The sequence below is a fragment of the Camelina sativa genome, chromosome 6 (assembly GCF_030686135.1).
Source record: "Camelina sativa cultivar CO46 ecotype springtype chromosome 6, ASM3068613v1".
Classification (NCBI taxonomy): domain Eukaryota; kingdom Viridiplantae; phylum Streptophyta; class Magnoliopsida; order Brassicales; family Brassicaceae; genus Camelina; species Camelina sativa.
In genome coordinates, this window is record NC_141885.1 from 15,504,314 (window position 1) to 15,606,472 (window position 102,159).

The window sequence follows — 102,159 nt, forward strand, 5'->3', positions numbered from 1 at the left end:
TTACATGTACAAGAAACAACCGAGCAATTTGAGTCCTGATTTCGTTAGACCACCCCCGACACCTTCTCAAACCTTCATGAATCTCGTTATAGTTTGGTCCAACACTAACATCCACTTTCAAAGCCACCCATAAAAGTGTATGATCGTCTTCACACTCTATTTCATCTAATTTCTCGCTTTTCAGTCCACTAATTTCTTCATATTCATATATAGAGAACCTTAATGGCTTTCCTTCGACCAAAAACAATAACTCAGATGCCATATCTATTGCCAATTGATTAGCTAATAGATAGTGAATGGTCTTGCCACAAAATAATTAGTTGATTTCCGCTAGAACAAGTAGCACTCCCAGTTGCGATTTGTCTCTTATTTCTTTGTAGACCTCATCACCAGCAAAATGTTTCAACTCGGCGATATTGGACAAACTACAAGCGTGGTGCAGACTTCTTTTCAACAATGGAAGTCTTTTCAACAATGGACATTTCCCATCCGGATACAACCTACTTGGATACCACATGACATCATTACTTGAACCCATATCTACGATAGAAACATTACCAAATTTTTTGTGTTAATTCAACATCACAAACATAAAATCATTAGTTTATCAACGCTTGAACATCAACCTAACAAATAGATTAACATCAACCTAACAAACAGATTAACATGTCATCCATTTAATTTCATTTTCACAGAACGCCAAATCTCAAATCTTAAAACAAGATTAACAACCAGATTACACAGAGAAGATCCATAAATTTACCTCCACCTCAAGTTCCGTCGACCTCACCCGTCGTCCGCCGAAAGTACCAAACTTCACACTGGAACCCAACTTATCTCCACCGCCGTCCTGCGACCTCCGAATCTTTTACGCGATCTCAATTTTGAGTTTTATATTTCTCTCAGAATCGTGGGTAAACCCATCAATTAATTATTGTAAATGTAAATAGCATAAAGCGTAATAAAACAATCAACCCATGGTTTATAAGTAATGTTGAAATTTTTAAATACTCTTTTAGTAAGACTCGTTCTCAAACGTATTGTTATAGTATGCATTATTTTAGGTAATTTCTCAATAGATATTTAGGCATACTAAGAAAAATATGAACAAAAATAAGAAAGATGAAAAAAAAAACATAAGAAAAATATGAGCAAAAGAAATTACTTATGTGTAACCGCCAACCACTACTCCTAAGCGAAATATATTGGGGAGAAAATAATATGCCTATTGTAGTTAACCTATATTTCTATAATATAATTAAATACACATATATGTTCGTTCTAAAAATGTATAACATATTGTAATTTAAACAGAAAATTCTGTGACAAAAAGTAATTTGGGCTTCAAAAATAATTATTAATTAACGTTAACCTGATGTTAGACGGAAAAAAAAACTATTAGAAAATATATATCAGAAATTTATTCTAATTACATTGGAAGAAATAAAGAAAAATATATTAGAAAATACAATTAAATCTCTGATACAAAATCTATTGAAAATATATCACAAACATATATTTAATTTGGTTTGTACTTTGTAGTAGATATGTTTATTCGATTTATCAATAATTGTACTCAAAATATTTAATTAATTTCCGATGGTGATCCTATCTTTTGTTGTAACTGCCCGATCTTTTTGGATCGTCGCCGACACGTGACAAACCCTTGACGATTAATAACATAGACAATCCGATCGAGAGGAAGGCCAAACGTAACAAACAAACAAACAAAAAGAAAAAAAGAAAAAAAAACATGCATAGGGAAATAGATGATCATGAGAAGAGAGTCAAAGAAGAGATGATGAAGGAGCGGGAGAAAGGAACTCTTTGTGGTGGCTGGTTTCCCATCAAAGACATTAAGGACCCTCGCTTTGATGTCATCGCCAAGTTCGCCGTCTCCGAGTTCAACAAACAGAACAACTCGGGACTCAAGTTTCAGACCGTTGATTCCGGCAACATGCAGGTCGTCGCCGGTATTAATTTCCGGTTAGTTCTGGATGTCAGTGACGGAGTTAGCAAGACCTACGAGGCGCAGGTCTGTGAACAGGCCTGGCTCCATTCCAAGATTATTAAATACTTTAAATCCATTGATTAATTATATCTTTGTAAAAATAAAAAAAGGACGGAAAGAAGATTCTAACTATGATTTTGATTGTTGGAAGGTATCTCTTTATCCTTCTCTAACTATCTTTGTGTTTAACCAAAGTAAAATGTTAATTTAAATGGTAATGGGAGAGAATCTAACCAAGAAAAAATTGAAGGGGAAAATGTAAGAAATATGGATGAAAATGTAATGGCAAATAAAACAAGAAGGACCAAGGAAAAGCAACTTTCAGGTGTCTAAAGGAATGTGATTAGTATCTTTTTAAAGACTCATGTGGGACTGGATGATCGATGCAATATCATGTGAGAGGAGCCGCCGTTCTTATTTCCCTCTCTTCAGTCTTCAAAGTTCAAACCAAAAACGAGTGAGACAAAAAAAAAAAAAACAACTTTTGAAAGAAAAGAGGAAAAGAGAAAATAGGTTTTTTTTTAATAATTACTGCTAGACTTGGTTCAAAGTTAATAATAATCACTTCATTTATCTCTAGAGACTGACTCTGGGCCTAGGGGTGGGTTACGTTTCTCTCTCTCCTTCTCTCACGCTGTCTCTCTAGAATGGCTTCGAGTGCTTCAAAATTCATCAAATGTGTGACTGTTGGAGATGGTGCCGTTGGGAAAACTTGTATGCTCATCTGCTACACTAGCAACAAATTCCCTACTGTAAGCCCCTCATATCCTTTGTAATCGATCAGCAAAAATTCATCTCGCTTTCGTAGCTAATATCGTTCGATTTCCATCAAATTGTTCTTCTGGGCATCTCCAATTTTGTTACTTTTTTTTTTTTTTTGCAAAATCCTTCTCGGTATTATCAAATTTCAGCTCGTTCTTACGAGAACTTCATCAGGGTTTTTCAAAGTTAGCTCCTTTTTTAGGGATTTTGTATGAAAGATCCTTTATATATATAGATTTTGAAACTCTTACATTGTAAAGTTAGCATTTGTTTGCCTTTTTTTTTAACCAGTGTGTGTTTCCTCATAGTGCTCTTACTCTACTGCTATATATGTATCTATTGAAGTTAAAGATGAGCTGAGTTGTTGAAATGTATCAGGACTATATACCAACAGTTTTTGACAATTTTAGTGCCAATGTTGTGGTTGAAGGCATCACTGTCAACTTAGGCCTTTGGGACACTGCCGGTAAGTATCATTTTTTTGTATCCCTCTCTTCAATAACTAAGTCACCAATATTTATGTAGTAGTTCTAATCATCGTCGCCATTTCTAACAACTAGCAAGATAGCTTTCGATTTGAGGTCCTTGGATAGAGATATTTGTAGTGCGCTAAAGATTGGTGACTTTTTAGAGTTTTGGATTTATGGGTTATCCTTTCATGTTTGCAGGGCAAGAAGACTATAACAGACTAAGGCCTTTGAGTTACAGAGGAGCAGATGTTTTTGTGTTGGCTTTCTCATTGATCAGCCGAGCTAGCTACGAGAATGTTTTCAAAAAGGTTTGTGATTCCTTCTTTCTCTTATTGGGTAAACAAATAATGAAATGTGATTTTCTGATGTTTGTCAAGTATTTATTTTGGTCAGTGGATCCCTGAACTCCAGCACTTTGCACCAGGAGTCCCCATTGTACTTGTTGGTACTAAAATGGGTAAGATAGCTATAAGAGTGGAACCAACATATTCCCTTCTGTAGTGCTTGAAAATGACTTTTAGTATGTGTAGTGTATCTTACAATGTTCCGATATATAGATCTTCGTGAAGATAAACATTATTTGTCTGATCATCCTGGACTGTCCCCGGTAACTACATCACAGGTGTGGTTTTTCAACCTGTAGAAATCGTAACCAATGTTGACCCTCTCTTCTGCTTGGGTTTTTTTTAATGATATAAGCATCCATGTGTGACAGGGAGAGGAACTCCGCAAGCATATTGGAGCGACGTATTACATTGAATGCAGCTCAAAAACTCAACAGGTGCAGCTGCATGTGTGTTAGGAATCATTCATGTTAGTTTACTCTTTTACTTGAACAAATATGACAAATATACTTTTCTTTGGTCTATGGTTTTTGTAGAATGTGAAAGCCGTATTTGATGCTGCTATCAAAGTGGTAATCAAACCAGTGGTGAAACCAAAGGAAAAGAAGAAGAAGCAAAAGCAGCACAATGGATGTCTCTCGTAAGTTGGAATAATCTTCACTTTAGAATGTATATGATGTAGAAACTGTAGAATTTGGTTATGCAAAAACTCACCTTTAGCTTCGTACAGTTTTTCTTATGTTTTATGTAAAGTCTCTCATAGTCATTAACGATTGTAGATTGGCTTTCTTTCTTTGGCAGCCACGTTCTTTGCGGGAAACACTGATGAATGATGATGACTCAACTCCTGATGGATCGTTCACTTCTTTTTTCTTTCTTTCTAAAAGTCCATTATTGTTGTTCTGACAAGTCAGAATATACATAGAGTTGGCAGAGATGAAGCATCAATTCGATAGAAGCTTCTTCGGTTTTTTGTTTGTATATGTGCCGTGATGTTTTGTTTGTTTCGAGTTTGGTTATAGAATTGTTTTAGCCATTATGTAGCCGAAGACCCCATTAAGAATATAGAGAAGAGCTTGGTTAAAACCAAATCATTCTAGTTCGCAGCTTCTTACTTGCTTCTTTCGAAGAAGGTTGAATCCTTTAAATTGATTAGGTCTTATTATGAATGCGAGACCAATAGACAAAAGCGTGACAAAGAAGCATGTAAATTTCAAACAGAACTAGCACAAGTAATAAATCTACAAACTGAAAAGAGAAGAAAAAGAAGTAACTAATCTTGTTGTGTCTATAATACAATCCCACCACCTAACGCAGAACATTGCCAAAGACTTGTATGATCACAAGTTAAAACACACTCAAAGCCACCAACATTTGTTATATCTCATCTCTCTACTCTTTTATACCGGTGTATAGAGATACACACATGCATGTTAAAAAGAGAATGACCAAGAAGTGTGTTTCACCTTTTCAAACAATTTGTGGGCAGGAGGTAATGCGGGTCTCTCGCTGAGAACCTTGTTGATGACTCTTTCTGAAAGAGAATGGCCAAGCAAGTGAATTTGAGACTGTTTTTGGAAGATCTACATGATGATGAAACCAAGAGGTCAGGTTTGTGTTCTTAAAAAGGTTGAGACCACTGCGAAGTCGCAAATTGACTCACCCATTCCTCATCTTAAACAGAGCAGGCCAGCCAATGAAGCCTTGTGGCATCACAACAATCAGTCCATCTCGTAGTAACTACAGTAAAAAAAGAAAAGTAACTGGAACGTTAGCAAGAGCGAAATAATAAGTGCGGTCACGAAACAGTAAGATTTGTGGATTTCGAGGGCTTACAAGCTCATGTGGCCTACTGAGATTCTGCGCTTGTTATTGCCAAGAGGACTGCCTATATCCATCCCATCCTCCTTCCGGTTCTTTCCTCTTCAGAACACCACCTGACATTTGATACATTCTTGCTTGATCCTCCTTCAATGGTAAGGAAGCAGATGAGGATAATTGCCTTGCCACAAGTGATGATTCATCTCTTCCCTCCGTTTCAAGACCCCCAGGACCAGAATTTAAGTCAAGTCCTGACCTAAACCATTTCGCGCTATTGTCCAAAACTCCGCCATTGCTACCACCATTTGGGAGGCCAACGATATAAGGTCTTGGGTAATTAGACGGAACTGGAACTCCAGGACCCAATATCTGAGAGTTGACACCAGGGAAGCAAGCTCTCCCACTTGAAGAAGAATCCATCTGTGCTGTAGAGGCACCAGAGAAATTTGTTGAGGAAATGGGGAAGCTGTTTCCAAAAGGAAAGACAGGATACTGGAACGTTGTGGACGGAAAGGGCATGGCTGGAGATGACGACAAAACCGGACCCCTGTACCCTTCAGGGTTAAATGAGGAAACACTAGTTGTAGGACCCAACATTCTCTGTGGTCCACGATTGGCAATCATTGGAAAAGGCTGATCACCTCTCTCAGGCATAATCGGAGGAATGCTCACTGCTGAATAAGCATTAGCAGCAGGAAACCAAGATGAGAAATTAGCCATATTTTCACCATTCACTCGTATTCCAGAGAGAGATGGATGTGATGGCAAGCCACTTCGTGAATGTTGATTTAGAACCATAGATGACTCAACAGCCGAATCATCACCTGCAGGTCCATCATTTAAATCGAAATCTCTACGACCACCAGTCGATGATAATTTAACCTGCTGAAAAGATGACTCTGGCCGATGACTACTGCTCATTGTGTAGTTGTTCATATCAGTTGAATCATCAACTTTGTTTAGATCAAGATCAAGGCCCCCAGAAGAATGATCAAGCGCTGAACCCATGACACCAGAACGTACTCGGTCAAAACTATTGGTGATACCAGATGTACAATTAGTGGCATTTCCAGATCTTTGAGAAGCCAAATCTTCAAGGACTCTCTCATCAGGTACATTCAAGTCAAAATCCAAAAACGTCCTTGTCTGTTTGCCAGCAGATGTAGAAGCATCAGATGTAGAGGTGTTGTTAATGCTCAGTAACACATCCTGAGCTTTTCTTGGCTCAGCTGGGCGGAAGGCACTAGTGGCAGCAGATCCTCTCCAACCAACAGCCCCTTTATTTCTCAACAGATCGTCAGGTGGAACAAACGGACCTTTTGCAGCAGCAGCAACAGTAATGGATGCAGGAAATCCACTAGATATAGGAGCCACCGGCAACGGTAAGGTATTAACTGGTTGTAGAGGAGTTGGCGTCAAAAATACAGATCCAGAGAAGTTATTTGAATCCCCCTGTTTTGCATCGTCTCCATCAAAACCTTCATTTAGATCAAACTCAACTCTGGCATCCATCTCTGATCCAGCTGAAGCTGCGGCGGAAACGGAAGTAGCATCTCTGGCAGCAGACGTACACTCCTCTGCTTCATCTCCATCAGCATCACTGGTTTTAGGCCCGTTCGGTCTCTTAAGATCCTCTGCATCTTTCGGTGATACTCCTGGAGTAGCTCTTAACCCTGAGCACCGTTCCTTTACTTCAATATTTTCTTGCTTCCCCTCCACAGGCTCAACTTTACCTTTAGTTACAGATGAGTCCAAACCAGCTGCGGCATCCTTTATAGCAGCCCCAGAAGCATCACAATCCTGCTTAATTTTCTTTATATCTTTTTGGTCTATCTGATTAACTGCCATATTATTGACCGTTTCAGTTCCAGGTCTATCAGTGCTTACTGCATCCATACCCCTTGAAATCCCAGGAGAGACTGGTACATCTTCCACTTTTTTAACTAGCTCAGAACTCAACACTATTGGGGGTTTCTCTACTTTCTTATCATCATCAACACCGACAAAGGGAGCGTGTTCAACAGCCACAGAATCTACCTTTTGACTAATATCTCTACATTCAGCTATCATTGTGCTTGCTACTCTTTTCGTTGAGTCTGATGAGTTATCTGCCTCTGATTTAACATCAGCCTTCCTATCCTTTACTTCCACAGAATCACTATCATCCAAAATCTTTTCCTTGATGGCGTTTGTGGGTAAAGCAGGAGAAGCAACGACATCATCTGAATTGTCATTGCTCTCTAGGCGCTGATCCACCAACCTTTGTAGATCTTCGGTCTCTGAATTTGAGCTCTTATCAAGATCTCCAGTCTTAGATTCATTTTTTATCTCTGACTCCACCAACGGTGTGCCACTACTGCTAACATGTTGCTCACCTTGATGTTGCTCGTGCGGCAAACCATCCGAAGTAATTAGCTTTGCATCGTTCCCTACAGTAGAATTTTCATTCATCAAGGAATTTGATGGCTGAGATACCGGGGGTGATGCGACAGGCGATTTAGACATCTCATCAGCAGCTACACTAGCAAGAAGATTCATTCCAACATCATCTGAACCAGCCAAAGAGGCATTTGTCTCGGAGTATCTGACACAACTTTCAATCAAAGCATTCATTGAACTGAGTGTTCCGCCATGCCTTTCTCCAGATTTGAACTCATTTCCTAAGGAAGATGTGCCTTTAACATTTCCAGCTCCTTTATCAGAATCTTTAGGAGCCCTGCCGCGGTCATCACCAGCAACAAGTGGTGAACCAGCTGCCTCTTGCGAGATATCTTTTAATTCATTGCTTTGCCAAGACTCCGCATTCAAGACAGAGCTCACATTAGGTCGATAAGAATGATTTTTTTCTCTCACATTATTTTCACAGAGTTCCTGCTTCACCGCATGCAAAGGAGAAGAAGCTCGGCTATTCACCGGAGCAGGGTCCTCCAAAGAGCCTCCACTCACACTTTGAGCAGGGCTGCGACCCCGATTTGGCAGCTTAACAATCAATTTATTACTGCAACCCTCAGTCAGAGGAACCTCAAGAATCTTATCAGATGTCAAACTTGATTGAGAAATTTTCTCAGAAGGGACATTCCTTTGTGATGAGAAGGTTCGATTTAAACCAACTTCCCTAGGGGAAGCTGACGAAGATGATACTTGAAACACATTGTTTGATTTCCGATGCCTTGAAGAGCCACTGGAGCACTTCTTCACAGTTGAACCAGCAGTTGAGCTCCTTGCATCCTCCTTTCCAGATAAATTGCCTGTTTTAGCATGCTCGCTCGAGCAAGACTGGCTATTGTGGGACTGACTGGAGCTGCTACTTTTCTCATCCTTTACTGCAGCTAGGACTTCAGATACACCACCAGCACCAGCATTTCGATGCTGTCCATCTTTAGAAACAGTACCACCTGATCCCGGAGATGGGGCTGATCTCGTAGAGCCTGGCGACGTGGCTACACACTTCAGGTTGCTTTCCACCTGTTGTTTGACCGAGACTAACTTAGAAGCATGTAGATGTGATGATGATGTCTTGTTTCCCTCCGCGGAACCACCTGAATGTCTTCCCCCATGAGTCAGTCTTCCACTTCCAGGCCAAGATACACCTTGGTTGGATCCAGACTTCGCATCCATTTCTGCCTCAACTCGTTTCTTCCATGTGTCGACCAAGCTCCTTGCTTTTTTTCCCAATCTCTGAATTTTTATGTGACCGTAGATGATTAACAGACTTTCCAATGTTACAAGTCTGAAGTGCATTGAGATTCACAGGTAGCTTGTCAAGAGCGCGAAGTAAGACTAGGAGGAAATCGTCTACTAACCTATCACCGTCTTTAGGACTCCCCCCATCCCCAACTTTCCCTTTATGAACTTCCTGCAGCCACTCATCAAACACGGGTAATCCCCTGAGCTGGACAAAACGACTAAGGCAATCAAACTTGTCTGTTGCCGCTACAAACCCCTGCAAGAATCGCACGGCCAACTAAGTCTATTTTCTTCTCATTCCTCTCAGGCAGCATAAGCTGCACCAATTTTTTCAACTCCTTCAGAATCCACCAGACCACCTTTCTCCGTAAATTTTGAAATCTCAGACTTTAAAACCGCTTTCTGTTCTGAGAGGACCGGAACCACTGTCATCTACCCCGGGAAGAACGTTCACGTTTAACAGACTCGGAACCATGATCCATACGCTCTCTTTTCCTTCCCTTACCCCTGAGAGAGAAAAAGAGTTGTTATTCTGGATGCCATCTTTCGCTTGTGATGTTGTTGGACTATTCATGGACTTGGGAGAACGACCACCCTGCTGTAATGTTGTATGCATTTCTGAACGAGTCTTACACAATAACTTGTCTACTTCTAGTTGTCGATCCTGCAAAGTGAAAAAAAAAAATGCCTTAGTTACCAGAGAAGATCAAAAATCCAAACAGAAGAAGGCAGTTTGGTGGATGAATTATAATCTCACATCAATATAGTCTTGATCAGTCAGCCACCATAAGCGCTCGTTTGTAACGTCGTAAACTCGCCGACAGACAAACGAGCAGATACCAGAAGGGAGTTCAACACCTCTTGGAAGGAAGGAAACTTTACAAGGATGTAGTAAGGAAGCAGCAGGTATATTATCCTCGTGAAAGGAATAAAAAGAGTTCGTTGGGCTCAGCCTCAAGAAGGATGCCTTTGCCAAGTTTTAATTCCGTTGGTCGATAAAGCCAATTAACACCCAACTTCAACTTATCTTCTTTCTCAGCAATGATCAAGCGAATTATCCCAATGAACGGTGGACAATCCTGTGGTGGCTTAAAAAGAGCACAGTCACCAACACTAATTTTGCGCCCGTCCTGCTAGTGACAGCAAAACACAAATCAAAAACTATAAGTCGAAGAGCCAACCAAAAAAAAAAAAACACCAAAGGTGTAAAAATTAAATAAGGAGCCCTAAATCACTAGACTGATGTGATCAATTCTTTGTTCAATCAGGCTAGAAACTGATAAAGAGAAGAAAAAAACACTCATTTCCCCGAATCCATCACTAGAATCCTAAACTACAATCAAAATTTCAACACTCAGGGCAAAAACCCATCCACCAAAACACGAAAATGAGCGGCTGGTAAAGAATCGAAATCGAATTGGAATTTACCTTAGAAAACGAGGTAGATGAAGATAAGGACAAACAAGAAGAACCACCACCTTCCACAGACGCAATTACACGCGAGGAAGATATCAACATGTGCCGACGACGACTTTTGTGCCCTCCGCTCACAAACCCTCCCATGCATAGCCTTCTATCATCTTCTCCTTCGAACAACATCAATACACAACTCTCCTTCCTCAGCCGAACAAAATCCTCAAAATTTCCCTTATCCCCCAGACTAAAATATTCGATTACCTTTAGATCCACAGCAAAAAAACCCCACCGGCGACACAGAGAAATTAAAAAACAAAACCCTAATTTCGCGACGAAATGGATCAAATCTCTAGGGTTTTTTTTTTCTTCAATTCCCGATCCGAACACAACAACACAGATCCAAAAACAAACAGCAGCAACCAAGCGAGTAATCGAATCAGCTCCTTGTTACGATCCAGCTATACGGATTTTTTTTCCTTTTCGCGAAATCGCGTAAGCGAACAAAAACACCAGCAAAATAAATCGAAGAGGAGAGAGAGAGAGACGGGGCGAAAAGAGGAAAGGTGACTTGGGAGAGTTCGGGCGGATCGGGGTCGGGTTAGAGAGAGGGGGGGAGGAGTTGTGGAAAGGGGGCAAAGATAACGTGACAGCGCGGTGACTTAAATGATAAAACAATATGTGCGTGACGTCATCTCCAATCTTTTTCAGGTGACATAGGGACTGGAGAGATTAAGAGGTGGGTGAGTGACGGACGGTTTGACCACGTTTCCTTAGTCCTTTGACTTTATTTCTCTGTTTTTAAAAAATAAAAATTGATCCTAGGCAAATCGGTTTGCAGAACCGGAATAAACCAAGAAAAAAGTATCATAGACATTTTTCTGTTCGATTAAATTTCTTCTCAATCCGGTTTTTAAGGCATTGTATATTATGGATGGATAATGTATACTGTTGTGTTATAATAGTACGGTGATCACTAATTTATCGGTACAACTTGGTTAGTTAATGTCTCAACCACTCATAATCATTTCTCAACTGCACATAAATTAGACAACATAGATAGATTTTGATTTGTGTGTTTGTAATCTTAGTGCTAAAAAGATGTAGTTTGTTCGAAGTATAATAATGTATTAACAGGTATCGGCAAAATATTAGTAAATATTATTTTTACTCATTTTTTGTATCGTTATTATAAATCAGTAATTAACTAATTATTACATATTCCCTTAATATTAAAATCGGCAATTGAATCCACAAAAACGAATAACATATTTGTAATTCATGATCTAATAAGTACACTAATCCAGAAACCATCCCAATCACCCTAAGAGGTTAAGACTAATTTGTTAATATGATTGATATGTTACTTAAGACCAACAGATGGAATATATAATTTATATGTTTTCCCTTAATTGAAGTCTCGTTTAAACATCACTTTCATTAGACAAACAAAACACAGAGTTGCAATTACAAAGAAATATTACCGAGGACACCAACCTTTATTTTGCTCTATATCATTACTTTATAAGTGTCACAATCAAAGATTATGCATGTCGCTCTATATATAGATAGGAAACTACTCATATGTACATTTCGGGTTATTCCAACCGTTAGGTGGATTTTGAAAACGAACCATACTTTCTAACATTGCACATTACTCATTATGAGTTGTTAGGATATGGAATATGTATCTATAAGCATGTGTTGTGTTTTTTAACCACAACCGGGTTGATTAATTTGATCATGATTTAGATATTTTAGTACCATTGTATGCATTTTTAGTAGCAAAGTGTTGTGACATGTCAACGATTGATCTATGATTTTTGACCCAATCGAGGGATAAACCGATTAACAAAAAAAAACATCATTAAAATGGTAAGAATATAAATTTGACGATTTTGAGTTACAAAAATTCATTACTTACATATGCATTTTATATTGATTATCAATTAATTAAGTTGAATATATAAGCAAACTGCTTAGTTGAGAGACTAATGACAATGTAAAATTATTTGACCAAAATTGACCATTCGTTGTCTACCAAAAAAGATATGTACAAACTCTTGCTTAAGAAATTGCTAGGCAGTAGTAGGGCAGTTGAGATGGATTTATCGCCTAGCAAAAAAATTAGAGATTAAATAAGGTTAATCGGGACTAATTTTAAGAATATTTTATTAAATTTATGAAAAAAAATATAACATTAAATCTATATATGTATAGTTCTATCTACAATAAAAGAAAAACATCATACAAAATATAAAATTATAATATTGTTTTTAAAAATTATGATAAACAAATAAAAATGTATTTTCAAAACAAAATTTTAAGATTTTCATTAAAAGATTATAGTTTAGTTATTGTACAATATCACAAACTTTCAATCCAACTAAATAACAAAAAAAAATGATTTATATTTGATATACACAAAATTAAACGGAGAGTAATCGATTAGGCAGGATAAACCTATCCATTTTACGGAATATAATTGGTACACTAGAATGTTTAAACAGAGGTACAAACATATGCACGTTTGCTTTTTGTATTAACCTCGAGTTTTGCAGTAAAACAAACATACTTTTTTTATTCGATTTAATGAGAAAAACTCTCTCTCATCTCGAGAGAGTGTGGCTTAACCTTTTGTACACGAGAAACTGCGCATCTGATGTGAGATAACGTATCACAACTCTGTTTTATCTCTGTGTCTCTGATCCATAATAAAAGTCTTTTTCACTGATTCGTTTCTTTGCTCTCTTTTTCAGTTATAGATTCCCGAATATTTTTCTGTGGGTATTTGTTTGTTTGTTTGTGTTAAGACTGAAGTCAGAGATTCCACACAACTTCACTTTTTTTTTGTTTTGTTGAACCATTGTGTTGGTTTGTTTATTTCGAGACTTATTCTTTAAATTCAGTTTTTATTTTCCTGATTTCATATTGAACAGTGTTGTTAGCTTTATAAAGTCATAAAAGCTTAGTTCTTTTTGGACAAATTTGGAAATAAAAGAAACATTCCACATGTTTCAGCTCTTCATCATATTGATAATCTCTCTTCGTGACTTCGCAATTGTTGCACTTGCTTGAAGGAGTAAATTCATATCCTTGTATTATATGTAAATCTCAAACAGTACTAGCTTATACTCTTTCTTTTTTTTTTTTTTTGCCAATTAGGTCCATTGACATCTCTTAATGCACATGATATATCACTATCTTGAATGGTTCATTGATTGAAGTTATCTACCTCTAAAGTGTGGTTATAATTTATTGATTCACCATTACAAGTTACATAATATTGACCACCACTACTACAAGTTAGGTACATGTAATTTTAGAAAATCGATTGTCATCATCCTGCGCATTTGCGATGATAACTTCAAACTATATAGATGTATAATAATACTCCGTTAATTTATTGGTGCTACGGATAAAAAATCTTTCTTATTCTGTTAATCATAATTTTTGTTTAAAGTTAATTTAATTTGTAAATTTGCTTGATGAGTTTTCATATACAATTAATTAATTCTGATTTGGTTAAAAAACTTACTTAAATGGAGTTAAAAATGCTATAAATTAATTATGAATTGTTTAAAAACTTTACTTAAATGGAGTTCTCAACTCTAGCTCCTAAAATCAGTTTTTAATCAACTATTTTTACATGGTTAATTTCATGTTTTGATGTTCTTGAGATGCTTCACGTCATCAAAGATTAGGAAAAAGATGTTTGATTGATCATCCAAAAAAGAAAACACAACTTGGACTTTGTGGTTTTGATTTATATAATGTTTATTTTGTGTAAAATTGTTAAGTTTTGTAACCAGAAGAAACCTAACTGATTGATCTAGAAGCTTTTGATATGTACTTAATGTGTGAATCATATGAACTTTACTCACGTGTAGTCCACCGTACGCCACCGTTTTTGAAAATGAACAGAAGCAACTCACACGTGCGTAGCTAACACAATTCCAAAAACACCCTTACGTTAACGCGTGTACAAAAGTCAAAACGAAGGGTACTTTAGTCACGAGGAAAGTTCTGAGCGGAGAAGAGGAGTTTCCGTTATCCCCTTATATTTTATCTCTCTTTCTTTCTCTTCTTACAGACACAACCAACAAAGAAATAAAAAAAATCGCACGTTTCTTCTCTCTCTCTCTCTCTCTCGCGAAACAAATCTGAATTTAGGGTTTTTGAGAAATCTTCATTTTGTGATTTTACGTAAATTCTTGTTGTTTGATTTTGAGGTTTCGGAATCCAAATCATCTGTGAAAATCACCATGATTTCTGATTCGATCACCAACGCTTCTGCTACTGCAGCTCCTAGCGCTAGGGATTTCGGAAAAAAGAAACGGGTATGTTTCTTTTAAATGTAAAATTCTTTGAATCTTTCCTCAAATATCATTTCTATCTTCAAATTTGAATCTTTGTACTTCGGGGTTTGCATTTTTTTGGGTTTGCAGACGAACAGGTCGGCGAAATTGAAACAGAGCAAGCTAGGTCTTCGTCGTGAGCAATGGCTTTCTCAAGGTAACTAATTATCATTAATTCAAAAAAAAAAAAGATCTAATCTTTTACATGGTTGGCTTTAGCTTCTTGTAATTTGATTTGGGTTTTTTTTTTTTTAATTAGTTGCGATGATTAATAACAAAGGGGATAAGGAGGAAACAGATTCCAATCGAAGAATTAGGATTGAGAAGCCTGTTCAGAGAGATCGTCCGGTTGAGAATTTTGATGTGCAGGGTAGAGATAGAGAAGAAGAGAATCATAACAGTGGAACACAGCATCGTCATGAGAGCTTTATTGAGTCGCTTTCTAATAGCCCTAACAGTATCCTCAGTGGCATGAATTCGATTCCTAATTTTAGCAGCAGTAGCAGCAGTGGAAGTGGTGGCTCTTGCTCTGGTAATATAACAGAAGAAGAGGATGATGCTGATGATTGTTTGGATGATTGGGAGGCTATTGCTGACGCTTTAGCAGCTGATGATGAGAAGAAGCATGAGAAAGAGAATCATCTTGAGTCTTGTGAAGAGGGTGAGAGTATCATCAAGCAATCAGCTTTGCCAAGGGATGGATCTGATGTGGCTGTAAGGGATGCAAAAGAGAACCCGGATTGTTCGAGAACAATGTCAAGGAAGCAAAAGAGTAACCAGGCGTGGAGGCCAGATGATAAGCTCCGTCCTCAGGGTCTGCCTAATTTGGAAAAGCAGCGTAGTTTTCCAGTTATGAATTTGCATTTTAGTTCTGTGACAGTGCCATCTTCTTGCCCCATTTGTTACGAAGATCTGGACTTGACGGATTCTAACTTCTTACCATGTCCTTGTGGGTTCCGGCTTTGTCTTTTCTGCCACAAGACGATTTGCGATGGAGATGGGCGTTGTCCTGGTTGCAGAAAGCCATATGAAAGGAATACTATCAAGGTTGAGGCTAGTGTTCAAGGTGGTGGTCTGACTATTCGGCTTGCTCGTTCGTCTAGCATGTTTTGCAGGTCATGAAGGAAAAGGATGGGGCGTTTCTCCGGCCTGTGTCTGTTTGTTTTCTCTTCTTCTTCTTATTTTCCTCGCATGTTACTACGTTTTTCACCTGTCTTTAAAACTCTTTAGATATGGGTATAGGATTTGTCTTTTGGCAACTGAGAACTATGTTCTATGTTCTTCTATGTCAATGACTCTTCTTCGTCTAAAACATGTGGTGGTGGTTATGTAGAGTTGTGTGTGAGTACATAAGGTGGTACACGGATTTCAAATACATGAAGTTGCAATAAGTCTCTTTCTCATTGCCTCCGAGAACCCTTGCTTATCTGTAATATTCTAAAGGTATCATTTTATACCTTCTGTTATTTTAAAGTGGACCATAAATGTTATATCTTCCTACTTGATTCTTTGTTGAGCGACTGAAGACAGCTGCCTGAAAGTCAAGTTTGGTTATATAAAATTGACATCCGGCTCTATTAAAAAGAGAAAGAGATGAAGATTATTTCTATGCTCTGATTCTGTTTTTAATTACTTTACTTCCTCCTCAGCTATATGGTATGCATCCTTGAGTTGATTATATCGATGCTGGATTCTGGTGGTACGCAAATCTTACAGGAATTTATTTGGTTATGTTGTAGCTAGAACTTGGAGCGTTTGCACAGCCAATTGTTTAGAGGTTAGCAACGATTTAATTAATTTGAGTAACCTCAGGCTCCATTCTGATGACATTCTGGTCCTCTTTCATTGTATATCTCCCTACTGTCAACGCTAAAAAAGATTGTTTTTGTTGCTGGTTCATGCTATTTGAGATGGCTTTAGGCTTTAGAGTAATGTATTTATTTTTAAGATCATTGTAAAGTGGAAACCAAATTTGGCATTAGAATAGAGAACTATGACAGTACTTCACAATGATCATAAAACATGTTTCTCATCCTAAGATCATCGTTAAGAGGAAACCAGATTGATAAACAATATAACAGAGTGCTATTACGTTTCTTATTGCACAAATGAAGAAGCCAGACTAGCCAGTGCTCCAATAGCTTAAATAATCGACCACCCAAGGTTCAGGTAGCTCTTGTTTCATCCATCATATGCCTTTGCAGCGGTGATTGGAATTTGTGACTCTCGGGAAGTGTAGTCCACCACTTTCTAAATGTCGAACCCTCCAGAAATATATCCTCATCATCTACTTCTCCTTCTGTGATCCATCCGTCAAGCAACCCTTCTAATGTCTTAACTCTTACCTTAACTTCCTCATATGGCTTTCCCTTGAGTTCTTCGACCTCAGCCCAAAAGCATGATCCGCACTCTGATCCTGATATCTTTAGCATCTCTTGTATTTCTTCGGGTTGTAACCCTAAGTTAAGATCATTTACCTTGCTCCAAAGCACATCTTTTGCTAACTTGCCTGTTGCCTTCGATTTATAATGTTCGTACCCTCTCTGAGCGTATATGTAACGGCTTGGTCTTCCTCTTACCATGTACGGCCCTGTGTCTTCATTCTTCAAATGTCTATGGTAGTTTGAAATATCAAGAGGTTCAGTTAATCTGCGGTATCGAGTAGCTAAATTGATCCAGTCTTCCCTCCCCTCGAATCCATCTGGAAGATGATCTTTCTTCACCAAACCAAGCCCTTCGTCAAAAATACCGGCTAACTCCGCTCTCCTGACGTTTGCTTTGAAGTCATTCTCTTCATTTGAAACTTTGAAAGAATCGTAATACCCGTTTTTATGAGCTTGACACTTCGGCTTGTATTCAACCGTTATCCAATTTAGTCTATCAACAATTTTATCTTTTTTGGAATCTATCTTCTTCTGATTTTCTTCCCGTTGCTTCTCAGCCTCTAATGCAGCATGAATGCACTGTCTGGCTCTTGTGCTCTGCAAAAAAGGAAACATGAATGGTAGTATAAACAATTGCAAAAGCATGCAAGGATGGAGTTATGAAGCTGCACAAACTGAAAATAGAGTAAGATTTTACCACTCCAAGGTCATTGAGTGCAGAGCCTATAGAGTTTTCTCCATCCAGAAGCAGGTTATGTAGATTTAAATGATTAAGCAACTTAATCCCGATCGATTGTACCAGTCCCTCATAGCCATGGTGATCTGTAATGCTTCGAAATGGAATCAGAGACCATTCTTGTTCGTTGCTGCACTGAGAAGTGTAAAACAGCATTTGAAGAATGGCATCTGAGTTGTTCACAACAACCAATCTTTTCTCTGTAGAGAAGACAAAAGTGCCTACTGGTCTATAAGGACTTAGCTCAAGAAAACTAGAAAGAGTTTCTAGAAACGCTTGACCGTTTCCAATCAACTGATTGACAGCTAGGTAAGCAACAGTTGATGTGTCTCGCATCACCGTTTTGTAAAACTCTGTTATTTCCTCGTCGTCCTCTTGGGTTGAAGAAACTCTTGTAGGATCCAATTGGCCAAGAACACAAGGCAGTGTTTGCTCTATGGATGCCTTCCGAGCAAGCATAATCCGAGGGACAATATCGAATCTTGTGACAAAGTTCACGAAGAACCGGCTCCAGTTCTCTCTCCCAAGTGCGTGCTTGAAGATATAGTCACCAACCAAAGGAGCTCCAAATGTCACACAACGAGGCTCACGGAAAACACTCGGATTGCGTATCAAGTATTTCTCCAAATACCAAACTGTTGCTAATATTGCAGTTGCTCCTCCTGAAGAATGTCCTGTGAACACAATCACTTGTCCTCTATCAACCGCTCTTTGCACCTGAAGAAAGCAAGTTTCAGACACAGTCTTTTCGATTAAAACACATTTCAAGAATGTTTCTTTTTTTACTTACAGAAGCATGAAATGAGGTTCTTGGACCAATGATGAGTTCAAGATTCTTGAGGAAAGCTTCGTTAACAGTAGCGTCAACGTTGTTTCCGATGCTTCTCATACAAGGAAACTCAACACGCTTCATCTTGATTTCTCCAAATGGAGATTTATTACCCGTAGCGAACAAATCTTTCGCCGTGAAAGATGGTCGGAAGGCGAAAAACACGATTCCCCCTGCTTCTTCTTTGATAAAGGGCTCGGTTTGGTAAGCTCCCTTCGACACCATCCATGATTTGGTGATGATATCACCATTGATTCCCACAAGAGCTTCAAAGGCCATTTTAATCTAATCTCTTTTTTCTTTGTGGACTTTCTTCTCTCTTTCTCTTTTGAGTCGTCTTGCTTCTTTAGTCCTCTGTTAATTTATTACGGAGATGTAGACGTGAGTAATTACCCAAAATACCCATCGGAATATTTCAAAACAAATGTTTACTGTACTATTGGAGACCCATGACGAAAAGGAAGGAATCTTAGCCGTCCACGTGTCGGGTTTTTATGGATTTGTACATCCGACATGACTGGAGATTTTCGCAGAAACTTTCATAAAGAGACATAAACATTCACATTTTGTCGGAAAGTTTTACTCTGTTTGGTTTCTTGCTTGGAAACTTTTGCAGCTTGACTTCAGAGTCTTCGTCTCTTTTAATATAGGATCCATCTTTTGGTTTCAGACGTCACTCTCGGTTGAGATTTCGCAGTAACTCAAAGATATTCACTTTTGTCGGAAAACGATTTGTTGTTTTATTGCTTTTTTGGTTGAAGAATCTGTTCGCTTGGAGTTTAGTTTTTGTAGCTGGAGCCTGGAGGACTTGTTTGTTCCAGTTCTAATCGGAAGTAAACCGGTGCCGGATATCAAACCGGTTCGATTTCTCACAGCTGAAGATTAAACCGAATTAAACTACACCTTCTTGCCTTATCTGTTTCAGCAAAGATGCGTCCCATTCGACTTTTTTTTACTTGTTTCATCTGAGTTACATGAACCGGACTGTAATCAAATTTTATTCGGTTAGGTTTGGTTCTCTATATAGCAAAACAAATCTAACGTATGTACTTTTATTTGTTATATTAAAAAAATATATAACTGATTATAAGTTATATTTAAAATTCCCGTAGGGAAAATTTTAGTATTATAATCAATATTTTTAGCGAACATTTGGACTAAAATTTTAGTTTGGTTTGCTTAAACCGAATTTGCAGAACCTTATATGCTTTTCGGATAGAATGAAAGTCTAGGAGACTTGGGATTTTCTTGGTCTTCTCTTTATTTAAACCCAACTTGTGGAAAATTGAAATTTCTAAGAAAAGCCATCCAAAGTGGTCCAACGTTTAAAATAACTTTAACTTATCTTGCTGGACTTCAGGACTTGATTCACGTTGACAGCTTTATTTTAATTAGACAAAAGATTAGCTAAATCTTCGTGTACTAATCCATTCCTAATATCATTTTTTTAAGTTCTTTTGACATTTATAAATAATAGGAGTGTTCATATGTAAAACAACGCAATTTCCACGCAAGTGAAGACGAAAAAAGGAAGAGTCGTTCCTATTAAACTTCCAAAAATAACAACACCATTTTACATATCTCATAGTCATATGTAAAGAAAAAAAAAAGTATCTCTTCCTCTCTAATGAATCCCCCCCAGTCTACAATTTACATATCTATTTTGTGAAAACCCCATCTGTGTTACTCTTCTCAGTCGTCCTCATTCTCTCAGCTAAAGAAGCTGTGATGTGTCAAAAATTGTAAGCCGAAAGAATCAGGGACAAGCTTAAGTGTGTGTATGAATCCTTGAGCTTATAAAGATGATATCATGTGGACTATGATAAACTCAGATCTTTGCGCGTTTAAGCTGCGAGTATATATCATTAACTTCTAGCTCTCTCTTGTGCATCATATTCTTAAAAGCTCTTTCCTCAGCTTTCATTAAAGAATCTCTTAATCTCTTCACATCAGCCAATTTCACAGGCTTCAATAAGAAATCTTCAGCCCCTTCTTCAAGACATCTGAAAAATAAATTTTAAAAATAAATTATTAGTGATCCAATTCCATAAAGTTGTTTCTTCATAGCTTTTAGATGTAGAAGATGGCCAGCTCATATTTGATAATTATTAGACTTAATTTTGGTAAAAGAGGGTTGGTTCTTTACTAATAATAATAAACAAAAGCATGTGAGGTGTCTATCACGAGGATGAGATTTATAATGACCCTACCTAAGATTATGCAAAACGATTAAACAAACATATCATTATGGGGGACCTAACATGTCACCGCCTATAGAATCAAATCTCAATAGGAGATCTTGCTTAACTTATGAAGGGATTGTTCTTCTCTAAAAAAATTATGGCCACAAGAAACAATTTTATATTGTTTATTCTTCCTAAGATCCATTAGAAAATTTACAGATAAAAATAAAAAGGACCCACTAAAAATAAACACCAAAATCTCAGCTTGATCCAATCAAATTTACAACCACCACCATAGTTACCCCATGATGGTTAAAGTAATCATATAATACTAACTTTTTCTATCATAACAAATCTGATGATTATACAACAATTTAATTTAGTCAAATACCATATCGCCTAACGGTATCCTTTTTCACAAATCCTAGATAAAGTGCGATTACTTAAAAGTTTCCTAAACAATACCCTCTAAATCTAATCACCCGAATCTCCTGAAGTTATAAATGCACAAAATCTATCAAGTTTACTATATTTGGTAAATTTTGCTCTTACATGATCATAATAATTAAGATAATATATGAAAATATACCTGTCGATCCGAGGCAAGATGTTCTCTGACGACATAATCACCACTGGTATTTCTCTGAAAATTGATGATTCCTGTACAAATTCAAAATTCATAAACAAGATTAGATCAAACTTCATTTTATTTGCCATATTATCAGATTTTTTTTTTATTTATAAGAAAACTTACTTTGATCTTCTTGAGTAGTTCATATCCAGTCATTCCGGGCATAGAGTAATCCGTCATTATCAAATTAATCTTCAGATCCTAAGAAAGTAAACAAAATCTTCAATACCAAATTTTGAATTTCATTCTCAAAACCAAAAAAAAAAAAAAAACACTAAGATGATCAGATCTATTACCTCAAATCCAACTGAACCATTCTCTCCATCTAAGCCAAGATACTGTAAAGCTCTTGTCGCACTATCGACCACAGTAACTGATGAGACAAAAACAAAACGTTAGTTTCTTGAAATCTAAAAAAAAAAACAGATTCCACAAAACAACCCAATTAACAACACCTTATTATACCTTTACAAGAAGAGACTCTTAGCAACCGCTCGATGAATTTACGATCAACCATGCTATCATCAACGGCAAGAACATGAAGAAGCTCCTGTGAAGATGTTAATGAAGAAGTGTCGTTGGAGATATCCAACATCTCTGGAAGTAAAACCTCAGCCATATCAACGAGAGAGAATAAACTTTGAGGATTTGAGGAAAAGGGTGTAGAGCGTTTTTGATATTGCATAGAGAGACGATGAAGGATTTGAGAGAAGGAGATAAAAATGGGATATATAAGGAAGAAAGAGAGGGAAAAAAAGAGAGGATATGATATGTAAAGGATTCTAAGAGATCTTTGCATATCTGTGGGATTTTGTCTGTCTGATAGCGCGTGGCAAATTATTAGTTTATTTCTGTTTTCCAAGAAAGTCATATTATTCAAATTTGGCAAAATAAAATAAAATCAAAGTCATAAAGTTTTTTAATTTATTAAATTGTTTTGTTGAGAATAGTCAAGTAATGGTGAGTGGTGAAATCATATGATATGATAATATTTGGGAAGGGAAATAAAATCATTTTTGGATGGGAAAAATCGTATCATGACGATCTCTCTCGATTATTGTTTCAGATCATGTGGCAACTTTTGATTTTTTTTTTCTTTTTTTTGGGGTGAATATTTTCGATACTTTCTTATTTTCTTGATTTTTTCAAGAAATGTACCCACAGAGAAGATTTGTATTTCAATCTAAAAATCTTTTGGAGATGTTAAATTAATGAACATTGTTGGAAAAGTTAGCTGACATGTGAAGGCCAGAGTCGAGTTTCATTTTCTAGCTAGCTTTTTAATTTCTAGTATAATATTGTAGATATGCTTTTGGGCGATTTTTTTAATGTTGATACAATCTGCTGTAATTGTGCAATCAGATCAAAAACCAAAATCCGTACGTATTTGTATTTTTAGAAAGAAAAATAAATCATTATTTCTCTACTTAGCTTGCTGTTTTTTTGTCCATTATAAGATTTTTTTTTTTTGACAAAGGTCCAGATATTATTCTCGTAAATACATGATCCTTGAAAGCATGAAACTGATGAGCTTAATAGTAAGTTTTCATGACAATATCATTTTAAATTCACTGTTACTTATCCCCCCCCCCCCCCCCCCCCCCAAAAAAAAAAAAAATCTAGTATTTGTTTTCATATTACTTGAATTTTTAATTCGCTTTTTCCATGCGTTCCAACGTTCTTCTTCTCAAATTATTAGCAATGCATTGAGCATTTCTCCTCCTAATCAAGGCAGAGATAGTCGTACCGATCCAGTTTTTATATATTTGTTCGTGGCATGGGGATTTCAAGACTTGTATAATTTATCTTTCAAGTATTTTAATACGAGTTGTTGGCTGCGCGTCCAAAGCTTAGTGTCTCTGATAGTAAGGATTGCGAAAACTACTATTGTTTGGTCGAAGAAAGTTGCCAATCCATACAGGTGACTTTGTTTAGCACCAAAGGTCAAACCATTTCGAGATGAGGAGTTACCTAATGTTCTCTGTTGTTAGCCCTCAAATTAAACAGCTTATAAGTTAGGGCTGAAGAAATATAAACTTTTTATTGGTTTAGAACTAATTAAATTTGTGTTGGCTCTCTTTGGAATGGATCTGGTGCGTGCATGTTGTTGTCCTAGATTAATAAAATACGAACAATACAGTTCCTAAACACAAGTGTGGAAGACTTCACCAAAAAAACAAAAAAACCCAAGTGTAGAAGAGAATGTTATAGAAGGAGAATCAAGAAGCTAATATAGCATTATTCCAAAATCATCTAAGGTAATTAATGTTAGAGAATGAGAATCAAGAAGCTCATATCCCATTATTCCAAAATTACCTATGATAACTATATTTCGAGTCTGAATTTGATATCGGCCTTTATATATTTTGATACCGTAATTTTAAATTATTAATTATTTCATTGCTTCTATCCCCTATATATTAATAGAGAAGCATTCTCAAGAAAATGCTGATGTGTCGTCGTTAGAGAGTTCGAGACAAAAATGAATTTATTGCTCTCATTTTTATGGATATTTACACATAATTTCTATTGAATGATTAAAGAATATTCCTTTACAATTAATTAAAAAATCAAACATTTCAATTTTTAAATTTATTTTAATCATTTTATAACATATTTAATTATCCCCTATATATTAATAGAGAAACATTCTCAAAAAAATGCTGATGTGTCGTCGTTAGAGAGCTCGAGACAACAATGAATTTATTGGCCTCATTTTTATGGAAATTTACACATAATTTCTATTGAATGATTAAGGAATATTCCTTTACAATTAATTAAAAAATCAAACATTTCAATTTTTAAATTTATTTTAATCATTTTATAACAGATTTAATTATTAAAATTTAAAATCAGTATATGTAAAACGTTTTCAAAATCAGAATTTATTCATATATTAAAAAAATTGATTACTATTTATATATTTAAAGTTTCTAAAATAAAATTATCACAATAATCATTATTGTAGGGAATTGACTTATTTCATATCATTGGTATAATATTTCACGGGTGAAACATACTTACACAGAATAATGATTTAAAAAAAAAAAAATCTTGCATAGGTTGAAAAAAAAGCGAGTTATAGATATATTTAGTTGATATATATTAGTTCGATCTAAACATATTCTCACGGATTATATATATATATATTTTTTACAGTAACAAAATTTTAGATCACAAAAAATAAGTTTACTCATAACCCTAATTTTATCAGGAAAATTTATTGCACAATATGTACGGGTTGTTACCTAGTGTACAGTATTCGAAATCTCAATTATTGGAGTCTTACTTTTAATATACTATATTTTATAGTATATCTGGTATTTTATATTTTATGTATTCAAATGTTTTTCTTAAACATTTTTTTGTTATGATCGCAAAAAAAGAAAAACACTTTTATTTTATCAAATTTAAACTTTTATAAAGTATCTCAGTCCAATTTTTATATTTTTTTGTACCGTAGTTAAAAATGTAATTTTAGGTCGAACCGCGAATTTGAGAATGAAAAAAAAAAAAAAAAGGATAACACAAAACCTCTCTCTCTGTGTCTCGTCTTCCAAAATCCACAACAACATTGACTTTTCTCTTTCACAAGGGTCTCTCTGGTCACTCATGGCCATCCTCACTCTTTCTCTTCCTCTTATCGTCTCTTTCCTTCGTCCTCACGCTTCTCGTCGCTTCTTCCTCCTCCCTCGCTCTCTCTCCCATACCCCTTTTCTCTCCCGCCGCCGATTTCACCGCACCTCCGCCGTTTCCTCCGCCTCTATTCACCACCAGTCTTATCGTAAGCCCGACGATGATCCCACCACCCGCGCCGCGTCTGTTCCTACATTCCAACAGGCGATTCAGCGCCTTCAGGTTCCATTCTCCCCATCATCTCCTTCCAAATTTCGGCGAATTGACTGAATTTATCTAACTGAGAACTTTTTAGGAATATTGGGCGTCCGTTGGATGCGCCGTTATGCAACCTAGTAACACTGAGGTAGGAGCTGGTACCATGAATCCTTGTACCTTTTTGAGGGTTCTTGGTCCTGAACCTTGGAATGTTGCATATGTTGAGCCAAGCATACGTCCTGATGATTCTCGCTATGGAGAGAATCCCAATAGGCTTCAAAGACATACTCAGTTTCAGGTCATTTTGAAACCTGACCCTGGAAACTCTCAACAGCTCTTTATCAACAGTCTCTCTGCTTTAGGTACTCAAAAACTTACTCCTTCCCCTTTATTCTGAACAATGCTTCCTCTTTATGTTTCCACTTATATGTTTGAGACTCTAGTGCAATAGATTGATTGAATCTTTCTCCTTGCGATGGTTTCGGTTGGTATATTCTGCTGAAAGATTTGATTATGTGAAGTTGATCTTTATGGTACATAAAGCTGCTTCTGAGGAAAACTCTTTCATCCCTTACTGTTTGCCGTATGCGTTCTTTATAGGTATTGATGTGACTGCACACGATATTCGGTTTGTAGAAGACAACTGGGAGAGTCCGGTAATGTGTGAAACCGCGTATTTATGGGGGTTTCCATCTCTTTTAGTTTCTCACTATATTCTCAGCTTGGCGGTGTCTGTTTTCAGGTGCTTGGTGCGTGGGGTTTGGGTTGGGAGATTTGGATGGATGGTATGGAAATCACACAATTTACTTACTTCCAGCAGGTAATTTTCATTTTATCTAAACATTTCTAAAAATGAACTATAGATTACAGTTTGCTTTTTTCGTTTTCTTAGGGTCAATTTTATCTTTGATTCTGTAGTAGATATTCTGCTTCAGTTGCTAGAAAACAATATAATTGTGAAGTTTGCTTCTTTCTAGGCTGGAAGTCTTCCGTTGTCTCCAGTATCTGTTGAAATAACTTATGGACTTGAGCGCATCATCATGTTGCTTCAGGTTAGTATTATACTCCCTTATTGTATGTAAACATGTTCGTTATAGGTCCTTTGCTTGGCTTAAGTTAACCTTTTAGTTTCAACTGACAGGAAGTTGATCATTTTAAAAAGATCTTATATGCTGATGGTATCACCTATGGGGAGCTTTTCTTGGAAAACGAGTAAAAGACTATTTCTTTTATGGTTTTTTCATCATACATTATCAAAATTATTCTGTGTTAGTCATGTTTTAGATACGGGTGAATTTTTCAGGAAGGAAATGAGCTCATATTATTTAGAGCATGCTAGCGTGGATCGCCTTCAAAAGCATTTCGATTATTTTGACGAAGAAGCACGTTCCTTGCTTGCCTTAGGACTTCCAATCCCTGCGTATGTTTATCACATACTTATGATCATCCATTTTTTTCTCCATATTTAACAACTGCCTCTTAAATTTAACAAATTGCTGCTTGGGGGCATGCTAGGTATGACCAGCTTCTGAAGACGTCACACGCTTTTAACATTTTAGACGCCAGAGGTTTCATTGGCGTAACTGAACGTGCTCGTTATTTCGGTCGAATGCGTAGGTATGATCTGTTCCAGTTTTTTTTCCTTCTTAAAGTGTATTATTGAGCAACCCAAGAAGCTTGATTAACCGGAGAGGAAATACTTTTAGACAAGTTTTTACTTGTAAATATATTTATGATGTGCACTTTTTGCTTCTGTGCATTCTCTTTGAAAGAATAGCTTGGCTCGCCAATGTGCCCAGTTGTGGTTAAAGACACGCGAGTCTCTTGGACATCCTCTTGGTGTTGCCTCCGAATCAGTTCCACCCGTTTGTCACAGAGAGGCTTTAGAAAAAGTGGCTGAAAAGGTTGGGTTGTTTTCTAATTAGAGAATTTACAGTTGGAGCTTTGTTGCTGATTATTTCCTTTTGATGAGCTGTGAAGATGGCTTTTTTTATAGATGAAAACATTTCTGAAAGTGTCAAATAAGATAGTTTCCTGATTTGCTGCCTATGTGGTGTTCAATTGTCACAGGTTCCTGAAGAACCAAGATCGTTTATTATTGAGATAGGGACTGAAGAGATGCCACCTCAAGATGTTATCAACGCTAGTGAACAAGTAAAATTATATTTCATTTGGAGAAACTTGATATTTCTCTCTCTCTCACTCACTCATGAACACTTGAAGGCCGTTCGCTCATGCTACAATCATCCCTATATTGTTTTTTTCATTTGTTTCTTGTTTTTCCTTTCTGCTATGTTCTTTTGATATATTGCACATCAAGTAATAGTCCTTGTTAATATTGCAGCTCAGGGTCTTAGTGCTAGAATTACTAGAGAATCAAAGATTGCGGCATGGTGCTGTGAAAGCATTTGGCACACCTCGCAGGCTCGTGGTAATTACATATTTACATAATTTTTCTTAACTGATGTCAACTCTATAAAAGCATGAATCTCCTTTTTGTTCTTTAGCATTTTTGTACGTTTTTAAAATTTTCGCTTATGAGGTTTATTTAAAGCTGGCTTTTTATGTGAGGATGTAAAAATTATTTTGACGTATTTGAAGGTTTTGGGTTTTTGAAGTACCGTTGAAGCTTTTTGGAATTCTTCTTCTTTTAAGCAGTTTTAAGTGAAGGCCCCTTTTTCAGGTTTTAGTTGATGCTATGTCCTCGAGGCAGCTGGAAGAGGAGGTTGAAGTTCGAGGACCCCCTGCTTCCAAAGCTTTTGATGATCAAGGAAATCCTACGAAGGTTATTTTGTCTTCCTTTAGTCCTTTTGGTCAAGGATATTAAAATTAACAACGTATACAAAGTATTTTGGTAGGCATTGGTGGAACTTATCGAAATAGTATCTGGTTCATTTATGTATGTCCCCTTATGTTTTGTGCGTGCATTGACTGCCTAAAGGTAAGTAGATATAAATTTTCTCGTTGTTCTTCCCTGCCAGGCTGCAGATGGTTTTAGCCGTAGACATGGCGTTCCATTGGAAAAATTGTACAGAAAAGTTTCTGGTAGGTGCATCCACTTTAGCAAATTCTGTTTGCAGGATCCTATTTCTTAACTTATGACATTCCTTGTTCTTTGTCTCCTAGGCTGCAATTCTGCTTTTTTCTTCATTTTTAACCTCTTTTTTTTTGTTTTTTTGTAAATCTTTCAGGGAAGACAGAATATGTCCATGCACTAGTTACAGAGCCAGCTCGACTTGCTTTGGAGGTTCTTTTCCTTTACTCTTTTTGTTATGCTAAGGCAATGTTATTTTCATCTTTTATGACAGAAATTCATGAAAGACATAGTATATCCATTTAATTAGCATGTTTTAAATGCTCACATTTTTCCTCTTGCTTTTCGTATGGTATACCTCGTATTTTTAGCGTCCTAAGTCCTCTATTTGTTAAGCATACGTTTTCGTTCTGGGATCTTGTCTATTATAGGTTCTATCAGAAGATTTACCTGCTATGCTGGCTAAAATATCGTTCCCAAAGTCAATGCGCTGGAACTCTTCAGTATGTAACTTATATCTGTATACTCATACTAATACTCATATTGCCTAGGTTCAGTTGTAAAACAAGGTGTTTTAATCACTGCTATTTATCTGGTGCTGTGATAAGCAGGTAATGTTTAGCAGGCCAATTCGCTGGGTTATGGCCTTACATGGGGGTCTGGTTGTGCCATTCTCCTTTGCTGGCATCTCAAGGTACGTTTACTTGGCTACTCTTACTTTTCCATGCTTTCTATGGCTTCAGTTGGCACGAATTTCCCTCTTGTATTTGACAGATATGCTATAGAAAGATGTTGAAAATATTTGTAAATAATATAACTATCTGTTTCATCTTTGGAATGTAGTGGAAATGTATCTTGTGGACTTCGCAATACTGCTTCAGCATCACTATTGGTAAGAATGTCCTGGCATTGTCGTCTGTAGACATATTTGGATGTCATGCTTCAGATGTTTGCTTATCGTCTTCTAAATATTGGCAGGTACAGAATGCAGAATCCTATGAAGATACTATGAGGAATTCTGGAATCAATATTGAAATTGAGGCATGTCCTTCATATTTTCTTCTCTATCCATTATATATTTATAAAAATCTTTTTAACTTTCAGTAGGGTGTCAGATTTCTTTCATTTTATATTTTTAGTTATGGATTTATGTAGTCATTTCATTAGTTACCATAATATATAGGAAAGGAAGAAAATCATTCTTGAGAAGTCAAATGCACTAGCAAAGAGTGTGAATGGACGCCTTGTTGTCCCACAGAACTTACTTAACGAGGTAATTTTGTGATGTTTTTTCATTGATATGCTCTACAAAGGGCTATCTTTAGCTCAAGATACCAAGAAGCCAGTTAATTTGGGGTTTTTGCTAGGTTGCAAATCTCGTCGAAGCTCCTGTGCCCTTAATCGGAAAGTTCAAGGAATCATTCTTAGAACTTCCAGAGGAGCTATTAACTATTGTAAGCTCCTCAGAAACGAAGAATGGTTTTTATACCGTGTAACCTGCTCATAATATCTATTTACTTTCTTATGATTTATCAGCAAGTATGCTTATCTAATTCAAGCCTTGTTATACCCTATAGGTTATGCAGAAGCACCAGAAGTATTTTTCCATTATTGATGATAGTGGACATCTATTGCCTTACTTTATTGCTGTATGACACGCTAGCCTTCCACTGTCTTCTGTTGCATATATTTTCATTTTTTTTCATTTTTAATGGCATAAAACTAATTTCTAATAGCTGATGAAACAGAGTGCGAATTTTTTAGGTTGCCAATGGTGCAATAAATGAGGACGTGGTGAAGAAAGGAAATGAAGCAGTTCTCAGGTTGAGATGTGTTATAAGTGGCTAAAATTTATACTCAATTGATAGATAAGAGTAGATCCCTTACTGTTCTATCTGTTTGCATTGCCCTACTTATATGCTGTCAAGTCTTGATAGTGCTCCATGTTAATAGCTCTCAAAGGTCATGTTTTACATTTGCAGGGCACGTTATGAAGATGCCAAATTCTTTTATGAGGTGGACACAAGGAAAAGGTTTTCTGATTTCCGAGGTCAGCTGCAGGGAATTCTCTTCCATGTAAGTTTTCTTTTGGTACATATTTTATACTAACTAAAAGTTGGATACAACAAATTGTCGTACTTTTTTTTTTTCGCCAGTAGTCTCATTGTGGTTTCAGTTACAAGTAAAAAATGCAAATCATTTAATATTGACTTCAGTAGCACATACAGCACAAGCTTCTAATCCATCTTTATGTGAACTAATAGGAAAAGCTGGGGACGATGCTGGATAAGATGAACCGTCTACAAAAGATGGTAACTAAGCTTTGTTTGGCCCTCGAAATTGATGAAGATGTGCTTCCTGTCGTGGAGGAGGCTGCCTCTCTTGCTATGTCAGACCTTGCAACTGCTGTAGTTACAGAATTTACTGCGCTGTCAGGAATAATGGCTCGCCATTATGCTCTCAGAGATGGCTATTCAGAGCAGGTAGTGGATTCTTCAAGTGTATCTGTGTATGTTTATGGGCTTAAGTTGCCCTTGTGGCAGCTTCTTTTTTGCTTCATAGATTAAGCTACTAGTTTACTATGGTATATATTCATTAGCATGTGCTTTATTATGATATGAAATCATGTTCCTGGGATGCAGATAGCAGAAGCTTTGCTGGAGATTACACTTCCTAAATTTTCTGGAGATGTCATCCCAAAAACAGATGCAGGAATGGTTTTGGCAATAGCTGATAGGTAAATCGAAAGCCTAGAATTTTGGTGTCTCTTATTTTCTTGATATGCCAAACGTTTTGTCTTGTGAACACAAAACCATGTTTCTAAATTTGCGCAGAACTAAATTGCATAATACTTCTGATATGATGATTTTGTTTGAATTTTTGTGATCCTATATACTTACACCTATGCTTATTTCTATGACTTTGTAGATTAGATAGCCTTGTTGGTCTATTTGCTGCTGGTTGCCAGCCAAATTCATCAAATGACCCATTTGGCCTTAGAAGAATATCATATGGCTTAGTAAGTATATATATATATGCTGATCTAATAAACGAGCAATTATGATTTGCCATTTTATGGTTGCATGAAGTTATGGAGGCAAAGTTATACTTACTTTGTATGTATAACACAGGTTCAGATTTTGGTCGAGAAGGATAAAAATGTCAACTTCAAAAGTGCTCTAGAACTTGCGGCCAGTGTACAACCAACGAAGGTTGAGGCAAACACTTTAGAAGATGTGAGAATCAAGTCTACTCCCATAGCTTCAGTGGCGTCATATACTATTTTCTCATTTTTACAGGTTGTAAACTGTCATCTGAATTGTTTCATGATATAATTAATTGGTCTATTGTTTCTAGGTGTATCAATTTGTTACTCAAAGACTGGAACAGCTACTGGTTCGTGCACTTTTGTGATGCTTATCTTTGTTGCTTTCTAATTTTTTAGACACAGTTCCCGGCTCTTTAAACTGAAAGACCTGAAGGTCCGGTTCTTGAAACAACGTTCTTTCCTATTTACAGGTTGACAACGGAGTAAGCCCTGAAGTAGTTAGGTCTGTCCTAGCAGAGCGTGGAAACTATCCTTGTCTGGCAGCGCGTACTGCACACAAGGTAAGTGACTTGTGATATAATCCAATAGCGATTAGATATGGAATCAGGTAATATTATTAGTTGAGGAGCCTGTGGGCATCATTCTCCTACAAGTCAGATCTTTTGGTGATTGGATTAAGCCTAGTATAGAAGGATACATCTCAATTTAATTGGTTAAATCTCCTTGGCTGTCTAGTATTAGAGATTAGAAACTGGACTAAAAACTTGATTATCTTGTGGTTTTGAATGTTATTGTGTCATAATAATTTTGCTCCGAAAGAAAAAGATAACATCACTGGTGCATTGGCTGATACCTTGCAGATGGAAAAGCTAAGCAGAGGTGAGATCTTTCCGAAGATAGTGGAAGCATATTCTCGCCCCACACGCATTGTCCGTGGAAAAGACGTTGGTGTTGGAGTTGAGGTACTTGAGGTTTCTGTCTGAATCAAAGAGCATGTGTGCAAAGTTGCAGCTTCTAACATCTTAAATGATGCAATCAGGTGGATGAGAAAGCATTTGAGACTACCCAAGAGAGAGCGTTGTGGAGCACTTACACCTCTATCAAAGATCAAATTCACACTGGTAACTCCACTTTCTTCTTTACAGCTGGTTTCTTTTAAACAAACAAACAAACAAACAAATTTCTCACATGCTTCCAAATTTCAGGTATAGAAATCGAGGAGTTCACTGAGATATCGATGCAATTGGTGGAACCACTAGAGGATTTCTTCAACAATGTGTTTGTGATGGTGGTAAGTTGAAGCTTTTGTCCACACACTGTACTCGAGCTTTGTTGTAGACCGAGAGTGAAGTTTTTGAATTTGATGATTTGCAGGAAGATGAAAGAGTGAGGAAGAACAGACTCGCTCTGCTCAATAACATTGCTAATCTTCCCAATGGAGTCATTGACCTTTCATTTTTGCCCGGATTTTGAGTTCTCTTAATTGTTTCATAATCCCCACAGGAATCATTGATCTCATGTTTTTTTTTTCTTTGTTTCATTCATAACTTTACATAGATAGTTGTGTTCAAATTAAAACTTATGCAATTAAACCTTTCACAAACTCGATAAGAAGATTCAATTTATCACTTGTACACACATCTTCTTTTTAGTGATTTGTGTTCATTTTATAAGATTTAAAATGAAAACAATGGATTAAGATAATTAGTGGGAAAACAAACATCCATCGAGAGAGAAGCGAACTTAGCAAAGTGAGAAACGGCGCTGAGTTATGGAAGAGGAAAAAGCGGCGGCATACTACGACGAGCTCACGCGTAAAGGAGAAGGAGCTGCTCGTTTCAAGCAAGGCCTCGGCTTCTCCTCCGGTGCCAACGCCGCTCCGGAGAGAGGATCGGCGATCGCATCGTCCTCTTCGTTTCTCAACCAGTTCGTCAAGGCTTCTTCCAACCCTACTAAATCCACTGACAACAAGGATTCCGAGATCCGATCCATCAGAGAAAAATTGAAGAAGGATCAGCAACATCTTAGGGTTCCGGAGAGGAGCTCCAGAGAATCGAGTGAACGGCGTCGTAATCGGAGTAGAGAGAGGGATGAGAGAGATAAAAGCCATACAAGAAGGAGAAGCAGGAGCAGGAGTTCAGAGAGACGTAGTAGGTATGCAGATAGAGAGAGACGGAGAAGCAGGAGTAGGAGTTCAGAGAGGCGTAATAGGTATGGAGATAGAGATAGTCGTCGGAGGAGGAGGAGCCGGAGCAGGAGTTCGTCGCCGAGGAGAGAAAGTAGGAGGAGGGAAGATGTTAAGGAGAAGAAGATTGATTACTCGCGGCTAATCAAAGGCTATGATGATATGGTATACTCTTTCTCTCATCGTCCTTAGCCTTCATGGTTACCATACTTAGATGAACTTTTTGTTAATTTACCGGAATCAGCTTCGTAATGTTAGAATCCTTCTAGAGTTTGGGCGTTAGGGTAACAAGAACATAGCAATTAGCTTAACATCCCTGGAGCTTCTGTTGGTATTGCAACCAGGAATTGCCTTCATGTACCCACATTTACTTGGTAAAGCAGGAATAGATGTTTTAAGATGATAAAGCCTTGAGCTCTAAATTTGGCTCAACCATTCTTTGTTTCTGTAATCTGTATCTTTGTTATCGTTGTTTTTTGTGTGTGATTTTTCATTTCCATTGGTATCATAAGGGTTGCGTTCTTTTGTTGCTTTCTTGAACAGTCAGCTGCTGAAAAAGTGAAGGCCAAGATGAAGCTCCAGCTTGATGAAACTGGTATGTTAGTCGGGTCCCATTTGAGAGGTTACATTGAGATTCTGTTTGGAATGTTACTGTAAAACGGTGGGATGTGTTTTAGTCTTGATGATGTGGATAAGGATTTCTTATTAGTCTAATGCAAGACTATTGTTGCTAGCCTAGAAGTTTTGTAGTGAATCATAGTTAGTTAAGGGGATAAAGGTGTAAAGCTGAGCTAGGAGAATATGTTACAGTATTGGTTGCGGATTAGGTCAGATGACTGAGGATTATCTCATAAATCAAAGTCTAATGATGCTCTAAATTTGCAGCTGAGAAAGATACCAGTAAGGGTGCAGGATGGGAGAGATTTGAATTCGACAAAGATGCTCCAGTTGACGATGAGGAAGTAGAAGAATGTCAGTTTCCCATGAATTTCTACATTTACTCCTTATGTTTTCATGGAGCTAAAAGCAGAAAGTCATCCTTACTTACTATGTATGTACTCTTGATGCTAAAAACTTTATATGATTGCAGGTACTGATGACGACGCTGCCTTAGTCAAGCGAATGGGACAGAGTTTTAGGTTTTCCGCCATCGAGGTATACTGAGTCATTAGCTTACAATTTCGATCTTTAAACAAGTCACAGTTTTCTTTAAATCAGAGCCTCAAACAAATTATATGTTGAATAAAAACTTATAGGCGAAAAGGGAAGAGCAACTAAAAGCCGCCCACGACGAGGCCATGTTTGGAGCATCCACATTCCAAACTCATACCGATAACGCCGAATGTGATGTGACAGAGAATACTAATGTTAAGGACGATGAAGGAGAAAGCAACAGTGGCACGATAAGTCTTCTAAGTGAAAAGGTAAAAATCTCTTCTCTTCATTTGCTCTCAAAGCAATCTCGATTCTTGGAGCTCCATTTCAGGGTCCGTAGGTTAGCTTGTTGTTAATCCCATACTTTGTGGTTTAGGTGCTTGCAAAACAGCAAGGATCTTGGCGAGACAGAGCTCGCAAGTCATGAAGTTCCTATAAATAATGGAACTATGGAAGTCATGAAGATCAATGTAGTTTATAGTTGTTGGTCCTTACAATGTATCGATCGTTTTTTTTCTAGTAGAAATTTTGTTCTTGTTTGATAGTGATTTTACTCATAACTCCAATGTTTTGGGTACGTGACATTTTTTTTTTATATAGAGATTACCCCTTCGATGTCGTACGATTTATTTTTAACTTCTAGCATTATTTTGAGATTATCATTAGACTATTGGGGGAAATCAGAATTGCTAGGTTGAATGCGAAAAGGATGATTAATCATCGATACGGTTAGAAGCGGTCGTCTAAGCTTATTAGATATATTTTTCCATAAATCCAAGTATCAGCAATTTCAATCAATAATGTAAGGCTAAGGAAGAAAAGAGATGGTCGTTTCCATAAAGACTGAATAGGTAGAGCAGCAAAATCCAAGATAAAGAAAAAAAGTCAGATACATAAAAGTAACTCTAAACGATGATAAAGATGAAAGTTTCTTCTTCTACATTGAGAAGAATAGACTTGTCAATTCTTCTCTTCATTCTCAGCTTTTGAAGCTCTCTTTGCTCTAGCACCTGCATGTCTCTTCATTGAACGTGCTAGACGAATCGTGTTGTAAGCTTCAAACAATTTCATGTCTGAAGTGAGCTCTACAAGCTCGATTGTTGGCTTCTCACGGACAATAGGCATGTAATGCTTCATTGTTTTTCACCTAAAAAAAATTAGGGAAGATAAATCGTAAACATGTCAATACTATATATCTAACATTCATGATTCAACCAACAAAACAATGAAAATAAATAATGACTAGTATTATTATCAACAGATCCAAAACACGCTTCTATTTTATAATATAGACAAGGTGATTTACAGGTTTTCTACATAATTAAAACCTTCGATAATTAACCAAAAAAAATCTCAGAAAGCTCGGAATTAACAAAACAATGAACTTAGAAAATTCCAAAGAGCTAGCCAGAACACAAAAGTGAATTAAGAGAAGAAGAAAAAAAAGAGAAAAAAAAGGAGCAATTACAAGCCCTTCATCGATACGTCTTAACAACAACTAAGAAAAGAACGATTAGAAGCCTTCATCATCGATATATTGTTAAGCTAAAGCTAATAATAGAACTCACTCGAGATAGGCCACAAGAAGTATAGAGAAGAGATCTTCACAGGTAACAGATTTCTTTGCGTCAGGGAAACAGAAAAGTAGGTTTGGAAGTTGGAACCTTTCCTTTATATATGTCCTTGCATAGTAAGGCATTAATAATTTACATGGGCCGAGTCCAAAACAAACCCATTAGAGATGAGAATTATACTTTACAAATATATATATAGTGTAATCTTATTTCCTTTTACATATTAGAAATTTAATATATTTATTGTTTAATTTTAAGATATCAAAACCAAATTTTGTAAATATGTTAAAAACAAACAAAATTGTAAATTATGTTAAATAAAAAATATCATGCAATACAAATTTGGATAGTAAATCATAAAAACCGTTTCGATCACAAACATTCTTTTAGACTTTTATCAAATACTAGGTTTTTATCGTTATTTTTTACATTTAAAAGATTGTATGCACATAATTGCTAAAAATAACTCACATAGTATCTTACAACAACTTGTCCATTTAGAGATATGACGAATATAAAACAAAATTAAAATAATTGGGTGAAAAAAGAAGATAACTTGCCCATTTGCTAGTATATATCGCTTCAAAAACACAGCTAAACAAAGGTAGAAAAGAAAAAAAGAAACGGTGTCTCGAAACTCTAAATCGACAGATGACAAATTATCATTGGCTACAAGCTGGTCACCTCGCTGCCAATCAGAAACCAGTATTCCAAATTTCATTGTATTTGTTTTTTTTTTTTTTTTTTTAATTTTTTGTTTTTTGGGGTTACAATTGTCGTCCCGAAAAAATCGTAAAACCTAAAAAGTCAAAATAAAAAGGGGAAAGTGGTCTCATCACAATCTACATCGTCTCCAGAGAGAAGCCGTCTTCTTCCTGATTCCTTCGTTTCATCTTCTCTGCGATTCCACAAAATGTCGAGCCGTTGGTTGAGACCTGAGGTACTCCTTCCTTACTACTTCTCATCGTCGATCTTTGATTTTTTTTTTCCCCTGAATCGTAACGGATCGAATCCATCCATCCGTTGATTCTCCTTTGACTACCGTTTAAATTTCTAGTGTTTAGATCTGGATTCGTTCCTTCCTTAGATTTAGCTCGTGTGTGAATCACTAATATTTTGTTTTTGATTGGGGGGGGGGGGGGGGTAGGTGTATCCTTTGTTCGCTGCCACCGGAGTTGCCGTTGGGATCTGTGCGTTTTCGCTGATCAGAAACATCACCGGAAACCCTGAAGTCAGGTTTGTTCTAATCTCCCTGTCTCCTCTGTTTTTGTTTTAATCCCTGCTACCTACTTGAGACTCCCCTTTCAACTGTATGTTCTTTTAGCCGTGATGTGATGTGATGTGATGATATTGGTGTAATACTAAAACGAAGTCGTTTTCTCCAGATTAATGCATTTGTGAAATGGAAACTTATCCCTAGTTCTTGGCAGATCATTCACTGACTTATTATGATTTTGGTCTGGATACAACTAATGCAATTCTGATTTATATTACATTTATGTGATCATCTCTTTGTGATGGGCACAAAGCAACCTTCTTGCTATTAGTAAACGAGGTCGTTTTATCAAAGATAATATATAATCGAAATGCGTACTTGGCCCTCAGTTCTATGAATAGGAAAATTCATTACTTTGGCAGATCATTCATAGACTTTTATTATTCGTTAAAGAATTCGTTAAGACTTACAATGATTGGATCCAATTCGGATTTTGATTTATGTTACTGTCATCGATCATCTTCTTTGTAATGGAACAAAAACAACCTTCAAGCTATTTTCAAGTTACTTGTACGTTAGGGTTTGTTTTTCTGGATCGAGTGTTCTAATAAAGGGTTTTGTTTTGTTGAATCGTCGTCTGCAGATGCACAAAGGAGAACAGGGCTGCTGGAATTTTGGATAACTTTGCAGAGGGAGAGAAGTATAAGGAAAATTTCCTTCGGAAGTTTGTTCGCAACAAGCATCCTGAGATCATGCCTGGAATCAACAAGTTCTTCACTGATCCTAAATACTGAAAAACAAGCATCATCATCTTCCAAGACCTTTGCTTGCACCCCCTCAGCTTCGTCGTATTGTTTTATGGAATTGAATCTTCTGTGATATAAACCTCATTTGTCAGTTTCACATTGTTGATGTATCCTCCAGCTGAAGACCTGTTAATGCTGGTGGGCTTATTATATTGTCACTTTTTAAGCAGATAATAACTATTGCTCTTTTGGCAGCTTTAACTTTATAACCACAATCTCTCATCTGAGAGAGTAATAAGCACTTGCTTTCTTCAATATGTCATGACTTTTCACAATGCAGTGGACAAAGTCGTATTCTGAACCAACAATTAGAAAGTACGAAAACAATGTTCCATAAGAAGGATCAAATTCTAAATGTGTCAATGAAACAAAGTGAAAAACGGAAAGTGAGTCATCTTGATGAAATTTGTAATCTGGAATTAGGTTGCAAACTTACAAACAGCCAGAATCTGCCGTGACATAACTGATGCATTGATAATTTATGGTGTACAGAGGTTTCTAGTGTACATGATGGGAGACATTCTCTCTCAAAGAGCTTTTGAGTATTGGGTACAATACTGCTAAATAGGAAAATGCTCCAGATCCATCGAAGGAAAACCGGTTTGCGCCATTCTTATCCCTCTTAGTAAGCTCTTTGCCTTTTCTTTTTCCTGAAAACATTAATGCAATCTCGTCAGACTAAAAGTGTAGTAAAGTATATCAGGAGACAACTCAGATCCTTGTATACTAAGTGGTTAACACATGGAGAAAACTAGAGCAGAAAACTTACAGGGCCACTATAATCAAGAAGACGGGTGCAATAGACTTCTGCTTCTTCAAATTTCTTGTGATTTTTGAAATGTGTAGCAAGAAATACCAAAGCCTCAAACATGTTTGGTCCTTCTAACCCTTCAGCATCCATTCTCTCTAAATCCTTCTCAAAGTAAAACGCAGCTTCTTCATTTCGTCCAAGCTTCTGGTGAAGCTTTGCCAGCTGATTAAGAGCTATTCCTTCCGTGTCGGTACAGTTCACAGCTCTTTTGTAACACTTGATGGCCTCTTCAAGCATGTAAAGCTGTTCGGTTTGATAACATTTAGCCATAGCTATCCACAACCGAGAATCGTTTGGAAGAAAGAATATAGATTTGCGAAAATAATGAAGTGCATAGAAAGGCATCCCCATCATCTCATATGCTTGTCCTAACCCATACCAAGCTCGATAATCAGAAGGGTTTATATCAACAGCTCGTCGATATGCATCAATGGCAGCAGGAGTGTTCTTCATCTCAACATATTCATGGCCCATAAGAGTCCACGCAGATAAATACTTCTTGTTCAGTTTCAAAGCTCTCCGGAAGTACATAACTGCTTTCTCATGCTGCCCTTTTAAACTGTAGTAGTTGCCAATAATGCAGCATGACTCAGGTCTGTATTTATCAGTCAAAAACACCTTGTGTGCAAGGTAACTCAGCGCAGCACATGCTTCTTTTGCATACAGAACATTAGAATACAAATCCATATCTTCCACCCGATAGGGATCGTTTCTCAGAAGTTCTTCAAACATGATTTCAACCTGGTCAAATTCCCTAAGACTATACTGAGCTTTTGCAGTTTGAGCTTGGATGTAATTGCTAAAGCTGAAAATACCTTGCAGATAATCGTACTTCGCCAAAGACTCAGTGTGCATTCTGAGTTCTTGATAAGCATAGCCAAGAAAAAAATCTTTCATCCAGTGGTTGTTTAGATTAAGCCTATCCAAGGTTTCGATCGAAGTACACAGAGACTGCAGCTCTGACCAGGCACTCCAGTTCCATGGATAGCTGTTCACAGATTCCACGAGGCTTGCAATAGCAAGAGTTTCATTTCCTTTTTCTTTAAGAACCACACCATACAAGTATAATCCAAAAGAGTCAATTGCTCCTGTACTCCTCAGAGCTGATAAGTCCCTCTCCAAAGATACCAGTTCACGGTTTATGGCATCACTCTTACCCAAAGGGCCTTCAAGTTCTATCATTTCTTCCTCTTTCCGTTTTTCTCCAGCCTTCATTGAAACGATAACAAAGTGAATGACTTATCATAGAGTACTATCAGTTTTGGTGTAAATAGGCTGGGATAAAACAACCCTCTCAATAAGTAATTGCCATAAACGTTTACACATTATAGTCTTTAAACAGGACGAAAACTAAGCTTCACTCATTTACGTATTTTTATTATAATCAGTTGCATACCCTCAAGAAGCCAATAAAACAGAACAGCGATTATTAACAGAGTTGTGAATCAGAGGCTCAATCCTGTAAGTATGTACTAATGCCATATATTGCATATATTTGGAAGGCTAAAAAAACCCTCAAGAAGCCATTGAAGCCACCTTCTAACAAGTCATCATTCTATTTTAGATATAGAAGCTCTAGCTAAATCAGAAGAAAGAGACTGAGGACACAGAACATACCAGATAAAGGGCATAGAAACGCAAGAACACCGATTTCTTGCTCTTCTGATCACGAAGCACATGGGAAGCCCGTCTGTACTCTCGGCAATCAAAGTAGGACTTTGCTAAAAGGTAAAGGTCACCATCAATAGTTTCATCTTCTTCCGGGAGAGGAGTAGCTGCTTGAGAGAAGCCAACGGAAGGTTGAGGTGTTGAAATAGATTCATTGGTGCTGAACCTTCTACGGATACTCGAGCTTCCTCGCTGGAACCTCGTATTTGAAGGTGTAAAATTAGAAGGGTCTTGCTCTATCCCCACAAGCTGCTCTCCTGCCCTGCAATGGTGAAACCCAAGGAGATGTCCGATATCTAATAGTTCATAACATAACAATGTAAAAACCTAAAAACTGAAACTTTAACTCATAATTCACAAATGAGAATGAACCGAAATCAGAATTTCACATTATAAAATACACATTTTTCAATCAGGGTCGAGCTCAAACATATCAGAACACAAAACCCACAAACTCGTAGGTCAAAATTAATCCGAATTGGAATGTATCTAATACCAAATTCGCAACAACAGTGAAATTCGAATCGATTCTGCTTAACAAAAAATTGGCAACCGTTCACTTAAAAATTCCCCAGGGTTAATAAAAAACAGAGCAAAACCACAAAGATACTGAAGAGTTTAATTTTTAATCAAAGATACTGGAGTAGCGAAGTCGAGATTGCATAAGATTAGGGTTTTTTAAGGAAACGAACCACTTTGCGGCGGAGTATAAACAGCGGTCGCTAAGTTGTCGGATAGCCGCGCGGATCTCGTTGCGGCAATTCTCTTTAGAGACCATAGCAGAAGCAGAGAGACAGTGTTTAACTTTAAGTAGTCCTCCTCAAAACAATCGAAGGATCTCTTCTTCGTCGTGGAGGAGAGATTTCAGAAACAATCGCTCCCTCCAATCTTAATTATTTTGAAATTTACAGTGAGAGAGAACTTGTCTAGTCGGCCCATTTATCAACTTAGGGCTTTCAATAGGCCCATTAAACAAACACACAAAAAAAACACAATGTTTTACTGTAATATCATGGGTGCAAATTATTCAATCAATTTTCACCATTTGCATTGAAAAGGTTATAGATGTTAGAAAAAACTATTCAACTTAAGGCTTTCAATAATAGGCCCATTAAACTTAAAAAGTTGAAAAAATATCATACAACAAAAATGTTCAACTTGTTTAACCATTATTTTGAAGATGAATGAGTTGAATATTATTCAACCCAATTTTGTTCAACCTATTTTTTCAATTTTAAGCAACCATTTGCGGCCCATATCTATTTTATATCCACAAATGTTTTCACATTGCATTTTAGTTAGGTATCATATCACTGGATTATTGAAAGAGTGTAGAATATTAAAATAAAATAAGTATTGTATCCAAAACTATATAAATAAATAAATAACAGGGTGTATTGAAACTATGATTTTAAAAAATTTGATGAGATTTAGGAAATTTGGAATTTTGATATATTTTAGGGAAGTTGATATGAATTTTTGTAAAATTCTTTCAAATCCCATCTAAAACCATGCGATTTGGATTTCTGTATTTTTAACTAAACAAATTCTCTGAAATCCTTCAGAATCCCTAAAAGTCATTAAAATCCAAATCCACAAACTGTTTTGAATAACATTGGATTTTAAAGTAGATTTATAAATCATCAGTTCAATAACAATGAATTTTAATAAACTTTTTAAAATCCATTATTGAATAACATAAGATTTGTAAATTTTACACCAATCAATTAGGGGGTGGTATTAGATTCTAATTTATAAAGATTTTTGAAGAGTTCAACAAAATCATTAAAAGTGAATAAGTGAATAAGTGAAAGATTGTTAAAGATTGCTGGAGAGTTTTGTTGATTAGTTTTCTAGAATCTTGTAAAGTCTTCCAAACAATCTTTGTATTTCTATGATACTTTCCATGACTTTATTTTGTAAAAAAATGTTTAAAATCATGAACCAATAACATAATAATTAAACCCATTAACAATCCTAGATTCTTTTGTTTTAACTGAATAACACAAAACTTTTAATGATTTTATAAAAGTCTGAATCAAATAACCCAAAATTGTTAAGACTTATAATATTTTTTTTACAAATCACAAACTAATAACACTAAACTTTAACAGAGTTTTAACAAAACATTGATCTAATAACAACAAATTCCACATAAAAATTTTAAATCTTTAAAACTCTATTCAAATTTCAAATCAATAATCCTCACTTAAAATGTTAAGTTGAATACACCACCGATAATCGTTTAGTTAGCTAATGGAGGAGGGAAAAAAACATTTTCTTTTTGGTCAATCTAAGTTTTGAATTAATGGTAATATAATTAGTCAAACAAAGACCCTGATTTTGCTTATGCAAGTAAGCTACTAATCACCAATTCAAAATTTTAGATAAGAGGTGCATTTAACCGAGTGAATTTGACTACAAATCAAAAGGTTTAAACTTTCCAAAAACCAGATCAAACCAAAACCGAAATTTAGACCAAATTATACAAAACCAAAATCCCTTACATTACATGTATGTACTTACTTTTCGAATTCAAAGTGAAAATACATCCAAAATAGAGGTACTTTATATTTTGTTACCATAATATTGGATTCAAAATGTGTTATTTCAATGCATCTAATCTAATTATGGAATTTTTAAATAACAAAAGTTGGAACAGAATCCGAAATATATGGTAAGAAATTTTCATAACCGACCAAACAAATTAACAAAAAGAAAAAAAACCGAAAAATTTCAGAACTGAACCGAGCACAAAACCGTAAAGGTTTCAGCTTTACCAAAAATTTTGGGAGGAGTGAGAGTAAAAATGTAAGAAGGAAGGAGAGCAGCCAAAGAATTCAAATTGGCGCTCAAGCTTTTTTTTAACGTATCTTCCCAAATTCTTCCCCCCCCCCCCCCCAATTCTTTTTGGGTTTTTAAAATCCCTCCAAAATTTTCCATCAAATTTCTCAAATCCCAAATTCTCAACCCCATCCATTGGTTCCGTCAATCATGTCAGATCTACCGCCGGAAAGATCCATTGTGCCGATTACTTCTTCTTCACCTGCTTACATGCCGGAATCATCTTCTTCTTTACAGTTACACCATTCTTATAGTCGGAAACAGAAGTCTTTGGGTCTTCTTTGTACCAAGTTTGTTCCTTTCTTTTACAATACCCATCAAGTTTTTTTTTTTTTTTTTTTTTTTTTGAGTTTGAGTTTGGTCTGATTTTAATTTTGTTTCTCTCAGTTTCTTAGCTTTGTATAATCGAGATGGGATTGAAATGATTGGGCTTGACGACGCCGCCTCCAAATTAGGTATTGCCCCACTTTGTGTGAGTGTTTTTGAATTTTTTATTTTCATTTCTGAATTACATCTTTTAATTTGTTGTTGATTTGGGGTTTGTTACAGGAGTCGAGAGACGACGAATCTATGATATTGTTAATGTTCTCGAGAGTGTTGGGGTGAGATTTGATTTCTCCACTTTTTTAATTTTCTTAAATCTCTGTTTTGTTTTGTTATGTTTTGTTTTTTTTTTTTTTTTTTGCTTAGAAACGAGTTTGGTCTAATTTAGGTTTTAACAAGAAGAGCAAAGAATCAGTATACGTGGAAAGGGTTTGCCGCAATTCCAGCAGCTTTGAAGGAGCTTCAAGTGAGTCTTTTTCGTTTGTTTGTATTCGGATTCAATCTCATTCAATCCCAATTTTGTGTAAGTTGTAGCAATTTGATATGAAGTACTCGTGTTCATGATGCAGGAGGAGGGGGTTAAGGACACTTTCCACCGTTTCTATGTCAATGAGAATGTTAAAGTAAGTGACGTTGGATTTAATTTCTTTTGATGTCTTTCAGGCTTTCTAATGCTTAAAGTTCCGTACTCTCAGGGATCTGATGATGAGGATGATGATGAAGAGTCTTCTCAGCCCCATTCTAGTAGCCAGACCGATAGTTCAAAACCTGGCTCTTTATCCCAATCTTCAGATTCCCCAAAAATAGGTACTGTTTTTTTATGTTCTGTACTTATTGTGTGTTTGGGTTTAGTTTCAATTAGATTCACATATGTGCTAATTTATAGGTTAATATCAGCTTTCTTGTCATATATATATGTGGAACTGTTCTTTTATGCCAAAGAACAGATATGATTTATGGGATATAATGTGGATTCCTTGACATTTTTGTTGGTTGGTTATGTGTGATAGATAACCGACGAGAGAAATCTTTAGGACTGCTTACGCAGAACTTTATCAAGCTCTTTATTTGCTCTGAAGTAAGTGAGAAAGTTCAATGATTTCAATCTATCAACTAAAAGTGTTTTGCACCAATGTTACTAAATGTTTTGTTTTAAATGTGTTCAACTGTTTAGGCTAGGATCATCTCCCTTGACGAGGCTGCGACATTACTGCTTGGTGATGCCCACAATACATCAATAATGCGAAGTAATTATCTTCATCTTGTGACTTTTGGACTACTTTTTTTTGTTATGTTGCATACTCGCTTGAAACAAATTGATCTGTGTTTTTGTTGACACATTTAATTACGTTTCTGCAGCAAAAGTGAGGCGACTTTATGATATTGCGAATGTCTTGTCATCTATGATTCTCATCGAGAAGGTAAACCAAAAACTTTCATAGCTTCGACGTCTATGAACCACCATCTATGTTATTGTAGCTGTTAATTAGTCTAATTACTTATCTTCTTTGGTGACAGACTCACACCTTAGATTCTCGGAAACCAGCTTTCAAGTGGTTAGGATACAATGGTGAACCTACTTTCACACTGAGCAGCGATCTGCTGCAGATGGAGTCGAGAAAAAGAGCTTTTGGAACTGATCTGACAAATGTCAATGTCAAAAGAAGCAAATCATCATCTTCGTCCCAAGAAAATGCTACAGAGAGAAGGCTAAAGATGAAAAAACACACAACACCAGAAAGTTCTTATCACAAAAGCTTTGGTTTTCATGAATCAAGACATGGATCAAGAGGTTACCAGTTTGGTCCGTTTGCTCCAGGCACTGGTACATATCCAACAGCTGCTTTGGAGGACAACTCTAGGAGAGCTTTTGATGTTGAGAATCTGGTTTCGGATCACCATCCCTCTTACCAAAACCAAGGTGCATGTTTATTCACACATCCATTTGATAGTTTGCTATAAAACGAACACAATGAAATTAACTCTGTTCTTAACCAATTTCAGTTTTGAAAGACCTATTTTCCCATTACATGGATGCTTGGAACACATGGTACAGCGAAGTCATCCAGAAGAATCCGTTGCCTAATACATCACAACGCCGTTAGATCTTCTTCTTCTTCTTCTTCTCTTACCTTTGAACATCATCATTCGAATAGAGCTTCAAGAGTCGTTTCTTTTGATCACTGTGGTTTAGTTTCTCCACACAATTGTAACTGCAAGAATCCGATATTAATTCACAGATTGCATACCCTCTTTGCCTTCTGAAGTTACTGCTCATCTCTTGCTTGATTATGATGCCAGTTTTTCAAAGATGTATGGTATATCGTTTTAAAAGAAACAAAAATAAATATCACATCTCATCTTATTTTCCATTTTTGTAGAATTTATTAAAGTAGCAATTCCGTTTCTCAAGGGTCTCTTGCTTTTATTGGTACAAATACACTCATTAGTACATGTTCTAAGGAAATATTAGGAAGTAGTGTTCGTCTCAGAGCTTGGAAGGAGGTTTGTACCATCCCCATGGTTCATCAGAGATATACCGAGTCACCTGCTTCACACTCAAGTAGTTCTCAAGTCCCCTGCAATGAAGCAAATATGTTTCAATTTCAACAGCAAGTCAAAATATAATCAAATTTTGTAACTAACAAGGTTTAAGTTACTATGGATACAATTCCATCTAATTGCAGAGGGAGCTATTGTTTTGAATGTTCTGGTAATCTTTTGACATAGATAGCAAAAGAAAGAGACTTACCATTCTCCCAATTCACGGCCAAATCCACTGCGTTTGGTTCCACCCCACGGAGCTTGGCAGAAGCATGGCTGAGAGCAGTTGACCCATACTATTCCCGCCTGGAAAGCCTGAAAACGCAATGATTACGATTTAACTTAAGAGATGAAGTTTAATCATGAGATCCGTGCAGTTACTGATTCTTATTTTTGATAGTAAATACACACCTTACTAACACGATCACACCGCTCCAGATCATTTGATAATACTGCACCGGCTAATCCATATCTGCAAAATACAAATAAAGTCAGGCATAAGATTTAATACATCATCAGTGAAGTTCTACGTCAAGATAAGTAGAAAAATCTAAACTCACTGAGAGTCATTTGCCAGCTGGATTGCCTCATCCTCGGTGGAGAATGTTTTGACACATAGAGCAGGACCAAAGACTTCCTCTCTCCAAATTTCCATTGAAGTAGTCACATTTGAAATAATTGCAGGTTCAACAAAGTATCCTTTCTTCAAATGCTTCAGAACATAAACAAAAAAAACATTGTAAATGCTACGGGCTCTAGATAGTATTTGGACATACACTGAAGGTTAGTCTACATCTGTAATGTACCTCGGGACGAACTCCTCCACAAAGGACAGTTGCACCTTCATTCCTAGCGTTTGAGACAAACTTCAGAACTCTCTCGTACTGCATAGGATTAAGATGTAAGGCTCGCCTAGAGTCTAAATTTTTTTCGTGATTAACCCAAATTGACAGATAAAAGGGTTTTTGGGGGATTAAGGTGTTGATTCTTGAGAATTTCAATTTTGTTCAGCAATATTACCTGTCCTTTGCTGACAACAGGACCAAGCCTACAGCCTTCTTCGAAAGGATCTGAAATCTTAATGTTCTTTGTCCACTTTACCAGCTTGTCCAAAAATTCATCAGCAATCCTTTCCTGACATTTCCCCAGATTTTGTTTCATGAAAATAACAGTTCACAAAATGTATAGTAAAGCTTCTCTGTCCTACTTATATCAGGGGTTTCCAAGGTCCTATGATGACTGATACTAATCCGCAATTTATCATTTCTATGACCAGTCTTACAATTAAACATAGACTGAAACTGTTTACCTTTGCATTGGTGGTTTCATGTAAAGGAACTTTGTTTTATGACTAGAGTAGACTACATAATTATAATTTAATTTCCAAAGCAAAACTTCAATTATATAACATATAACTTCTCTAGAGAGCAGTTTTGGCTGTGATAAAGGATAACATATATCATGTTCAGTTCGGTGGAGAATTTAAGATCCGAGACTATTGCAGATTATTGCTCACTTACATGCACGAGAAGTCGAGATGTGGCACTGCAAATCTGCCCATTCGTCCAGAAACAACCAAACATAGTCCATTCGACAGCTGTTTAGAACAGAAGTGTAGTCACTAATAGTTCAGAACACATATAGAATGGTTTTCTTAAGGTTCCAAAAGTACCCACCTTTATCAATATCAACATCATCAAAGACAACGATAGGGCTTTTCCCCCCAAGCTCCAAGGAAACAGGCTGTGGAATGAAAAATACAAGAATCATGCACATACCCCTAAAATTCATAGGTCAAGATAAACAAATCCCAGATAGATACTAGTTCCAAAGGAAAACAACACAGACACTTGGACTTACCTTAACCAATTTGGCAGCGGAAGTCATAATGCTGCTTCCGGTTGTTGTGCTTCCAGTGAATACAATCTGGTAAAGGCTAAATTATCAATACTTCAACTAACCTAGAAAAAGCAAGAATAACTGCTCTATCTACAATTGTTTGACTTTCAGGATACTGGTAAAGATAAAACTGACTATAATCAGACCTTGTCAACATGTGGATGCGATGCCAGTGGAGCACCTGCTTCAGTTCCTAAACCAGTCAGAACATTAAGAACACCAGGTGGCAGACCCACCTCGCGGCAAATATCAGCGAGCTCCAAACATGTCCTGAAATAAAACCGGATCAGATTGGCGAGTTCATGAACTAAGAGTTGAACTGGCTAGATATGATGTCAACAAATATCAAATACGTACAGGGAGGCCAACTCTGAAGGTTTTAGTATTGCCGTGCACCCAGCAGCAAGTGAAGGAGCTACCTTCCAGACAGCCATCAGTAACGGATAATTCCTTCAACACAAATATAAATTATTAGCTGCCTAATACGTGGTAGTGTTTCTAACATACGGTCTGTCTAAAAGGGAAGAAAGAATACTTGACAATTCAATGTGATCTAAATATGTAAAGCTAACTCCGCTAACTCGACAAAGAAAAATTATATACAATAATTTGAGGGGTTCGGTTACATTCAAATATGTCACCATAAATGTAGTTTTAGGAACATGGTCAACGAAACATACCATGGAGTAATCAGCCCAACCACACCAATAGGTTCCCTGAGAACATAACCCTTAAAAGTATCCATCGGAAGAGAAAGAGGAGCCTTCTGTTTTGCATCCAAGCCTTCAGCTAGGTCAGCATAATAGTCAAAACATCCAGCAACATCATCCTGCAAAGGGTTACAAGCAACCACCGTATGACATTTGAATCACAAAAAAAATTCCCAAATGTACACAAAAAGCAAAGTGTGAGTGAATACCATGTCCCATGCCGCTTCATCTAAAGGTTTACCGCAATCAATAGCCTCAAGATTAGCTAGTTCAGACTTCCTCTCAATTACCTGGATATGGATAATTTACATATGACAACAAAAACAGCTAACAGAGAATTGAAACACAGATTTCATTAACGAACTCATTGTTAACCTTAGCAGCAATAGCACGCAAGTATTTGGCACGAACAGCCCCAGTAGCTTTAGCCCAATCCTTTCCGTTGTTCCTAGTAAATGCTTTCGTAGCAGCTTCCACAGCGAGCTCCACATCTTCAGAAGTTGCAGCTGGAATATAACCTAAAAACAACCACCAATCTCAGTTTAAAAAACTTAACCTACATATAAAATTCCATAGATCTACCGCAATAAACAAGTTCCGATCTAGTTCATAAACAAGAAAAAACACGAAGCGAGCTATCACATAAGAAATCACGATCATCTCACTCTATGAATTAGCGAACTAAAGTAAAATCTGGAAATGCATAGTTCCGATATCGATGGATTGAATCGGAAACTCGGATTGATCCAGTTCAAAAAAAAAGTGAGCAAAACAAACAAAAAAAAAAAATGTTCCGAAAATAAGATATGATTAGAAAAAGTACCGATGATGTCTTCGGTAGCGGGATTGACAACAGGGAGAGAATTACGGCGAACGGGCTCAGTCCATTGACCGCCGATGAAGAGTTGGCGTCTCGGCACCGTGATCGCCATTATTGTTACTCTGCTGCTACTACTAGATAGAGAGTTCGTGATAGAAAGAAAAAATGTAATGATGGATTGATTGTTTTCAGTTTTTTTTTTTTTTTTTTTTTTTTTGGTAAGGGAGGATTTTTTTCAGTTTTTGTTCTTTTTTTTTTTGCTCTGTGGCCAGACAGGTGGCTTTGAAGGATCAGAATAAAAAATACAGTTTATGGATGGTTCAGTTTTTGTTCTATATAGATGATGATTTTATCTGACACGTTTTCTCTTATAATTTAATAAATTTGATGAAAAAAATTGAATTGTTAAGATTGTAAATTAATTTTAAAGTTTTCAAAGTTTTAACTACTTCCTTCAGTATTTTTTTTGTTAAATTGCAGTTAACATTTTTGTATTTATCTAAATGTTTATTAGTGTAATAATAAAAGATTATCTCAATTCAAGGTTGCTTATATCCATTTAAGTATTAAGTATGTTTTAATAAATATTTTATTTAAAGTGATGAAATAAGTATATACAATTGTGAGATAAATTTATAGAGCAATTATATAAGCTATGATTAATCCAATAATTCTAGAGGTTGTGTGGTACAAGTAGTTTGCGTCCCTAAATAATACGACTGAGAGGTGACAGTGACACTCTTATTAATTATGGGAGCCTTTTTGGCTCGTATTGTCCACAATCCGGCACCACACCTCCATCGACCACCATCATAGTGCTTTGACCGTCCAAAATCCAATATTGGTCCCTAGCAAGTGGCAAGTATCATGTAGCAAACACCATAGTGTTTTTGGCCTTCCTATTCCAAGCATAAAAATGATTGTAATGAAAATACATATTTATCAATTTTCTTTCAAACTTAATATGCTTATATCTATTTTTCACCGCTTAAAAAAAAATTCCGATATTTCATTATTGATATCAAGTAAAAAAATTATTTTACTAATGCAAATCGTTCTAATGACCAAAAAAAACACATAACCTTGTTAACTGTTATTTTTATTCTGGTAGTTTAAATTCGATTTATGGATTGTAAACAATGTGTATGATACTTTCTGATTTAACGTTTACAAAGATTTTGGGTTTGCTCATTATGAGCAAAATTTATCTGTTCTAGTTTAATTTCTACCTTTCCAAGGTAATCTATTTTGACAATTAAAAAAATTGATATTGAAAACCAACACAAAACCACTTTTAAGTGAAATATATATCTAAAGTATTCATAAATTTTAAGTTTATTAAAAGTCTTGCCAATATAATCAAACTATTCAGATTTTTGTTTCTCTTCCTTACCTTTGTTAATCGAATTAAAATAAAAGGTATATTCTACCCAAAAAAAAAACGTATATAAAATTCTCCAATCTTCACAAATCAAACAATTGATCACCTCATTTCCACGGAACCATAAAATATATAACACACCAATCCGAATCAATTTTTCATAAGTCTTTAAATATCTCCGATCATTAAGAAGAAAATAAGAATCAAGACATATTATTTTATTGTTACAAAAAATAAAGAAGAAGACAAATATGTAAATTCCAAAAAAGAAAAAGATACGGAATCAATTCTTAGTGGTGGTTTTGGTATACTTGTCTTTAACCCAATTAAAACCCAAAGACGTTCCTATCTTCACCTTCTTCAACCCCGAACTCGCAACCGCTTTAGTCTTCTCTAATCCAGCCCCCACTTTCTCTTTGTATTTCCCCGACGCGCCTCCGACGTCCGTTGTTTTTCCCGACGATTGATTGCTGTTGTCCCACTGATCGGCCCAAGAATTTTTCTCCATTTTGTATGAAAGAGAGAGAGAGAGAGAGAGAGAGCAAAAAGATTTGATTAGGTGAGACAATGTATTTGTTTAATTAAATCGTGATTAGTAACAAAGCCACACGTTTTATAGGGTTTGGTTTGATAGAGAAGTAATTTTAATGCTTATAAATTAGTTAACAAATTAAAAGCTAATCTTTGACCAAAAAATAAAGATAATAGCTAATCTTAATTATTGGTGACGTTGGTGTACATTAAATTAAAAGTACCATAGAAGAAGTAAATCTTGTCTATTTAGATTTCGTGTACATTAAGTATTTAATTAATGCAATTCTTTTGTGGATCTTTTGATTGTTTGACTTTCTGGAGTCTATTCCTCTTTAGAATTTAGTTTTGACTTCTTCTGTAAATGCAGTAAATCCCTTTTTCTACAAATTTGTTTCCTGATTAGCAAAAACCCAACTCTATCTACACGTCACTAATTAGGGGGCCGGTTAAGTAAAAACTGTGGGCCTCTCATCAAACATCCCATTATGGGGTTCATTCACATATTTGCTAGTTGCTCCTACAGTACATGGATAGTTATGGTTAATCAGGCAAACCAGGCCTGGTCTAGTTCGGTGCAAAATCTGCAAGGTCGACAAATTTTTTGTCCGGTCCCCATATCAATCAATATGTTCAAATGCAAAGATTAATACCGAATAAATTTTACATCTAAGTAAAGAAGTGTAACAATTACATCAACCAAAACATTAGAAGATAGCTTAAACACTTCAAAATTAGATAGTGATAAGATATTGAATTGAAAGAAGATAAAAAAGATCCATGTAAAAATGTTTCAATTTTTTTAGTAGACTTATATGTATCATATAAACAAAAACCATTAGATTAATGTGAGTTGCAAAAGTATGGCTATTAGTAAGGGTGTAATTATATTCGAGGATCTGAGATCTGACCTGAAATCCGTTTCGTAAACTTGGATATTCAGATGACTGAATCCGGATTTAGATACTCTAAATCTAGGATTCATATCCTCATTATATCAAAATCCGAATACTTTAATAATATTATATAAATAAATTTTAACACATAATGAGATTAAAATATATTTTCATTATTTGTATGTTATCATATTTTACATTTTTATTTTTTCATCATTTTAATATTTTAATAAAAAATATTTTTCATTATTTTTACAGATCTGAATATTTACAGTTTTCCGAAAGACATAAATATGAATAGTTAAAAATTAGATCTGGCTATTTTCCAAAAGTATATGTATATATTCTCTAAACGTATTAAAATCCATTTTGTTCAATGAATAAAGTGGATAATTTTATCATTATTGATATTTTTTAGACAAAAATTATGATGTTATCTCTTGTATCTTACCAGTTGTTAATATATAAGACATTACATGCGCTTTAGTTAGTTTAAAAATTGTGCATTGTGTTTGACTGCTTGTCCAATATGAAATGATTCACTTTTGAAGTTTTAGTTTTCTGTTAATCAAAACATTTGGCAAGACAGGTCAAATTAACTGGTATAGACACTAAACAACTTTTAGTCACTCTTTTTAAAGGTATTGTCTACAATAACTTTTCTAGTCTCACTCTTTTAAGGTACTATTATATATAAATATAAATATATAATTGATACTAGTCATTTTAATCATCCAAATTCCAAAACGCCATTTAAAAAAAAACTTTTTCTCTTCAAAATGTGATTCGCTTAAACCGGAAAAAATGAAACCTGATTGCCTATACTAATATTATACAAGAAGGACAAATTATTAACCAAAAAGTGCCTCTACTATCAATTGATTTTACCAGAAGCAAGCTGATTCTTTAAGCAAAACGACAAGGGAGCACACACGATAAACGGAATAATAGGCCATACAAGGTTTAAAACAAAACTACATAAGTTATGCTTAATTATGCAAAAGTTTGTGTTTAATTTTAATTATGGTGATTCAAAATATCAATTCGAGCATCACATTATATTGTACCGTGTGGATATACAATCATATAATTAAGTATGTTGTGTAAAAGTTAAACTGAGAGATCAATGACAAAAACATTTATTTTATATTCGATGCTTGAGTGCAGAGACAAAACCGACAAAAACAAACAAGAGCAATAAAATGCTGAAAAAAATATACTGTGCATTATTTTCAAATATAGATAGACGAGAAAACAATGAGAAATGCATTTATGTTCGTCAACATTTCATCGTCACCTTAGCCATCATAACTTTTTGGACTGTACACCAAGAGACACAATCATTTGTATGCAAGGAATGATCTACTATATTACTATATTGATAAGATATACTATTATGCATATGACATGAACATGCTTCATCTTCTTAATTTTTTTAAGAAACATGTGCTTGTGTATAATTGTGTTTACACGCATCATTAATGACAACTCCACGAATTCATCCACATACATACTTCTATATTCTTAATGAATCGCTTTTCGTATGTTCTAGTATGTATGAAAATATCGTGTTAGATTTTTATCGATCCAATCATCCAAGCAATTACTACATGATAAATAACCATTATATATGGGATATAATTTCTTGAGTAGAATTATTCGGAAAAAGAACATAGGGATATATAGTGATACATGTAGATTCATAAATCTAAATTAGTTAAACAAAAACAGCAATCGAAAAAGAGATTTGGAAGACAAAAGAAGAAGTAAATAGAAATACAAAAGGTAGTCAAAAAAAGGAAATTAACACACAAAAAAAAAAAGAGACAAGAAAGAGATAATTAAAAAACACACTTGATTTGGTGATTTTCAAGATGAAGATCGCTTTGAAGCAGCGAAGGATCGGACCGAGACGCTTGATTCCCCTTTTGGTTCTCGTACGCACACGTGGATGAAGATACAAACATAAGATGATGATCAAGAACGGATCTAAATGAAAAAGTAGAGAGAGATAAGGTGAACCCTAATCTTAAAATCTTGATGATGATAAGAATCAACTACTTCATCTTCTTTTTCTTGGGATTCTTGATCTTTGGTTTGTGTGTTGATGTCTTCGTCTTGGGTATTGGGACTTGGGAGGTGAAGAGAAAGAAGAAGGAGAAGAAGACGACGAAGATGAACATGAATTACCATCATCACTATCATCATGATAAAGTGTAGGTAGAGAGAGAGAGAGAGAGAGAGAGAGAAGTGAGGTTGTAATGATGATGAGGGATGAAGAGAAGTCACAGGTAGGGGAGGAAAATTATCATTACTACTTTGAACAAAATGTTTTCTAGCTTCTCTTTTTTATTCCTTTTTTTTTTGGTGGGCTTCGAAATATCGTAACCCTATCTTATGCCCTTGAGCCTTTCTCTCTCTAGATTTATGAGGAGAGGGATAGAGAGACAGAAATGCCTTTGCGACATAGGGGTACAACTTTTTTCAATTGCCTATTTAATGTTCCATGAGGGAAAAGTAAAAGTATTAATATCTAATTTATTTTATTTTTACATATTCTCTAACATTTACCTTTTCTTTTAGGGTCTATCCATAACTGTACATATGCTTTTATTTATCACATATTTGGATTAATTTCATGCAAAAGAAAAAAGATTCAGTTTGATGTCCAAAAAAAGAAATCATAGTTAAGAATTTAGACCAATAGCATATTTTCAATAAACAAGATTTATAATTTATCTATCATTTCAAAACTTCACCAACTTAATTTCGATTTTGCAACCAATTAAGTTTAAGTGTTTAACTAATAACTTATAACATTATTTGTTTTTTTAATAATAATTTTATACTTGTGTCGTCTAATTTATTTTGTTGTTGTTGTGGTTCTTGCATTCCTTAAATAAGCGAACTTGATCGAATTGAGCTTAATAATTTATGTAAACATATAATATATTCCATATGTGGAAATATAGGTTCAATTCTACTATATTCATAACTAACATGTTGGCTCTAAGAAATCTTCTTGACAGTGTACGTATATATATGTCTTCAGGAGCAAATTTCTTTGACCTGCCACTGTCTGCGCGTAGTATGTCTTAAGTAACAAAATAGTCCCTGGCTTTAGACACCTTCATGGATTAGTGTATAATTTAGTCTAAGATCTATGATGCATGGATATAGAAGAAAAAAAATATAATCAAGATATCTAACCAACAAAATCGTGTTACGTACCACAAATATAAATCTTAAAAAGAATTTAAATATTTTTTTCTTGATGTTATGGAATCTTGGAAACTTTCTACTCGAAAGTGTGGAGTAACACAAATCCTTCAGTCTCCAATATTTACGAGCCAGAGCTTGTGCTAAATGTTTGGTTTCAAAATGAAGCAGATAGTTTGGTCTTTTTACAAAATTTACACTCAACGCAACGTATTTTGTTTTTTTTTTCTTTTCCAAATCGATGTTTCCTTTTTATTTTTTTCAATGTACGTACAATTGATGTTTGCTCATATTAGTCCAAGGGATCACCAATGTGTGTTATTTACTTATTTGTAAGTTACATATAAATTCAAAAGTAACGAAAGAAAAAGTTAAAGGATGGATCGAACTTTTTGATCGATCGGGCTTACTCTAAAAGCACATGGATATTCTTTCCATATGCAAAAACATTATGTCGAATGTCCATTAACCAACTTTTTCAGTTCAATCTCACTGCTTTATTTTTCCTACTTTTAATTGATTAATATCGATAATATTCTATGTTAAAGGTTTCTTTCCACCAAACTTGACATGTCGTCGTAGAATTTCTAAGTTGTAATTACAACAAATACGCTAAATTGCCACTGCGTCAAATCGTATTAAGATCTATAGCTAAATTTATTGTTTTGTTCGAGTTTTACAATTTACAGTAAGAGTAGACTGTAGACTGATGTAGTCCTCAGTCTAGTGCACGCCAGTTTCAATTGGCTATTATTCTCTAGGTGGTTATAATTTTTACTGTATATTTTTTACTAAAATTTGTAAGCTACTAACATAATCTTTGTTAGTTTTACTTTTGTATCAGTATTCATCTCAAACAACAATTACTATGTTACAATAAAATGTACATTTAAACTCTGAACAAGTTATTTTAATGGGCTCAAACTCAGTAGCTCACTCAAACTAGTTAATAGTTGATGAGTCATGTTAACAGTCAATTAGTTTAAATGTTTCAGTTTATTCGCTACTAGAATGATTTGGTCCAACTAGAAATGTACTCTTAGCCATGTCAACATCAATTAGGTGTGCAAACCAGATTTAGCAACCTGTACACTCTAATCGAAAAACTAAAACTATATCATTCCGGGTATAAAAAAAAGGGATGAATATTTTTTTTTACTCAATACCATATTTCACTATTTTATTGATCCTACCCAAACTCTCACGATATATATTTTTATTATTTAAGTTTATTAAATTTCGGAAGGAATATGTTTTTGTCTTTCTAGTTCTAGTCAACTAAACTTACTGACTGAAAGAAAAGGCTATTTGTGACTGTATTTGGGGAATAAATAGATTACTATATTTGCTACTTAAAAAAACATAAGCTTTATTGGGTTTAGTTAAAGAGGGGAATTTTGGCAGTCCATGCCTTGTATATGCCATAAGTTATCCTTTTTTAAAATATCAAATTTTAAAGTGATGAGAGTCAGAGAGACAATAAAAAAAAGGTAATGACAGAGGAATCAAAATCATGAAATCAGGAAAGGCAGTGCCTTGAAACCAGAGAGAGAGAGAGAATGAGGTATTTTCCTGTAAAAGTAACCTCAAATGCAGTTATCTTTCTGCCAATTGTTTTGAACATATATATATATATATATATATACCAACCAAGAAAAACAATTGAGAAGGATAAAAGGAAAGAAATGAGGTTTCTTGAAGTTGGGAATTTCCCTTCAAAAGTGCTAAAATGTCAGCCTTCTTAGTAATACAGTATTAAACAATGTTTAAGATTATTTATGTTTGAATATTTAATTATGAGCATGATAAAACTTTATTTAGGTCTTATTGGTAACCATTTGAGAATAAAAAAGGTTAAAAACAAATCAACTAAGTACTCTAAATTCACTATATTTAAAATATTTTTTTTTGCACATATGACATACTCTGTCCATTCAATTGTTTACCAATCAGAATTTTATTATAATAAACATTTTCTTGATTGGTGTGTGACACTTAAAAAAAAAAAATTTATGATACAGTTTATCTATTCTATAGATACTTATATTCTAAACTGACTTATTAAATATCTGCCTATTAAATTTTGGGACACATTCACACAATTTTTGAAGTGATAATGGATTTATCATAGTTATAATGTATATGTGACAAACAATATCAAAAATACAATATATCCTATAGTTTTATTGTTTATCATGGGTTACTAAATAGAGAAAAACTTGAGAAAATATCTTTATTTGGGATGGACAAGTGTGTCAACAAAGCGGATCTGGTCTACTAAAGATATTGAAGGACATAAATATGGTGGACAAAAACCTGTTCGGGCGTTTAATCTGGTCTACTGGAGGCACAATAAGATCAGTATATTTATGATGGACCAGATCTGATAGACTAAATATTCTTCCTTGAAGGCTGAGTATGATATTTTTTAATAAGACTAATACATGCGTCAGCATTACTGCAGGGTGGAAAAAATAGTTTCATATTGAAGGACAAGTATCGTCTACCAATCATATATTGTCCACTAAGAGAGCGAAAGACATAATTGGGATGGACAAGTGTGTCAACAAAGCTGATCTGGTCTACTAAAGAGACCGAATGACATAAATGTGATGGACAAAAACCTGTTCGAGCATTTAGTATGGTCCACTGGAGGCACAATAAGATCGGTACATGCATCAGTAGACATGCAAGTAAACAACTTGAGTCCAACCAAGTGGATATGGTCCACTTAAGAGATTGAAGGACAAATTTTGGATGGACTAATCTTGCATGCATTGGATCTGGTCCACCCGAGATTCATCATGTCTTTGTCTAGTTCCATAAAATTTGTCTTCGTTTTAAAACGCACGTCACTTGGTATTCTCCTGCCTGGGCTTTTCTCAGTTTTTTGGACAGGGGTAATTTGGTCTTCTCACTCTCTCTCCCAGTTAAAAACTGACATTTTAGAAAAGGAAAAAAAAATGGCATTCTTAATAACTTTTTGTGGAAAAATGGCATTCTTAGCCGAATTCTCTTTTTAAAATATCTATATATTTTAGTTTCGTTATTTACCATAAATTCGATATCAATTTACTCTCTATACTATATAACATCATTAGGTTAATTGACTATATAAGTCGAGTTTTATTATAAAAAATAGAGAGACGAACATCGACCTCAATAATTTGTTTTAGCTTTCTGTCAACCAAAACCCTCCAAAGTCAAAATTATTAATGTATTGTATAGTGTACTACTGTACTAGTATTAATTTGAAATTCAAAAATATAGTATAACTAGAAAAAATTTCATGGGATGAGGAAAAATCAAAATATCATATTGAGAAAAAATAAAATATCATATTTTAAAAAATCTTGAAATTATCTAGAAAAATGATTTGATCCTCTGGCACAAAATTGTAAACCAAATATTATATTTTTTGTCAGCAAATAAATATTATAATATTATATTAATTTTTTTTATCTTGAAATTATTTTAAAATAACACTATCTTAACTATAATTTTTCAAAACTATTATATGAATGTTTTATTCTTTAATTATCGGCAAATTATTATTTGAGGAATTATAATGTTATGGTAAGTATATAAAATATTGATCAATGAAATATATATATATATATATATATATAATAACTAAAAGTATATTGCTAAAATGTTAAGATATTTTTTTAGGATATTTTTTATGTATATAATCTTGAGAGGAATGAGTGCCACTTGTGAGCTTTTTAAAGTATGAGTTTGTGGAAACCTTAGTTTATTATACAAAAATAAAAAAATACACTAAGATAATGTTTGTTGAATACAAAAAAATTATAGAATTTACAAACTAAGATAATGTTAGTTGAATACAAAAAATTATAGAATTTACAAACTTATGTGAGATTTGAGATATGAGGGTTATTGAGATGTGTGTCTTTCTTTTTATAGGAAAATTTGGAGTTAGGAACCTATCATAAATTGATTATTTCATTGGGTAGTTAATGCACTAATTCTTATATTAATTTATATCTATAAGAAGTTACATAAGCTATATGAGAGTGACAAAATGCAATAAATACATATTAATATATTTTAATATTTATTATGCTTTCTAATTGTTATTAGTCATTCATTACAATACCAATAATATTATGTTTGTACCTTAATGATGGATATGATTATTAATATGAGAGTTACAAAAGATGTGATATAGTATTAAATTTACTAAAATATGTAAGAAGTTTCACCAAAAATACATTTATTAGTTGTTTTGAGTATTAATTATTTTTGGTTAATATAACTATAAATATATGATAGGAAGTTCAACCTAATCAAATTAATATAAGAGTTACAAAATATGTGATAAAATATGAAGTTTAATAAAATATGTGAGAAGGTTCATAAATAAATACATTGTTTTCAAATATAAATAGTTACTATGACTAATAATATATGATAGGAATTTCAAGCAAAACAAATTATAATTATATAGATATATATTCATTTCTTTCTTTAAAAGACATATACTTTAGTTATTTCTCTCTAAATATTTATAATCAAATATATATATATATATACATATATATTTAAATATACTTTAGTTTATTTTAGTTAGAGTCAAATTGAAAAAAATGTAATAATTATATCGTGTTAATTATTTCTATTTAAGTTAAGAAATAAAAGAGAAAATCATTATTTTGGACAGTATGTTACACTAATTACAGAATAAATTGAACATCTTATAATGTATAATATCAAATTATATTTTTTCTTAAATATAAATATAAATAATGTAATGTATTCATATAAAGTCAATTGAAAGATATAATACAAATATTAAAGAGAAAATAAAACACATGTCACAAGAAGAGAATACCAAATGGCAACTTTTTAAAGCTTGTCAAAATAAAACTTTACTTTATTATATAAGATTCATAGATAAATATTAAGGCTACACATTAATATAATTAAAATACACAAAAGATAATTATAAAATCAATTTGATATTGACTATATATATATTTTAAAGTTACTCGGTCAACATATTGATTAGATTTTCTTTCTGTTTTCGTGATGGTAGGTTACCATTCATAGTGTAAAAATAAATCTATTTTCTCTTTCTGGTCAAAGTAATAATTCCAGTCAAATATCTGTATTTATATTTCTTTTATTATAAATAGCTTTATTTTTTATGGACAAGCCATTTTCATTATTGAAGAAACAAAATGTCTTCACTAATTATTGTAGTTTTGGTTTTGAATCTCTTACATATTTTGTTCTCAACAGTCTCAGTTCGTTCTGATCAAAGTGTGTTGCCTATCAGATCCTTCAAGGTTAGCGTTGATATTTTTAGAACTTGAGACACATGTCTCTTTTATTATGTTAATCTATTTAACTACTTCACTATCATATTCTTCTTCATTTTTTTTAATTATGTATTGAGTTCCAAAACACCTCATGTCTTCTTTTTTTTTCGTAGATAGGGGAAAATGCTACATACGATTGCGTTGATATTAATAACCAACCAGGACTTGGTCATCGTTTGCTCCAAAACCACACAATCCAGGTACATTGACATTTCAAATATCCGTCTCCTACATGATTTTGAAATTACTTTTATAAAATGCGATTTTTGAATCTGACGTATAAGTTATTCTTTGAAAAGATGAAACCATCAGTTTCAAGACATGAATTAAGGAATCACATTGATAACAAAAAGTCATATTCAAGTGAAATAGGGTGTCCAGATGGAACCGTTCCTATATTGAGAATCTCAAATGAATACAAAACCAAGGCACAACTTTTTGCCGAGAAGTATTTCCATCCGCTAACTGTCGATAATCCTGGAACACATGTAAACATTTCATTCTCTCCATATACATTAAATCTAATTATGTTTTATATATATCTTAATTATTAGTCTATATACATGTCGATATGACTGGTTCTTAGTAGATTGTTGGAGTAAGGTTAAGTATTGGTCCATATCGTGGTGTATAAGCTTCGTATAATGGATATACGCTATCCATCGAAAAAGATCAGACTTCATATAGTGTAATATCTATAGGTAGTTGGTTGAATAACCAAGTCAATTGTATCCAAGCGGGTTATATTGTAAGTTCTACATTTTAGTGGTTTTCTTTGTAAAATTTGTATATAAATATTTCTTAGTAGGTTCACAAAAAAAAATATTTGTTAGTATTAAAGTATTCAAATTCGTTTTGATAGATAAAGCCAAGTTTCTTTGGCACCGGACAACTTTGGACATATGGATATTTTAAGGTGTGACATTTTAAAGTTTAGTTTTACGTTAAATTATTTATACTTAATCCTTAAATCAAATAATATGTGTATATTAAACACAATATCAATAGGGTAAAGATGGAAAAGGATGTTACAATACAGCATGTGATGGGTTTATTCAGGTATCAAGGAAAGTTCCCATAGTCCAACCCATAAACATAAACCCAGGAGAATCTGTTTGGTCGTGTTGGTCTATCCATCAGGTATTTCTACGGGTTATTTATTTATTTTCATGAAATTTTTCTGAATTTAAAATTAATTATTTATGAATCATATTAGTGATCGACATATATTTAATTATATAATAAAAGTTTTTTAAAATTAATTTAGTAGCACATATTCTTTTCGTTTTTTCAAATGTGTTTGTTTTATCTTTTGATGTATGGAAAAGGATAAAGCAACAGGAAATTGGTGGCTTTCACTACTGATAGAAAATGCACCCAACGTAGATATTAGATACTGGCCAAAAGAACTATTTAACATTTTGAACAATGGTGGTAATAAAGTTGGAGTTGCAGGTGTAGTTCAAGCTTCCCATACTGGCTCAAGTCCTCCGATGGGTAATGGTAATTTTCCAGTTGGAAGCCATAAAAATTCAGCAATGTTTACAAATATTGAAGTTCTGGATTCCAACTATAGCAGTCATAAATTGAATTCTTTTCCTACGAAGATTTTGTTTGATAGTCCAAAATGCTATGGTATAAGAATTGGTAAGGTGAAATTATTTCATAGTAAACGACTCGGTTTCTTTTTCAATTATGGTGGTTCGGGAGGAAAATTTTGTGGAGTTTGATATTTTAGATTGTAATCTTTAAACTAATAATGGGAAATTACCTATAATAATACATAAAAGTTGCCTAATTACTTTAGTAATACGTTTGAAAGCATTCTTACTAAAACAATACATAAAAGTCTGAACATTACTTGTAAGTCAGTTCTTCTCTGTTTATTTACAGTATGTGTCATTGGCATTTATAATTAAAAAGTTAGTTGATATGATAACCCAAACTTTAATTACTAACTTAAGTTCGAGAGAATCCCATAATCCATGAATCTTTTTGGTTTTGAAGTTCCGTATTCGAAAATTGGGTTATTAGCATAAAGGTTTCAAATTTGTCATAGTTATTGTTATCTGTTTCGAAGAGGTTATCTGTGGGAAGGTTTGGGGAAAAATTTTAATTACAGGAGGACGACGGCGGGATTACGGCAGAGTTGATGGCGAGGTGGACGTAAGTTGAGCAGGAGGTAATATTATCGTACTTATCTGCGTATGGTTAATCAATATATGGTTATCGTGGTGAGAATATTGAGCTTAGGAGTTGTGGGAAGTGAAATTTAATATGACGATATTATGAACAATATTTAGTAAGATGTTGAGTATAAATAATTGTAAGTTCTTTATGTTGCGGGCTGTGTTTGATAGATTATGTATTGCATAAATTGACTTAAAAGTAGTTGTCGACGATTAATTTAGTCAAATGAAGTTGTTAACATATGCATAGGTTAGTTAGTAGTCGTATATATTGTTAGTTGATGTTCAATTGTTGATATACTTATTATCAGCTGTACATGTTTGTGATGATGATTTTTACACAAACTAATGCTTCTATTGTAGATATGAAGTCAATCAATGATACGAAGAGGTATCCAAGAAGGATGTTTTTGGATGGGAAATATTCAATGCAGAAAAAAGCTTGCACCACAATTGTAGTTTGTCAAATATTGGAGAGTTGAAAGATTTCGTCGGTGATGTGGTGTACAACCAAATATGAGAAAAATTGCAATTGGGAGTGTCACTAAAGCTAGTGAAAACCAATTACTTATGGTGTAACAAGACTATCCACTATCTATTAGCTAATCAATTGACAATAGATTTGCCATCCGAGTTATGGTTTTTGGTTGAAAGAAAGCCGTTGAGGTTTTCTTTATATGAATATAAAGAAATAAGTGGGCTGAACTGTGAGAAATAGATGAAGATGAGTGTGGAGAGGATCATACTGAATTATGGGCGGCTTTACATGTTGATGCAGGATGTGGACCATAAGACTGAATTATATGTATAACGGAGAGGTATTCCTACAATTTGATTTACAATTCGGATTAGAAGATTTATTAATAGAATTATATGTATGTTATTGTATTTGAAATGTAGCTTGAGGTGAAGCATCTAGTAGCAAAACCTTTGCATGTCATATATCCATAATGGCCAAAAGAGAATTCAGTGTACATAGTAGGGGAAGGAGGTAAAAATAAACTGGATAATCTGTTATTTGATGTGATTAATGGGGTAGTGGATGAAAGAGAATGAGACTATATCAAAAGGAAGGTTGAAGTTAAGAAGAAGAGAGAGAGGAGGCAATATGTTGAAGGGGATAGTGACGATGATTTTGTTGAGGTTGCGCCAATGAATATCAAAATTGTCCCCAAAAATGTGAGAGACAAGAAATAATGTATTGGCGAGAAGATGTCATAGATAAGATGTCAAGTGTGGAGGATAGAGACTGAAGTGGAAGATTTATGGTCGAAAATTGAAAATATGGAGTTAACATTTGCTAGATCACTAGGTCTCGTTGTCAGGAAACTTGAAGGGATGGAGAATAAGATAGGTAACATTGAGAATGATGTTCAACTTTTTAAGAAAATTTTAAACAAGTCAATGGATGAAGGAGTGTCTACAATTGGATATGACAAACCTAAGGAAGAGGAGGTATGGACTCTTAACCGTAATTTTCAAATTATATATATACCTATATATATATATTTATATATAGTTTTCATTAAATGACTATGATATGATTCTATAGTTTTCATTAAATGACTATGATACGATGGTTTTTGATACATAATTTTGGTAATCGTTAGGGGGAGAAAAGCTAATATGAAGTTTTTGTATTTATTCGAAGAATAATTGTTATTTTTTACAATTGTCAAGTTGTATACTTTGAATTTTTTTTATTTGTATACTTTTTCATTGGATTTTTCACAGACATATTTGATAGTGTTTAGTTTCTCTTTATTTTATGTCCTTTTATAAATTTTGTTGAGTGGTGTATATAACATTAAAAACATGTCTGTGTTCAAGTCAAGGATATTACAGATGAAGGATTCGGTTGCGGATGGTTACCCAATTGCATGTTGTGTTAGGAATCCTAAAGCGTCAAAGAAAAGGATCATGGGCTCAACAACTATTAAAATCGAACCATATGACCAACTTAATGAAGCAGAGAGTGTTGATCGAATTACCCCGCTTAAGCCATTATAGAGGGTAAACAGTGTAAAGAGTGGAAAAAGAGTACAGAGCGGCCAGACAGAGAAATGTGTTAATAGAGTAAAGTTTAATGACAGAGGACACAAAGTTAATGCAAAACCCATTACTGTAAATATTATTCATCCAGTAAGTGGAGTTAACCCAAGTACTGGTAACCCTATATCAACGCCTCGGGGCGGGAACGAAAGTGTCGAGGAAATGGAGGGGTATGATTACTCAAACTTTCTAAACCCCTTAGAAAACCCGACAATTGCTGGTGAAGGTTTTACTGATTTACCCAAAGGGTACATTACCCCAATATTTTCAAAAAAAAAAAGAAAATGAGATACATAGTAAATTGGGCAATCCGTTAGAAAACCTTTTTCCTTCCTCAGGAGAGGATGATTTTCTGTCTAGAAAATGTATGGATACTAACATAGGTGGAAGTCATAATGAAGAATCTATACGATTTGCATTACCAAGACGAGCTGTCCCTGAGATAGTCCTCTCACCCGAAGTATACAATCCTTTTATTGAGTCATGTGCTGCAAAAGTGGAAAAGTTGAAGGCGTTCCTAACCGAAGATTTCTAAGTGTTGTTTGGGAATTCAAACGTGGCAAATGTTTATTTTTGTTTATCGAATAGGATGTATAACTGATTGTTAAACAGTGGAATTCATGTCTTAAGTTCCGAGCACTGGAAATGCAAATTTCTATTTGCGTCTCATGACCCCTAAACAATTATGGCCATATGGTGATAAAGTGTACGACTGGTTATGTGATGCAGTAAGCTTGAACGTTTTGTCCGCTAAATTATCTTATCTAAATATAGTGGACTATTCACTGCAACATTAATTTTGTGTTGCAGCACATGTCCGCATGTATGCATACGTTCCGCTGAAGGGGCATAAAAAAGTCATCCCCTTCTGTAACCGATTAGATTGCTTTCCTTGAACCGTGGTTTGTTAATCTGTAGGCAAAAGAATACCATTTTTTATTCCAATAAGAAATGGCAGTTTGGAGAAGTTATTTTGAGGTGTACTTGGGGAGATTAACGATAAATGGTATGACACACAGGAAATGGGTTGACGATTTAGACATCCTTTACTTCGCACACAACATCGATAACAAGCATTGGGTTGCCCTCGAAACATACTTATTGAAGCGCAAGATTAAAGTTTAGGATAGCATCAACGGCAGTAGTACTGACGAGGTTCTCAACAAACATTGTAAGCCGTTCACTAGAATGATTCCTCACTTGATGCAGGCAGTTTCGCAACAGTACAAGAAAGAGAAAAATGGGGCATCATCATTCACTATTTAGAGGGTGAAAACAACATTGAGTGTTTAGCCCTGGGACTAAAATTTGAAGGCCTCTCTGACGTGGCTATGCCTGTCATTAGGAAGAAACCTGCGGCAAAAGTGTTTGATGAGGTTCCAGACATAGACTACTTTATGAAAATGTTAGATAACTCCTTGATATGCTGTGATTTTAGCGAGGTTGAGTTCATCTCGGCATCAAAAAGTTTAAGAAGTTAGGTTACATATGTATTAGTATAGCCGAACGATTATGAAGTTTAGATTCCTAGATTGCTTGGACGCGGATGAAAATTGAAGAAGGGGGTTAGGTCATAATTTTGGTTAGGCATAACAAATGTGGATATCGTTCTTACATTATTCGACATCCGCACTTGTAATGTTTCTATTTGGCCACTCATATAGCTCCTTGCGGTTGGTACACTCTTTAGGTATAATGTTTTGTTTATTGCAGGGTTCAGATTAGGACCAATTCTTTAGTTGGTTATACACATGTGTTATTGGTATTGTTATCTTTGTTGGGTTGTACCCTTGAACGCGACTGTATAATTTTTTTAGCATCCACCTTTTGTAAGTTGTTTATTTTGAGTTCACTATGAAAAAATTGCGTTCTTTGTCAAACTTACACATTTACATTTCTGGTTGGTCAACATGTTGGGTGTTTAACCTTTGTAAGGATTAAGTTTCGAGACACTAAAATAATACCCTAGTGAATGATCTAGAAAAGGTATTCAAGTTATTCATTTGTAAATAAAGTAATGGGATATAGATCTCACATCAACACCAAACAACATTTCAGCGCATTATTATCTTCGTGTATTGAGATTCACATATAAAACTTCTGGGTGTCAGGGGATGAATTCGTCATTATAGTTAAGTAACACCAGTGGAGTGGGAATTCACATATATGGATTCAGAATGATAAAGTGGGGTGGGAATTCAAAGTCGACGTCGTTCGTGGTGGTAGGTCATTATAGTTAAGTAACACCAGTGGAGTTGAGGATCTCCGGTCCACTGTGGATGAAGCGTATGGTTTTTCAAAAACTTTGGTTTGCTTCTCCATAACTTATTGGGTTGCTAAACAGTTTCCTTCACAAATTGACGACTCCTATTTTCCATTGTCTATCATGACCGAAGCACAATGCTTTCCGTCTAATTCATAAGACAAACAAGGCCATAAATGTATATGTTATTTATTTGGGGGGAAATAGTAGTCTTGTTGATACAATCACTACAAGAAAACAAGCGATTTGCGAGGGAAGATTTCCTAGCAACTCCCTCGCAAATTGTAACACCTGCGAACCAAAAACTAGATTTTTGGTAGGGGTGTCGATCGACACTGCTTGTGGTGTCGGTTGACACCGGTTGCGGACGGTTTGATTGGTTCGATTTTAATCATCCGGTTTGCGTGGTTAATTTAGAGAAAGCCCTATACACGAGTTTAGGTCGTGGAACTCGACTTCCCAAGTCCTTGAGCTGCTTTTTCACATCTCAGAAGGAAGAGAGAAGAGAACACAAGTCTTTGTGAGAGTTCTTGAGGTTTTGTTGGGTTCGTTGTCTCTGTGGGGTGAGTTTCTTCCTGGAGAGTGTGGATCCAAGGCTGGGAACGTGGTAGGAAGCTTGTGGTGGTGTGTTTTCATCGTTTGTTGGTGAGATCTCATTGTTTTGGTAAAGGTGAGTGCATGACCATGGCTTATCTAAGCTAAGATCTCTGTTTCTGTGATTTTGTGTGTTGTGTGGTTGTTTCTGTTGGTTGTTTGTGAGTTTTGGCAAATATTGTGTTTGTTTATGTGGAAAATTATGTTTGTTTAGGTTGAAAATTGTCTTTGTTTTGATTATGTAAACATATACGTTTTCATTTTTTTTACAGGCACATATTGAACATGCAAGGCGTTGAAATGTTCAAGAAATTGATGTCTTTCAATTTCAAGTCACAGGTGATACCTCTATGCATGTTCTCAATTTGAGATAAATGATGTGTTCATGTAGGCGTTTTGATCTGGAGAGGATTCCATGCGTACATGCTATCACAGCCCAGAGAAGGCTAACAAATCCCGTATACACCATTTTCATGCATACTATTGTAAAAGACAACATGTGTAGTGGTTATCAGAAGTCGATAATGTTGATAGATGTGTCATGCATCGTTCCTACTCCGATTACATCGTACAAATGTAAACAGCCTTTTGTTAGGAATCCTCTAGGAAGGCCAAAGATGTTGAGAATGAAGTCTTCTTTGGATGTCACGTTGGAGACAAAATGACCCTGTAAATTGCATGCTTATTCTCAATGTCAACAAGTTGGTTACAACCGTACAACGTGTCCAACTAATATGTAGGGGAGTAGTTTTAGTTTCAATGCGGAAAAGTGTCAGAGTCTTCCTTATCGGTAATATAAGTTTCACTTTTGGTCAGCAGCTAATGTACTCCTAATTTATCATTTACTTTAGACGATGCTCTTATCAGCACTTACTAAAGGATGTAAGTTATTTTGGTGTCAGCATACATTTTTCCTTCCTATGGACCACCATCTCTTTTTAATATGTTTTGGATGAAATAACGAAATTTTTAAGTATGTTTGATTCGCAATTTGTAAATATGTTAGTGTGTGAAAGAGCTAAGGTCTTACGGGGCACTTAAGCGAAAGCATAAACATACAACCATAAACGCTACAATCGAATCACAATTTCTCAGCATTATGATTTTAATACATAATAAACATAGAAAAATAAACTTTTGTCGCGTCTATTTTAACAATATTACAAAACGTTATCGTTTAAGAAAGACATTGTTCATTTATTAATAAACTTGTCAACAAATTCGTCATAGCAATTCATGGCATATTTTTCCGGAACTGGTTGACGTGTTCATATGTTAGAGCATCTTTATCGGGAGGTTCATAGGAGGTTCATAGGGAAGTTTTAAGAGTTTCGATCAAAAAAAATAAATCAGAAAGGAAAATAAAATCTTAGATCTCCCGTTATATAAGAGACTGAATATTGGTTTAAGGGGCGATACGTGTCAGGTTGTGGTTGGTCGAGTGTAAAATACAAAAGCAAAAAAAAAACTGAAACCGACGAGATTTTTTCTTTTTTCCTCTCTCTCTCTCTCTCTCTCTCTCTCGGTTGCGACCGAAGGACCTGGAATCAACTGAAACCATGGATTCGAAGGGAATGGTTTACCACAGTTCCCTACAGAACCGAGGTCAGTTCCCTACAGTTTCTCCCATTTTCATGTTTGCGAATCTTATGGTCTCGCAAAATTAGGGTTTTATGTAAGAATCGCTAATGAAGTTTCTCAATAATCAGAAATTTCGAATGTCACATCTCCATTGTTAGGGTTCTTTGATTGGGAGGTTTGGTTTCAAATCTCCATTGTTTAAGATTGCAAAAGTTTGAAAATTGTAATCTCAATTTTGGTTGTTGTTCGGGTGGATTGATATGCTGATTCGACTGTGACTTCGTTTATATTGCTAGTTACTCAAAAATGATTTGTATTGCTTTTAAGTGTTTTTTTGAGAAAGACTTATCATCTTAATAGATTTGGCTCTTTTCTGTCATGGTGTGTAGTTCTGAAAGCTGATTTGATGGCTGAACTTGACAAAGAGGTTAAATCTTTGGAAGAAGATAGTTGGATGTTTGAAGGTCCTCGTTCTCGAATCCATCTTATCTCCAGAAGAGATTTGTTTCTTTCTTCTTCTTCAATCCGTTTTTCGTGTATGACAGTAAGTTGTTCACATCGATCTTGAATTTATTGAATGTTGTTAGCTGAAAGGGGTCTTGAATACTTAAGTAGAAAGCCTTTGTTTTTTCTTTGAATCAAGTGTTAATAGCAGTGATCATCCCATTGATTCAAAATTTCATATATTGGCCAGTCTCTAGATCAGAAAAAAAATCGATATGATGACACAGTATTGATGGACCCTGCGAGTTTCTTTCTCAATAATCAGAAGCTTGGTTTAGTTTTGGGGTTTGATTTCTGAAGATTTCTAAAGGAGCTATTGGATTGAGTACTAGTGTGGTTTAGGGATTTTATAGCTGCATTGCTGAGGAATTTGAAGTTTATAGTCTACATGGGGAATTTAACAGTTGTTGTTCTAATTGAGTGTTTAGTGGTTAATATGGTCATGTGTTTGTTCTTGTTCTTCTGATCTTGCATGAGTCATGTCTAGATTAGCTGCTTTCGGTATGGATTAGATGTGAATTGCTGCTGCTTTTTTTTTTGTTCTGAGCTGCCCGCATGAATCATGAGGAAATTCTCTTTTTTTATTCAATGGTGTGTGGCTTTTGAATCGTGCAGATATGCAAACCGAGATAGGCTAAGCCCTGAGCACGAGAGAATGATTGTTGAGATGCTGCTACCTTATCACCCTGAGTTTGCGTCAAGTTTTACGAAATTGGTGGTGAAGGTGGGATCAGAAAACAAATTGTGACAGGAAGACATCGACGGATTGGCTACAATGACCCGTTGATTTGTAGCTATGTGTATGTTTCAAGTCTAGTTTCGATTCCTGTCACTGTCAAGAAGAATAAGAGGTAGAGATATACGAGTGCTGTTTTGTTTTCTTAAAAGCTCTGTTTTTTTGGTCTTTGTGTTTTGTTGATCGTCTACCATATATCAACTATGATACTATATATGCATGCAGATGTTACTGAAATTGAACTCTGTTTTAGTTTTTATGCTATGATCTTGAGAGACTGAGAAATTGACCTCTGTTTTACTGAAATTGACCTCTGTTTTTGTTTTTGTTTTGTGTTTCAGATCCTTTTCTCCATTTATGAATTGCACTTCTATTGTAATATGTATTAATGTTTTTATTATGTTTTGTATGTTTGAAAATTAATTAAAATGCAATATTTTCTAATTTTAAAAAATCTTAAATGTTTACACATTTATACCACTTCTATTCTATTTAAAATTTTAAATTTAAAAAAACAATATTTTCAAAAATAAGAACCTATCATTGGAGAAGAAATTTTTTACTAAGAGATCATGGGTTCTTAAAATAAAAAAATTACACAATTAATTCATATAATACTCAAACAGTGTTTAACAACCCCCAATTAACACCTTTCCGTTTCCCTTTTTTGGGCTCAGTAGTCTCTTGTTCAATTAGAGTATCTGTTCTCTTGAACTTTTGAGAGTCAGCGTAGGGTAAACTTTCCCTCTGAGTAAGAGTCGTACCTGTTTAGTACTCTTTTTACATCCTTTTGCTCCAAAGATCCCGACAGTTCCTGTTTTATCTTTCCGAAAAATTAGGGTTCTTCATCCCAATTTTATTTTCAGTCTCAAATTCTTGAGTCTCCCTCAGATATGTCGAATCAACTAGATTCAGCTCTACAAGGGATGTCCCTGGAAGAAGAGGAAGATGTCCCGTTCATCATGCCAGATCTCCCAGAATTCTGCTCAAGCGAAAACACTGTCATAAGCTTAATGGGTAAGATCCTTAATCCTAACTGCCAATCCGTCTCAAATATGGTCAGGGATCTCCCAAGGAAATGGCAACTATATCACAGAGTTAGAGGGGTAGCTTTATCAAAGGAACATTTCCAATTCATATTCCAACATGAACACGACCTTGAAAGAATCCTAGAGAAAGGAGTACATACTTTCAATGAATGGGCAATTGTCATCGGACAGATGGGTGGAATCTCCTCCAGCAGATTTCCTCCAATATTTACTAGTTTGGGTCCAAATCCGGAACATCCGAGTGAATCACTACACCACGCAGGCTATCACAGCTCTGGGTGAAATCCTGGGTCAGGTACTCGAAGTTGCTTTCGACCCGTCCCAATCACAGATAAACGAGTTTGTGAGAGTCAAAATCAAATTTGATGCCTCTAAACCGCTCTGCAGATCCAAGGTTGTAACCTTTAAGAGTGAAGTTGTCACGATTTTTTTCGATTTTGAAAGAGTCCAGAAACGCTATTTCACCTGCCAAAGGCTTACTCATGAACAGGGCAAGTGTCCAGTTAAACAGAAAGAGCTCTCACAACAAAAAGAGACCCGACTTCTAAAGAAGCAAGAAGACGTAGCTGCTCACAACAGGTTAATTCCTATCTCTGATCCTCTCTTTGGAGTTCTAAGAGATGATCAAGTGGGAATTGATCCTATTACGGGTCGACCTAGAATGGCTGCTGAAGTTATTGATGAGATGCCTGCACGATTAGTCCTCAGATTGGAGAAGCCTCCTCTGCTTTCTCATGATGTTCTCAAGCAGAAAGGTTTTTTTTCAGCTTTCCACACGAACCAGTCCAGTCTGAGTTATGTGGCAACGAAAACCAGTCAATGAGTTGCGATGAGGGTCCGAGTTCTTCGCAACATGTCTTTGAAATGGGAGCAGCTTTAAGTTTAGTCATATGGTGGGGTAGATCAAGGGCTTTATGGTTCTTCTTTGCTTTCTCAAAGTTTACCAACGGATCATAATGCAGGCCTCTCTGTAGCCGATTGTTCCGGGTCTACTTTGAAAAAGTCTAAACAAAGAAGAAGACCATACAAAGCTCAAAGTTCAAAAGAGGTCGTACAAGGAACATGAGAAGACAAGAAGCTGATTGTTTACTCCACAAAACGAAAGGTTGCGGATGAGGCTAAATCATCATCAAAAGTCGCTAAGCGCAAAACCAACGAGGCAGCCCCAATTGAGGGGCAGTCCAAGTGGTAATGAGCATGATCAGCTGGAATTGTCAAGGATTGGGGCGACCTCATGATCTGACGATTCCTCGTCTCAAGGAAATGCGTAAAGAACACTTCCCTGAGGTCATGTTAGTGTGTGAAACTAAGAATAATAGTAATGTAGTAGTTGATATTCAAAGCTTGTTGGGTTATGCAAGAGTTTTTACCGTAAATCCAGTCGGCTTAAGTGGTGGTTTGGCACTATTCTCGAAGGAAGGAGAGTCATTAGATATTAAGTTCTATGATAAGAACATGATCGACCTTCAAGTCAGCTTCGACTCAGTGGAGTTTTTTGTTACCTTTGTATATGGCGATCATGTGGTCAGTGATAGAGCTATTGTGTGGGAAAGAATCACAAAAATAGGAATTCATCGTTCTGAAGCCTGGTGCATGATGAGAGATTTCAATGACATTCTACACAATGGTGAGAAGCTTGGTGGTCTATTAAGGGGAGAAGCTTCCTTCTTACCTTTTAAGGATATGATTGCAAATTGTCACATGGTGGAGCTAACAAGCTATGGGAATGGATTCACCTGGGGAGGCAAGAGAGGAACCTCTTGGATCCAAAGCAAACTCGATAGATGTTTTGGCAATAAGGAATGGTTTAAGAGGTTTCCTATATCGAATCAAACGTTTAGGAGAAAAGAGGATCTGACCACAGGCCGGTTCTAGTCAAGCTTACCTCCGTTAAAGAACCTTACAGAGGCAACTTCAGGTTTGACAAGAGATGCTTCAACAAGCCCAATGTCAAGCAAGCAATCTCAAGTGCCTGGAATGCACATAATCTTCGCAGAAATGGAGTAGTATCAGAAAGACTTATAAGTTGCAGAAAAGCTCTTAGTCAGTGGAAAAAAGAGAATAACACAAATGCTTTGACAGAAATCAATCAGCTTCAACTCAGTTTGGAGGAGGAAAAATCCTCTGGATTTCCTGACACCCTTAAGCTGAGTAGACTGAGGAAAAGTTTGTGTATTGCTTATAAAGAAGAAGAATCTTATTGGAAGCAAAAGTCCTAAGAAAAATGGTCAAAATCAGGTGACAAAAATACTAAGTATTTTCACTCATCTGTTAAAGCGAATAGGAGGAAGATCAGACTCGACGGATTGATAGATATCAATGGAAATGCTCAAAAAGCAGAAGCTTCAAAAGGCTCCGTGGCAATTGCTTACTTTCAAGATCTCTTCACATCAACAAATCCGGACTCCTTTGAAGAATTTTTCCATGATTTTCAACCAAGAGTCTCTGCTTCCATGAATGACCATCTATGCATGAAGGTTACGGTTGAGGATGTGAAAGAAGCTGCTTTCGCCATTAAGCCCTCAAGTGCTCCAGGGGCAGATGACTTTACTGGTTTCTTCTTCCAAAAATATTGGCCTATCATTGGGGCTCAGGTTACTTCTGAGATTCAAGCCTTCTTCTCTACAGGTATCTTCCCTGAGAAATAGAATTATACTCAGATCTGTCTATTGCCAAAGAAGGAGAACCCAGAGCACATGTCAGATCTTCGTCCTATCAGCTTATGTTCAGTCCTATACAAGATTATCTCTAACATCATCATAAAGCGCCTCAAACCCCTCCTGAATGAGATAGTATCTCCAAATCAGACAGCTTTCGTTCAAGATAGGCTTATCTCCGATAATATCCTTATTGCTCATGAGTTAGTTCATAGTCTGAGAACTGATAAAACCATTTCAAAGGAGTTTATGGCCATTAAATCAGATATGTCAAAAGCTTTCGATAGGGTTGAGTGGAAATATCTTGAATCGTTGTTTATTGCTCTAGGGTTTAGTCCACTATGGGTTTCTTGGGTAATGAGATGTGTAACCACTGTTTCATATACGGTCCTCATCAACGATCAACCTTTTGGTCTAATCTCCCCCAAAAAAGGATTAAGACAGGGGGATCCTTTATCCTCTTTTCTTTTTGTGTTATGCACAGAAGGGCTTACCCACTTAATGAACAAAGCTGAATCCAATGGTGTCATCAATGGTATCCAATTCTCACCAGAAGGTCCATCTGTTCATCACCTTCTATTCGCCGATGACAATTTGTTTTTGTGCAAAGCTGATTTGCCCCAATGTGAAGCTCTAAAGAACATTCTCAATGCTTATGGTATCGAAACTGGTCAGTGCATAAATGTTATCAAGTCCTCAATTACCTTTGGCGATAAGGTGGAGGAGGAAAAGAGGAAGGATTTACAAGAGACTTTAGGTATTTTTGCTGAGGGTGGGGCAAGCACATACTTGGGCCTCCCAGAATGTTTCAGTGGCTCAAAGATCCTTCTGCTGGATTACATCAAAGAGCGTCTTAAATCAAGATTCTCAGGCTGATTTGCTCGTTCATTATCACTTGGTGGTAAAGAGATTCTTCTTAAGGCGGTGGCAATGGCGACTCCAGTATATGCTATGTCCTGCTTCAAGTTACCAAAAACTACTCTTTCCAATCTCACCAATGCTATGTCAGATTTTTGGTGGAATGCAGTTAAGCACAGAAAGAAAATTCATTGGGTTAGTTGGGAGAAAATGTGCCTATCCAAAGAGAATGGAGGTTTAGGGTTTAAGGATCTTGAGGATTTTAATCAGGCTTTATTAGCCAAACAAGCTTGGAGAATTCTTCAAGAGCCTAACTGTCTCTTTTCACGTGTGATCAAGAGTCGATATTGTCCCGATGGTGATTTCTTGAATGCAGGTATTGGAGATCGACCTTCTTTCGGTTGGTGTAGCATCTTACATGGGAGAGACCTTTTGGTTAAAGGTTTGAGAAAGAAAATTGGTAATGGCTACTCAGTTAATGTGTGGATGGACCCCTGGATTTTTGATCATGAATGGAGAGCTCCTTACAGGAAGAATATTTTCTTTGATTGGACACAGAAAGTTTCTTCACTAATCAACTTTCAGTCAAGAACTTGGGAATCTGAAACTCTGGAATCCTTTTTTCCCCCAATGATATCCTTTGCATCAAAAAACAGAAACCAGTTACGGGTAAGGATGATTTCTGGGGTTGGGAACACACGAGGAGTGGTGAATATTCTGTCAAATCAGGTAGATGGTTGGCTAGCACCCTGAAGAATCAAGAATTACTCCAAGAAGCGGATATGTTGCCCTTGCTGAATGGCATTAAGAGTCAGGTCTGGACACTGCAAACTGTCCCCAAGATCAAAGCCTTTCTCTGGAGAGCAGTCTGTGATGCTCTTCCCGTTTCAGACTTAATCTCAAAAAAAGGTGTTAAGCTGGATACCAGATGCCAAATTTGCGGCAATGAAGGAGAATCCATCAACCATGTCCTTTTCACCTGTACGTTAGCAAGACAAATCTGGGCTATGTCCGGTTATCCCTCGCCTCCCTCTGGTTTTGATGAGCTGTCGGTTCACTCTAACTTCCACTATGTGTACACTTCCTCCAAATCTTCGAGCGTACCTTTGGAAACTAAAAGACTTTTTCCGTGGATCCTCTGGCGTCTATGGAAAAACAGAAACTCATTATTCTTCGAAGCCAAAATGTTTGATCGCCTTGATACAGTTGCAAAGATAAGAGAAAATGAGGCTCTTTGGAGTCTATCTCAACAAGTGGACTTGGAATGTGACGAATTGGAAGAACTTGAAGAACTAGATCAAGCTTCCCTTTGGAATGTTCCTCCTGCACGCTGGGTAAAATGCAATATCGGTATATCTAAGCCCCAAAAGAACAAGAAATCAGGTGCCGCCTGGGTACTAAGAGACGATACTAGATGCGTGATCCTTCATAGTAGAAAAGCCCTTACGGTATCCGGGAATAAAGATGAAGCAAACTTGGAAGGTTTTCTATGGGCAGTTCAGAGCATGATCAGTCACATGTATTCAACGATCATCTTTGCTTCCGAATCTGTTGAGTTAGTGGGTGGAATTTTAAGACCAAAAGCTTGGCTAAACTTTGCCCATCAACAATCAGAAATGTTGATCCTACTGAATAGAATTCCAGAATGGAGAGTACTATTAGAGAAGCCATAACAAAACAGAGGAGCTTCTCTCATCGCTCAAAGCGTTCCAGATTATGCCTTAGTGCAATCGTATGTTGCCATCAGTTACCCATTGTGGTTGTAGGAACTTTTTGATTATGAGAGATTCTCTTTCTCTCTTTTAACTTAGGCATTTTTTCTCTCCTTTTGGACAAGCAGGTTTTAGAGCCTATATTTTTTGGAGGGATATGTTGATGGTTGTTTAATCACTATTCGTTTAGTAATTTTACATAGTTACTACATGTAATCCTATCGATTATTAATGAAAAACCGAGATGACAAAAAAAAAAAAAACAACCCCCAATTAACATACCACCGATATTTATGCTCTTATATCACCCATATCCTCTATGCAATATCTCTGAGCGTGCATCTCCAGGAATTTCACAAAACAGGTCCACAGTCACCAGTGCGTACGTTATGATATAGTCCTTTAATGCGCTCCCAAGTGTACGTCGACGTGTCAGTCGACATCCCCCATGTCTCTGGGACTAATGAATTGAGTACCCATGAGAGGCCCTTCAGAACTGGTTCCATAAAAGACTCTACCACATTTGGATTCTCGTTAAACTTTATGAAAAGATTCAATATCTAGACTTTCCGCGATACCATATTTATTACGAGGCCAACCCAATGCTAATTTCCCCAGTTCATCGGGACTTAAGTACATCGATTTTCTTAGTGAACTCTGTTTTAATTCCTCCTGCTAATTTTCCCAAACAATTGATTTTCCTAAAATGAATCGCCTTAAATTATGACTCCAAGCGAATTTGCCTTTTTCTGCATCTGGCTTTGTTTCGAACTGGTCATAGTTATTCTTGATAAACTGGGTGAACAAAGGGTTTATATATGCAGCTCTTCTCTGTATTAAGATGTCCCCTTGTTTCCTCCACAGCAGAGCCATAAGGACCTCCATATGCTTGATTGGGGGTAATTTTTTTGTTAATGTTTTAACCACTTTATTCATATGGGACAAAACAAAAAAGGTAAAGTGAGAAACTTACCGTAGTCATAACCCAATTTTCTTTCTTGGCCAGTGTTTGGAAGACACCATTGTTTATGACGTTTCTTGTGATTATTTCATTCTCACTACAACAAAATAAAACCTAAATTAGTATATATATATATACTCACGACTATAACAATAATTACTTACGTAGTTTGATCTGCTTTAAGTGCTTTGAAGAGCACTTTCCATTCCTCCTTTGTGACCCCAGCTAATGGGTTATAGTCGCCTGATTTAGGTCGCCTAGCGAATAGACCTGACAACAGTGGATAAACCTTGAAGTTAGATCCCAACTTTGTGGAGGTGTATTTTTTCCTCCTACCCCTTCTAGGTTGTTCTATAGGTCGTATTATAGATATCGGTTCGACTGCTAGAGCTACATGAACAATTTCAGAATTTGGATCTGGTTCCTCGGATGATCTGGTGGTACTGATCTGAGGTGTACACGGATTATCAACTGCACATTAGGGAAATTTTGTTATAGTGAGATACTGATATGTACACGGCTTTGAGGTGAGTTACCATTCATAGTAGACTACAACAACTTTACGTCTACTTTGTTGATTGTTTCATCTACAACGGAATCAATGTTCACCCATTTACTGTTTCCCAGTGTTACAGATGAGGGTACAACATCATCAGCATCCGTTAAATATGCTTTCTGCAATATATATATATATATATGTACAACTATTATTGATTATATATATATATATATATATATCTGTTACTATAACATGGAATACATGAATCACCATCTTGTGTACCTGACTTCCCACTGTTTTATTGGACTGAGTTTCTGTCGTACAGGGTGTTGCGGTTTCTAACCCCATGGTCTCTGTCCCAAACTCTACTAAGGGTTCACCACCAAATGTTTTGCTCCCAAACTGTCCTGAGGGTTCACCACTTTAACTTCTGTGGCACATTGTGATGACGGTTCACTAGTATCTTCTTCAATAATCAACTTTGATGAGTCTATGCATGCATCCGGACTAGTAGACTCATATTGTGATGCGGGTTCCACACCATCATCAATATCAGCCACCTAATCATCGGCGACAGTTTAATCAGGCAGATGTCATTGAAAACTCATTACTAGTTTTTTGGGGATCGCTCACATACCTTTGTCATTTCCGTGTCCTCAATAGTATGGGTTCGGCTACTACTCTCAGCCTTTGGGTCCCCTTCCACTTGTCGTATTATTATCATTTTGCCATATCGCCGTCTGAAAGATGTAAGGTTACTCTTGAAGTACCTTTCTTTTTTTTCTTCTTTATAGAGGAACGTCTCAGCGGCTCCGTTTTCTTTTCCACTCTCTTTCTCTTATGCAACTTACTCACTTCTTCCTGATCTGACGATGAGGGTACGTTATCTTTGCCCATGCTCTCAACAGAAGGATCCTTTCTCTTATTTTTATCCTTTTTTATCATTCACCCTGGATACAGACACACCTCCCAGGTCTAAACCACCAGATCGGTTACGTTAGACTTTTGTGTTGGTGTACGCCTTTTTCTTTACTGTCGTTCTGTCGCATACGTCATCTGTTTGGCTTGAACAACAAAGTACCGTGAATGGATGCTGGAGTGCAATATAATTTTGGAGGAGGTCAACTTGGCTGTCTGTTGTCTCTTCCTCCCATAACAACTCCAACTCATTGATATATTCCACAGCCTCTAATATGGGGTGTACAACGAGCTACATAATAAATGCAAGCTAACATTAAAATCTAGGGGGTACGAGTAATATTGTATAATTGTTAATTTATTTCCTATTGTATAGTCTAATAACAACATACCTCTAGACTAGATTCAACGTCATAAATTGACTCCTTAGTGAGGAGTGTCACAGTTAATGTACAACCAGTTGAGTTTTCTAGGAACAATTATTCGTCTTCCGCGTCCGGTATCTTTATCTTCAGCAAAGGTATTGCCTCAAACGCTAACACTTGTAAAGGAAGAGGGAACCCGTAACGTGCATTGTTCGACTACCTCAAACTAGAAATGACATCTGCCGCACGACTTGGCATGGTTGGGTCTAATAGTGGAGGCCTGTACCTTTCAAAAGTCTTCGAGAATTGAATGACGATCTCGCCACAGATAAGCAAAGAAAGATTCCTAGTCTGCTAACATCTCCACGAACTCCGGTGATATTCATTGTGTCTTGTTTGAGCAAATAAGCAACCCGTCAACACGTAGAGAGTACCTGAAATTCTTACCGCCAAATACAATCGACATTCTATGTTTCTTCTTCTTGACTAGTTGTCGCGGTAGAAGGTCATTTATGACCTTTTAAGAGGTCTACGACCTCTGCACGGGGAGGGTGAAAAGTTTACCAAACTGTGATCCCCGTAATGTTGCCATTTCTTGACTCTCCTCACCCAAAATGGAAACCAATGTTCCAATTAGATACGGTTTTGAGTAGATGTTCAATCTCCTCCACGAGGGTACAGCCCCGGAGGAAATAGTCTTCTAGGTAGTGTATCCCTATTAGAGATCATCAAAATGCTGTCTTCATTCATGTATGATCTTCTAACTGTTTTTAAAATCCCCCCCAAAGGGCAGTTACCAATCGCGAAATGTGATGGGACCAATTAACCCGGGTATAATATATATTCTCTTTAACCGCTTACAAAAATCCAAATAAGCCATCAGAGGTGGCTCACCGGTGTTATGAAAGCATATATATATTTCCCGCGGAGTCAGCTGCTCCACATGCTTCCGCCGGTGAAGGTGCTGCATTTTCTTCATGTGTTGAAGACCCACGCAAATGATATGGGTTTGATGGATTAGCCCTGGGCATTTGGGTATCCGATCGGGTTCAGATTCAGATGTTCGGGTTTCCGGGTTTTCGGATGTAGAGATATAAAAACCCGATCGAATATTTTATAATGTCAGGTTTGGATCGGGTGCATTCGGGTTTGGGTAATTTGGGGTATACCCGAATTCAAAAAAAAATATATATATTTCGTGAGAAAAAAAAAAGAAAAAAATAGAACTTCTACCTCCCTCTTTTTTATCTCTCTATTCTTCAGCCAAAAACCCTAGATTTGTTCATCCATGGCCACCACTTCAATAACCAAATCCTTCAAATCCCCTACTAAATCTAACAGTATTTATAGTTGGTATGATTCATAATTATTTCTCTTTCCAACCTTACTCACTACTCAAACTCCACAAACTATCACTCTTTTTCTTTTAGATTTGTTTGTCATGTTTCTCTTAAAGATTGATCTGAATAATGAAAAAATAAGTCAATTAGGAATTTTAGAATACATAGATATTAATATAGAGATAAATATTTAATGTTTGCATATTAGGACAGAATAACGAAGTTGCCAAAATGGTTTATGATACACAAATAAGTACCTAAGGTATTGGGTTTGAATCCATCTAGATGTATTTTTGTATTTTTCAGGTTAGTTCGGATCTTATTCGAATATCGAATAATACCCAAAGCCGATTCCGATCGGGTATTACATAACACCCGAATCCGGAAAAAACTGCTTATTTTGGGTCGGGGTCGGGTTTGGGTTTCGGTTAAAATGCCCAGACCTATGATGGATTGTCAAAGAAATTAGAATTAAAAGGCCCTTTCTCTGAATCCGCGACAAGTTCTGCAAACGTAGGTGAACTCGAGCGTTTATTGTCGGCCATGGCTCCGGTGAAAATTAGAAACGAATTGAAAGGGGAAAATGGGAAGTATCCTAAAGGTTTACACTGCTCGGTGATATTAACATGTTGTTTAATATTCACTTTATTAAGCCACAAATTTATAACTTTGGAATACTTGAAACCGTATATTATATATAACCTTGTCATATTTCACATTAATTTGAATATATTACAAAATCAGTAGAGACTCGCTATTACAATCTTCTTATATCACTTATGAAGTTACGATTTAAGAAAACATGTTGACAAAGTACAAGGGGTTGAGAAGTTTAATAACATACGAAAACTAGTATTGTTATATATAAGGAGTACATTCGGAAGAAGGATCCTACATACCTAAATAAGATGTTGGTGAAGGGTAATCGGCTGACCACCTCGTCCATTATCAAACCTTGCTTCTACTTGTGGTCGTACACAGCTGCATGTACAATGTTAGAGCAACTTGTACACTTGCATCGAAACCCACCATAGATAACAGTCATTGCACTGGTTTTCAAAACGTCCATACTTTGCCTTGCACACTCTAGCAAAGTCAGGTGGAGAAGTCCTACTACGATAACAGAATGTGTTGACGTATGACCTCCTTGGCTGAGTACAAAACGCCTTGAACTCTATTACCAAATCCTCGCCATATTCCCGTATACCTTCAATCCACTACGGCTGATGAGAGTCATTGAATACTTGAAGGTAGTGTTCAGCCTTTTCCTCTTCTCTAGATAAAACTGATAGGATACCACAGGTAAAGGTGGCATGACCTTCGTCAGAAACAATAATAGTGAGTAAATCTACTGCTCGGACGACGTCCTATTCTTCAGCAAGTATTCATAATCCTTCGTAATAAATTGCTTTCTTGTTTCCTGATTTTAGACACCGCTTAAAGAATGGCCGGTAGCGGCCCTCCTCAACAACATGGGTTGTCGGATCTTCGTATGTGTAATAATCAGTGGGATCAGAACATAGTGAGAATATGCATGCATCCTTGAGGACATCGTCATGGTACACCAAATCTCGACCCCTACGATTAGCTTTGAGGATTGGTTCTAGTAACCACCACCGATCAGAAGCAACACGTTGAAGAATATTGACCAGCGAATCAGTACCAACTTCAGGCATTGCCAAATTTTATTTGTCAAGGAAATGACTAGTGTTTCGGGTAAAGTAGGTCAATAAATAATCGAGATAACGATCATATTTAATATTCCACTTAATCAGTTGGACAACTTGAGAACCAAATTCATAGTTTGCTTTATGTGTAATGTATATCTAACTATTTTACGAAGATCTTACTATTGAAAGTCCAGAATAAGTAACATGTTTTCAAACAATTAATTATGACATTAAACCGTCTAACTGTGGGTGACTAAGAAATTTTCAACATCAACTTCTTACAATGAAAGAGTTGACATAAAGGAAGCAACTTGGCTGACTGTTAGTTGTCATATCACCACCTTTTCCGTCTCCCTGTTATCAGTCAAATTCGATTTATTTGCCAATTGAAATCTGTAATCGTAAGGGAAACACCTTAGCATCATCATTCTTTACCCCAACTACATCGCCCATTTCATATTTAATGTTTTTAACTTTTCGTCTCTTGTATCCAATCTTAAAAGTTAATGAGTCATGCGCGGTAACACTGTAATATCCTCGAACCAAAATGTGAGTTTTGGGGAGGGATGCCGATCAACACCAATATTTTCTGGTTCGACCAGATTGACTTAACTGTCGATTTGGGTCGGTTTGGTTTGAGGAAACCATAGAACCGGATTATTTAAGTGGAAAGTCGATGAAAGGGTTTTGGGAAGTGTTATTTTGTCGCCATTTCCACAGTTTTTAGACAGAAAAGAGTGTTTTTGAGGTTTTGGGAGAGATTGTGAGATTTCTTGGCTGTTTTTGGGAGATCTGTTCATGTGTAGTGGAGATCTAGAGCTAAGGACGAAGGAGAAACTTCATAAGGTGTTGGATTCGTCATCTATTGGTCAGAATCTTCCTGCAAAGAAGTGAGTGCATGACCATGGCTGATCTAAGCCTAAGATTTCCTTTGTCATGCTTGTTTGGTGTTGTTTGTGGTGTTTTTTGCTTGTTATGGTTGCTATAGGGTTCCTACAGATTCATATGGCTTTGGGATTGAGTTTTGGACGGATTGGCGGTGATGAGAAGCGAGATTCGACTCTCGGCTTCGAGCGGATCACGTTTTCAGAGTCAGTATTGATCGACACCAGGAGGGTGTCGGTCGACACCATGGAGCAGCATCGATCGACACTGAGGGGTAGTGTCGGTCGACACCAATAGCCAGTGTCGGTCGACACCAATAGCCTGTGTCGGTCGACCTTTTGTCGGTGTCGGTCGACACCTCCCTTCCAGCGAGACGATACTTGTTTCCTGGTTTGCATGATTTGTTTGTTGATTGTTTTGGACATTGGTATCTCAGTTTCTTAGGTGTATAGCCCAGTAGATGGGAGGATTGTCTCACTGAATGTTTATCAAATACTCATGCATCTCAATTTGTGTTTGTGGTGCAGGTAAAGGCAAGGTGTGACCGTGGAATCAAGGCGATGAAGAGGAGGATGTTCTAGTGACTCGATTGGTTGTTGTCTAGTTTGCTATGTTTCTAGAGTTGAGTCATTAGAATGTGGTTAGGTTGCTGGTTTCTTGACTCATGTTGTTTGGATTGTTGGTTATTTGTTATGAATTAATAATGGTTATTGGAGTAATGGTTTAATGTTATTGGTTTTGTTATCTGATGTTGTATGTTTGTAGTTAGGTGGCTAGTGGGTATGAGACCACTAGTTTAGATTATTATTATTATTATTATTATTTATTATTTTTTAAAAAATGGGTCGGTCGTTTCAGTTTGGTATCAGAGCCCTTACGGTTCAAGGTTTGGGTTCACTAGGTTTTGTGATGTATATGTTCGGGATTTGCATGCTTTGATTGGTTATGTGAGTTAGTCAATTGTGTGTGGCATGAAGTCCAAGAACATCCTCCTCAAGCCTACTGTGTGATTCCACGGTGAGTTTATGTTTTTGTGTTCTATTTAAATTGCTTGCTTAGCCTTCTGTTCATGGTAGTGCAGATGGTTAGAGGTGATGTTGTTGCTGGTTGTGGACGCGGACGTGGTCGTGGTAGGGGCAGAGGCCCAACAGTTAGTGGTACTGTGGACCAGAGTGTGACAGCTAAGGATGTTGGCGAGTCGCAGGGCTTCTAGGAGGGGTCCATGAGTGTGGCCGGTGGGGGCAATGTTGGTGCTCTAGTGGCCGATGATGCTAGGGTTCTAGGTGTGGGAGTCCCAACAGGTGGAGTCCCTGGAGGAGGCGTTGATCTTGCGGACTTGCTAGCACGGGTGCTGGAGCCTAAGTTTCCCAAGTTGCAGCAGATGGCAGTGTCAGCGGTGCAGCATGTGGTGCAGCAGGTGGTGCAGCAGGTGGCACGGATTAAGCAGGCGCCACGGGTGTACACGACTGTAGAGACTTGTGGAATCAATGTCGGGGTGATTACAAGTATAATTTCTGGTACTCAAACTTTGTGAATTTTGGTAAGTTTAGATTTTATGTTTTGTCTGTGGTAAAGTGTTAGGTTCTCAACACATGAGGTTTGTATATGGACCTTGTTCGTGGGCCGGTTACAATCCCATGTTATGTTTGATTCTGGAAATACTCATAGCTTCATTACCCCAAAGTGTGCAGAGAGTGCTAATATCATAGGGGATCCCGGAGAGCAGGCGGGAGTTGTCAGAGTTGCGGGAGGCAAGTTTCTAAGAGTCATTGGATGAACAAGGGAAGTTGATCTTCAGATCGTAGGAGAGTCGTGGCCAACGGATTTGCTTATTAGCCTAGTGGAGTTGTATGATGTTATGCTAGGGATGGATTGGTTGCATCAGCATATGGTTCATCTTAATTGCCATCGAGGTAGAGTGGAGTTTGAGCGTCCAAGAGGGAAGTTGGGTTTTGAGGGAATCCGACATCAGGAAGTCTCGTGATCTCGGCCATGCAGGCTGGGAAGATGATCGAGAAGGGCCGTGAGGCTTATTTGGTTACTATATCAATGCCGGAGTCAGTGGGACAGTCTACGATTAGTGGTATCCAGGTTGTTAAGGAGTTTGAGGATGAGTTTCAGTCATTGTAGGGATTACCACCATCTCGGAACCAGGGACGACGCCGTTATCCAAGGCTCCTTACAGGACGGCTCCAACAGAGATGGAAGAGCGAAAGAAGCACTGGAATCTATTGAACAAGAGATTCATTCATCCTAGTGTAACACCGTGGGGGGGGGGGGCGACGTTATTCGTTAAGAAGAAGGACGAGAATTTTCGCTTTTGTATTAATTATAGGGCTCTGAACCGGGTCACTGTGAAGAAAAACTACCCTCTTCCCAGGATCAATGAGTTGTTGGATCATTTGAGAGGTGCTACTTGGTTCTCCAAGATTGATTTGGCATCGGGTTACCATCAGTATCCGATAGATGAGGAAGATGTGAGAAAGACTGCATTCAAGACGAGATATGGGCATTATGAGTTTGTGGTGATGCCTTTCGGGTTGACTAACGCGCCAACAACGTTTATGAGATTGATGAACAGAGTATTTCAAGAGTTTCTGGACGTGTCTGTCAGCATTTTCATCGACGACATCCTGGTTTATTCTAAAAGTCTTGAGGAGCATGCAATGCGTTTGAGGACAGTTTTGGAGAAGCTGCAGGAGCAGAAGATGTTTTCTAAGTCGAGCAAGTGTAGTCTCTGGCAGCGTCAAATGGGGTTTCTGGTTCATATTGTTTCTGCAGAGGGAGTTTTTGTAGATCCGGAGAAGATTCCGGCTATCAGAGATTGGCCTAGACAACAAAATGCCACTTAGATCTAGAGTTTTCTGGGTTTGGCAGTTATTATAGGAGGTTTGTACAGGGGTTTGCGAGCAGAGCACGTCCGATGACTAGGTTGACAGGGAAGGATGTTCCTTTTGGTTGGTCACAGGAGTGCGATAAGGGCTTTGCAAGCCTGAATGAGATGCTGACTACTACGCCAATATTGGCATTGCCAGAGCAGGGAGAACTCTATGTGGTTTATACAGATGCATATAGAGTTTGTTTGGGGTGTGTGTTGATGCAGCAGGGGAAGGTGATTGCCTACGCTTCGCGACAGTTGCAGAAGCATGAGGAAAATTATCCTACTCATGATTTGGAGATGGCTGTTGTAGTTTTTGCCCTGAAGATTTGGAGATCTTATCTTTATGGTGCAAATGTGCAGGTGTTTACAAATCATAAGAGCTTGAAGTATATATTCACTCAGTCTGAGCATCCATTTAAGCCGAAGTCTAACTTCGTAAATCTATTTAAACGGAAGTCTCACTTTATAAATCCATTTAAGTCGAAGTCTCACTTCGTAAATTCATTTAAACCAAAGTTTCACTTCGTAAATCCATTTAAGCAGAATTCTCACTTTGTAAATTTATTAAAACCAAACTCTCGCTTCGTAATTCGGAAGTCTTACTTCTTAAACTCGCCAAATTGAAGTTCTAATTCATTGGTCCAGTGAACTCGCTAAACCGAAGTCTTACTTCGTAAACTCTTTTTTTTTAAAGGGGTTTTTACTTCGTGGGTTATCTGATAAACCTGAGTTTTACTTCTTTTTTATGATTTCAGTTAACTTCGTAAACTCCGCAATACAAATCCTTCAGAGTTATAATTCTTTTTCGTAAATTCATTTATTATAGGTCTTCGCAAACTTAAGGTTTCAATCCATCAGTAAGAGGATTTTTTTTTAACTCTGAAAGCAGGAAGATCGAGGTGAAATAAAACTGGTGAACTTGTCAAAAAAAAAATATGTTCAGGAGGGTCACCGCAACCAAAAACTCCCGAACTAAGTCTAAACAACAAAAACAAAAAGGGGGGCGACCTGGCCCAAAACAACCCCTGATTAAAATCATGGGTTCAGCCGTAGCTCCGGGAATCTCAGGAAAAAGATCAAATAGGATCACTTCGGGTGCGTCTGCCTCAAACGTTGTGTTAGCTCAAATAACTTGCAATTCCTGGTCCCGGATTCATCAATTGTGATCTTCAATTGGGGCTCATTGCACAACAGCTCTGGGGGGGGGGGTGTCCGCCAAGAGGCTGGAAAATGCTGAAAGATCAAAGTCACAGAGGTTTACTTTTGCGACGTCGCACTCGGCTTTCTGTTCATCAGCACATCAGCTCAGCTTCAATATCTTTGATCTCCCTCCTCGAGATATCTTCAACCAACATCCATTTAGTCTTAATTTCAGCAGCTCGGATCAGCGCTGGGGCCAAACGCTCCCTCTCCTCAAAGTGCGTCCTCACATCCGCAATCAAAGGGCGCAAAGTTCATCACAGTGACTGTCGCTGCTCTCTTTGGACCCTCTTGATCTCGCAGCTATTCCCTGCCTCCAGAAGCTGATTGCGAAGCTCGACCTCTTGTAGTCTGCTTTTGGCAGCCTCCTCACTCTTCGCAGCCTCGTAATAGAGTTCGCCCGCTTTCTTCAGCTTCCCCCTTAGGTCTTTGTTAGCAATCCCAAGGTCCAGCACTTTGATCACATGGGGAGCAGGGGGAGCTGCATTAAATTAACTTGGTTATTCCACCTAAGGCAAATACTCGTAACCATTGTACAAAAGACCCTACTTACCACAGGGTGAGTAGCACTGTTCCTTTGGAGGTAGTTTGCTTGAGAGGCCTCTTGACTCCTTGGCATCCCCGGGCTTCTTCTCGGGAGGTACTCCTTCTCTCGAGCCGGATTTGACCCGTTCATCCCCAAAGGAGCTAGTTCGAGCTTGGGTCTTTTCACGGGAAGAGGAGGAAGACTAAAGCTCTTTCCTCTTCTTTGATTGCTCGACCCGCTGCGAGTTGCTCTCAGTTCGACCGCTATCGGCAGCCGGGGGAGGAACCTCCTTCTCTTTGGATTCATCAGTAGAATCCATGAGGATAGTTAAGGGAGGCCTGGAAGACTCAGAGATCGGAGCCGGGACTTCGTTCACCTCAGGAGCTGGGGAATTAGCGTCTTTTTCCTTTAGCAACAAACATCAACCTTTTCGCCTCCTTCTCGACATTTTAGAGCTCTTTCTTGTAAACCCTTTCTCCCCTGTAGCCCATTGAGGAAGCGTCAAAAACTCCTAGGGGAGATGAGAGAGCGTAAGAACGCTTTCTGAGCCTCACTCCGGATTTTCTGATACTCTCACACGAAAAAGGATCCCTAGCGATCTGACCACTGCAGAATCGGGATAAGTATTCCGCGAAGGTATGAGAGAGTTGGCCTCGCTCGAAGTGAGCTGGAATTGAAACATCAAAATGTCTTAAAAAAAACAACAAAAAACGAACTTATTCATCACACGAGGTGCTCTGTGCTAGCAATTTGAAAAGCCCACTTCTACACGAATGAGCCTGTCAGGTGTCCGAAGGTGAGTTCATTAACCGGAAAAAAGAAAAAAGTTTTCCGTTATTTCTTGTCCTTCTCGGGTAGGTCGTCAAAGGCCTTGATTCTGGAGATTGGTCTAACATAGAGGGTTCACCCCATCTTTACGGTATAGACGTGAAGAAAGTCACTAGAGTCTGGAGGCAAAAGACAGTCCGAACGAAGTTCTGGCACATTTGAGGAAGGGTAAAACCCAGCTTGAACATCATCCGTATGATGAGTTCTGGGAGACAAAAGGACAACCCGCATGCAGAGAAGAACTTCTCAAACGTGCAACAATAGCCAGGTGGAGGATTCTCCAGAAGCTTGGTTTGCCTCTGGGAACCGAATTTCAATCTCTGGGGGAATCCCACACGACACTCTTATCTCTGCTACGTCTTCGTCAGAAAGAATAAACGAGGGATGGGGACCAAAAACCCTAGGGATAAGCGGTTTAGTGGTTTTACTTGGAGTAGACTTTGGAACGGTGTAGATCAATTAGGAAAGGTGGAAATTTTTCCAGCAAACGGCAAGAGCAAAGAAAAAGACGAAAGCGGAAGAATAACAGTAACAAGTTCTGAAAATAAAATAAGAATGAAGAAACTCTACCTTTATAAGCCGAGGAGAGGTGGGGGAGAGCAATGATGACCTGGTGAAACAAAAGGTCGAGGTCATCCTTGATAATCAAACCGACGGGCGGGACCCACTCCTTGTTCGGGAAGGCAAATCCCATCATTATCACGAACAAATCATGAGATTTGAGAAGATTTAGAGTATATTTAGTTTCCCAATGTGTGCAGAGGCACATCAAAAGTCACCCGAACTAATCAGTCCGAGAGACTTGGGGGGGGGCAACTGTTGGTACCGCGGTTAATCACCTCGGTTCGAGGGGTACGTCCATAGTAAATCAGTTGGGCTCGGAAGGGAAAAACAGCCTAGCCCGTCGGACCGAAGAGGCCCAGATTAGGGGGACGAGCTGTTGTTACATCGAGCTAGGAAAGTGATTCTGCAGCTCAGGGATATGGTCAAAGATTCGTATTGTCAGCCATAAGTGGAGAGCGTGATTAACGGATATGGACAGAAAAACTTTTTACAAGCAATAAGAATACAACTTTCCCTTCGCAACAAAATCAATTGTTTAGTAATATGGTAAGCTCCTCCATTCGAAAAACACTCCGGGAAGAGAAGTTCGCTTTCCCATCTCACACCGGTGCGATAGTCCTTTTGCATCATTGTCAAAAAAATTTTATACCCAATCCTTTCATTCTAACTAATAGATTGTTTTATAACTGATTTTATAATAAAATTCTAAGAAAAATAAGATATTGTTAGGAGGAAAAATAAAAGCTTTACCTACTGGATATTGGAATTACTTACCAGATTTTGAGGAAAACTGAAAAAGTAAGCATGGGTTGCCAAAAATAAGAAGAAAGGCAACAATATGTTTAGGTTTAGGTTAAAGGGTAAATAATTTTATTAGTTCACTTTAAATTTTATTAAATAATTAGGGTAAAAAAAAAATATATATATTGAATTTGGGTCGGATATGGTGCAAATGCACTTTTTGCACTCAATCAACGCCAGGGCTGAAAGAGGTTAAACTATATTGCTAACATTTAATGTTTCAATATAACCTTTTTAAAAATGTATGGCTTATATTGTATAATTAGTACTCCTAGTTCTAGACTTCTAGATGATTACTTTATTTTGTTCTTTTTTTTTCTTTTTTGGGCCAATTTGCCCAATAACCAAATTCAAAGACTAATTGAAAGATATAGCTAATTATTTGAAAAAAGTTTAAAAAATAAGATGAAAGTTATAATGAATTACCATTATAGTGTTTTGGATGGTGTGGTGGACCTGGTGCTTGGTGGTGGTGGTGGCGGCCGGCGGCCGATGGTCGGAGTAGGTGGTGGCCGGCGATCGCCGACCAGCGACAGGAGTAGGCGGTGATCGGCGACCAGCGACCGGAGTAGGTGGTGGTCGACAACCAGCGACCGGAGTAGGTGGTGGTCGACAACCAGCGACCGGAGTAGGTGGTGGTCGACAACCAGCGACCGGAGTAGGTGGTGGTCGACAACCAGCGACCGGAGTAGGTGATGGCCGGAGACGGTAGTGTTCAGAGGTAGTGGTAGTCAGAGGTGGTGGTAGACAGTGGCTGAAAGTGGTGGTGGCTTAAGACGGTTTCTAGAAAAGATGATGGCCAGCGGTGGTGGTAATCAGAGGAGGTAGTTGAAGGAGGTGGAAGTTAATCATGCAAAAAGGTTATTTTGGTAATATTTATATAAAATTATTTTGATTTAAAAGGACGTTTTTTGTAAAACTTGTCCCACTATGCTCTTTTTAAAGAAGTTTGGTATATTAGGTTTAACCAAATTGAAATACTCTATTATACTCTTAATTGCAAAACTATAGGATTTTCAAATATACCAATACTCGATTCCATTAATTCATCTTGACAAATATTTCCTAAAATAAATATCAGAAAATATTCTCTCTCTCTCTCGCTCTCTCTCTCTATCGACACAACTTTTTCCCCAAATCAAAATTCCAAATTTTTGTTTATTTGTTATTGCCGATTACAGATCTAGTACAAACTCGTTGATCCCTTGATTCAGTTCTCTGGTTGCTTCACTCATCGGCGACTTCAGTTCTCCGGTAGCTTCACTCACCAGCGATTTTAAACTCCGGTAGTTTTCTTCAACCGGCGACTTCAATCTCCAGCTGCTCCACTCGCCGGCGACTTTAATCTCCAACAACGTCACTCGCCGAAGACTTTAATCTCCAGCAGCTTCATTCATTTGGTAATTCTTACATGCCTCTTTCATTGAAAAATAAATCAGATCTAGCTTGCTGGTAATTTTTTTATCGATTGAGTGGACTTGTGTTGTGGTTCTGTTTTTTGAAATTAAGTTCACATCCATGATTGCTAAAATTTGATTTGGATTTGTATATTAACAACAAGGTATCGTTCAAACCATATCACAACAAGGTATCGTTTTTTTGGATTTGAGAGCCTTATGAAAATAACTTTGGTTTTTATGTATGTCGTCTGTTATTTTTTGAGCCATTTAAAATTTTTGTTTAGTGTTTCTTCATTGATTGTAAACTTAAAAATAGTTTTGGTTAGTATGCTTAATGCTTCATGTTCATCATGTATGAGAATAGTTTTTGGAATAGAGCCGGATTGTTGTTAGATATGTTATTAGCCATAATTCAGAAATTCATGTTTGTAAATTTGAACTTTGTATCTTTCTGAGAATTGGGTTCATACTAATGAATTTCACTTTTCTTAATTTTTTTGTGTAGGTATGGAAACAGAATTTCTAAAACGCCTATTTAGAGATGGATTTGAGCCACAAGTAAAAAAGATAAACAATTCCTATCGAACTTCTATCTTGAGCAAAGTCAAACAAGCATTGCCTATACAGTACGAGCTAGTGAAGAAAGATCATGTCTTTTCACATGTGTTTGCACTCTACGAAGGGTTTAGGGTATTCAGCGCGGTTGATACACAATATGATGTCTAGGCAATTGGTTACAAAGAAAAAAAAAGAGAGATATGGTTTGTGTTTGGAGGGAAACAACTCAGATTTTCAATGCAAGAATTTCATGTTGTGGCTGTGCTCAAATGCATTGATGATTTTAGTTGTGATTTAGAGAATTGAAAAGACGATGGTGGGTTTTGGAGCAAATTGATGAAGAGAAAAGGTACGACGATTAGCATTAAGAGCTTGGTAGATGTGCACTTACCTTTAGTTCACACATGGAATGACGTAGATAAAATCCGCTTGGTGTATATTTTTGTGATAGCTGGGTTGGTTATGGCTAAGGATGAGAAAAAGTATATTCCACTCAAAGACATCCAGATGGTAATGGATCTTGATAAGGTGATGACTTATCCTTGGGGTCTTAAAGCTTTTAAAATTCTAGTTAAGTCTATCATAGAAAGAAGAGAAGATTTGAAGAAGATCAACAGCTACGCATTAGATGGTTTCTCATATGCATTTCAAATATGAGTTATGGAGGCGATTCCAGACATTGGAAAGTTGTTGGGAGAAAAGATTATCAAAGAATTTACAGAAGCTCCTCGATGTTCTAATTGGAAAGGTGCAACCAAAGTATCATATGATGATATCATCCAAATAGAAAGTACATTTGGACCAAAGGTATTTTCTTTCCAAAACCAACTGTTATCACATGTTTTTTTGTTAATAATAGTTGATGTCATTGTGTAATCTTAACTTATAACTCCTTTTTTTTTAGGATTTTGTTTATCCATACATTTCTCTTACTGAAGATTTTGACATTGTTGATTCCATTGAATTTTTATGGGCTGACGAAACTAGCGATGGTGAAGTAGATAATTTGAAGAGGAATCGTCTCCAAAGTCCCTAAAACTAAATCGAAAATCTCAAAACTCCCCCATCTAATTAAAATTTATTTTTGATTTATTTAAAATCCGAAAAATTAGTGTTTTACTCTCTTACCCTACAAAAATAAGAAAAATTACAAAGAAAACTAGGGTTTTATCCACCCACCCATAACAAAATCGGATCTAACCCAATCTCCTCTCTCTCTCTCCTCTTTCTAACTCGATTAAATCCCTAAATTAAAAAAGAAAATACAAACCGCTCGTTCTCCTTCATCGTTTGTCTTCATACTTGATAACGAGGATGGTAAGAACAAGGTGGGGGAAAAAAAACACTAAGATCACACAAGTAGAAGAAGGAGAGGAAGATTCGCAAGCGGTGGTAAAAGAAGGAGGAGAGAAAGATTCAAAATCGGTGGTAAAAGAAGGGTTCGGAACCGTTGGTACAAGGAGGAGATAATCCGGTGGTAGAAAGAGGTTTTGAATCCGGTGGTTGAAGAAGAGGGAGAGAGGGATTCCAATGCGGTCGTAGAAGAAGGAGCTAACGAAGAATCCCTCTTTCCAGAATCAAGTAATCGAGATGAAGTTTAAGGAGATAACGAAGAATCCCTCTTTATGGAATCAAGTAGTTCGAGCTGGGAACAAACTCAAGAAGAAGTAGAAGCCGAAGTGAGAGCGAGACCATCGACTCAATAGTAAGTTTGGATTCGTATGAACATGTAAAATAAATAAAACTAGTTGGAATTGCTCTTGATGTCTCTCGGAATCAAATTTTTGTGGTATATAAAAGTATAACTACGAACTAGTATTTTGTTATACTGGAATAACTAGGTAGAACTAGTGTGTAAAACTAGAATAACTAGGTAGAACGAAGAGTCTTAATATGAATTTCTGAAACAATATAACTTGATAATACTTGGTATAACTATTTGTTGCAGGAATCCTCCTCCTCGACACCACTATAGCCTCTTAGAATTTACTTCCCCTCAAGTGAGTACAACAAGAAAATCAAGTATCGACGAGATGTAATATCCATGAGATGATGTTGGTACAAGACATTGGTAAGAAGAAAAAGAAGGGTGTTAAACCGACTGCCGTGGAGGAAGACACCAATAACCGTAGTAAAAGAGTCTTTACAAGGTCATGGACATGTAGAACTAATTTTGTGGGTGTTTGGATGTTCTTCTTATTTCTATTTGTAGAACTACTTGTAAAACTTTGTTGGATTCATATTACTTTTTGGAATTTAGTTGTGTGCAACTGCAATTACTATGTAAAACTAATCTGTTTTTTTTTTGTTTTGGATTTTGTCCTGTACAACTGGAAATATTAGGTAAAACTAATCTGGAATTTTGGGATTTTAGAAAATATGAGATTTTCAACATTTTTGATATTTGTGGGGAAAAAAATAAAAATAAAAATCCGAAATGTATTTCCACGTGTGTAATATGTGTGTTCACACCTAGTGTTCACACATAGTTTTACCCAGTATAGTAGTTGTACCATACTTGTAAATAGTTCTACTTTTAGGTTTTTTCCATTTAATTAGTTTTACACACTCTTAAAATTATATTTTTTAGTTTTACAGTTGATTAAATTCTATTAACATATAATTATGAATGTTTTATGCATTCAAATGTTTAAAACAAATATTTATGCAACTTTTTCATCTTTAGTTGGTTATTATTTACAAACTGACCTTAAAAGTATAAGGAATATATTGTGTTGAGTCTTTCATAACAACATAATTTTGCAACTTCTTTCTTATTACACATTGTAACATTTTTTCTAAAGTTTACGAAGACAGTAAGTATATTAAGTACTTTTCGTTTAGGTTTTGTTAAAAAAAATATAATTGTTATACATGTTTTTCCTTAGTTATACCAGTATTACCATGTTGCCAAAAAAACTAGTATATAAATATTACATTATTGAAATCAGTTTGTAATTGAGAAATATGTGTCTTTGCAATTCTTCGAACTTGTAAACCACATTTACAGATTTTTATTGAACAAAAAATGGCATTAGGCCCGATTTTATCATCCTTTGAGTGGAACTTGTCATAATTCTTGTGTCTGCTCTCCGCACTTGCTTAAACAGCTCCGAAATAGTGATGACCTCCACAAACAAAATACACCTACGGTTCTCATTATCAATGGATGTTAGATTAGATAAACACATAGCTCCTTATCATCATAAATAGTAAATTGTTCATCATATCCCACATATGTCTTCAACATTAAACTATCCATGTGACCTTAACAATCTAAATGTATTTTGACATTGTTGCTCATTGTATCCTACAAATACAATACCAAAAAAAAAAAACTCAGTCTATAATACTAGTTATACTACATTTATCAGTAGTACCAGTTTTACTACATTTACCATTAATACTACAAAAGCTCAAATTGGATGATTTCGGGTTCTATTCTACAATCTACTACAACTCAACCACTGAAATTCATTTGTTATCAATTTAAAGGCTCAATCGACCCATAAGCTATGGTAAACAGCCAATGTGAATTGCATAATTGCATAATTGCATAATCAAATCTATAAAACACCCAAGAGAAAAACCAATTCAATCAACTATTGTTAGATTATTTTGTTGAAGAAGGTATCTGGATTTTGAAGAAGAGCTCGATGCAGCTCCATAGTCGCGAAGAAACGGCGGCGATGGAGAGCTCTGGCGATGAAACAGCAGCGGTGGAGAGTTCCGGCGAAGAACGGCGGCGAGAGAGGAAGAGAGGATCGAGATCTATATTTTTTTCTTGTTTTTTGTTTTTAATTAAAAAATGAAAGAATAGAAGGAAGGGTATTTTAGTCAGAACATATTTCATTAAATAAGAAAGGGGTATAGAGAATAAAGAGGGAGATAAGAGATTTGTTTTACTCTAAGAGGGAGTTTTGAGATGTTTACTCTAATTTGAAAGCTAAGATCAGCGTTGGAAATGATTTTTGAGACCATATTTGGGGAACTGTAAAAGTTGATGATGTGGATGGTGAACATATTCAAGAAAAAGATGACGTTGGCAGTGAGGTTTGCGAAGAAAATCAAGGGTCTAGTTTATCGAAGAGTGGTGAGGGTACGCAAGCTGGTTATGATGAAGTGTTAGGTTGTAAGAGGACGAGACAACCTGATCATGATGCCGAGAGGAGGAAAAAGAAACTGCTCTATGAGCGAGCAGCAACAACACAGTGAGCCACAACCGATGAACAAATGAAGTCTTTTATTAGTGTGTTTGAGACTTGTTTCTCGAGTTTTGAGAAGAAGGTTGACAGTCGATTGGAAAAACTAGAAAAGGATGTCCCAATGTTGATGGATACTATACCTTCAGCTGGAATTACAATAAGCACAAGAGCCACGGTTGAGCAACCATCAATTCCAACAGAAAAGAAGAGTAAATTTGTGGTACGTAAGACTTAAATCTTTATGCTATGTTTGTGGTTTTTTTCTATTAGTCTCTAAAAGAATATGTAATTGGATATGTATGTACGTGGGTGTAATAATAAGTGTTAATATTTTTGTTAAACTTTTTGTATGGATAGGATGAAACGTTTTTAGTTGATGATCTTTTCACTCATCATAGTGAAATAGATCTTAATTTGGATTCACAAGAATTTTTACAAAAATCAGTAGGACACCTATCTCAAAAAGTAGATGTACTTGAGTTTGATCCTACACAGAATGTATTGTGCAAAGATAACTTCAAAAACTGAGTCCTCGAAACGCGGGTGAAACTGACAAGGATTCTGTTTTGGTGTTCGTTTCTGATTATCGATTCGATGCTTTTGCAGCGTGGCATAGAACAAGGGGGTAAGTTGTTCAATTATATTTTTCCTATAATTGTTACAGAGTTATGCTCTTTTGATGCTTATGCACAATGTATTCTTTTTGCAGAATGATTAAGTTGGGTCCAAGTGTAATTAATGATGAATTACTAAGTCGAGTTATGACAAGCAACGTTTGGCTTCGGAATGACGTATGTTTCAATATTTTTTGTTAGTAATGGTATGTAATACTTAAATATTGTTTATTATGTGCAAAAATGTTTTTTGTCAATTATTTTTTTTCCAGGAAATAGATGTTATGATGTATATATTCCGTGAGAATACATCTTTAGGCCGAATGAAGTCAAATCGTGTTGGCTTCATGAATTGTATGTTTAGCATGCAAATCAAAAATGAATATTTGAAGTTTAGAGAAAGTAAAAAAGGCCACAAGTGGGATTCTATGATCTTGGGTTATGCCAACGGTGAATTGCCTTCTCATGGAAAGACATGAAAGAAATGGGCATTAGACTTCGACAGAGTTTACGCTCCTGTCTTCGTCAATGATAATCACTGGATATCTTTGTGCATTATTTTTGGCCTAAGAACAGTTAAAGTTTTTAATTGTTCTGGTCACACCCACATAAATCATGTGGATCCATTTGCAATCATCATTCCTCGAATTGTTAAGGAAATTGAGACAAAAGCCTACGGTAAATATCTACATGTAGCTCCATGTTCTATCATTTTTGCTTTGGTGCCACCAAATCTTAATAAGTCATGTTGTGACTGGGGAGTGTATGCGCTTAAATACATAGAGTGTCATATGCTTAACCTAGATATGAGTTTGATTGACGATGACAACATTAAAAAAGCTCGTGTGAAGATTACAGTTGATTTGTGGGAAGCAGCATCTGATCTTGTGTTCATTGATCGAATGGAAAAGTATAAGCCTCCATATGTTTCGCCTCATATTATAGACCTTGGTTAAATTTTTTGTTTTTCTAGGATTATTTTTGTTTCATGTTGATCTTTTATATTGACGTTGATGTAGTGACTTTATTTATTTATTGCTTATTGACATTATCATTTCTTTATTTATTTGGTTGTACATAGTTATATCAAACACGTCTTCTCTATGTACGGATTAAGTCAAATACAACGTTGAAGAAAACTGTTAATTTAAAATTCACACATTCCAATAACATTCACCAGAAACATAAGAAAATAAGATCAAGATAGAGACGAAGAAGACGACATTATAAAGTCTCAAAGATTTGTAGTGTCATGCTTCTAAACCTCCATTTTATTTGGTATCCATTTTACTAACAAGACCAGCCTGAGAAGAAAAAAACAATATTGAATGTTAAATTAAAGAAATTCAAATATTAATATGAAATGATGTCTGAATTTTTTAAGTTGTTGCACAAATCGATTATTAGATTGCATTTTCACATGTCGACCTATTGTGACCTTCTTTACCACAACGGCCACACTTACACCTCTTCGCTCCTTGTGAAGATCTTATCTTTTCTTCCACTGTCTCGTATCTTCTTTTTCTTCGCCTACCAGCTCCTCTTCTTGTCTAAGGTGGTACAATTTTTACATCACTAACAGATTCGGGAACACGCCATTCATCTTCAAGAACACCAATAGGATTAATGGTTTCCTCATACAATGATTTCCATGCAGAAGTGGTAAACAGATCATCAACGTATGAGTACAAATCTTTTCCACTGCTAAAAGATGCTTTGATGGCGTGTCTACAAGAAATTTTTCCTATCTCGAACTTTCCACATGAACAAGTCATCTTCTCCAAATCAACAATATAGTCTACTCCTTTACCTTTAATCTGCAATCTGAATTGAGAAATAGGATAACCTTTAAAGTTTTCAGCTTTCTCTATTCTTCTAGAAATCTTGTTCTCCACCTCAATGGTTAAATGGTCATTCTGCTGCGCACTTAATGCCATACGCTCATAAAACCAGTGGGTTAGCATTTCTCTAATGCTATCTAACAGAGGAATTATTGGATACTCTCTCGGTGATCTCAAAGCTGAATTTATTGATTCAACAGGTTTGTTGGTGTTAATGTCATATCTATAACCAGGAATATGACATCGAGCCCACTTTGTCACATCGACATCCTCTAGATAACTTCCAATCGCCAGACTGATATTGCAAATTTCTGCAAAATGTTTCTTAAATTCAGCAACTCTATACGCTTTTGACGCTTTTGCAACACGACCAGCCATACCTCTTCCTATAAAATTTGTTACCACATTACCTATCAAGTGATGGATGCAAATACCATGTTTAGCAAATGGGTAGATTTTTAGAATCATTTTCCCAATCGATATATGTCGATCTGACACAAAAGGTAAATCTTTGTCATCCGCAATAACAACCTTAAGCTGCATTAGAAACCACTCCCACGAACAATCATTCTAAGAATCAACAATCCCAAATGCAATTGGATACAAACTAGAGTTACCATCTATGGTCGTAGCAACTTGTAGAACTCCTTTGTATTTGCTCTTTAAAAACGTTCCGTCAACTACAATTACGTTCCAAATTTTCTTGTAGAACCCTCTTACTGATTGACCAAATGAAATGAATAGATACTTGAATCCACCATCACAATCAATTTCATAATTTGTATGCGTACCAGGATTCGCCTCTTTTAGCATGTGCTAGTATTTTGGTATCTTACCAAAACTTTTCTCTGGGATTCCTCTTACTTCGTTAACTGCATACTCACGAGATTCCCAATCTTGGGAATAAGTTAGCTCACATCCATTATGTGTACGCATAATATTAATGATCTCATTGGGTTTAGGCCCCTCCTTGACACCCTCATAATTATGTTTGATGAGATTCCTGATTGTTCTTGCTAAAGTTGTCCTACCAAATTTCTTTTTCCTTGAAGGAGCACATGTATGGTTACCCACATACTTGTTGATTTTCCAATACGTAGACCCTTCTAAGCACTCAGCATGAACACGCCATTTGCAAACATTATCAATACAGCGTAGACACCATAATCTTGTATCAGATTTTGTAACTCTGTAATCGAAGTTATACTTCATCGCAAATTTTTTTAAACTTGCCTGTAAAGCTTCCTTGCTTTTGAAATATTGCCCCTTATTTACCATATAATCAACCATCATAGATCTAGCACCAGCTTCAGCGTCCTACGAAGTTAAAGTTACAATCATTCGATTTTGCTTTGCTCACAGATTTTGGCGGTTTTTCACGCAGAAGACCTTCAACGTCTGTCACTTGAATCGCTTGGTTCCTTATTCAAATCAATATTGCTTCTATCATTCATGGTGACTTTAAACCTCACACACAACCGTATGTTGTTCTTCATTTTCCAATAAGCTACAAAAAAATTTACTTGGCGATCATTCATCATAACAACCGGAGGAGAATCAACACTGAGATCAAAGGGTAAATAACTGAATTCCACATCAACCATATTTTGTTGTATTTCGTAGTTTTCCAAAACCATCATTTTTATCTCTTCAAGAGTTGAATTGGCTTGAAAAGTAAGAAGTCTCCCACGTTTTTCTTCATCAACAATAAATCTCCATTCATTTTGGCCGATACATCTCCATATACCACATGTGACACAAATTTGCAACATATTGCAGAATGAACTCTTGAATGAAAGAACAAAAATTTAGGTTAACAAGTACAGAAGCGTAGGAAAATAATGAAAAGAATGAAAAAATCTCCCAAGTATTTTAACCTGATCGGTTAATAATGTTATCATATCACGTATTCTAAACGTGTTAGAATGTAATCTTAAGAATATATATGATTTGCATAATTTCGGGATTACGTAAATATTTTGTTTCCTTTAATTTAGGATTCAGTTTACTTGTTTAACATAATTGTAAACTGTGTAGAATAGACTTTCTAAATAATGAAGAACATAGAGTTAAGTGTAGAATCAGTGTTCTAATTTTTGTAGGACACATGATAAAATGTAGATTTCATATTCTGACTTTTGTAGAATATGTATAAAGTGAAGAAAACAAATTCTAACATTTGTAGAACATAGAGTTATGTGTAGAATATATATTCTACTTATAGTAGAACACATACAACATTTGACTTCTAAAAGTTTTAGAATATATATTTATTCTAAAGTTTACAAAACAAGTACAATGCATAGAATTTGTAACCTACCATACTTAGAACATGTATAGTGCGTAGAATTCATAATCTTATATCTTCAGAATATATACAATTAGTAGAAGATGTATTCTAAATATTGCAGAACAATATTTTTCAATGTTAAAA

General features: G+C 36.2%; 14 protein-coding genes, 3 long non-coding RNA genes, 1 other non-coding gene and 2 pseudogenes across 23 annotated transcripts; 11 read left to right on the plus strand and 9 right to left on the minus strand.

Moving 5' to 3' along the window:
* The first annotated feature begins 1,753 nt into the window (after positions 1–1,753).
* On the plus strand, positions 1,754–2,095 carry LOC147942631 (cysteine proteinase inhibitor 5 pseudogene; annotated as a pseudogene).
* A 264-nt stretch (positions 2,096–2,359) lies between these two features.
* Positions 2,360–4,678, plus strand: LOC104791015 (rac-like GTP-binding protein ARAC8). The gene is made up of 8 exons (XM_010516815.3): positions 2,360–2,763; positions 3,152–3,239; positions 3,442–3,551; positions 3,637–3,700; positions 3,801–3,865; positions 3,959–4,024; positions 4,124–4,227; positions 4,389–4,678. Exons 1-8 carry the CDS (start codon positions 2,659–2,661, stop codon positions 4,411–4,413), a joined length of 627 nt encoding a protein of 208 aa, XP_010515117.2. The 5' UTR covers positions 2,360–2,658; the 3' UTR covers positions 4,414–4,678.
* A 101-nt stretch (positions 4,679–4,779) lies between these two features.
* On the minus strand, positions 4,780–10,809 carry LOC109124819 (uncharacterized). Its single transcript, XR_015559071.1, has 5 exons — positions 10,524–10,809; positions 9,853–10,225; positions 5,424–9,759; positions 5,251–5,327; positions 4,780–5,170 (listed from the first exon to the last, which is right to left on the minus strand). It is a non-coding gene; the product is annotated as an uncharacterized LOC109124819 (transcript).
* Positions 10,810–14,580: 3,771 nt separating this feature from the next.
* Positions 14,581–16,269, plus strand: LOC104791017 (uncharacterized). Its single transcript, XM_019246739.2, has 3 exons — positions 14,581–14,848; positions 14,957–15,023; positions 15,126–16,269. Exons 1-3 carry the CDS (start codon positions 14,774–14,776, stop codon positions 15,986–15,988), a joined length of 1,005 nt encoding a protein of 334 aa, XP_019102284.1. The 5' UTR covers positions 14,581–14,773; the 3' UTR covers positions 15,989–16,269.
* A 554-nt stretch (positions 16,270–16,823) lies between these two features.
* On the minus strand, positions 16,824–19,807 carry LOC104791018 (protein EDS1B). Its single transcript, XM_010516819.3, has 3 exons — positions 18,777–19,807; positions 17,948–18,703; positions 16,824–17,847 (listed from the first exon to the last, which is right to left on the minus strand). Exons 1-3 carry the CDS (start codon positions 19,092–19,094, stop codon positions 17,032–17,034), a joined length of 1,890 nt encoding a protein of 629 aa, XP_010515121.2. The 5' UTR covers positions 19,095–19,807; the 3' UTR covers positions 16,824–17,031.
* Positions 19,808–20,330: 523 nt separating this feature from the next.
* LOC104791019 (two-component response regulator ARR5) lies at positions 20,331–22,519 on the minus strand. The gene is made up of 5 exons (XM_010516820.3): positions 22,095–22,519; positions 21,926–22,002; positions 21,753–21,830; positions 21,588–21,658; positions 20,331–20,818 (listed from the first exon to the last, which is right to left on the minus strand). Exons 1-5 carry the CDS (start codon positions 22,498–22,500, stop codon positions 20,644–20,646), a joined length of 807 nt encoding a protein of 268 aa, XP_010515122.2. The 5' UTR covers positions 22,501–22,519; the 3' UTR covers positions 20,331–20,643.
* A 2,572-nt stretch (positions 22,520–25,091) lies between these two features.
* Positions 25,092–33,149, plus strand: LOC109124483 (glycine--tRNA ligase, chloroplastic/mitochondrial 2). 2 transcript variants are annotated; one of them, XM_087453072.1, is made up of 33 exons: positions 25,092–25,487; positions 25,561–25,825; positions 26,064–26,119; positions 26,206–26,283; positions 26,441–26,515; positions 26,605–26,675; positions 26,767–26,883; positions 26,979–27,080; positions 27,241–27,367; positions 27,534–27,617; positions 27,808–27,894; positions 28,147–28,248; positions 28,445–28,508; positions 28,655–28,710; positions 28,929–29,000; positions 29,109–29,191; positions 29,341–29,389; positions 29,476–29,538; positions 29,681–29,770; positions 29,865–29,951; positions 30,075–30,146; positions 30,262–30,320; positions 30,480–30,573; positions 30,762–30,980; positions 31,140–31,234; positions 31,426–31,516; positions 31,629–31,733; positions 31,855–31,893; positions 32,017–32,106; positions 32,407–32,508; positions 32,586–32,667; positions 32,752–32,837; positions 32,921–33,149. In XM_087453072.1, exons 1-33 carry the CDS (start codon positions 25,131–25,133, stop codon positions 33,017–33,019), a joined length of 3,318 nt encoding a protein of 1,105 aa, XP_087309198.1. In that variant the 5' UTR covers positions 25,092–25,130; the 3' UTR covers positions 33,020–33,149. The 2 variants fall into 2 exon arrangements, with proteins under 2 accessions (XP_087309198.1, XP_087309199.1); XM_087453073.1 differs by having other exon boundaries at positions 25,127–25,487; positions 26,989–27,080.
* Positions 33,150–33,236: 87 nt separating this feature from the next.
* On the plus strand, positions 33,237–35,508 carry LOC104791021 (uncharacterized). Its single transcript, XM_010516822.2, has 6 exons — positions 33,237–33,896; positions 34,275–34,326; positions 34,617–34,703; positions 34,822–34,886; positions 34,988–35,155; positions 35,263–35,508. The coding sequence occupies exons 1-6, from the start codon at positions 33,318–33,320 to the stop codon at positions 35,311–35,313; spliced, it is 1,002 nt and encodes a 333-aa protein (XP_010515124.1). The 5' UTR covers positions 33,237–33,317; the 3' UTR covers positions 35,314–35,508.
* Positions 35,509–35,695: 187 nt separating this feature from the next.
* LOC104791022 (uncharacterized) lies at positions 35,696–36,542 on the minus strand. The gene is made up of 2 exons (XR_768855.2): positions 36,455–36,542; positions 35,696–36,033 (listed from the first exon to the last, which is right to left on the minus strand). It is a non-coding gene; the product is annotated as an uncharacterized LOC104791022 (long non-coding RNA).
* A 518-nt stretch (positions 36,543–37,060) lies between these two features.
* LOC104791023 (uncharacterized) lies at positions 37,061–38,676 on the plus strand. Its single transcript, XM_010516823.2, has 3 exons — positions 37,061–37,400; positions 37,608–37,696; positions 38,320–38,676. Exons 1-3 carry the CDS (start codon positions 37,374–37,376, stop codon positions 38,468–38,470), a joined length of 267 nt encoding a protein of 88 aa, XP_010515125.1. The 5' UTR covers positions 37,061–37,373; the 3' UTR covers positions 38,471–38,676.
* A 184-nt stretch (positions 38,677–38,860) lies between these two features.
* On the minus strand, positions 38,861–41,898 carry LOC104791026 (anaphase-promoting complex subunit 8). 2 transcript variants are annotated; one of them, XM_010516824.3, is made up of 4 exons: positions 41,654–41,898; positions 40,911–41,223; positions 39,252–40,502; positions 38,861–39,132 (listed from the first exon to the last, which is right to left on the minus strand). In XM_010516824.3, exons 1-4 carry the CDS (start codon positions 41,737–41,739, stop codon positions 39,043–39,045), a joined length of 1,740 nt encoding a protein of 579 aa, XP_010515126.1. In that variant the 5' UTR covers positions 41,740–41,898; the 3' UTR covers positions 38,861–39,042. The 2 variants fall into 2 exon arrangements, with proteins under 2 accessions (XP_010515126.1, XP_087309200.1); XM_087453074.1 differs by having other exon boundaries at positions 40,911–41,257; positions 41,654–41,843.
* A 1,704-nt stretch (positions 41,899–43,602) lies between these two features.
* On the plus strand, positions 43,603–46,501 carry LOC104791028 (E2F transcription factor-like E2FE). The gene is made up of 11 exons (XM_010516826.2): positions 43,603–44,095; positions 44,193–44,260; positions 44,355–44,407; positions 44,518–44,595; positions 44,699–44,752; positions 44,825–44,936; positions 45,140–45,207; positions 45,304–45,376; positions 45,489–45,550; positions 45,648–46,050; positions 46,134–46,501. Exons 1-11 carry the CDS (start codon positions 43,956–43,958, stop codon positions 46,232–46,234), a joined length of 1,212 nt encoding a protein of 403 aa, XP_010515128.1. The 5' UTR covers positions 43,603–43,955; the 3' UTR covers positions 46,235–46,501.
* On the minus strand, positions 46,474–50,447 carry LOC104791027 (aminoaldehyde dehydrogenase ALDH10A9, peroxisomal). The gene is made up of 15 exons (XM_010516825.3): positions 50,106–50,447; positions 49,658–49,800; positions 49,492–49,572; positions 49,253–49,401; positions 48,930–49,022; positions 48,719–48,842; positions 48,534–48,599; positions 48,350–48,416; positions 48,194–48,270; positions 47,694–47,807; positions 47,480–47,557; positions 47,234–47,385; positions 47,085–47,145; positions 46,882–46,988; positions 46,474–46,708 (listed from the first exon to the last, which is right to left on the minus strand). Exons 1-15 carry the CDS (start codon positions 50,212–50,214, stop codon positions 46,618–46,620), a joined length of 1,512 nt encoding a protein of 503 aa, XP_010515127.1. The 5' UTR covers positions 50,215–50,447; the 3' UTR covers positions 46,474–46,617.
* Positions 50,448–51,637: 1,190 nt separating this feature from the next.
* Positions 51,638–52,379, minus strand: LOC109133486 (uncharacterized). Its single transcript, XM_019246744.2, has one exon. The coding sequence runs from the start codon at positions 51,989–51,991 to the stop codon at positions 51,767–51,769; it is 225 nt and encodes a 74-aa protein (XP_019102289.1). The 5' UTR covers positions 51,992–52,379; the 3' UTR covers positions 51,638–51,766.
* A 2,212-nt stretch (positions 52,380–54,591) lies between these two features.
* On the minus strand, positions 54,592–55,354 carry LOC147942632 (uncharacterized; annotated as a pseudogene). The gene has a single exon (XR_015559072.1). The product of XR_015559072.1 is annotated as an uncharacterized LOC147942632 (transcript).
* A 5,956-nt stretch (positions 55,355–61,310) lies between these two features.
* LOC104698951 (protein neprosin-like) lies at positions 61,311–63,281 on the plus strand. Of its 2 annotated transcripts, none has more exons than XM_087455618.1 (6): positions 61,311–61,441; positions 61,588–61,674; positions 61,774–61,962; positions 62,337–62,390; positions 62,483–62,614; positions 62,803–63,281. In XM_087455618.1, the coding sequence occupies exons 1-6, from the start codon at positions 61,334–61,336 to the stop codon at positions 63,202–63,204; spliced, it is 972 nt and encodes a 323-aa protein (XP_087311744.1). In that variant the 5' UTR covers positions 61,311–61,333; the 3' UTR covers positions 63,205–63,281. The 2 variants fall into 2 exon arrangements, with proteins under 2 accessions (XP_087311744.1, XP_087311745.1); XM_087455619.1 differs by having other exon boundaries at positions 62,534–62,614.
* Positions 63,282–70,053: 6,772 nt separating this feature from the next.
* Positions 70,054–71,293, plus strand: LOC104791029 (uncharacterized). Its single transcript, XR_015559073.1, has 3 exons — positions 70,054–70,177; positions 70,581–70,697; positions 71,273–71,293. It is a non-coding gene; the product is annotated as an uncharacterized LOC104791029 (long non-coding RNA).
* Positions 71,294–72,286: 993 nt separating this feature from the next.
* On the plus strand, positions 72,287–73,265 carry LOC147942633 (uncharacterized). The gene is made up of 2 exons (XM_087456142.1): positions 72,287–72,720; positions 72,830–73,265. The coding sequence occupies exons 1-2, from the start codon at positions 72,287–72,289 to the stop codon at positions 73,263–73,265; spliced, it is 870 nt and encodes a 289-aa protein (XP_087312268.1).
* Positions 73,266–92,155: 18,890 nt separating this feature from the next.
* On the plus strand, positions 92,156–95,380 carry LOC104791030 (uncharacterized). Of its 2 annotated transcripts, XR_015559074.1 has the most exons (5): positions 92,156–92,507; positions 93,013–93,414; positions 93,517–93,872; positions 93,970–94,770; positions 95,014–95,380. It is a non-coding gene; the product is annotated as an uncharacterized LOC104791030 (long non-coding RNA). The 2 variants fall into 2 exon arrangements; XR_015559075.1 differs by lacking the exon at positions 93,970–94,770 and having other exon boundaries at positions 92,160–92,507.
* Positions 95,381–99,434: 4,054 nt separating this feature from the next.
* Positions 99,435–101,365, minus strand: LOC147942634 (uncharacterized). Its single transcript, XM_087456143.1, has 4 exons — positions 101,249–101,365; positions 100,562–101,042; positions 100,343–100,444; positions 99,435–100,111 (listed from the first exon to the last, which is right to left on the minus strand). Exons 1-4 carry the CDS (start codon positions 101,363–101,365, stop codon positions 99,435–99,437), a joined length of 1,377 nt encoding a protein of 458 aa, XP_087312269.1.
* Between the last annotated feature and the right edge of the window lie 794 nt (positions 101,366–102,159).

Bases quoted from the DNA above. Each gene is read 5' to 3' on its own strand.
- LOC104791015 (XM_010516815.3), top strand. From the start codon at position 2,659: ATGGCTTCGAGTGCTTCAAAATTCATCAAATGTGTGACTGTTGGAGAT. The intron at 3,240-3,441 runs GTAAGTATCATT...TCATGTTTGCAG, and splicing joins AGGCCTTTGGGACACTGCCG to GGCAAGAAGACTATAACAGA. The intron at 3,701-3,800 runs GTAAGATAGCTA...TCCGATATATAG, and splicing joins ACTTGTTGGTACTAAAATGG to ATCTTCGTGAAGATAAACAT.
- LOC104791017 (XM_019246739.2), top strand. From the start codon at position 14,774: ATGATTTCTGATTCGATCACCAACGCTTCTGCTACTGCAGCTCCTAGC. The intron at 14,849-14,956 runs GTATGTTTCTTT...TTGGGTTTGCAG, and splicing joins ATTTCGGAAAAAAGAAACGG to ACGAACAGGTCGGCGAAATT. The intron at 15,024-15,125 runs GTAACTAATTAT...TTTTTTAATTAG, and splicing joins TGAGCAATGGCTTTCTCAAG to TTGCGATGATTAATAACAAA.
- LOC104791018 (XM_010516819.3), bottom strand. From the start codon at position 19,094: ATGGCCTTTGAAGCTCTTGTGGGAATCAATGGTGATATCATCACCAAA. The intron at 18,704-18,776 runs GTAAGTAAAAAA...TGCTTTCTTCAG, and splicing joins GAACCTCATTTCATGCTTCT to GTGCAAAGAGCGGTTGATAG. The intron at 17,848-17,947 runs GTAAAATCTTAC...CCTTTTTTGCAG, and splicing joins CACTCAATGACCTTGGAGTG to AGCACAAGAGCCAGACAGTG.
- LOC104791019 (XM_010516820.3), bottom strand. From the start codon at position 22,500: ATGACTTTCTTGGAAAACAGAAATAAACTAATAATTTGCCACGCGCTA. The intron at 22,003-22,094 runs GTATAATAAGGT...TTGTCTCATCAG, and splicing joins AAGAGTCTCTTCTTGTAAAG to TTACTGTGGTCGATAGTGCG. The intron at 21,659-21,752 runs GTAAGTTTTCTT...GAATTTGTACAG, and splicing joins AACTACTCAAGAAGATCAAA to GAATCATCAATTTTCAGAGA.
- LOC109124483 (XM_087453072.1), top strand. From the start codon at position 25,131: ATGAAAAAAAAAAAAAAAAGGATAACACAAAACCTCTCTCTCTGTGTC. The intron at 27,081-27,240 runs GTATGATCTGTT...TTGAAAGAATAG, and splicing joins TATTTCGGTCGAATGCGTAG to CTTGGCTCGCCAATGTGCCC. The intron at 31,235-31,425 runs GTAAATCGAAAG...ATGACTTTGTAG, and splicing joins GTTTTGGCAATAGCTGATAG to ATTAGATAGCCTTGTTGGTC.
- LOC104791021 (XM_010516822.2), top strand. From the start codon at position 33,318: ATGGAAGAGGAAAAAGCGGCGGCATACTACGACGAGCTCACGCGTAAA. The intron at 34,887-34,987 runs GTATACTGAGTC...AAAAACTTATAG, and splicing joins TTAGGTTTTCCGCCATCGAG to GCGAAAAGGGAAGAGCAACT. The intron at 35,156-35,262 runs GTAAAAATCTCT...TTTGTGGTTTAG, and splicing joins TAAGTCTTCTAAGTGAAAAG to GTGCTTGCAAAACAGCAAGG.
- LOC104791023 (XM_010516823.2), top strand. From the start codon at position 37,374: ATGTCGAGCCGTTGGTTGAGACCTGAG. The intron at 37,401-37,607 runs GTACTCCTTCCT...GGGGGGGGGTAG, and splicing joins GCCGTTGGTTGAGACCTGAG to GTGTATCCTTTGTTCGCTGC. The intron at 37,697-38,319 runs GTTTGTTCTAAT...CGTCGTCTGCAG, and splicing joins ACCGGAAACCCTGAAGTCAG to ATGCACAAAGGAGAACAGGG.
- LOC104791026 (XM_010516824.3), bottom strand. From the start codon at position 41,739: ATGGTCTCTAAAGAGAATTGCCGCAACGAGATCCGCGCGGCTATCCGA. The intron at 41,224-41,653 runs GTTCGTTTCCTT...TCACCATTGCAG, and splicing joins TTATACTCCGCCGCAAAGTG to GGCAGGAGAGCAGCTTGTGG. The intron at 39,133-39,251 runs GTAAGTTTTCTG...TAATGTTTTCAG, and splicing joins TTCTTGATTATAGTGGCCCT to GAAAAAGAAAAGGCAAAGAG.
- LOC104791028 (XM_010516826.2), top strand. From the start codon at position 43,956: ATGTCAGATCTACCGCCGGAAAGATCCATTGTGCCGATTACTTCTTCT. The intron at 44,261-44,354 runs GTATTGCCCCAC...GGTTTGTTACAG, and splicing joins CGACGCCGCCTCCAAATTAG to GAGTCGAGAGACGACGAATC. The intron at 45,208-45,303 runs GTAAGTGAGAAA...TCAACTGTTTAG, and splicing joins AGCTCTTTATTTGCTCTGAA to GCTAGGATCATCTCCCTTGA.
- LOC104791027 (XM_010516825.3), bottom strand. From the start codon at position 50,214: ATGGCGATCACGGTGCCGAGACGCCAACTCTTCATCGGCGGTCAATGG. The intron at 48,843-48,929 runs GTACGTATTTGA...GTTTTATTTCAG, and splicing joins CCTTCAGAGTTGGCCTCCCT to GACATGTTTGGAGCTCGCTG. The intron at 47,808-48,193 runs GTAAGTGAGCAA...GGGAAATGTCAG, and splicing joins CATCTCGACTTCTCGTGCAT to GAAAGGATTGCTGATGAATT.
- LOC109133486 (XM_019246744.2), bottom strand. From the start codon at position 51,991: ATGGAGAAAAATTCTTGGGCCGATCAGTGGGACAACAGCAATCAATCG.
- LOC104698951 (XM_087455618.1), top strand. From the start codon at position 61,334: ATGTCTTCACTAATTATTGTAGTTTTGGTTTTGAATCTCTTACATATT. The intron at 62,391-62,482 runs GTGTGACATTTT...CAATATCAATAG, and splicing joins GGACATATGGATATTTTAAG to GGTAAAGATGGAAAAGGATG. The intron at 62,615-62,802 runs GTATTTCTACGG...TGTATGGAAAAG, and splicing joins CGTGTTGGTCTATCCATCAG to GATAAAGCAACAGGAAATTG.
- LOC147942633 (XM_087456142.1), top strand. From the start codon at position 72,287: ATGTCGAATCAACTAGATTCAGCTCTACAAGGGATGTCCCTGGAAGAA. The intron at 72,721-72,829 runs GTGAAATCCTGG...ACCGCTCTGCAG, and splicing joins GCAGGCTATCACAGCTCTGG to ATCCAAGGTTGTAACCTTTA.
- LOC147942634 (XM_087456143.1), bottom strand. From the start codon at position 101,365: ATGATGGTTTTGGAAAACTACGAAATACAACAAAATATGGTTGATGTG. The intron at 101,043-101,248 runs GTAAATTTTTTT...TTAACTTCGTAG, and splicing joins TTATGATGAATGATCGCCAA to GACGCTGAAGCTGGTGCTAG. The intron at 100,445-100,561 runs GTAAGATACCAA...TTGGTCAATCAG, and splicing joins AATCCCAGAGAAAAGTTTTG to TAAGAGGGTTCTACAAGAAA.